Here is a 144,179-nt window from a genome sequence, read left to right as displayed (position 1 = left end):
TTCTGGGAAAGTAAGCCGATTCACAATGTAGTAGTTTCATTTAATCATATACCTGTATAGTCACCTAAAAGTATTATCACTGTGATGTAGTGACACTCTGAACGTCGTGACATCGGACCACCGACCCTTCACCACTAAACAGAAGGCGGTGGGCAAAGACGACTTCACCAAAATCCCTCACGGTGTTCCCGGGGTGCAGGACCGCATGAGCGTTATTTGGGAGCGGGGAGTGGTATGTTTCAGTTAATCACAGAAGCCACACTGCTGGCTAGAATCATCACAGTATCAATGTTTTTATAGCCAGTACTTGTGAAAGTTGATGATTTTTTTAATACAAGTTTTGATCCTGCAGCTAAAATACCTGAAGGAATTCCATTAAACACTTTGCATAAATGTAAACAAATGAACACCAACCAGGGGTGAATATTAATGAATATCATTAATGTTCATTTATTACCTGACTTTCACCTAATTAGTCTGCTGTAATGATTAACTTTACATACATTTTGATAAGAAATACATTTTATTTTTTTTTTTTTTTTTGCTGCTTAATCTTTTTTTTTCAGGATTCTTTGATGAATAGAAGGTTCAAAAGAACAGCATTTATTTGAATATTTATTTTGTAACAAATGTCTTTATTTGTTCTTTTAAAAAAAAAAACTTTCTGACCCCCAACCTTTGAATGGTAGTGTATATAAATAATATATAATAAGTTATAAATTATATAACAATATTGTATTAATATTATTATAACATTCATATTATAGACAGTTATGTTGCACAAGACAAAAAAATTATGGAGAGGACAGGAAATGACAGATGCATCAAGGGAAAATATTTTTTTAGCTCATTCTATCTATATTTCTTAACAGGTTGGAGGCAAGATGGATGAGAATCGGTTTGTTGCTGTCACAAGCTCCAATGCTGCAAAGATCTACAACCTTTACCCCAGGAAGGGCAGGATCATCCCTGGAGCCGATGCTGATGTGGTCGTCTGGGATCCTGAATCAACAAGGTATCCAAAATAAATTCAGATCAACTGAGAATTAAAAAAATATTTCATATACCAAGTATTGCAAAATGAAATGACACGTTTTTACATGGTTTTGTGTGTCTGTAGGACCATCTCTGTGACCACTCAGTGGCAGGGTGGTGATGTAAATCTGTACGAGAACCTACGCTGTCATGGCGTCCCCCTGGTAACCGTTAGCCGTGGTCGCGTGGTCTATGAAAACGGCATCTTCACCTGTGCTGAGGGCTCAGGAAAGTTCTACCCTCTCCGAACCTTCCCAGACTACCTGTACAAGAAAATGGTCCAGAGGGAGAAGGTACTCTCACTCCATTATATCATGTTTTTATGACTGCGTACTGTTTGTTTGTGACCCTCTTCTCTCAGTGTCAAGCACTCAAGGGGGTGGAGCGTGCGCCCTACACTGGAGACGTAGCTGCAGTGCAGAATTCAGGGAAGAAGGAAGTGGGCCCTTCAGATGGGGACATGAACCCACGACCCTGCACGCGCCACGGAGGAATGAGAGACCTACATGAGTCCAGCTTTAGTTTGTCTGGTACAGTAGTCTGCATTAAATCAAACTGAAGAAACTGTGCAGTTCATACTTGATGCTAAAATCAAATCAAATAAATAATGTAAGTATATTTGCATAAAGAAAATATTTGCATATAAGGAAATGAAGCCGATTTTTAAGGCCAGTACAATTTCTGTAAAAACATTTTTCACTGGCATTTTCCCTGAATTTTTTATTTTTGTATTACAAAAACATGTCATTTTTCATTCTATCTGGACATAATGTTTATTTAATTACATTTTTTTATTATGTTTCAATTCATTTTCTACAATTACATAGATATGTTTTGATTAAGAATTCAGTAAAAGAAATAGTGAAAGAATTACTTGCATTACCTTACAGACAGAAATGAGAATATATGTGATGTATGATTTTATAAAACTGTAAATCATATTTAATTATATTTAAAAAATAATATATTAATGTGAATGTGAAATAAATTACAGACATTTTTATTTATACTATATGTGACCCTGCACCACAAAACCAGTCTTAAGTCGCTTGGGTAAACTTTTAGCAATAGCCAAAAAAACATTTTATCAAAAAAAATTATTTATCTTTCATTCAAAAAAAAAATCATTAGGATATTAAGTAAAGGAATTAAGGTTCCATGAAGATATTTTGTAAATTTCCTACTGTAAATATATTAAACTTAATTTTTGATCAGTAATATGCATAGCTAAGAATTAATTTGGACAATTTTAAAGGCCATTTTCTCAGTATTTCGATTTTTTTTACACTCTCAGATTCCAGATTTTCAAATAGTTGTATCTCAACCAAATATTGTCCGATCCTAATAAACCATACATCAATGGAAGGCTTATTTATTCAGCTCTCAGATGATGTATAAATCTCAATTTCTAAAAATTGACACTTAAGACTGCTTTTGTGGTCCAGGGTCACACACACACACACACACACACACACACACACACACACACACACACACACACACACACACACACACACACACACACACACACATATATATATATATATATATATATATTCATAATGTGTAGAATAGATAATATAAACAATAATATATGAATTTATAAACTTTGTAAATATATTTAATTACAATTACAGTAGCCTGTGGAGCTCAACAATCTTTTTTTTTTTTGATAGGGGCCCAAATTGATGACAATGTTCCAAAGAGAGCTTCCGCAAGGATTCTAGCTCCACCTGGTGGTCGTTCTAGTGGAATCTGGTAACTTCGGCTCAACACTCACAGAAGTCTGAAACTACAGTAAACACCTACATTTTTGACAACCTCACACCTGATGAAAATTATTTCATTTTAAGCACTTGCAAGAAAACTCCTGTGTTTTTATATATATATATATATATGTGTGTGTGTGTGTGTGTGTATGAGGGAAAAAAAATATATTTGTGTGGAAACTGGAAAACAAGGTATATGTTTGAAATGCTTGTAGGAGATTGGGGAATCCAAAATGTTGCAGGGTGTTTGGTTCTTCATATTCAGTCAAATGAAATAGTGAAAGTTGTGTTCAAATGCAAATGCAACACTGTTGCAGTGCTAAATAAATGACAGACCCTTTTACTAATTTTTTTTGTTACCACATTAACAACAGTATGTTTTATGTAAGCTGCCATTTAAACAATTTTAAAGATAGCGACTGGAGAGTTGTTTAAGAATGGGAATGTTAATAGTTTGTGTATTTGGTCATGGCTTGAAAATGTGAATCATTGTAAAGTTATTTAATATGTTTTAATGTGTTGGCAGATGACTATACATTTACCTCAGTGTTTATCTCTGGAGTTACACTTCCTTACATTAGCACTCTGCCTCTCTACACTTACAACTCTTACAGCGACCAATTACCAACACTTTCTGACAGCAGGATCAAACCCATTTTTGCTTTGCATTGAGGTATTAATATTTATATCTTATTTTTGACACTTATAATTCAAAGACAATACAAGATATTGGTTTCATATTTCTAGTTTTTACAGATGTCATTTATAAGCACACATACCTGACCTTCTAAAATGTGAATTAAGAAGAATAACTGTTACATATCAAATTTAGTTGTGTAACTAATCCAAAAATGTATTGATCTCTCATTTTTAACTGACCAGATTTTTTTATCTGATAAGTCTACATTCCCTGTTACTGTAACGGACACTTACAAGTTATTATTCATAACAATAGCATCATTTTGCATTGTAGCTCTATGTTTATTCTAGAGTTAACAGTTAGCTGAACAGTAGTGAAAGTTGAATTCTATCAGTTGTTCACTGAACTGTAACACTGTGCATTAGTGACTATTGATCTGCATGTTCCAAAACAAGTCAGAAGAATTCTGCTTCACTTCTGATCAACACTAACCAACCCTGTTAAAAGACAGCAGACAGCTGACTGAGGCATGTGTTCTTTTTCTACATGTATGTCTAACTAAGTACTTGAAAACCTTCTGTAGAGACCATTGGAAACACAGTAGCTTTAGCTGTACAACTCAACGTCCCGGTGACACAAGCAGTAGAATGGCAAGAACATTTCTGTTGGTGCTGAATATTCATGTATTTTTTTATTCAGGATTTTCAGTATGCTTTTCAATTTTTTTTAATATGAGCTATGTATGCACTACAGTTGTATGTATTAACGTATTATGTTTATCTCATGAAAAAGTGCAAATAAACCCCCTTCAACCTCATGTTCACATGTATTATTAAAATGCAACACTGAATATTTATGTTTACCAAACACACATTATTAAATACCTATAATTCATTAGTAATTAACATACATTATATATATATATATATATATATATATATATATATATATATATATATATATATATATATATATATATATATATATGTTATTGTTAGTTAATGTATTAACTAACATGAACGAACCATGAACAGTATTTATTAGTGTATTAATCTTTGTTAATGTTAGTTAATGAAAATAGTCGTTCAATGTTAGTTCATGTTAATTCATGGTGCATTAACTATTTTAACAAGCACAACTTTTGATTTCAATAATGTTGATTTTTAATAATAAATGTTGAAATTATGCTGTAGATGATGCTGTAAGTATTGTTCATTCTTAGTTCATGTTAACTAAAGTAGTGAACTAATGAACCTTATTGTAAAATTGTTACCTATATATGTTTATATATAGGTAACAATACATATATATGACAAAAAAAGATTGAAATAATAAAAAAAACACCCATAGATAGATAGATAGATAGGTATAGATATATATGGGTGTGTTTTTTGTTATTATTTCAATCTTTTTTTTTTTTTTTTTTTTTTTACTTTTGTGTCCCTTTGAATAATTTCAAATAAAATACAAATCATTGTATTTATAGGTTATATTATAATAGCTTGTATTTTTGTATTTTTATTGTGCCTGTTCAATCATTTTCCCTTATTTCTAAAATGCTCAAAGGTTGAATGTGCCTAGAAATGTATTTATTTTGAGCTTTTCTCTTACTTATTATGCGTAGAATTCATTAATCAAAATTCATCAAAAATAATATTACTACAGCTACACAGAAACACGCGCGACACAAACTGATAACGTGCTGCTCTTCAGTTCTTCACAAAGAAATGGAGGAATGCGTCTCTAATGAAGGGGCGTTGCGCATGCGCAGAGACGGACAGTGTGTTGCAGGAGCGCGTGGCGCTGTTGCCCGTAACTAGGCAGCAGCGCATATCTGGCAACCCACTGTAGCGAAGGAGAGCAGCGGATTGCATTCTGCCAGTGTAATATCAACATTGGAAAGGACGCGGTCAAAATACGGTGAGTAGAATATTGTTAACATATTATCATTCAAAGGTATTCTTCATACTGTATGACATTAAACAGGCGCTGTGGCCTCTGTGTTTATGGCTCGAGCGTGTGTGGTGCTGCTCTTGTAATGTTACGGCGGCGGGGCCTGAAGAGCAACTGTCACAATAATGGACCGTTTGTTCAGCGGACTTACATGCGTTACATATCACTGCAGGCTCCAGTGTGCTGTTTTATAAAGCAAAACGCAAAATTCATGTGCACATTTTTGGCGTAAAGACAAAAAAGACCCATATCAGTGATAAACAGAGCGCGCAATAGGGCCTGAGTGACTCCCATCATGTAAGATACTGTACTACAGTTTCAGACGTCGTTTACAGCAAAGGATAAATAAACATAAAACTAATGCATTTGTTTGTAACAAATACGAATAAGATAAATATGATCAAATGACGTTAAATTTATGCAACTGATAATAAAACAAGCATGTGTCAATCACTGCTTCATTTCTTCATTCAGACCAGCATATTACAAAACATATGCCTGTATTTATTTATTTATTTATTATTTTTTTCATTATTATGAAAAATACCATTATTAGAGTGCCAGTAATAGTTTTCAGATTTTTTTTCTGATTCTTGATGTGTGAGGGGGAAAAACATGTCCTGTAACTTTATTCGTCATTAGTCTTTAATATAGCATTGCCGTTCTGGAATGTGACAAAACAAAAGGACTGTTTGGTTTTATTTACTGCTCATTTTATTATATATATATATATATATATATATATATATATATATATATATATATATATATATATATATCAAGATGCCTCTGAAACCACATGTTCTCTGACTGTAAATACCAAGTTTTGTCATGAAACTCTGGATGGCGCAGACTGATGGGTCCTTAACGTAAACTGATGATATTCTTTGCATTAAATGATTTGTCACAAGCTTGGTTCATGTTGCATTCGCAGCCAATGAGCTTGCTGCTTTACATTTAAATGGCTGGTTAGCATTCTGAGGAAGTTCAGTTCCTCTGAAACCCTCCACCTTCCCCAGCTCCACTTGTATATATGGGTTATTTTATATGCTGTTTGTGCACTCACATAATACTCACAGCACCATATCAGCATATGTATTAGCAGTAGCGAGTTCCTGTACTTGCTTGAAGCAGCAGCAATAATCTACAAATACAGCAATAACCAACAGCAGCAGCAGCGTAGGAGATCTATTCCGCCAAGACCAAATACATTAACATTGTCATATCCATTACCATGCTAAAATCTCCAGAGAGTTGTCATTATAGAACTTAATAATAACAATATATTTAAAAGAAACATTATTATGTCCTGGCAGAAAGGAGGGGTTAATAAAAATGCCTTCTTTATTAATAAGTTTTCACAGTTTTACCTAAAATTTTTTGTCGGCACATTCAGATATTCATGAAAACATTTACAATCAGGTAATATCATATAATATTTTATGTGTCACACCATGAAATATCATATGATATTACAAACCATGATGTCACACAGAAATTTGTATTTCTAGAATACACAAACAAAAATTATAATTCTATATTCTAAAAATGTTACATTTTCAAAATTCTAAAAAATTCTAAATCATAAAAATGTTACATTTTAAATTATGTATTATTAGCTTGCAAAACCAGGGAAAAAATAAAATAAAAATGTTCAACCGTGCTGACAATTTTAATACATGCAACTGATTTTTTCCCCAGTACTCAAGAATCTAAGCTTTACAAATTTCATGCAGTGAAATACACACATATTGTGTCTCTGTAGAAGATGTGTGTGTGTGTGTGTGTGTGTGTTTTAGAGATGTCATTTCCATCACACAGTCCGCTGGGTGCACCAGATGTGCATGGTTAACAACATCTCTGAAACACTAATCTGGATGGCTTATCTTTGGAGGATTGAAACTTTTAGTGTGATTACAATTTTCAGTGATGCAGTGACAACTGAAGAACAGAACTGAATAACACTTCTGATTAACCAAACAGAAACACCTTCAATCCAGACACAGTGACACATATTCAGAGCATGTGTATGATAGCATCTTTACCTGCTATCCTATGAAATTAATATTTTCAACATGAAATTATAAATATATAAATTTATATAAAATATAAAAACTTGAAATGATTAAAAGATATGGAATTATACATTTTAAAAATATACAGTCACAGATGCTGTAAGATATCAAAGTATTAAAGGGGTCATATGATGCGATTTCAATTTTTTTCTTTCTCTTTGGAGTGTTACAAGCTCTTGGTGAATAAAGAAGATCTGTAAAGTTGCAAAGACTAAAGTCTCAAATCCAAAGAGATATTCTTTATAAAAGTTGAGACTCGTCCACGCCCCCTTCAACTTTGCACTGTGGATGAAGCGGAGTCCAGCCTGGGGTCGTCACATGTGGACTAGAAATCATGTTTATATCATGTTTATAATGGGTTTTATGTTTATGTCTCGTTGCTCCTGCCGGACAGGGCATCACATTATGTTAAGAGGCATAACATTTCCGTCACACACATGAGGTATTCGGCCAATCACAATGCACTGGATAGCTGGCCAATAAGAGCACACCTCGCTTTTCAGAGCGATGAGCTTTGTAAAAATCGACACGTTTCAGAAGGCGGGGCATAGAGGAGAAACAATAATGTTCAGTATGTGGAAAATAATGTGTTTTTTGAACCTTAAACTGCATAAACACATTTCATCACACCAAATACACAAAATAAAGTTCTTTTTAGCAGCATCATATGACCGCTTTAAAAAGAAGTGCAATTAGGTGCATAGTGACTGTTTTTTTTCCCTTTGTTAGGAGATGGCAGTGAATGTATACTCCACATCAGTAACTATTGAGAACCTGAGCCGACATGACATGCTGGCATGGGTGAACGACTCCCTTCAGCTCACATACACCAAGATTGAACAATTATGTTCAGGTGGGTTGTACAAGTGTTTCTGTCTTTTATGTCAGGAATGGCACTAGTAGCATACTCTTTATTTCTGCTCCACTATAGATTATATAAGACTACTCTTAATTTCACAGTAAAAAGGTTTTTACTTTGCCTTTGATCATATATGGGTAGTGTTTATATCTCTTCCTGTGTAATCAGTCAAATTAAAGCATTTACTTTATACTCTTTCTTTATCACTTGACACTAATAAGGTTAACCAATCACTTGTTGATAAAAGACATTTTTCTTTTTCTTTTTTTCTCATCATGCAATGAATGAGCTCTGTTGACCCATGTTCTCTTTTGCTGTTTGTCTTCAGGGGCGGCTTATTGTCAGTTCATGGACATGCTGTTCCCAGGGTGTATTCTTTTAAAGAAAGTGAAATTTCAAGCAAAGCTGGAAACTGAGTTTATACATAACTTCAAAGTTCTCCAGGCAGCTTTCAAGAGGATGAACGTTGATAAAGTTAGTTGGCCTTTTGGAGTATTTGCTTCTATGTACATATTTTTACTTCAAACTTATCTTTAACTTTAACTTTTTTTTTACTTCTACTTTTAAGCTTTACTCAATTAGAAAGTATAAATTAAAGCTTTCAGTTCATTTGGTAAAAAGTATCAACTACAATAACAGTTGACTGAAAGAAGGCATGTTTGTTTATATGGCACATTTCATACTCAATGGTAGATTCAAAATGCTTTACATAAAAGTGATTAATACCGATCGTAAAAGGTTGATGAGAAGAAAAAAATAATAAGAAATAATTGTACTAAAGGTACTAAATAAAAGGACAACAATACAGAGATACTTTTTTTTTAAACAGAAAAAGTAGCCTGTTGATGTGAAAATTAAGGGTTGTGATTGATTAATTAATTGGGTTGTACCCATGTTTTTATGAACAGCAATTAATATTCATGAACCATCAATTTACCATATTATGAAGCTAATTAATATTCATGATGAGTAAGGCCTAGACCTTAGTGTTTGTAAAATAGACATCTTTTATAAAAAATGAGAAGTAACTTTCATCAGTATCCAACATTAGGCCCAGATATTGCTCAACAGATCACTAGTTAAAGAGTTATGAATGTAAATGAGTTATTAAAGGTTTGGCTGATATATTGATGTACAGTAGTATGCATTATATGTATGTTAATAACTAATGAAAGTTATTATAGTGTTAGATGTATATTTTTATCAAGTGATGAGTCAGGGTGCTGGTTTTTGGTGTCAGGTTAGCTGAAAATACTACTTGAGACAAGGGAAGGTGTCTAATGTTCTTTGTCAAATAAGCATTTGTATTCTGTAATTCCTAGGATTGGAGAAAGGATTAACATAAAAATTACCCTTCAAGATTACAGCTGATGATGATTTGTTTTCCTTTTGTTATCCAGATAATTCCTGTGGAAAAATTAGTGAAAGGAAAATTCCAGGACAACTTTGAATTCATCCAGTGGTTTAAAAAATTCTTTGATGCCAATTATGACGGAAAAGAGTATGATCCCATTCAAGCTAGGCAGGGCCAAGATGTGGCGCCTCCACCAAATCCAGGTGAACACTTTTCCCACAAACCCAAGAGAACTGGTTCCTCAGGTAACCTTGAGATTCTGCCGCCAATTTGCTGCATTGATTGCTGAGGCTCTAATGATTGACAGCGTGCTCTGCAAAGAAGCTGGTTGTGCACAGGCCTCAGAATGATTTGCTCCATGACCAAGCTTTCATCAACGAGAAAACAATGAATTCAGCATTAAAACAGTTCTGTGTTGCTCTGTTGGTGCAGTACTAACAAACAGTTTTCCAAAATCAGTTCCTCAGTGTTCTCTCCTGTGCCGTCCTGAAGGGTCATTGCTTGCTTAGTGTCACTTCGGTCAGTCCTATTCATCCCTCAGTCCCTCCAAATTCTTTATTGGTCATTTTAAAGTTATAGTCACCTGAAACGAGTTACCCCCCCCCCCCAAAAAAAACAAAAACCATGCCTTTTATTTTAACCCTCTTTTGCATGCCTTATGAAAGCAATGTTAAACATGACTGATTCAATTTTCTATAAGAATAAAAATTGGACTACTTAACTAAAATAAACAATTTTTTTTTTAAAGAAATTGGAAGCAACGCTATGTGGTAATGGAAATAAATAAATAAAAAATGAATAAAAAAGTTTTAAAAAATAGAACAAAAATAAAACAAACTGTTATAACAGAAACTATTAGAACTGGTTTCACTATATAAATTTCATTTTAATATTCTGTAAATTTAAAAAAAAGTATTTTATAGTTAATACAAAAAGTCACTACTGTTCAAAAGTTTTGGGTAAGTCAAAAACAATACTTTAATTTATATATAATACTTATTTATATAAATATGAAATGTTTCTACATAGCATGTTAGAATGATTTCTGAAGGATCATGTGACCCTGATTACTCTACATAAAAGCCTTCTCATTTTAAATGACTGAACAAAATAATAAGTTACATTTTAAAATATATTACAAATATAAAACAGTTATAGACTCTTTACAGACTCTTTTAAAATGAATTTTATTCACTAATAAATATGAATCTTATTTTTTTAGGTGACAAAAGGCTTTTTTGAGGCAGAGTAATAATTTGCGTCTTTGACCAGAGAAAGATTTGAAAATCAGCACAAGGACATAGTGTTACGAAAAAAACTATTTAAATTTTAAAAATCATCCCTTTATTAACACCCCTTTATTAACATCTTTTTTTGTTTTAAGTCCCCAGAGAGGTACAAAAAGGGTGTCCTAATTTGCTGACAATTGACTGTTTTTGTGATCGTTGGGGTGGATTGGGAATGTGACCTCCATTTAGTTTGTAGTCACATCTCGTCACACTTCCCTTACTTTGGTTAAACCTGCCAGATATAAAGCAGATAACAGGCTTTTGAAACAGTTAATGTTTGATCACACACACACGCAGGCTTAACCAAAGTAATGGGGTGACAAACAGCCCATGCTGTAGCTTGTTAAAGGCTGTGCTTACTGAACCTCTTAGCTCATTTTAGTGAATCATTAGCTCTGTTCAAAAACCTAGTAAGCTGCCTCTTTAGACTATTTAAAGGCATACTTGACCCAAAAATGAAAGTCTGCTGAAAATGTACTCATCCTCAGGCGATTCAAGGTGTAGATGAGTTTGTTTCTTTAACAGAACAGATTTGGAGAAATTTTGCATTATATCACTTGCTCACCAATGGATCCTTTGCTGTGACTGGATGCCATCAGAATGAGAGTCTAAACAGCGGATAAAAATAATAAATAATCCAAAGCACAACTTCATTCCATCACTTAATACTTTGTGAAATGTTTGTAGTAAATAAATTCATAATTAAGAAGTCCTATATATCCATAATATTGCTTTCTTCAGTGAGAAATTTGTCTCGTCTGAATCAGGAGAGAAATATGCACAGTTCAAGCTTATATATCAGTGGATTTTAATGTGAGAGGACAACAGGGGAAGGATTTTTTTTTTTTTTACTGGAGGAAGCGTTATTAAATTTTTCTGAATGTGTTCCAACGAAACAAACTCATCTAAAGTACATCATGTATTGCATGAGGGTGAGTATATTTTCAACAAGTTTTCATTTTTGGGTGAACTATTTCTTTAAAGGCATCATAGGCTCACTCTTGAGGATGGAAAAAAGATTTGCCAGCAAAATGATTTTATGCAGTTCTGGCCAAAACAAGGTACTGAATATCTATATACTGTATATGTGAAGGCAATCCAAAAATACAATGGTATAAGCTTACTGGAAAAAAAATCACTTAAGTTGGTAGAGTTCAGAATTGACTGCTATTTGAGCTCTCATGAAGAGCGCTGTTTGTAGGAGGTTTCAGATCAGTCACTTATGAGGGTCCATTTTGGCCCACTATGGTATGGAACAGAGCTAAATGTGTTTAAAGCTGATAGAAATGACCTATAATTGCATAGATCAGCTTGTACATTTTCTGAACAGCTCCCATTTATTTGAACTAAATGTAAAACATCTCCAATTTCAGGGCCTCAGAGAACATCGCCAACAGTACCTAAAAACATGCCCACACCACAGAGGGTGACCACCACCATAAGGAAGAACCCCACACATGCCCGAAATGGGGGAAGTGATGCTGAAATCATGGAGCTTAATCAACAGGTAGAGTCCCTGGGAGGGTAAGGAAGACTTACTCTACCTTGGAACACTTTGGATTGGAGATTGTAGAAAATGAATAGAAAGAAAGTGTAGGTAGTTTTTGCATTTGTCATTTTTATCTTTTTTTTCTCCTATTTTCTTCAGACCATTCCTTCATCTTCTATCCCACTTATTCAGATTATTGCATTTTATATAATATTCTGAGACTTCATATAGATTGTCTTATCATATGTTCTGATTAGTATCTTACATTTTGTCTTTTTTTTTTTTTTTTTTGAATTGATGGAGCTGAAGTTAACTGTAGATGGTCTGGAGAAGGAGAGAGATTTCTACTTCAGCAAACTTCGAGACATTGAGCTGATCTGCCAAGAACATGAGGATGAAAACAGCCCCATTATCAGTAGGATAGTTGACATTCTGTATGCCACAGAGGTACTGCCAATGTTATGTTTTATATCTTTTTTGCTAATTATTTGACATATTTGTCAGGTTGATTCATAATTTGCGATATCAATATCAATTTGCATCGGCTGTAGACTAATTCCAAGTTGGTCATGCGGATTCGCTGCATTAACCAACAGAAAGATGGCGCCATGACATGACTCAACAAGAGTCAATTTTGAGTTCTAGTGCCAATTATGGTAAAAACACTTAAAAAAAAAAACATTATTACATTATAAACTTAATTTTGCATTATGCTCATTAGTCCCCGCCATCTTGGAAATCGAATTTTGAGCACCATTCTAGTTCTAAGCTGTCTGAAATGCAGCAAAATCTATTGAAAACTCTATACTGTATGTATATATGAAAAATGTCATGATTAGTCTTCAGAATCAAAATCAATTTATTGAAATGGAGATGAAATGACTCTAACCGTAATGCTATTGTTGCTATTGATGTTTTAATTAGAACAGCTATGAAACTGTGACCTAAAATTAAGAAAACTAATCCAATGACACTACTCAGAAACCATAATGGACAAATACAAAAGTGCATTAAAATAACTGAAATACAGTGCATCCATGATCATCCTAAAAATGCCTTTTTTTTTTTTTACAGGATGGCTTTGCACCACCAGAAGATGATGAAATAGACGAGCAGGCCCACTTGGACCGGGACGAATTCTGAGCGTCCTTCTCTTCCACATCATCGTGACCCTTCACCATTTCCTCTCCCCACCACTTTGAATGACTCCCCTCTATCGCACGCTGTTAATATCCTCTCAGTTTCCTACAAATCTGTGGGCTCACCATATATACTCTAACTCTTTGTCCTCCGACGCTGGTTTATGCACTACATACGTATCAACAAACACTCGCCGTCCTCACCCCCATCCAGACAGTAGCACCAACCACGACACATCCTAGCCGTCACAGCATGTTTTACATATCGACATAGAGAATGAACAAAAGAAAAGGTAGCACAACCGACTGAAAAAATGTAAATATTGAGATGAGAAAGCCGTTTTTAAAGAAAAGAAGAAAATGAAGAAAAATGTCACCTGGAATGAAGTTATTTGTTGTGAGATTTTCATACACATTTTCTTTAAGGTCTGTCTCGGTATCACGCCATCCATCTGTGTCTCCAGCTTCAGTCTGCCTCTCTCACTGACTGTACACTTTTAAAGGAAAAGTTCTCACAGAAAGGACTATTCTGTTATCAGTTTCTCACCCTCATGTCGTTCCAAAACCTGTATGATTTTCTTTCATGGAGCAAACGAAGAAGGCTTTTCATTTCCATAGAATTGCAGCAAATAGAGACTAAAGCTTTCACTCTTGAAAAAGGACACAAATGAACCATAAAAGTGGTCCATATGATTCATACACTATATTCCAAGTCATCTATGAGCTTCGGGTACACCTGTGACCAGGTGATCATTGAGTTGATGAAGCTCATGAATTCTAATGAAAGCAGCAACAAGAAGATGTCAAGTTTTTCAGTGAATAACTTTAATTTCAGTCTGTATATCACTCAAAGGTATCATACGGCTTCAGAAGACTTGGAATAGAGCACACAAGTTATATGCACAACTTTTATGATTTTTAAGGTGATTTTGTTTCTCTACTGAAACTTAAAAACATTTTATTATATAATGTATTTCATTGTACAACCAAAGCACCATACATGTTTGGAGTGACATGAAGGTGAATAAACAGAATTTCATTTTTAGGTGAGCTATCCCCTTAAATGACAAAAAAGCAGACACTCTGAGGAAGAATCCTAGTAAAATCAAACTTATGAATCTTTTATATCTGCAAAGATATTGATGTCAAGTTTGTCAGTGACATGAGGGAAATAAATCCTGAGCTGCAGAGAGGACTTTTATACTTTTAATTAATTGGAGGAGCCAGTGACAGGGTAAATAATAATAACTAAAATAATAAAATAATAATAATAAAAACGACATTAAAATATGTCAGCAAGGCTTTAAAATGTGTGAGACAACAGTAACTTATGACACAGGTTGCTTTGCTTATACCCAGGGAGCATGTAAATGTTATACATTGACAACTGATGAGTGATTGTTTGAAAATCATATTTTTCTGTTGTGCTTGATTGTGACATTATTCTAACACCTCATAGACTGCAAAATAGAAACTCACCAAATGGATGGAAAGTTGTATTACCGTCAACCATTGAGCATGAGGGACAGTACTCATTGTTACTGTGGACATTTTATTTTAGTGGCAGTCAAACATGTGATACTACTGATCAGATGATGTCATGTCGAATTGAACTGACGTTTGCTGCTAGAGTTGCTGCATTTATGTGTTTTGTTTTGTATTTATTTCGCTCAGCTATTGAATAGCATATGGGCTGTGCATTCTTAACTGTAAATCATATCAGATTTGTAAAAAGCCCTGATCAAATTAAACAGAGACGCTAGATGTCATTCGTTTGAATCTACTTCTCTCTGTGTTGAGAACCTGAGTCATCTTGTGTTGTCTCAGTATACAGTATGGCTATAATTGTGTTTGCATAAATTGTTTTGAGTAAATAAACATTCGTGAAAATAGATTTTGTCCATGCATTTCATAAAACTGCATATACTGTATGTCACTGCGATCAATCTGTGAAAAATATTGTTTAATTTTAATTTTTATTTTTTGAGCAAAATATGACCTGGCCATTTCATTTTAAGATTCACCCAGCAAATAGTAACATTTTATTTTAGTGAGCTATCAGCAGATCCACCAAACTGCTGATGGGAAACCTGTTGATTACCAGCAATAATACTGTACTTTGCAAGAGTACAACAGAATATTGACCTATAATGGCACTTACCATCTGCTGACTTCAATTCTACAGTCAGCCAACCCAAAAACCAGATCAGGGGAACCAAGAGGACACGCACAAAAGCAATGTGCAAAACTAGAACTTCAGAGGTCACTGACCTCACAGGCGATAAACGCTCACTCTCTGATAGCAGATGGTCGACACCTGTCTGATTTGAACAAACTTGTATTCGCTAAATAGTGATCCTTAAACTATTCATTTAAGTAAACAAATGATTCTCGTGCGCTTACATACTCTGGTGTCACTTTAACGTAACAGGAGCCAATGGCATTCCACCGTGTGTTAAATTTAGTACATAAATGTAAATATTGAGGAAACAGACGATTGTTTTTGGTTGAAGACAGACGCTATGTAAACCATAAAAGTGAGAAAAAATAAAGAACAGTTGTTTTAGTTTTTGTAAACATTTTTATGTTCCATATTTAACCTAAAAACCCCCATGATTAATATAAACTCTTTATTTTTTTCCTGTTTAATCGAATATCCCCCCGGTTGTAGATAAATTTGTTAATACATTTTTAAAATAAATAAATAGCTGTTTTACAGTAAGTCTGAACAGAAGAAAATTCAGTTGTCTTTTGCAGGGAAAACGTGTAATGCTTAAACTATTCTGAGTTGACAATTAGACAACAAATATTTTCACTACTCAATAATAAAAACAACGGGATGTATATAATACATAGAAGAAAATGATTCTTGCTAAAAAACAATTTAAAGAATTCAATTATCAAAAAAACACAGGGGCAAATGCAAATTAAAGGGGTCATATGATGCGATTTCAAATTTTCCTTTCTCTTTGGAGTGTTACAAGCTCTTGGTGAATAAAGAAGATCTTTAAAGTTGCAAAGACTAAAGTCTCAAATCTAAAGAGATATTCTTTATAAAAGTTGAGACTTGTTCAAGCCCCCCTGAAACGGCTCGTTCTAACACGCCCCCACATCTCTATGTCACTATGTGGGAAGATTTGCATAACGCCACCTAGATGTTCAGGCAAAGAAAGAAGGCATACCTTTTATTCTCATTGTAGTATTGTTGTTGCTGCTGCCGCCATGTCGTATAGACGCTGTGTGTTTCACTGTGAAAGCAAAACTACTTTGTCTAAAAGAGGATGATATCCTCTTTGTCATGCCTGGGGCTGATCCGTGCTGGTCGCTGAGGAAATACATCAACTTTGCACTGTGGATCGCCGAATTGGCTTTCACCGTGGATGAAGTGGAGTCCAGCCCGGGGTCATCACATGTGGTTACTGCAAGACCAAGGTACGCGCCTTCGTAGAATCTGCCTCAAGCCGCCTGCCTCTGCTCACTCAAGCCGGCTGCGGCTCACTCTAGGCCTCCGGCCTCCGCTCACTCAAGGCCGCGGTGTGTGATGCTGTTTCTTGAGAAATCGAAACTACTTTGTTTTTGCCTTCCAAAAGAAGACACGACTAGAAATCATGTTTATATCACGTTTATAATGGTTTCTATGTTTATGTCTCGTCGCTCGGGCAGGACAGGGCATCACAATATGTTCAGAGGCGTAACATTTCCATCACACACGCTTGAGTCATTCGGCCAATCACAATGCGCTGGATAGCTTGCCAATCACAGCACACCTCACTTTTCAGACCGATGAGCTTTGTAAAAATCAATGCATTTCAGAAGGCGGCGCATAGAGAAGAAACAATAATGTACAGTATGTGGAATATAATGTGTTTTTTAACCTTAAACCACATAAACATTTCATTACACCAAATACACAAAATAATGTTCTTTTTAGCAGCATCATATGACCCCTTTAAATTTTTTTGGTGAACTATTCCTTTAATTTTTCAACATATGCTAAAAATGATAAAAACCCATTTTAGTAACAGAATGATGTTGATGTTAAAATGATAAAATTTTCTCTTCCTTTTTACTATCAGGACGAATAGAAGCATCAGATTTGATGGGTTGTGAATGGTGCACTGAGCAGAAGCCGCCAGCCCTGTTTCTTCAGACAACACCTGACAACTTCCTGTCATGAGTCAGGTTTTTCGAACTTTTTCACATTTTAATTTTTCTGTTTCATTACTTTTCCTGTCCTGTCCCTTTACTCCCATTTCCTTTTCCCTTTCTTTGTCTCTTTACATCTATTTCCCTTTCCTTTTTCTGTTTTCTTTTTCCTTTTCCATTTCCTTTTTATTTCCTTTCCTTTTGCTTCCCCTTCCTTTGTCCCTTTACTTCCTTTTCCTTTTTGCTTTCTTTTTACTTCTTTAGCTTGCCCATTTTTCCTTTCCTTTTCATTTTTCTTACTTTTTCCTTTCCTTTTTTCTTTTAATTCCCCTTTCTTTTCTTTTTTCCTTTTCCTCTTCCAATCCTTTTCCTTTTTTTTCTTATCCTTCCCATTTCCTTGTCCTTTTACTTCTACTTTCTCTTCCTTGTACCTTTCCTTTTCCTTTCATATTGCCACAGAATCAATAAAATATTAATATTTGAGCACCAGTTATATAATAGAGCAAAATAAATCTACCTTTAACATGTTTTTCAGTTGTTTAGCTCTTTCTCTCAATGTTTAGCAGGGCTTGGCCTCTCTTGATCCTCATCGATATGAAATTGCAGCCCTCAGTGTCTCAGACAGTGATGAGGACATTTTGATAGAGCTTACTTCATCACTCCAACAGGATATCAAAAAGTCAGTTGGCCGGCCTCGGTTATTGTGATATTATTATCTAGAAGAACTCTTCTCACCACCTCTTTGCAGACTGGTTGTGTACCCACCTCCTCCAGCCAAAGGGGGTATAACCATCACAGAGGAGGACCTCAGCTGTCTTGAGGAAGGAGAATTCCTAAATGATGTGATAATAGACTTCTATCTAAGGTTAAAAAAAATTCAAACTGTGGCTATCTACTTCAGTATATTGGAACTGTAATGATCTAAATCTTGTTTTTTGGCCAGGTATTTGGTCTGTGAGGAGCTGGAAAAGGAGCATGCCTCCAAGTACCACGTGTTCAGCTCTTTCTTCTTCAAGTGCCTCACTCAAAAAGATCATAGCAGGCTTCCAGGAACTACACGTTTATCGTAAGTATAGAATATGGTATTGTAAAAAGTACATAAATGTAACTGTTAAACATAACACACTGTACTGCAGCATTCAAGAGCACCGGCACAGTCGAGTGAAAACATGGACCAGGATGATCAACCTTTTTGACAAGGACTTTATATTTGTCCCGATGAATCAGATATGAGTCTCTTAACAGAGCTGCACGTCCTGCATCCCTGGTGAGCTTTTAATAAAAATGTTCTTGCAGACTTTCAGGGTGTGTAGGTTATAGGTAAAATAAAGAGCATGTCTTAATAAGAGCCCCTCCTGTGTGATGTGTCCTCAGGGCTCACTGGTACCTGGCTGTCATCTGTTTTCTTTGCAAGATTTCACAGGCCAGTGGTTTGGATCTTCGCCTCAGTGGGCGAAGGTATTCAGTGGAGTATCTCTGCGATCAGTCTCCACCCAATCCCATGTCCCTCTTCTGCTCTCCAGAATGCTCAAAGCAGCTCTCCAGATGGAGTCAATCCATAGGTAATTTAGAAAACCAATGTGGTGCCAGAGAAAAATGGCGGTGTAGATAAAAGACAAAATATGTTAGATTAAATATTTTGCTTCTTTTTGAATAAGAGAACATGGAAATACAAACTGTTTCATGATACAGCACTTAATAAAACATTTAAAAAATTTCTGTGTATATTTGGTTCTTTTTGATCACTGATTTTGTAACGACTTACATGTTCAGTGTTGTAAGCTATGTGTCATGCTGTTAATTTTTCACCCTTTCAGATGATGAGGCTGAGGATGATGTTCAGGTAATGTGAATTAATCACTTTCTAACTCTGTAACAAATCAGTGGAGAGTGAATTAACTTTTTCTTTTTTTGAATTACAGACTGTCAAGAACAGATCTGTCCTTAACAGTAAAAGTAATGTCTCTAAACAGTGAGTCAAGTTTTCCTTCCCCCCATGTTTTCCCTTTACCCGTCACTAGATGGCAGTAACAAGTCAATGTAATGCTCCATTGTACCCAGTCATATTGATGGACTGGCTGTGTTTGTAGGCCATGCATACTCATGATGGACTCCTTCGCCTTCGGTGGAAGATCATCAGGTGCAGATACTCCAAGAGTAATTATCTTCTGTTTCAAGTGTTTGATTATATTTGCACCTGTGCATTAATAGAGAGCACACATTTTCTCTTGTGCTTCTGTATCCTGCATTAGGCAGCAAATGTTGCCTATTAATGTCAAATGTCTTCCTCAAGGGGGAGCAGCTCAGAAAACCAAGTCCTTCACTGGACCACATTCAAATCTCATTAGAGACGTTTGTATGCTAGAAAGAATCATTTGTTTAAATCAATTCAAAGGACTTGCTGCTGACATAAAAATGCAAATCTGTCCACAAACCGAGCAAACCACATGCATGTTAGCCGGCTAATTATATTTACCAGGGTGGCATATTTAAAATGGTGGAATTCACAATAAAATTATTTAATACTTCACAAATAAAAAATATTTGTGATCAATGAGTGCAAGACAACATTGCCATTCTAGCCACGTATTTTCAGTAAATCCAAGGTACTTACAAGAAGAATGGAAGGCCAAAATGTGCTCTGAACAGAGTTTTGGAAATGGAGTGATGAATGGATGGAGTCCCCTCGTCCCACAACAGGATAACTATACAGACTGTGGCATCTACCTTCTGCAGTATGTGGAGAGCTTCCTCAAGGTATTTTGATGAGCATGTTTCATTCTGAATTTTTTCTTTTTTTTCTTCTGTATTTAAAAACTGTTATCATTTATTGTTTTAGGACCCACCACAAACTTTCAATTGCACCATGGACCTGAAGTGCTGGTTTTCACAGAGGACAGTGAAGAGGAAGAGGAGGCAAATCAAACAACTCATTCTCAGACTGCACAGACAGCATAATGTTTCTATGGATCTTTCAATGTTACAGGATTTTTCATGGAAGGTTTGTTTTGGAAATAGAAAAAAAAAAAAAAAAATTAAAAATTATTAAAATGAATGTCATTTGTTTTGGAAATAGATCATTTGTTCTTGAAATTCAATAAAATATTAGCTATAAAGAGAATCTATCAAAATAAAAGGACCAGATGCTGAATCCAAGTGTGTTATTTTTAAATAATTGTATTTGTTGTGGTGAAAGACTCACTTAAACCAGAAGTGTGTCATTTGTTGCAAAAATAACTTTTTTTTTTTAACAGGTTTCCCCAAACACTCTGCCTGCCATTGGATAGTAAAATGGTTAGTCGCGTCTCAAACCCATGTCATTGGCTGAGCCAGTGTTGCTGTATTGTGCTGGTTGAGATGCTCAAATAAACAGTAACTCTATGAATTCAAGGAAATAAGTTTATAAATGGCTTATTTGTAGCTGTCTAAAAATGACTGAAAGTCAAATCCAAGAGCCCTTGCTGTTTCCTTAAGCAATACAAACATGAAGATTTCATTCCTGTGGTTAAAGGTCCAAATAAGCAACCATAAAATGAATAAATTTTTTTTCCCCCCAAGAACATGGCTTATGCATATTCAAAACTTATTAGTTCTTCCAGACTTGCTTCTGACTCTGCTGGAGGGCAGAATTTTTGCCTGTTCATGCCGACGATCAAGAAAGATGACCGTCTGCCTTCCAATCCTCAAATTGAAATGCTTGATATATTTCTGTGTTTCACCCTGGGCAAGAATTTATGGATGATAATGAACCACCTGATCCCTCAGCACTACAGAGAATAATATTCAAGACTGGGGAAATCAAATGCAAAAAAATAAGAACCCTTCGTTTAAAATATATCGGCTGACTATTGGTGTTTAAATATAGTAGTCACAATCCTTCTTTAAAGGGTTAATGTGCACACTGTAACAAGTATGAGAACTATGAGCAAATAAACTAGATTTGTAAGACCAGGAAGTTCATTAAATCTTAGTTCAAAAGAAACGTCTCCTAGCCTGTATCATCTGATCAACTTTGAAACCTTGAAAACGACCACCTGTGACGGCCTTCCCCTCTCTTGAGATTGCATCCCTGCTGTGTTCTCCATATGAGAAACTTCCTTTATCTCTTTTAATTCTGAAGTGTAGAGCTAATGAGAGTCTTTGAGTAGATCACGCACTCAATGCTCAGTTATTACTTCAGTGCTTTGTGAAATTACCCATCTGCCAGTAGGCCAACAACATATGAGCTGTAATTTAAGCTGAAATGTTTTTGAGGGATTGGTTACCACTGGGGGTATAAGAAGGGCAAACCCAAATACTCAGTTTGCTGTTTGATTTGTGTTTATGATTGATAGTACTAATATCTTTGATAAAATAATTAATGGATATTAACTAGAATGCATTTATTATCCCGTATGAATAGGCCTAAATGTGTATATTAGAACTTTATGTATTCATTTATTTTCATACAATGAAAATGATTTTCAATAGTTCACTATGAAATTTGTGTACAACTTCTGTTTAATTAGTAAGCTTTTTTGGTGCATGTTAACCATATAATTTTACAGTTCCACTTCCAGAAATGGCCTGAAATTGCATATTTAGACTCAAGTTATACTTTAATGTAACTGAAAAAACAACTAGAATATCTCCCAGCTAGCATAACACTCCTCCTCACTTCAGGCTTTTTTATTAGAAACAACATCAAGATGAGTCACAGTGTCTGGAAATCAAGTTGTTCTTCTCTTATACGTTCGCTTATGTTGTGTTACTGGCATATGTGCTCTGGAGCACATTGTGCGATTGTTTTTATCTCTGCGAGGCTCCTGGGAAATGCAAAAGTCAGTGTGGCATTAAATCTAATTAATGGTGTCTCTTCATGCTCACCAGACATGACTGTAAAACTGCTGTTTTAACCTGTTTTGAAACTTGTTTCTGAAGGAACTGATGTTTAATATTAGTATGTGTTCAAATACTAGATATAATTCTATAAAATCTTGTCAGATATTACAATGCTTCATTACTATACAGTATGTGAGACTAACCCAAGCTGCTAGTTTAACTGTATAAACACCATGAGGAACATTTCAGCATGAAGTCATATGGAAAAATATAAGTTTTTAAACTAAAAACTGTTTTTCTCCTAGCTGTTTTGTTCAGAAATTTGATACAGTGCCACGTAGTGAGTTATCATGTGTCCTAATTAGATTTACAAACAAAGTCTGCTTTCAGTGAGGTATTAGATTTCAACTTAGGAATACCTCTGTAAGTTTTGAATTACAAGCCAATAAAATATTAAAGAGTCTCCAGTTTGTATCAGTTGCACACCTTTTAGTAACCATGACAATCCAGTAGGCAACTCTTGACTTTCTCCTCATCCCTCAACAGACACTTTTTCATTTTCAACACAACTTTATATAACAATAAAGTGGCACTTTTTTTAGAAAATCTTTTTACGATTTGATAATTGTTTTGATATTGGACCTGGTTCATATTTGTAGCCTATTTTCCACTAGGAACGTGAGTTATTCATTCTATAGTAGGCCTATGCATTAATTTAAAGAAACATATAAAAAAAAAAAAAAAAAAACAAAACAAATATATATATATATATATATATATATATATATATATATATATATATATATATATATATATATATATATATATATAATATAATTTTTTTTAAATAGAAGGCTGATGAAGCAACTCAACTTGTGTGAAGAGAACTGATAAAATGAAAATGAAACATTTGTTTTGATTAAACTCATTCATTTGTAGCCTATGTGTTTTACTCGTTTATATAAGCCTACTACACACTCATTAAAATAGTCATAGCCTAATATTTCCACGTTAAAACACATTACTGTACTTTTATAGTAAACAAATGGTGTTGGCTGTGTGTGTTAAAAGTCATATTTTAGTGATTAGATGAACGAAAATAGCGGCTGTGTCTCAATAACCTTGTGAGCACCCTAACTAGGCAGCATTTGGCCGTCGGGTAAGATGTAAAGTTGCTGCTGCGCGTTCCTGTGACGGCCAAGTGGCTGCACGCGCCGTCTATATGACGCCCACATAAGCTGTACAGATAGTCGGCTCTCTGTGTTTTGAGACACAGCCTGTGTCGGTCACAGCTACAGTGTCACCACTGAGGTCGCTGTTATTCCTGTGGATTTCAGTCTGTAGCCGGACACACTTTAGAGGAAGGACAGCGGTTTTAAAAGGAATATTTCACATCGAGGGAGTCTGTCACCACTAACCGGGATAGTCTGTCGCTTCTCTGTCCACAAAGACAGCCACTCTTGCCGGACTTACAGATAATGTGAGTGTTTTTAATTACTCTATTTGGTGCGTGTCTTCTGTTTGGAGCAGCTAACGTAGAGGTTTGTTGTTTGGTGTTACAGTAGTTCGTGTTTAATTGCTTTTACAGTGGCGAGCTAGCATGCAGCTAATGAATGAGTTCATATTATTAACAGTCGTCAGGTGAATTTTGAGGATCATTTGTTTTAGTAACAAGCAAAATTCTGTTTAAATACGGGATTTTATTTGTGACTTTTGTGTGCTATTTGCAAATATTGCGGTTCATGTAGCTTCTTTTCTATCAGAGATAGTTATATATATTCATAGTTTTGCATTTGGTAGGCTTTAGTTATATTATTTTGACTTTCAGTGAGTCCAAATTGCTTTGTTTTGTTTAAGTTAAGTATGTGACCAAAGTTTTTCAGACAATGTGTTAAGGCTGTATGTCATGGAAACTCGATTGGTTGTATGCATTGTTAAAGAGTTTAACTTTTGTGTTCTGAAGGGCCGAGTTAACGTTATTTATTTGTGTTTCATTGATCAGAATGAAGGATGCTTTGAACATCGTATTAGGTGACTGTAAACTTCAGTGTCTGCGCATGCGCGACTGCTCCGGTTAAACGTCTAACCTTTATAATCCCTCTCGTGTCATTCCACGAAATGTGTGTGAACACTGACTTTATCAATGAAAAACTTTTACTTTGCGATATTATACAATGTTTTTAACACTAAAGCAGAAAACAATATTTATTAATATCTAAACATGAGTGTATTATTACACCCCGAATTAATACTATAAAAAAATCTGAAAAAATAGGGCACAATGTAACTGTATTAATATGAAGGAATTTTCCATATGTGACCACGGACCACAAAACCAGTCATAAGGGTCAGTTTTCCCTAACTGAGATTTATACAACATCTGAAGCTGAATAAATAAGCTTTCCATTGATATATTGTTAGGATTGGACAATATTTGGCAGAGATACAACTATTTGAATATCTGGAATCTGAGGATATTGAGAAAATCGCCTTTAAAATTGTCCAAATGAAGTACTTAGCAATGCATATCACTAATCAAAAATGAAGTTTTAATATATTTACGGTAGGAAATTTACAAAATATCTTCATGAACATGATCTTTACTTAATATCCTATTGATTTTTGGCATAAAAGAAAAATCAATAATTTTGACCCATACAATGTATTTTTGGCTATTGCTACAAATATACCCCAGCAACTTAAGACTGGTTTTGTGGTCCAGGGTCACATATTTATTTATTTATCTATTTATTTATTTACAGTATTGTATTTTGAATTTTGCACTCTATTCCATTGTGTTTTAGGGTTAACAGAAATGTCCATAAAATTACTGGATAATGTCCTGGCAGCATTACCAGTTCATTTTGGTTTAATTTTTATTAATTCTTTTTTCTATTTAAGTATTTTATTTTTTAAATATTATAAATAAGTTCTAAAAGCTATTTTTTTTTAAATTTTATATATATATAGAGAAGGAATCTGTTTCATGGAATGACCCTGATAGGAAAAAAAAACACTCACTCACTCACAGCTGCCCTGTATTTCTATAAATGACATCCCTGCCTTTGTACAAAAAAGAAATGTGCTCCCATCCCTGCTGAGGTCACACAATTATGCAAAATGTATTTTAACTGATCATCAAAGCAATGGCTTTCAAAAATTATGCATAATTCAGATTATGAAGTTTGAAAAGCATAGGCCTATTAGTTTTGGTTACCAATTAGAAACCTGCAAACCAACTAGTAACTTTTGCCTTGATTTATTATATATATTTTTTCAGTTCTTGCATATTAGAACACTCATTTGAATATTTATAGAACCCAGCAATAGCGCAGTAAAATGTTGGCTTTGGAAGTCCCAACGACACTGGCCTCTTTGCATCCTGTTGCGTCCTGTTTTCCATATCCTCTGAGTCTGGCTATAAAGAGAGCAGGAGCAGAGGAAGGAGGGGAAGGGATACAGTATGTGTGGTACAGGAAACTCACAGCCCTTTGACCCCGAACCATTGCCTATGACAACGTCTGTACTGCTGTCATAATTATGTGCAATTACTCATCTCTATGATTGTCTCAATGCAAACATGCAGCTTCAGATAGATGTTTATTTGATAAAGGAGCGATGAAAAAAAATCTGTTGTTGACTATCACAGTAATGCAGACGTGGAGTGTTTCTCACAGTTTTGTTGTTATTTTGCATCTGTGTTGGTTCTTGTGGAAGAGACTATCTCAGCCAGGCTTGCATTGCCAAGTATGCTTTGAAAGGACTTGTGTGTTCATTATCAGTGGATATTTAGCCTTTTTTTTTTTTTTAATGTTTAATGTAATTTTAAATGTTTTTTTTTTTTTATTATGAAAAGTATATTGTATGCTGTTTGCTTGGAATTTCTGCTCCAATATTTACATGTTGCTAGGCAACTTTGGTTTAGAGGTCCTAAGTTCATTTTCTCTTTCATCTCCATATCACTTGTTTCAAAGTCTCTTAGGCATTTTCAACAAAGCCTTCTTCACTTTCGATGGGCATCTGCACAGAATATAGCCATAAAACATTTTTATTGTGTGTCTAATGCAGTGCTGCCATTGTGACGCATCATTATAAAGCTTTTATCAAAATGAAATGTTGTGTAAGCATATTATGATTAAGTTAATGTTATAACAGATATAAGAATTGATAATGAAGATATATCTTTAAAGGTTACCCACAGTTATTATTATTATTATTATTATTTTTAAACATGGCACTCCTTCTTTGTAACTGGTGTAGCACTGAGTTTTAAATCATTATCTGGTAGCTAGAATGGTTAACCATGGCAACTATAATACTGCACATATATTTCCGGCTCTTATTAAATCCTTGAAAATTCAAGTGAAGGGCATGGTGCCACATGAACTTTGGTCTCATTTTGTCTTTGAGTACTTCCACTTGATCGCTCATATTTGGGTCACATCTGATTAATGGCATGCTACTGTATTAAAGTCACAAGTTAAAGCAATGAGAAGCCAGCCTGATCAGATGGTAGCTTTCAAAATAATCTCAGTCTAAACAAGGAATATATATATACAGTATATATATATATATATAGGCTATATTAGCTATTCACTCACATAGATCTCAAGTTGAAAATGTGGGTTTCGCAGGGTCGATATTTTAAATAAGTATGTTTTGTAAATTATTTTATTTCATTATTATTAATATTTCTGTTATTTAATTGTGATTTTTAGACTTGAATATGATCTTATGATTGAGTCAAGGAAATTCATTGGACAAAAGGTTTAGTTTCCTTCCGCTCCGCAGTTAAAATATGTTCACATTGTGAGTACATGTTAAAAAGACATACATTACAAAGACAAACATAAACACCAGATCATTATGTTTTAGTACAAGACTGATCTAGCACAGAATTGAGCATTCAGAGAGAAGTAACATGCCAGATAGTTGTCTGATGAGCAAGCAAATACCAATGCCTTGTTCTGAAGTCTTTGTTCCTTTCAAAAGACTCATGTGAGACTCGAGTGATTGGCACACATACACTTCTGAGTATGTAATGAGGTTAGTTAACATGTTTGACAATTGATAATTGCGCCGTGGTGAACTCTTGGGACTGGGCCATCGTCAGAGTGCCAGAGAATAGGAAATGATGCCCTGGACCAAACCTGGAGCGTTTGTCACGTTCTTCCTCACTCGCACAGCTAGGGCAGGGGTAGTTCTATATTTTTTAGAATCGACCATACCATAGAGTATCGAAAAATGTTTTGTCGTTTGGTACCAAATTTCAGTACCTAAGGGGTTAATCTCGTCAACGTCAGTGAGCCAATAAGCATGCAAGCATGCTTGATGTGCCTAAATCAAGTGCTGGTGATTGGCTCTGGTGAGGCATCAAGGAAAAACACTAGTTCCCACCAGTTTCCACCCAGAGACGTGGCTCACACGTGAGGCTGTAGTGTGTAAGCATCAGACCCCCATAGATGTAAGGCTATGTTTACACTAGTGCGTTTTCATTTTAAAACAGCAGCGTTAAAAAAGAGCGTTTTAAACTGAAAACGATCCTTGTCCATACTGCCATTTCCACTGCTTTTCAGAAGAGATCTCCATCCACACTACACACCCAAAAATGTTAATGCTCATCAGTAAATCAGTGGAAAATATATAGAAACTATGATTCTAAGCTATGTGCTTTGAAACGAAAACGCACTACTGTAAACGTAGCCTAAAAGATGTGGAAACTGAAAACTATTTGAAGTTTATTAAAGCTATTTGCATTGATTTATTTCATTGGGTGCATTTTGTTCCTTTGTGCAGTGGCTAAGGAGATCAGTCTTTGAGTCTGTAAAAACCTCAACAAGCTGAAAAAATAAAACCAAAGTTTTTTTTGAGGTAATGTAATCTTTTCATAAAATTGATATCTGGAAAAGTTTTGTTCAGGAACCGATATCGATATCAAACATTTTTGAATGATACCCAGCTTTACCGGCGCCAATATTAAGCATTTTTATTGTTATCGGCATCGGCCATTTTCAAAACCGATTTGCCGATAAAACCATTTTATTTTGAAATGCGCGATCTGGCACTGATCCAGCCACCTCAGTCAGAGCGCACCGCTCTGTGGCCTAGACTAAGCCCCGCCCATCGTCCGTCTGATTTGTTGGGAGTCACGAGCCTGGCCAATCAGTACGGCTGGCGCTGCTGGAAAATGTTCCGCTCTAACACCGAAAGCACAGGAGCTGCTTCAGTGATCATCATCACACATCAATAAGTTATCTCTCGAAGGTAAGAATGCAGTAAACATTCCTGAAGTTGCAATAAATCACTACACTGAAGTTGCAAAACACCTAAATATAATCGATTTATGATGACACGCCCCGTTCAGTTATTATACTGTGAATTCCTGGTCAATGTCCGTCATTGCAGTGATATGCTTTAACGGATCATCACATCAGTGCTGAGATAGTGAAACTAAAACCTACTTCTCTCACCATTCGGCCAACTTAACGTTATATTGTGAATAGATTATCAACACGAATGAATACACTCACGTCTGCTGCGTTTTTTTTTTTTGTGTTGTTCACATAGCTTCACTGAACAGCGTCCGTTCCGTTAGGAAATATTGCTTTATTCTAACATGATTGCAAAGTAATTTATCATACAGATTCAGAATTACCATTATGCAATTTTGAAGAGCTGAAAGGGCATCAAGCGCAAGCTCTGACGCCCTGACGCGACGCGAGCTCCCTATTCCTGATTTAGTTATCTCCGCGGCCGCGCCTCTCTCATTTGACTAATAACCAGGGTGCGACTTTGCCGGGGGGGGATGGGGGGGGATTTCCCCCCTTCTGGTCTATGCATCCCTGCCTCTGCTGAATAACTTTTATCTCCGGTGGGATAAAAACATCATGCAAACCCCGCTCTGACGTCCAGATCTGAATCAAATGATTCGCGATACGCGATCCGATTGAAGCGCATCGAAAGAGTGAATCATTTTGCGATGCAATGGTTTAAACTGATTCGGAGTTTTCAAAAAGCTCCGTTGTGTTCTTTGCTCGCTTTCTCGATGTAATTTGTTGTTTGAATAACCGTGGACATTAAATCATTACAATTAATAGGCCTAACGTAGGCTTACAATGTTTTTATTAAACTGAGATCACACTTAAATACAATTTTTCCGTCGTATTAAAAACATTTCATAAAAATTTTTCAAAAAGCATCCCCCCCCCTCTGTTTATTTCACAAATCGCACCCTGCTAATAACCCTATGCTAATAACGTAAATTGTCAATAATCTCACATTGCACGTTTCTGGCTGACGCTGTCCTGTATACTTCCTAGTTTGTATCAAACACTATTACACAGTCTAAAAAAAAAAAAAAAAAACACTATTACAATATGGGTTGTGTGTGATTTTAATGCAATTCTGGGTTGCAAATAAAATGCTAAATATAACACACACACACACACACACACACACATACATATATAGATATATAGATATATAGATTACATTTATTTTCCATTATTTGTTCATTTGTTGCTGTTTAAATTTGCTTTAAGTTTTACTTAGTTTACAGAATGCTGCTGATGGATGCTCCCAGCACTTTTTATGTTTGTTGTTATTATTAATATTAATGGTGGTTAGTATGAACAGTTCTCAGAATTAAAGATGTGTTAAAATAATTTAAGAGAGTCTTTGTCAGAGGCCTTTTTATTCTTAATTTTGACATTAATTTTCATTTTTACACTAGACACATATCGGTTCAAATATCGGTTATCGGTCTCCTTGATCTGTAATAATCGGTATCGGCATCGGCCCTGAAAAATGCATATCGGTCGATCCCTAGTTCTGCAGTCTGCGGCCCTCAGTGAATCTCATGGATCTTAACGGATGTCATCCAGGGTTTCAGATAAATCACCTGATCTTAATAGGGAATTATATTGAACACTGTAAGAACTCAATGGTTTATGGTAGGATCAGAAAGAGATCAGATAGGGCCACCAGCTGTTCTCTCAAGAGGAGAGTCAGTGCAGATAAAGATGGCTCAGAGAGCAATCCACTATTACAGGATAAGCCCATAGCTGAAGGGAATAACAAGATCAAAGAAAAAACATATGGAGCAACAAGCCAGGAGACTAAAATATCTCAACAGACCTGTTGTTGAAATGACAAGTCCTTGACAAGACATTTGTCTGAGAATGGCCTAATTTTCCAAAACATCATTAGACTGCATGAAAGAACACATTCTTACCTTTCATAATAATGTGAGACCAATCAGACTAGGGATGCTTGATATCGGCTGATTCCGATAATGTTCAGATAATATTGTGCATCCCTAAATCAGACCATAGTGGCGTTTGCTAAGGCATGCATCACTGTTAACATGGTTCATTCTCAGAGTATGGACAAACTGCATGATTTTCAACTCACAGATGATTAAAAAAATAATAAATATGTGGCCTGAATAACCCAATCGATTGAACTGGGTCTTGTATATGTCTCAAAGTTTAAAGTTTGAGTAATCAGATGGCTGTCCTTCTTGCATCCTGGAGGGTTTTTAAAATTGGTATTTTATTATGATCCACTAGACATCTGATCAGTAAAGATGCATGAAACCTAAGTAGTTTGACACTTAAGCATTGACTTTTTTGATTTAGGCCAGTAAGCAACTACCTGAAAAAATGTAACAACCACACAGAACACCCTTTCAATTTCTTAGCAACCATGTAGAAAACACTTAAGCTGTGCTTTTTATCTCTGACAAATGACAGAACAAAAGTCATTCATTTCCAATGAAGAGTAGTACTGGAGCTTCATGACATTCCAACAAAATTTATGCAGAATTTATGGATACAATTTAAGCTTCAGATGCATTGAAATATTTTAGGTTTTGCAGCTAAGATCGTATGTGACCACCTGACAGGATGTGATGAATTCTAATCAAAACTGTAAGTGTAAGGTAAGAATTGCCAACACTTTTGCACTAAAATATCAGTTTTATAAATGCTATTTCTGTAAGCGGCCTTCCTGTAGGTCCAACAGTAGGCAATGGCTCAAGCAATGGTCATGGGTTTGATTCCCAGGGAATGCATGCCTTGGAAAAATGTATCTTGAATGCTAGTCACTTTGGCTTAAAGTGTCAAATGCATTTAATGTGTTAATTAATATAAAACAGGCAGTTATTAATTATATCCAGCTGTGCTTTGCTTTCAAACATATTGACGGTCACTTATCTTCTGTGGACATATACACTATTTATTTATTTTACCATGGTGAATAAGTGGAGGGTGACAGCTGCATCATGGCCAATTTGAATGTTCTGCACATCTGCTACTAGGGAGCAAGAATGCGAAAATCGTATACAAATGTGGGAGATAGTTGAAAGGTGTCTTACCAATGCCATTGCAACCAGAGCACACTAGGAAAGGTCTAGCAACCTCCTAGGACTCGCTAACGATTCTCTGGCAACCACTCAGAACACTAACATTGAGGCAGTCAGAATTGCATGGGAAAGCACCACTCACATTGGTCTTTAGTGATCTAGTTTCAGTGTGCATTTGTTCATTATGCATATCAAGACTTTGAAGTGGCTACTGTAAGTTGTTTTGTTATTTTCATTATCATCATCTGTACTAGTGACAACCTTGTTGGCCTCCACTTGCAGCATACTGAAATACATTTTGTTTGCAGTCACGTGGTTTGTGTTAAACAAAACAAATACTTTTCTGTCGGCCAAGCTTTGCATACTGCCAGCCAAGTCAGTGTTTAAACTTGTGTGTCTGTCTTCCAGAGCTGCGGTGTAGCTACGGGGTGCAATGGAGGATGGGAAGCCTGTGTGGGCGCCCCACCCAACTGACGGGTTCCAGCTGGGCATGATAGTGGATATCGGTGCGGATGCCCTCACCATAGAACCTCTCAATCAGAGAGGAAAGGTAAGACGTCAACTTTACGGCCCTTGAAATGCAGCCTGTTAGCATTTAACAAGTGATCAAGCAGTTGGCGGCCATTGATTTAATGCCACATTACTGTGCCTCATACGGCGGAAAACTTAGTTGCCAAGCACCTTTGATGCTCTATCCCTCCACTGAGACCAGGGTACCACAGGTGATCATGTGATCAGCGTTTCTGCTGACGTGCTGAGTTTTTCCCACCACACGCTTGATTAACTTCATGATGTGTATAAAAGGCCTGAGCAATAGGTAAAATGTGAGAACATATGTATGTGGAATAGTGCTGTGCCATGTAAGGGTGTCACTTGCAGGGACTTTGAATAAGTAATGAGCTCTACCTGCTGCAGGTGTGCGAATCACGTTACACTCAGTGTAGGTTCATTAATCTAAAAAAGCCACCTGTGTCTCAGGTGCTTACACGCTCCCGCAGAGACTGTAGCACTGTGTATGATATTTCTGAAAATTAAAAAACCTGACCAAATTCACTTGTGAGGACATTCTCACAAGGAAAATGTAATAAATAATGTAATAACGAGAGGTGTGCGATATTGACAAAAAGATATCTCAATATTTTCTGGAATTTTATTGATAACAATAATTAGACAATATTTTGCTGAATCTGTTATTGTGCTGACATCTTAAGGACTACCGTGGACAGCTGACTCCTAATGTTTTTGATATTCTTCATATTCTGTGTGGTGGTCAGTTCACAGCAGTGATAGAAAGTAGCAAATCTTCAACAATTATAAAAAAAAAATTACCACCTACAACAATCATATACTTACCTTTTTTTTCTAAAAGTGTAGATCATTTTTTGAGTCAAATTCTTACATTTAATCAGTCGGTTAGAATAAGACTTTTGGGCTTTTACCAGGCAAATTAAATCAGTATCAACAAAAGTTATCTTTGCAATGCAGAGGAAACACAGAAGCTGCATCTGAAGTGGCATTCAGTTGTATTTACACACTGTTTAATGCAGCTCAGAGGGACATGGAATGATTTAACCTGCAGTTACAAATACATAAATAATGTTTAGCTATTTTAAATCATTAAATAAATAAAAAATGACAAGATACTTTAAATGTAAAATTAAAACCGCCAATAGGTGGCAGGAAGTCACTGAGTATGTTTACATGGACACCAATATTCCGATTTTAACACGATTGAGACAATACTCTGATTAAGAATCTACCATGTAAACAGAGGTTTTTTTGATTACCTTAATCCAGTTTAAGTCATAGCTGAAGTAAACACAAATGGAATTAAGACATGTAGAGTATTCCTATTTTAGTCGCATTATTGAAGTGCAGTATAGACATGTACACACCTTAATCACATTTTTACTGTCATGTAGGACTTTTTGCCGCATTTTGCGACAGGATACACACGGCAGTGGTCAACCGTTTGACGGCAAATAAAAGAGCATGGCTTCAACAACGCCAACGTCTGTTTGCACGTATACCATGACAAATAATTAACTACATTAAACTTTGCCATTAACATGCCAGTAATAGATCTATGTACTAAAACGGGAACATGAAAGGAATATTCTAAAAGCAACTCATGTAAACCCCTTAATCGTTATATTGTCTTATTCAGAATAAGGTAAATAATCAGATTACTGCTGTCCATGTAAATGTAGTCACCGTTAATAAGTGAGTCATTGCGATTGAACGAAATCATTTAAACGGTTGATTCATTCAGGAACGAAACACGTTATGTTGTTAAGAGACACAAAACAGTGCCGTGGTTCTGTTTGTAATTGTTTTTGTTGTCGAAATAGAGAAAAAACAGGCAATATGGTGTCTAAAACTTAAGTCTCTTAATATTAACTTGTTTATTGAACTGTTCGATCGTATCACATTTGTAATCTTGCTGATTTTTGGAGAAAAACGTCTATCTTCATATGATATTGACTATATGAAATTATTTATATATATATATATATATATATATATATATATATATATATATATATATATATATATATATATATATATATATATATAAATTTAATTTTGTGATCATTCAAAATGCATTTTAATAGACTGAATCATGCAGTGAAAGAACGCACTCTAAATGCGCACGCGCACTAGTCTAACCTACTAGGCTTCAACACGTCACTTATGCCTGCACTCTATAGGCGTATTTTGTTTTGTTTTTGTAATATACTCGATAATGTCCAATCGCACATCGTTAAAACAACAATTACGATATAGGCTATATCGCACACCCCTAGTTACAACACTTGTCTAAAAGTGGTGCAAGGTGTATTTTAGGGTTAGGGTATATCCTTAGGATCTATAATTCCTGATGTGATGTCCATTTTTTTTATCCATCGAATCTATTCATTTATTCAAAAATGTGTTAAAAAATGCAATTCATACTGTACATTCAGTGACTTAATAAAAATATGCTTCTGTTGTGATGAGCATGTTTTTTGTTTTCTGAATCAAGAGGTTCCTGAAATAACATCTTAGAAGTAATATAAACTTATTTTTTTTTATAATTTTATAATTATTATAAAAACTTACTCATTAAAGATGGCATGAAGGAAAAGTTGAAAAAGAAAAAATGTAAGGAAAGACTTGATTTTGTCCATCTGGAGTTGATTAGGTCATTATCTCATGTGAGTGACACATTGATGGAGGGGATTGATTATTGTCCCGTCCCTCGTTCTGGTGCACATGTCATCAGAGAAGAGAAGAGAGGTCAGTGCAAAGGTATAGTCTGGCATAGCCAAGGTCTGGAATCCATGGCAGCTTTCAGTGGCTAAGGCCCACCAATGAGGCCGTTTGACCGACATGTTAAACAACCAATCACTGTTTGTTTCGTTACAGCGTCACGTTTCGGGGCATGGAAATGCCGCCACAATAACAGACCGGTGTGTAAAACTCTCGGACATATTTTAAAGATTCTATGCCACGAACTTTAAAGGGTGACATATCATGAAAATCTGACTTTTCCAGGTTTTAAGTGCTATAATCAGGTCCCCGGTGTATCTACCAACCAAGGAAAAGTAAAAAAGATTAACCCAGTAACTTTGTTTTGGTAAGCCTTTTTCTGCAAGCCTTTGAGAAAAGGAGCATGTCTGATTTCACTCCCTTGGTGACGTGGCAAAGGGATTTCATTATAATATTACCGCCCCTTAATCTGTAAGTTTCCACCCACAGCACCTTCATTTTGATTTCGCAAGCGACAACGGTGTACCAGCTCTAATGCCATGGAAAAAAGTTTGAGCAAAACATGCTAACTGTTCTGTCTTTGTCTGCACAGACGAGCACAGAACACTATTTAGATCTAAAATAAACATGCAATTTATTTTCCAGCAGTTTAACTTCACAGACATAACCGACATAAACTTGTGTGTGAATGAGAAATTAGTTTAGTACTCACATGCTGTGACACCCGCTTTCTGTCCGTGTGCTTCAGATGTGTGCTCTCAGAAAACCGTATATCAGAAGTTTAAACTCATAAGGTTTGAACAGCATGATTTATTTGTGCTCTATTCTGGTAAAGAAGATTCTGGTAAAGGGGGCAGGGAGCAGCAGCTCATTTGCATTTAAAGAAACAGGCCCGAAAAACAGCGTGTTTCTTTTTCCACTCAAAATAGGGATTTTAAAAATGATATAATAAATTATATGTGGAGTATTTTGAGCTGAAACTTCACAGACACATTCCAGGGACACCAGAGACTTATGTTACATATTGTAAAAAGGGGCATAATATGTCTCCTTTAAATATTTCACATACTTTTGAGAATCCAGCGTTCAGTTGATCCTGATAAGCGCTCATTGTCACAGTTGTAACATGATGGATTTCTTCTTTCGTGAGGGCGTTTGGCGTCATGGCATCTTTGTTTCCAAGAGGAACGTTAAAGAACGCGACACACACTTCTCCCGGAAGTCCTGTGTAATTCAACCAATTCGATGACGACTTTGAAACTTCTGAAGTGTTTCCACTTTTGTGTTCCATATGCATCAGATGTTCAGCCAACGGTCCGTGGGCGTGACGTCTGAGTCTGAGACTAGTGCGAAGGGGATGGGAAGTTGTTTTGATGAAAGATTACAGGGGCACGTGATTTAAAAAAAAAAAGGAAAGATGTGCACGGATAAATCATTTACAGTAAACACTGCAATATTCCATAAAAAATAAGAATAGTCCATTTTGATTTCATGCTGTTGATATTTGAAATTAAGTCATGTGGTGCAGCCCAGACATGCACAGAAATGATATCATAGATAGGACGCCTGCAAATCCTTATGACTATTTGTCAAGTCGGCGAGTAAGTCAAGTCAATAATATATTAGTTGTATAATAATAACTGTATAAATAATATATCAGAAAATATATCAGTTTTCTTTTTGACATTCTTATGACAAAGTCAGTTCAAGTTGTAAAATTTAATGTAGTGCAACTCCTCAAAAACGTATGAAAAATAAGTAATAGATTAATTATTGTATAATTATTAAAATAAATAATTTTATGAAATAATAAATTATGATATATATATATATACACTCACCTAAAGGATTATTATTAACACCTGTTCAATTTCTCATTAATGCAATTGTCTAATCAACCAATCACATGGCAGTTGCTTCAATGCATTTAGGGGTGTGGTCCTGGTTAAGACAATCTCCTGAACTCCAAACTGAATGTCAGAATGGGAAAGAAAGGTAATTTAAGCAATTTTGAGCGTGGCATGGTTGTTGGTGCCAGACGGGCCGGTCTGAGTATTTCACAATCTGCTCAGTTACTGGGATTTTCACGCACAACCATTTCTAGGGTTTACAAAGAATGGTGTGAAAAGGGAAAAACATGCAGTATGCGGCAGTCCTGTGGGCGAAAATGCCTTGTTGATGCTAGAGGCCAGAGGAGAATAGGCCGACTGATTCAAGCTGATAGAAGAGCAACTTTGACTGAAATAACCACTCGTTACAACCGAGGTATGCAGCAAAGCATTTGTGAAGCCACAACACGCACAACCTTGAGGCGGATAGGCTACAACAGCAGAAGACCCCACCGGGTACCACTCATCTCCACTACAAATAGAAAAAAGAGGCTACAATTTGCACAAGCTCACCAAAATTGGACAGTTGAAGACTGGAAAAATGTTGCCTGGTCTCGATTTCTGTTGAGACATTCAGATGGTAGAGTCAGAATTTGGCGTAAACAGAATGAGAACATAGATCCATCATGCCTTGTGGTGGTGGTGGTGTAATGGTGTGGGGGATGTTTTCTTGGCACACTTTAGGCCCCTTAGTGCAACTTGGGCATCGTTTAAATCCCAAGGCCTACCTGAGCATTGTTTATGACCATGTCCATCCCTTTATGACCACCATGTACCCATCCTCTGATGGCTACTTCCAGCAGGATAATGCTATCCTATCAATATGGGCCAACATTTCTAAAGAATGCTTTCAGCACCTTGTTGAATCAATGCCACGTAGAATTAAGGCAGTTCTGAAGGCGAAAGGGGGTCAAACACAGTATTAGTAAGGTGTTCCTAATAATCCTTAAGGTGAGTGTGTGTGTATGTGTATATATATAGTATATATATATATATATATATATATATATATATATATTATATATATATATATATATATATATAATATATATCTTAACCCTAAATTTTACAACTTATTTAATATATTTTAGATCCGTATGAAACCAACATGAATAATACAAAGCGTAATAATAATAAGACTTTCCTAATGTAAATGGCTTCTATAAAAGTGAGGGAGTGGAATAATGTTAAGCAGGAAAGTCAGCAGGGATGAGATGAGTTTTCTGAGAAAGGTCAGCCTGTCTCATCTTGCTCTGAATAACGCAGTGGTGTGATGGGTAGTTCTGGGTGTCTTATACTGTGTCATGTAATGGATTTCACAGCTTATGTTCTTACCTTTCACATTAACATGACTTTACTGTTTCTCCTCCGCATTATGGCCACCATTAGATTAGACACAATCAATCATGGCTGACCTAGCACCGCTCTTCATTGTCATTTGCGCAGTCGTAATGTATGAAGACCTTGAGTGTTTATAGCTTTACACCTCACTGAAAGTAACCAGACAGAGTCGGAAATGAGAGGACAAACTGCTGCCATCATCTACTTGTTTTTTGTCCCATTAATCTTCTGTGTGGTCGTAAATGGTGTGTGCTTTTAATAATATGGATAAATAGTGAAATAGGTCAATGTAGGCAGTTATTGTTAGGCCAGGTTTTTTATTTGGCCAGAGGTCATAGAGTTGACAATGCTCATTTTGACTTTGCAGACATTCCTGGCCCCCATCAGTCAAGTCTTTCCTGCTGAGGACGATGTGAACAAACATGTTGAAGACAACTGTAAGTATAGTTGTAACTGTATCATGTTAAATAGTGAAGCTTATGATGTTCAATAATATTCTCATATTTACTTGGAATATATTTACTTACATGTTAACATATTTACTTCCAGGTTCTCTTATGTATTTAAATGAGGGCACTCTTCTAAACAACATCCGTGTTCGTTACAGCAAAGACTTGATCTATGTAAGTTAAATTCCTGTTCTGAATTCTTGTTTTCCATCATTTCTGTGCCCTTTTCCAAGGTCAAAAATATGCATATACACAAATACTTGGCCAGCTCATAACATAAGCATGGTCCAATTGCACAGATTTAGGGTGTGGACACATTAGCAAAATTTTGCAGAGAAAACAGGTCCATTATCTATTGTCAATAGTGTAGTGATGCATAAAGATCTGCTCACACAGAAGTCTTTCAAACCAAGTAAAAATTTCATTGATTTTCACCATAGGGAAATAGATGTTTAACAATTACTTATAAACCCTTGAAAACAGACTTACTGTGAGCTTCGAGGATGTTAAAGGGATACTCCATCCCAAAATGAGAATGTAGTCATTATTCACTTACCACCATGTCGTTCCAAACCCGTAAAAGCTTCGTTCGTCTTCAGAACACAATTTAAGATATTTTGGATGAAAACCGGGAGGCTTGAGACTGTCCCATAGACTGCCAAGTAAGTAACAGTGTCAAGGTCCAGGAAAGTATGAAAAGCATCATCAGAATACTCCATCTGCCATCAGTGGTTCAACATTAATGTTATGAAGGGACGAGAATACTTTTTGTACACGAAGAAATTAAAAATAAGGACTTTATTCAACAACCTTAGCAGTACGCAGGCGGCGTACGCTCTTCTGTATCAGCCGTGCCACAAGGATACGTTTTTTCTGTGTATTTATGCTTTGGTTTGAAAGAAAACACCAAAAGCACAGCACCACTGACACACAAAAAAGTAATCCACCCCACCTACTTCACAGAACTGCCAAAATGGCGCCACTATAAAAAAAAAATATTTGGAGAGACAGAGACAATTTGTTAAATAAAGTCATTATTTTTGATTTCCTTGTGTACAAAAAGTATTCTTGTCACTTCATATCGTTACGGTTGAATCACTGATGGCAGATGGACTATTCTGACAATGCTTTTCATACTTTCCTGGACCTTGACAGTGTTACTTACTTGGCAGTCTATGGGACAGTATCAAACCTCCCTGTTTTCATCCAAAATATCTTAAATTGTGTTCCAAAGACCAACGAAGCTTTTACGGTTTTTGAACGACATGGGGGTAAGTGAATAATGACAACATTTTCATTTTGCGGTGGAGTAACCCCTTAATCAATAAAATATAATTTTGTTGAAGCCTTCAGCCTGCATTATTTCAACCTATTTTTTTTAAATAATGGTGTTTAGCAGCAGAGTTCCTAATGGAAAAACTACATTACCCATGATTCTGTAAAGAGCAAATCATGCTTAAAGCGATAGTTCACCCAAAAATTTAAATTTGATGTTTATCTGCTTACTCCCAGGGCATCCAAGATGTAGGTGACTTTGTTTCTTCAGTAGAACACAAATTATGATTTTTAGCTTCAGGCATTGCAGTCTCTTAGCAGTACAGTGCTTGGCAATGGTCACAAAATCTATGAGAAAAAAAAAAAAAAAAAATTAAACCCTGCGGCTCGTGACGATACATTGATGTGTAAAGACACAAAACGATCAGTCTGTGCAAGAAACTTAACAGTATTTATATCGTTTTTTTTTACCTCTGATTCACGTAATGTCCGAACTGTTAGAACTCTTGTGAACGCGCTTCACAGCAGCCTGCATCATCTTCTTCTTGTGGCTTTATGGCGGATTGCAGACTTATAAGTGTATTACCGCCACCTATCTCTCAAATGGACCATTAACACTCTATCTACAATCTCAATCAGGAGTGTCAATGGTCCAAAATCATAATTTGTGTTCTACTGAAGAAACAAAGTCACCTACATCTTGGATGCCTTGGGGGTAAGCAAATAAACATCAAATTTTCATTTTTGGGTGAACTATCCCTTTAAAGATCTCTGCACTGAGTGCTCATAGCTGGCTGGCTTGTGACTTTTTAAAAATCTCTATGGGAAAAATTTATGGAAAAAATACTTCCAGATCCAACTTCACAGAAAAGGTGAAAATTGAAAAGTCTTCACTCTCGCTCTAGTGCTGTACACTCATTTTCCTTTGGCTGGATGAACAGATAGTCCCGCCCTAAGCTCACACCATTGTTGGAGCCAATGTTGATGTATTGGGTAGGTTGGGTTGCTCAAATGAACAGATTCATGTTTTTAAAGCACCACAGAACCTACCCGAGTTGTCTCTGCATATTAAGCTAAGCATTTTAAATTACACCCATAACCTAAATATGTATAACAAATTGATTATCTGATGAATTAAAGCCTCTTTTAATGAAACCGCACTTAAAATTTTAACAGATTTGGGTCATTAAATCTTTTTAAAAAATTCATGATGTATTCAAATATTTTGCATAACAATCACCTCAGGGTAGTGTAGGGCGTGGGTCTCACTGGCAGGCATGCCTGCAGGCACGGAGCTGATGGGCATGTTACTGTCGTGCTCCAGTAGCCCTTATTAGCCTCTCATCTGAGAGACGGCGGTTCCACTGTCAGCGTACGCTCATCAGCATAGCGCCCGAGCCTGTCAGGAGACAGCCCAGGCCCTGCCCTAGTGTGACTGCACGTCTCAGATGACCCAGCTAATCCTGCTCAGACGCTATCAAGTTGCCCAATGCACTTAATTAGGTCCTGTGAGGTAGCAACGCTCCACATGGCGCAGCTAACCTGAAAGTATGAGGCGCTGAATGACAGTTGTCAAAACATCAAATATTGTTGTGTCTTCAGCCATTGATCTGTTTGTCCTAAATATGGAAGACTGCAGATACAAAATCACACACGTAACAATGAACGTTTTAAATGTTTTCTGACCATATGTGTGTTATATTTCAGACGTCTGTGGCTAACATCCTGATTGCTGTGAACCCGTATTTCGACATCCCTAAACTCTACTCCCCAGAGACCATTAAGAGCTATCAGGGACGCTCTTTGGGGACACTTCCCCCTCATGTCTATGCTATTGGTGAGTGGGCATTTGAACGTCTGTCTAATAGGACACTTGAGGATTCAGTTCTAAGTCTTTGTTTTGTAGATATGTTTTTTTTTAAATGGCTACAGAGTTGACAGTGATTTTAAGAAACGTCTGTCTCTCTGTCTCTGTCTCTGTCTCTGTCTCAGCGGATAAAGCCTACAGAGACATGAGGGTTCTGAATATGAGTCAGTCCATCATCGTTTCCGGTGAATCGGGTGCTGGAAAAACAGAAAACACAAAGTTTGTTCTAAGGTCTGATAACTGTCAGTATTTTTATTGAATGACAATACTTTTATTAATATTTCTCACATGCATACAGGGTCCAAATTTAGTCATTTTTGCTATAGCTGGCTGTAGTGGTGAAGTTAGCACAATATTTCTTTTTAGACATGAAAATATATTTTTTAATAAAAATTGTAATTAGAAATAAAATATTATGGCATGCCTGTGGAACTGTTCAAAAACATGAAAACCCATTGTGTGACTTGATATGAGGATTATTCAGTGAGCCTGAATAAACTTTTTTTAGTGATGTACTGTAATAGTGTTACATTACCCTGCAAATTGTGGGGTCAGAAATGAATACTTTTATACAGCAAGGGTTCATTAAATCGGTCAAAAGTGACCCATAAATACGTTTATAATGTTAAAGAAGATTTCTGTTTCAAATAAATTATTACACACAACTATTTTTAACAATGAAAATAATTAGAAATGTTTCTCGAGCAGCAAATCAGCATATTAGAATGATTTCTGAAGGATCATGTGACACTGAAATGCAGCCTTGTTGAGACTTGAAAAGTCTTACTGACCCAAAACTTTTGAATGGTAGCATGTTGCTGTGCTCAGTAATGTTACTGGTAAGAAAATATGTTTTATGTTTCATTGAACAAGTTTTGTCTTTTTCACCATGTCTTGATCTGCTTAATTTCAGGTATTTAACCACATCTTATGGAACATGTCAAGATATAGATGAGAGGATTGTTGAGGGTAGGTTCTCCAAAGACACTTCGAACTGGATGTGTCTAGTGCAGTAATGTTTGATTTTTGCATATGATGCAAAATCTGTTTTTAAATAATGTCTGTTCTGTGCAGCCAACCCCTTGCTTGAAGCTTTTGGAAATGCAAAGACTGTCAGGAACAACAACAGCAGCCGGTTTGGAAAGTTTGTGGAAATTCACTTTAATGAGAAGGTAAACTTTCTCTTACTCTGAAGACTAGAGTGTGATCTCTGTAAGACTTAGTTACTAATTGTGTTCATTGTGTCTTCAGAATGCAGTTGTGGGTGGATTTGTCTCACACTATCTGCTGGAGAAGTCTCGGATTTGCATGCAGAGTGCAGAAGAGCGAAACTATCACATATTTTACAGACTTTGCGCAGGGGCATCGGAGGACATCAGGAACATGCTCCATCTCAACTCTCCAGACAACTTCCGGGTCAGTTTCCTGTGTATTGTGTGTGTCAGGAATCTGGAAAGCATTTTACTTAGATTAGACACTCTGTTCAACAGGAAACCTATAGACTGTGAAGTACAATATAATTGGTGCCATGAAAGCAATCTGACAACTGTGACCATAGCAAACAGACTGTATCAAAGCACACAACTGAACACATCAAATAAAATCCAATATGTGATTTCCAGGCCTTATTTACAGTAAACATTAAATAAATGAGACCATGAAATGGAGATGTACCACTAGATGGCATATTTGCTTTACAATGATTAGGAATGTATGTTTGGTCTCATATATTAACTTCCCTCACTGTGTGTTTGTGTTTCACTCAGTATTTGAATCGCGGCTGCACCCGATACTTTGCAAACAAGGATTCAGATAAACAGATCATGCAAAACAGGAAAAGTCCTGAGGTACGTAGAATCATCTGTGTTTGGGAATCTCTGGGTCAGTAACTTGATGAGTCCGTGTCCTCCTTCCTGCATTCTGATACACATTTGTGGCAAATTTGAAGTAATAAACAACCCTAAGCTAAGCTGTAGTTAAGATTTCTGAATTCATTTTGATGTATGATCAAATCCTTGCGTTTTTTTGTTTGTTTGTGTAGTACAATTAAGACTAGAGGACATAGTGAATGAACAGACCTTGACCGCAGCCAGAATCTCTACATTTGCAGGATCACCATTTTGCCTCAAATAGAATTAGTTACCCTCTGAAATTAGTTCATATCTTTGATGAATTATGTAAAGTGTAATAAATTCCAGAGTTGTTGTGTTGTGTTTGCACACAGCCCTCTCTGGAGACCAAGCCCATCAGTTGATGTTATTGTTATCAAGGGCCATTATTATAAATCATCGTTGTGTTGGATCCCTCTGGAGGTGATGAGATATTCATTAGCTGCTGTTTCTGTTGGGGCAGTAGTTCATTTGCTAGCTCAACGCCGTCTGTTTCACTACATTTTCAGATGAAGATCTGAGATTAGTTTCTTACCCCATATTCGCAGATGGTACTTTTGTTGTTGTTGTTTTTTTCTCCTTTTTTTAATCATCCTTGAACACTTGAATATTATAATGAGTTTGGGTTGGTATTAGGATATTTATGCAATCCATTTTTAATTCTGAATCAACTTAGATCATCTTCGCTCAGACTCTGGTCCCAAACCTAGTTAGCAGTCTAGTGCTTATATAGACAACAGGCTTTTAGGAATGCATCCTAACCAAGGAACCTAATAAGTGACTGACTTGGAACTCTCTACAAAGGCAGGAATTCTGCACAATACAAGCAGAACTCAAATTGACTTAACTGACCGTTTTTGATCTATCCAGTTTCAAATCTTATTCCAATCTGTTTAAAGGGTTAGTTCACCCAAAAATGAAAATTAGCCCATAAATTACTCACCTTCATGGCATCCTAGGTGTATATGACTTTCTTCTTTCAGACTAATCCAGTCTGAGTTATATTAAAAATGGTTTTTGATCTTTCAAGCTATTTAATGGCAGTCAGAGGGTGTTGCAGTGCTTCGGTGGGTGTTGCAGTGCTTCAGTCCAAAAGAAGTGAAATAAAGCGCATCCATCCATAATAAAAAGTCTCACACGGCTCCGAGGGGTAAACAAAGACCTCCTGTAGCGAATCGATGCATTTTTGTAAGAAAAGTAACCATATTTAAAACGTAATAATCAATTTAATCTAGCTTGTGCTCACTGTTGCACACGGAAGCAGTTCCGGACAGGTGACGAATGCGCTGCTCAGAAGTGATGAATGCGGAAGTGCAGCGGAGAGATCAAAACAAAACAACGGTCACTAATTAGAAGTACAAAACGAGGATTTGTAAAGAAGAATGTCGGAGAATTTAGATATAAGCCAAGAGGAGACTGGTTTTCCTTTGCTAAAGACCTGTTAACAAACGTTGGTGTGACAAGTGGAGCGGGGCAGAGAGCTGTGGAGTAATTGAAAATGAGCGACACCTGCACCACTCACTGGTCTCGAGTCCTATGGAGGAGCTCTGGAAGGATAAGAGGAGGAGTAACAACAGTGAAGGATGAGAGAGGACCAGGCCTGGGTTTTATTGTGTGTTTTGGTTCTGTTTGTGCGCGACAGTCGTTCGCGAGGGGCTGTCGTGCTCTTTTGTGTTTATTTTATTATTAAAGTTTTATTTGAATGTTCCCTGGTTCCCGCCTCCTTCTTCCCTACGTACGGACGTTGTTACAGTTGGTTTTCACGAGACTCACCGGCGCATGCACAGCACCTGACCTCATACGTTATCTGCCCAGAGCTGCTTCCGTGAACAACTATTGGTGCAAGCTAGGTTAAATTTACGTTTTGAATATGGATATTTTTTTTACAAAAACGCATCGATTCGCTACAGGAGGACTTTGTTCATCCCCCGGAGCTGTGTGAGATGCTTTTTTTTTTTTTTTTATGTATGGGCGCTTATTATTTCACTTCTTTTGGACTGATGCACTGCAACACCCGCTGACTGCCATTAAACAGCTTGAAAGATCAAAGACAATTTTTAATATAACTCCGACTGGATTTGTCTAAAAGAAGAAAGTCATATACACCTAGGATGTCTTAAGGGTGAGTAATTTATGGCCTAATTTTCAATTTTTGGGTGAACTAACACTTTCAGTCATGACATAATGAATACTTAATATTCATGGGTCCAATTCTCTACTCTTTCAATGGAGAATACTATCTCAACAGCCATTTATGAGAACTGTATATTTATATTCAAATTTAAGCTAAGCTTTTAAAATGTCACAGTGTCCCAGAAACCAATATTTTAACTATTCATAAAAGATGAATCACTCTATGGCCATCTGAGATTTCGGTTAGTACATGATTTTTCTGTAGTATTACAGCACACCATGAGTGTATTTTAGCACCATTTATTCATTGCTTTTGGGATCTGATAGAGGGTTTAGACCCAGAAATGTTATAGTTATAAATCATCATGCTCTTAAAAGCTATAACCACAAATAAGTAAATATTATAATACATTTAGTTTATTATAATAAACTAAAACTCATAAATAATTCTTATGATTATTTATGAGATGATGATACAACATATTATATGTTTTTATAATGCATTATTAATTCATTATAATGCCTTAAGAATACCCTTATTATAAATACATGCTTCATAGAAAGTGTTACAGTAAATTTTTTAGAGATGCTTTTCAGAATTGAAAAAGATTTCAGTGTATTTATGATTTTGTTTCACTTAGCCATCTTGAATTGAACTCGGTGCATTCTGGGATTGACAACTGAACAAAATATATATGCAAGGCTGCCTTAGAAATTGGCCAGTACTATGTTTTTTAAAGTGCCCAGTGGTTCTCAACCATTTTTGATTTCAAACCTCCCCTTCTCAAAGACTATATTCAAAGGCCCCCAAGATATTTTTCTTATCTACTGTATTCCATCATGACAAAGCTGCTAATTGTCTTATTTATAAAAAAATTGTAAACTTACTATTTTTTTAAAAAATGTGTTGGCTTATTTTAAGGTTTGTTTTGTCATTGAAATCCTAACTATGTATGCTTCGGAACAGAGCACTACTTTTCTAGCCATTTTGTTTATATTAGTAGTTTTCTAACTGAATATTATGTGTCTTTGCCTTCCCTGATCTTTTAAAAATTCAGGATCATAAGGTGATGTTTTACCAGTTGGCCTTTCTAAATGCTTTTCATGCTTTACGTTCTTCAACTTTCTGGGTTTCTATGCATGAAATTAGTTGTTCGTATGTGCATGGGGCTGCAAGCTAATACGCATGAGGCTTTCTGTGTGAAAAAAGTATTTTTGTAAGGGGTGCTTGTAGTTATGGGTATTAAACAGCGTTTAAGTTCTATTGTGGTCAGAGTGGTGTGATCTACTTTGTCATCAGACTGCAGATTATCACTACATCAGTGACTTAACGGCATAGTTTGCCCAAAAAATAAAATAAAATAAAAAATCTGTCATCATTTACTCACTCTTGTATCCTTTAAACACAATGTTTATGTTGCTCTTTGGACAAAGTGTGATTAATTGATGACTGAATTATATATTTTTTTGAAATACGACTGTAAGAGAAAGTCAAAAAGGAAGTGCTAGCACACTGACCCTCAGGTGTGGTTTGTTTTCTTTTCCTCCTTCCTTCAATCAGAGATCTAGATGTGTATACATTTCTGATCTCTGATTACAGCTGATGTGCCACTGCATTTTCCTCTCAGGCACTTGCAGTGTGTGTGATGTATGGATGGTAGTGTTGATTCTGGAACTGTGTGTCTTGATGGTCCGTTGTGTCTCTAGCACGGGAAGGTGGGTGCCCTTAAGGACCCTTTGCTGGATGACCTGGGAGACTTCAACAGGATGGTGGTGGCCATGAAGAAAATCGGCCTGGATGACACAGAGAAGCTCAATCTCTTCAGAGTTGTGTCTGGCGTCCTTCATCTCGGCAATATCGACTTTGAAGAGACAGGAAGCACCTCTGGTAGCCATTCATATAGCATCCGTAGAAAAATAACCCAGGATGATGTGACAAGTGTCAAGCATAAAGTATTTTTTTATCCTGCATAAAGTAACAAAATTACAACCAATCAGCACATATTTGATGTTTCATATGCAACCAGTGAGATTTCACTCTATATCTATTGCAATAAAGCAGAACTACAAACCAAACAGCCGATAAAATGTCTTGTGTCGTTTGCAATTATGCTGGTTAGGAACAAAAAAGAGATGGGGTTTATTGCTTGTTGCTTTGTCATGTCATGCTTGGTTTAGAAGTATTTGGTTTCTTTCAGGTTAAGAGACTTCAAAATATGACCAGTTTTGCTTTTATACAGAATTTGCACCATCTGCGTTCAGTCAGGGAAGAAATTTTCACTGATGTCTGAAGTGTTATTTCATTATTTTCCGAGTTCATGCATGTTCTCCTTATTAGACTCCCTCACACTCATACACACACACCACTCCTCCAGCTCAGAAGACCTCATTAGAGAGCTGCTGTGAGGGTAACAGGGCTTTTTCTAGTGTTGCCAGACATGCATCCAGGATTTGTTTTCCTCTTCTGATGAAGGAACAACACCTTTTAATGCTCTGGCCTGCTCCATTTCTCTGCTCACAATGAGATACCTTTCAGCTGGAAAATATGGAACCTAATATTATAGAGATCTTACAGGAGACCTGAAGACTATTGTTTATGAGCACATTTTTTTTGAAAAGGGCTGAGATATGATAGGAGAGAGCATGAGTGTGCTTTTATAGATTTGTTTACACGCTTATAGCTCTTGGACTGCACTGATGAATCAAAGGCACAACTTTTTCTTTTTTTTAATTTTTTCTTATCTATTAGGAACATGTTTTTAATATATGAATTAAATTTATTTTTGATTTTTTTTGGGGGGTCATAAATGAAACAATGGTACAGTGATACAACTGTCCTGATATGATGAAAAAAAGCCTTATTAAAAGAATGAAATTCCTGTAAAGGAAATCCTATTAAGTAGTTTGGCATAATCTCTTATGTGTAGAAGAATAATATTTTATTTAGGAGGGAAAACCGTGAAAGTTTTATACAAAATATTATAAATATTTTAAAAACCTGAAATCCATGTTATTGAGACTATATATATATATATATATATATATATATAATATATATATATAAACACACACAAACTAACATTTTTTCAAAATACTAATTTCTAAATTCTAAATGTACTTTAAAACATTTATAAAGCTCTGCTGTCAAGACACATCATAAGATGTAATAAAAATTTGCATCTGGTCTCAGGTGGCTGCATTTTGAAGAACCAGACCAGTCAGACTCTTGAATACTGTGCCGAGCTCCTGGGCCTGGACCAGGACGACCTGAGAGTCAGCCTCACCACCAGGGTCATGCTCACCACTGCAGGGGGCGCCAAAGGAACAGTCATCAAGTGAGTGACCCCACATGTTTACCTTAACATCTGCTCAGCCACTGACCCTCCGGCAGCCTGATTTGTTTTATTTCTTTGTTTGCGTCCAAATGAGACTCAAACCACAGATCCCTGCTTGGTATTTTCCACACTTTCCTCACATCTCAATCTTCCCTGCGATGCGTATCGTCTTCTAGTATTACATTTCATCATTTCACCCCATTCACATAACTGTTAAATGAATCCTCTGGTCACCCCCTCACAGACGAAAGGAGAGCTGAAAATAGTTATTCGCAGCTTTTCCATTAGAGAGATGGTCAGTATAATCAAATGTGGCATAGAGTAAATTGGCTGAGGGTCTGTAATAGTCTAGTTGCCATTCAAAGACTTCTGCATTTAAACGGACGTATTTCTTTTTATTGATTACGTAACAGAGAAGGCCTTTCACGATTAGGCTGAGGTATCAAGCAGCTTTTTCCACTACCTTTTAAAGAAAAGTCTCAGGTTTGCAATTTTGTGAAACAAAAGCCCAGTTCTTCTCAGCTTTCTCCATGCAAAACCCACAGTCCAATTACTGCACAAGTCTGTTGTCGAAGGGGAGAGAAATAGGAAAAACTTGATTGCCTCGATCGAATCGTAATGCTCCGTTCTTCGTCGCCCAGGTGGGGTTTTATATTCTGTGCCGTCTGAATGATAGGTCAGCGCTCGGTGGATTAATATTTAACCGAGCACAGATGCCGGACTGGGAGTGTTTGCACTGCATGAATAATGGATGTTTGTCTGAGGGAGTGGCCTGGGGTCTTTTAGGTATGATGAGAATCAAAGTCGCAAGAGGTTTCACTGCCCTCCTCATTTGACTGCGAACAGATGCACAACCACGTACATATGCAATATGCGTTTTATGGAAAATTATGGAGACTGTATTCAAACAAGGCTACGCTGACCCTTGGAGAGGGCAGCAGCTTGTGCCTGACAGAGCTTCATTTCAGAGGCGTATTGTGATTTTTAAAAATGTTAAACGCAACAAAGCAGGTGACATTGAGAAGAAAGAGCACAGCAGCATCTCAACACACATGCTATGGAGGGAATACACTAATAGCATGAAAGCGGGTTAATGAAAAGCAATCTCGCAGACTCGAGATCGTAGAGATTATTGTGAGCCAGGCCCAGCTTTTATTAACTGTGCAGGCAATAAGAGTCAAACAGCAGGTATTCCCACAGCGGGACGGCACCGTTGAGAGAGCAAGAAGGTTTTATCATCCAGCTCTGGAGTTTCAGTTCGCTGGTCTCCGTATGCCTCCTGAGGATAGTGGGGAGCCATTGTGTCTTGTGATTATGAGCTGCTTTGCTTTAACAGACATGTGTTATAGAGATTTATTGTGTTTTCTTGTAATATCGCTGCGCTGCTGCATTTCAAGCCCTTTAAGCTTCGCCGGGATTTCAAGTGCTGTTTGTTCTGTGTGTATACATTTATCAAAGTTATCACTGCAAAACAAGTATGATTTGAACCTTTTCCCTGTACCATTTTCAGTTGAATTATGTAATTAATCTGCAGGAGGACCATTAAGTTGTTTTTTATACACTTGATGAACAACAAAGCAGAAAAGGAGGATGTTAGAATGAAGGATGTTTTTGTGCTAAAAGTAGTCTAGGCTGTTTAGACCTAGTTATTTGCATGCCATAAACATATTTTCTTGCATAGTTTTAGGAATAGTGGTCTTTGGGGGACTCATGTAACTGTTAACCAATTTAAATTCGTCCCCATAAAAACAAAACTTCTACTGTCAGGTCAAATAAAGTCAGAGATGGTTTTTCAGCAGCCTTGAGCATTTGCAATCATAATGGAATTGAGAGGAAAATAAATTGCATTTTGACTCAAAATTATTTCTCGTTGGCGTTCTGCTTTCCCCTAAAGTGTTGTTTACACATTTTGCTTGGAGTGGTGAAACAGCTACTGTCTTAAGAGTGCAAAGTTGGACGAAGTAAAACAGAATGGACATGAATTGATGAGACGGCATTAGCAAAAGCCCTGGCCCAGATTTTGACTCCTCCTGTCCCACTTTGCTCCTCTCCAGGGTGCCTCTGAAGGTGGAACAGGCCAACAATGCCCGTGATGCCCTCGCCAAAGCCGTTTACAGCCGGCTCTTTGATCATGTGGTCAAACGGGTCAACCAGTGCTTCCCCTTTGAAACATCCTCCAACTTCATCGGTGTGCTGGACATCGCTGGCTTTGGTAAGGCTGTGTGATATCTGCAATGGACGGGTCACGTTGCCTTAACACTGATTTCAGTGACTCTTTAATGTTCAAACATATCAACTAGATGCATATGAGAAATGAGACAGCCTCACACACATTTCTAATACACACACACACACACACACACACACACACACACACACACAAACACACACACACACACACATGTGTGTTTATATATTTATATAAATGTATGTATTTATAACAATTAATTATAATGTATAAAGATGCTGCTTTTAATATAAATTCTAATACATATGTATATATATATATGTGATATATATATATATAATATATATATATATATATATATATATATATATATGTATATGTATGTGTGTATATATATACACATACCATATACATATGTATATATATATATAATATATATATATATATATATAATACACACATATAATATATATTATATATATATATATATATATATATATATATATATATATATATATATATATATATATATATATATATATATATATGTGTGTGTATATATATATATATATATATATGTATATATATATATATATATATACTGCATATGTATATACTGTATCACTACAAATATATTAACAGCTTGATTAATATACATTACATACAATTTGAGTGATATTTTGAACTTAAAATGAATTTCAGAATTTCTTGATATTTTGATTACTTAATAATAATTGAATTACTTGAATAATTTGAATTACTTAACAGAATTTTAATTATTTCTTGTTTATTTAATGATTTAATGATTATTTGTCTTAATTACATATTTTTAATTATTTTTTGGACCCCGCTTTATGTTAATACAGAGCTCTTTCTGAGAGATTTTGACTTGCGAGAAGTTCTCGAAAAAAATATCATTTAAGATGTCAAAATTATTTGTCAAAAATTATTTAAAATAATCAGGATAAAAAAGACATAAATGCACTTACAATTTCTAAATCTAATAATAATAATATATTTAAAAAGAGCTAAAAAATAAAAATACACTTGCCATTAAAGTCCATAAGGTAAGCATGCAATACAGTAGATGTCTGCTAGATGTCATTCATTCATTCAGTCATTCAATATAGCAGACAAAGTGATTCATTAGCTATTAGCTTGTCTTATGCAGAAATAAGGTTGAGAATATGCAGTAGGATTAATGATAATTAGCTCTCACTAACAGTGTTAATGTGCTTTTAGAGATATACCTAGCGCATGAATCATAAAATGCTTTTTTTATGTTCCTGTTCAGAATATTTTGAGCACAACAGCTTCGAGCAGTTCTGCATCAACTATTGTAATGAAAAGCTGCAGCAGTTTTTTAATGAACGCATACTGAAAGAGGTGAGTCATCAGTGTTATTGGGATTTTTAGTATTGATCAGTGAATCATAACTATGCCCTTCCTAAAACTGATGCATGAAGCCATTTCATCTGTATTCTTTTTGCTTTGCAAGCACACAACTGTTCCGATTTAATGATTCCAGTATAACTTCTTTTGAGACGTTCTTGTTCCAGCAGATTAAGTTAAGCATTTTCCCACTTTCAGCAAAAACGATGCACTTTTATCTTGTGGTGGTGTTTTTTTTCTCTCCAGGAGCAAGAGCTGTATCAGAAAGAAGGCCTGGGAGTGAATGAAGTTCATTATGTTGATAATCAGGACTGCATAGGTCAGTGTCCCTTTGGCTGTGAATAACAATGGCCTTCCTCCATTCCATTCATTACAGGATGCACTATGGCCCATAGACGCCAACTTAAATATAATGAAGTCCTCCTCACGTAGAAATGATATGGTCTCTAACCCAATGTGCTACAGCACAAATGTAATTTCTTCTAAAATTATGACCTTCAAAGGTTAAAATAAATGGTCCCAGACAACAACATAGTTATTTGTATACATCGCCATGTCTGTTACTCTCTGGACAAATCATGCCGAAGATGAATATTCCAGCAGAAATCCATGCTGGGTGCCGGAGATAACACAGGAATGAATCCTGGGAGAAACCTCTCTTGAACTCTCTGGAGAGGGTTTAGGAGATAAGATGAAGAGCTCGCACTGTTTTAGTTTTTTGATGCTGACTTTAAAGGTGATCGCTTGAGCAGTGCAGTCTGACCCAAATCACCCTTTCAGAAACAGAAAGTCAGTCCAATCTCAGAACACATAGTGAAATCTTCACCCGGTTCACTGAATGCAAATACCATCACCAGACCGAACTGTGCTGTCTGGAGGTATCAGAACCAATGCCTTTTACCTTTTTGGTCGGTCTGTATTTTACCCCCTAACGACTTACTGAAGATCTTTCTCATATGTATTGCAGAAGCAACCACCTCTTTTTTTTTTTTTTTTTGCCCAAGCTGTCAAATCTTAATTATTTATGTGAGTTTGCACAGTATGCAGGGGGTTTAACATAACATCTCCCCTCTGATGCGGCGCAAAAAGCAGGCACACAACACCTGCATATCACAGATGTCACTTCTTTTCCAAAGGGAAAAACTCACTTTTCTTTCGCCAAGTCTGCTTTTCCTTATTCTCTTGACAGTGATGCAACACATGTCATTGTGACTTCCAAATGGATGCATAGGTCCTTTCCCATCATGTCTCCTCATCAATCACATCACAATTATACTCTGGTGTCTTTTCATGCAAATACATGACTGCACTTGCATCCGCACCTCTCTCACCTGCGCATGTCTCTGATGAATTATGCATATGACTGATGCCTTCATAATGATTATCAAATAGGTCCTTGTTTGCCTACAGACTTTGCATTAGTCCATTAAACTTGCTGAGTTCTACTTCACTTTGGATAATACCTTCTGCGGGGGGATTGAATATATTAATTTACTATTCAACTTGAATTCATTCCCATGAAGAGTTTCTGTCAGTACCAAACTTCTCTCTGTGACTTTATTGCTTTGCAGATCTGGTTGAGGCAAAGCTGGTGGGTATCCTGGATATTCTAGATGAGGAGAACCGTCTTCCCCAGCCCAGTGATCAGCACTTTGCAGAAACGGTTCACAGCAAGCACAAAGATCACTTTCGTCTCACTGTAAGATATGGTTTGGTTCCTTCCAACAGCCAATACAGTATTGCAAAGAAAAGCTTAAACTACCTGCCTGCTGGATAGTTTCATACAGCCCCTCAGTAGTTAATAGTTTATCCTTCATTCTGGACCACAGATCAGTTTTTTTCATTTTCTGCATTTTTTTATCTGACCTTCAGTGTCAACATGTACATATCTTAAGGGATTGTTAAAGAGTAGCCTAATATTTAGAGGAAGATGGAGTAAGATCCCCCCCGCCCCACCTTTAATTTTTCTCCTGACTGTAGATTTCACTGAATCTTTCATCTCAGCACATTTATTTAATAGTTATGCTCTTATTCATCTTGAGAATGTCAATATTTGAAATCTATTCTATCTGAATAATTTTAAGGGCAAATGTGATTCATTTAGATTTGTATAGATTTGACATACATCTTCATTATTTATCATAACCTATAGGCTAATTGAATACATAAGCCTGTATTTAAAAAATATACAGTGTAATTCAGATGTGTCTTTTTGTCTGGGATTCATCTGATTTGTCATTATTTAATTATTCAACTGAACTGTCGAAATGCATACATTTACTTAAATATTACAGAATGTTTGATTTAGTTTTTCACTTTACTGACATTTAGAAAAATCTAAAATTATATGTTTTCCCCACAGTGGGGAAAGATGGGCGGGAACCGGTAAACATTCAAATAAAACTTTAATATCAAAATAAACACAAAAGAGCACGACAGCCCCTCACGGAAGAGTGTCGCACACAAACAGAACCGAAACACAAAATAAAATCCAGGCCTGGTCATCTCTCATCTTACACTTAAATAAATATAAGCTACAAATATGCAAAGTGTAAGTTTTTTGGCATTACATTAGGCTGCTGAAACTTAATGTGCTTGAAAATACAATGGCAGAATGCATAATTAGGCTACATTTTCTTTATGTAAAATTGTGTTTGTTACTTTATTTCTTTTGATTTATGGGGTTAAATATGACCAGGGCTTTTCATGGTGGTTTTGGTAGTGATTCACCCTGAAAGTCCAATCAATGTCAGGACCCAAATATGAAAGAAGTACAGCAAAAATACAGCTGCAAAGATGGATTTTGCTGAAAGTTTAATTCTGTGTGGGCTGGTTTTTCAGGTGCCCAGGAAGTCAAAGCTTACAATCCACCGGAATTTGAGAGATGATGAAGGATTCATCATAAGACATTTTGCTGGCGCTGTGTGCTATGAGACTGTAAGGTCCCAATTCACTCAGTTCATTCTGAATCAGTTTTTGAATGGAAAGCATCGTATTGTTTTAATTCTGTAATGTGACAATGTTTAACATAAGTTAATTAATTTCTGCCACACTGTGAAATCATTTGGGGCCTTGGGGGAATCCCTTTGGTAAAGTTGTTGGTTTTTTGTAAGGTTGACTTTGTGTTTATTTCAATGCCCTGTGGGTTTTGTGTATGTATGTGTGAGCAGACCCAGTTTGTAGAGAAGAATAATGACGCCCTCCACATGTCTTTGGAGAGCCTGGTGTGCGAGTCGAAGGACAAGTTTGTTCGGGATCTCTTTGAGAACAACTCCAATTCCAAGGACTCAAAGCAGAAGGCTGGCAAACTCAGCTTTATCAGTGTGGGAAACAAATTCAAGGTGAATCTGACATTTCCATTCTCCTGATAGCCAGGTAGCACATTTTGTCAAAGTTGTTAACAGGCCTGAATATATGACAAAAAAAATTAAGGTCTCAAAACTACAGGCTTTCCTCAGATTAGGAGTTCCTCAAATGTTTGTCTTTAGACCGCTGTAGATTTTGTTTTGTGGGGCTTGCTATTCATCAAGTTGTTTTCATTTTGTGAGAGACGTTTACCTTTGACCTGGTGACCTAATTCTTTTCCTTCTAACATTTGCCCTTTCTCCGTCCTCCTCTCTTAGACCTTCTCCTGTTTCTTCAGCCTTTCCCTGTGAAAAGTTCTGGGGCTGAAATAAATATGTAAAGAGAAACAAGGAAAAAAAGTGAAAAAAACTGAAGCTTTTGTAGGGTAAGCCTGGCTGAAATATTCAGTGCCGGCACCTGCAACCTCATAAACAAATGCAGATCTTAGTTTTCTCCCACCCTTCTCTTCCAACCTCTTTCACCCACTTGGTCCATTGCCATGTCTTTGTGTCAGTGTGACTGCCACATTTTTGGTCTCTGTTGTAGTTGTTTGTCATGAAATCATACACAAGGAATTTATACTTTAAGAGAACCTTCACTGTAAACACATCATCACGCCATTTATGTCACCATTATATACTGAATTTGTAGAAAAGATCTTCACAGTTGGTCTAACCACCGGCATAATGTATGTCTGATACTTCCTGTGTGTGTCAAAATATGTGATACCATTTGCATGGCAGCATAATTCTACAGCTATGTGTATAAAGGTTTTTTTTTTCACAAAAAGATACTCTTGATTAAAATGTACAGGACTCACTCTCACATTTCATTTCTGATTAACTTTCATAGACCCAACTGAACCTTCTACTGGAAAAGCTACGCAGTACAGTGAGTAATGGGTTATTTACTCATTTTAAAAACGTTGGCCACTTGTTTTGGTTATTACTGAGTGTGTCTAATGCATGCCGCAAACCAGGCGGCACAGCAAATGATGCAACGTGACAGTTGCTGATTTATGGCACTATGTAAATGACTTATTAAAATGAACAAAATATGCCTATTTGCTTTGCATGTCAGGAAGAAGGTATTCTCCTAAATTGGCCGTTCTTGGCCAGAATATGCTGTATGGACCCTTTTCACTGTGCAATGATGCCAAAAATTAAATGTAGCTATTGTTTTTTATATTTTAATTTGTTAAATGATTTAATGCATATATTTAATACCTTAAGTTATATTATCCTGGTATTTAATTAAAAAAAAAAATGTTGCTGCTGCTACAATTAATTATTTATATATATATATATATATATATATATATATATATATATATATATATAGCTGCTATATATATATATATATATATATATATTAATTAATATAGCTGCTGAGCAAGTGGCTGTAAATTTGACATCTTTGTATCTTTTGATTATTGCAATTTCGTAGAAAAACACAAGCGTTGTATTCATTTTATTTATTTATTTTTATTTGCTGTTACTGTAGACAATATTTGCTATTGTCTCTCTTTTACACTTACATTCAAACTTGTGGGTCAGTAAGATTAAAGGAAAAGAAAAACATTTATTCAACAAGTGTCAGTAAAGATATCAACAATGTTACAGAAGATGTATTCACTATTTCAAATTAATGCTGTTCTTTAAAACTTTCTATTCAGCAAAGAATCCTGAAAAAAGTATCACGGTTTCCAAAGATATTAAGCAGCACAACTGTTTTCAACACTGACAACAAGTGAAAACATTTCTTGAGCACCAAATCAGCATATTTAATGATTTCTGAAGGATCATGTGACTGAAGCCTGGAGTAATGACCGCTGAAAATGTAGTTTTGCCATCACGGGAATAAATTACATTTTAAAATATATTAAATTAAAAAGCTGTTAGTTTAAATTGTAATAAAATCTTTCAATATTACTGTTTTTACTGCATTTTTGATACATAAAAAAACATGTAGAAACACTTTTTAGTCAAAGGTCTTGTCATGCTGACTATAAACAACATAATAATATGTTTTACTTAAAATATATTGTTATAACTATACATAATATAATCATTTCTCATGTGTATGTGTTGTTAAGGCTCTAGTTTTATCCGTTGTGTCAAGCCTAATCTGAAGATGGTGAGCCACCAGTTTGAAGGAGCTCAGATTCTTTCTCAGCTTCAGTGCTCGGGTATGTATACAATTTTAGAGGTGTATTATTTATTTATTTTAGTTCCCGATTCATCTCACAACACGTGTGGTAATGCTTCAGATATTTTAATTTAAGAAAACCCATCACAAATACACAGCGCTCATCAGTCGCAAGCTCCGTTTTAAAACAAATCCAGATATTGCCTTTGGAGCGGCCATATTAAATGTGAGCTCCACTGATTTTTCATTATGTTTTGGAGGTGGCGTTGCCACAAGAGTTTTTGAAGGTTGCTGTTATTGCGTTTTATAAGCTGTTAGCAAAGTTTTAGAAATAAACTTTCAGGCAAGAAATATAAGAAAAGTATATTCTAGGAGCTGCACTGGTATGTTGATTTGTCAGTTAGTTTCATACTTTGTTTAGACTTTTGTTGAACAGTCATGCACCACAATAAATGTATACTCATCAACTACAGTACTTGCATAGTAGCAAGTACTACTTAGTAAGTTTTAAGTGTCCTAGGTGTTTATACTCTTATAAACTCATTCTGTGAGTTTTGTTGACAAAGGCAAGCACATACAGTGTTCAGTTACAAGGTGAGTGCACATTACAAAGAATAAGATGTTGAATCTTCCTTTAAACTGGGTTCATGCTTCAGCTCCGGTCTGTAATGCAGCAAATCCTTTATCTTCACTGGCTACATGATCTGTACTTCTCCTCTCCTCTCAGGCATGGTATCAGTGCTGGACCTGATGCAGGGTGGCTTCCCCTCCCGAGCTCCGTTTCACGAGCTTTACAACATGTACAAGCAGTACATGCCCAACAAGCTCACAAGGCTTGATCCTCGACTCTTTTGCAAAGTAAACCTCTATTGTTTTTGATCTTGATTTGCATCTAAAATGAATAGCTGTTTCTATTTGTGTTGTTATTCACATGATGTTCTTGTGTTGTACAATTAGGATTAGTATGATAGATGATGGCTAGCTGCTGGATTATTTTTAGAAAAGACTATATGACCTTTCATATCCATATGCCAAAGCACGCACAGAGTAATCCCTCATTGATTTCCATGATAAATGATGGTGGTTTATCATCGGTAGTTACAGATACATTTGAAAGTCAAATTGCACTTTAATCATACATCCGTGGTTACATATAAAGTATTTACTTCATCATAAAATGTACAATTAGATCCTTCACTAATACAGTGAATGAGCAGGCTGCAATTAATCATTGATTGCAATTATTGAAAATTACTTGTTTATTCTGATGATTGTATCATGCTTGTAATGCAATGTTTAGAGTATAATCAAGGTTCAACAATAAGAGCTTTTTATCCTGTCAGGCCTTTATTTAGGATTTTCACTGAAGCATATTTTAGGTGCATTTTTTTATGTCTGAAATGAAACCCCCCCCCAAAAAACTGTTTGCAACTATTTGTTTTTCATGTGCAATAACAGGTGGAAATCTTTACCTTTTTAATGTAACTCTTTGACAGCTATAAACTTCATAAACACTTTTGCTGGAAAGTGGTATACGTTGCAAAACATTACTGACTGTTACAGTGTGGTGATGGTGTTTTTGAGCTATCAGTGACAAATCTGAATTATTTATTGGCTCATTGTAAAGGAAAAATCTTTTAGAAGTCTATTTTAAAATTCTTAGAAATGTGTTACTTAGATAATGAACAATCAGGCCTTTAGTTTGGATTAGCATATTTTAGGAATACATTTGTTTTATCAATGTAATTTTGACACTTTAAAAACAATTTATGTTTTTCATTTGCAATGCCAGCTAGAAAGTCAACCACTATTATATAATTTTTTGAAAGCTACAAAGTTCATAAACACTTCAGCTGCAAAGTGGCAGAAGTTGGAAAGCATTAGTGACTTGTTTATTGTTTTCAAATCATTCTGATTCTAAATCACAATTCTCTCTGGCAATAATGTTCAAAACAGCACAGAAAACCAAATGTTTAAGTTTCCAAGGCATGAAAACATCAAATGTAACATCATTGAAACAGAAGAGTATAAGCACTGTCCTGAGGCCATCATGCCTTTCTTATTGATCTCTGATAGGCATTTAATAAAGCACGCATTCCGCTGTCTGATTGTATTGTCTCCTTCTGCAGGCTCTGTTTAAAGCACTTGGCCTCAACCAGAATGATTACAAGTTTGGCTTGACCAGGGTTTTCTTCCGCCCTGGCAAGGTAATAATGTCTTATGATATTTCTCATGAGGGTTGGAATATTATAAGACTGTTTCATTAAGCTGGCTCACATGGGAACCTCATAAATGCAGCTATATAAATCTCAATGTGTGTCTGTGCTTACCTCAGTTTGCAGAGTTTGACCAGATCATGAAGTCTGATCCAGAGCACCTGGCTGAGCTTGTAAAGCGAGTCAATAAGTGGCTGGTGTGCAGCCGCTGGAAAAAGGTCCAGTGGTGCACACTGTCAGTTATTAAATGTACGTCACCCTTCATAACTTCAGTAAACTGCCTTTCATAAAAGCAATTAGAAGCATCCCACGCCCTCCCATTCACCTTTGCAATGTTACAGTTTGATGCTGTAGATGAGTAAGCATCTTCTTCCTCTTTCTTTTACTTGCCACAGTGAGGAACAAAATGAGCTTCAGGGCCAGTGCCTGCATCAAGATTCAGAAGACTGTTCGCATGTGGCTGTGCAAAAGAAGACACAAGACTCGGTATGTACACACAGCATGCCTCTATTAGTGGCTGATTTCTCATGCATTGCAAACTCAGTGTGAGGATCTGTTTTCCGACACTTGTCACTATGTTGTTTGCATCCATTTGGTGTTTTTGGAAAGCAGTCAGTGACAAATCTGAATGGAAAAATCTAGTTTAAAACGCATTCTTTGTATTCATGTTTGTTTCATATGGTTTTGAAAAGCTTTTATACTTTTTTCAAGAAAAGTCACAACAAACAATATTAAAATGAAAAAATCACAAAAAAACAAACAACACAAAAATGAACATTTGCTGAAAGTTTACTCACCCTCATACCATCCGAGATGAGTTTTTGTTTCTTCATCGAAACCAATTTGGAGAAATTTAGCATTTAGCATCTCTTGCTCACCAGTGGATCCACTGCAGTGAATGGGTGCCATCACAATGAGAGTCCAAACAGCTAATAAAGGCATTTCTATAATCCAGTATATCAGTTAATGTCTTGTGAAGTGAAAAGCTATGTATTTGTAAGTAACAAATCCTTCGTTTTTATCTTCAAACCATTGCTTCTGGTTATTACAAGTTCGTAATCTATACTAACGCTTCCTCCAGTGAAAAAGTCTTGTCTGCATCAGGAGAACAATATGCACAGATCAAGCACTTTTAACTAGTGAAAACAGTCCAAAACAGTTCTAAACAAATATGTTGGTGGATTTTGATGTGAGAGGACAACAGGGGATACAGTTTTTTTTACTTTAGGGAGTGGTATTATGCATTATGGACTCGTTGTTAATCCTTAGTGATGGATTTGTTTATTGCAAACACAACTTTACAACTTCACAATCAAAGGTCAAAATTTATGAACTGGAGTTGTAAGGATTATTTAAGGATTATTTTGATGTTTTTATCAGCTGTTTGGTCTCTCATTCTGACAGCACCCATTCACTGCATATGATCCATTGGTAAGCAAGTGATGCAATGCTGAATTTCTCCAAATCTGTTCCAGTGAAGAAACAAACTCATCTACATTTTGGATGGTCTGAGATACAATTAAAAAAAAATACCTTGATATTTTTTCTCAAAATGACCCAAAATATCAAAATGAGATCTAATATTGAAGAGGTGTACAAAATATGTATTTTTGAATAAACTAATAAACCTTATTCTCTATTCTTGTGGCAGCATTGATGGCATGGTGAAGGTGAAAAATTTGAGGAAGAGGATGGAGAAATTCAATGAAGCTGTGAATGGACTCAAAGAGGGTAAACAAGAAATGGGCAAACAGGTCGAGGAACTGGCCACCTCCACCGACGCCCTCATGACCAAAATCAAGGTGAGGTTTTCCACTGGAAAACCGCCCAAGGTCGACAAATCCCCTTTCACCTCCTCCAGCGTTCAGAGCACAATGATGTTACATGGTGTAGCCCTTTTCTTAGTCTGCCGTCGTGTATCAGTTTCCATGCATAATTCAACAGGTGTGTTTTTTTCCATGTCCTGATAAAGGCGGTCTAAAGCTATGGCTAGAATTGTCTGCCAGCTTCAAGTGTCTCCCTTCTTGGGGCCCAAAGAAAGAGAGCAGAAGCGTTTCATCTCATTCAGCAGAAAATCTAGCACTCAACAGCAGAGTAAATAAATACAAAGTATGCAAATTGACAGTCGACAATGAGATTTCTGTCTGCAGATCATCATTGACATTCGCACCACACGCTGTCAAGTCGATTTTCAAGACTTTGTTGCATTATGCCCTTTCTAGTGTTGATTTCTTGCCTCCTTTCGAACTTTCTGCTTTGATTGAATGCAGTATATGCTTTATTGTATTCTCTGCGTGGAGCCCTACGTGGAGTGCATTATTGACAGGGAGCTCGAGAGACATTGTGCCCTCTCCCTGATAGATAGCTGGCACCAGAGCTGAAACTTTTCTACCTGAACATTCCGTTCTTCCCTTTAAATAAGATGCTCTCCGCACTTCTGCACCCGTGATAGCCCTCTTTGTTATTAGCATAGCACGTTTTGATTAGCATGTGGTTTTTGATTGGCAATGCCTCCCATCACCTTACCATCTGGACTGGAGATTACTGTGGTCTCCCTGGCTAATAACGAAGATTGTGTCAATGGCTGTCATTCAACACACTAGCTCTAAGTCATCTAGCGTTAGGGGGTGAGACAGACCTTGTCATTGAGTCCCCACCCCTCTGCGGTACAATGATCCTTCACAATGCCTGCACCCCTCCACGCACCTCTGGTGCTCTGCCAGATGGCACAAAATCCACATCCAGGTTTAATGAATATCTGCAGGATATTAATACAGCTGTGGTGAATGTGGCCCAGCATCATCCCTGTCGCCGAGCTGATGGGTAACCACTGAGTTGCTGCCACTTTCTTGTGAAACCCTTGTTCAAATTTGTTTAATGAAGCACCGAAAGAAAATCTTTTTAAAGAAGCTACTGTAAAGTTCAACCAAGTGGCCTGTCCTGTCATCATGTCATCATTTACTCACTCAAATATTATTCCACCCTCTTATTATAACAAAAGAAGATATTTAGGCAGAATGTGCAAGCTTCTGTTTTCCATACAACAAAAGTGTATAGTGGTTTATGCTGTCAAGCTTTAAAAAGTATATAAAAATAAGTCAAATATACAACTGACAAAGACTAAGACCTTTCGTGATAAACAATAACCAACAGATCAAACTGAAGATGTTATTCACTTAAATTTTCCCCTCACTTTAAAAATCTAATTTGCAGTCTAGCCTCTACTTTAGAATACACTAGTGTTATAGTCATATAGATAACAAATAAACAAAACAAAGCATCACACTCTAGAACTCTTGATTCTTTTGATTGCATGATGAATCAAATGAATTAATTACAAACAACTGCATCTTTTATTCTCTGGAAGCTGGGCTAAATGAATGGGTCAGACTATTGGTCATATCCCAAATACAGACATTGAATATACCATTAATACCAGAACAGATGCAATGGATACAATTCCAAATTGAATTATTCCCTATTCTCTATATAACAATAGAGGAGGGCATCCACTCCTTCATTATGACTTCAGAAGACTTGGTTGTGTATCATGCTAACTGACCTCACATTAGATAAATGACCGACAACCCAAAAATCCTATCAAACTGTTGCGCTGTCTTGTTTTATTTAGTTTTGTTTGTCAGACTTACTAAACTTTCGGTGACATACAAGTCTCCTTTTTTCATTATGGTAAATATTGGGATTGCAAAAATACAAACAATTAATGAATGATAGACAAAAAAAACTAAACTAAACTAAAAAATAAAAAAAGTCATAATACGACGCTAAAAAAAAGTGGGTTAAAAAGTAATAATTTGGTGTAATGCAATGTGTTTATGCGGTTTAAGATTCAAAAAACATTTTCCACATAATGTACATTGTTGTTGCTCCTGTATGCCCCGCCTTTATGAAACTCGGCAATTTTTTACAAAGCTCATCAGTCTGAAAAGTGAGGTGTGCTCTGATTGGCCAGCTATCCAGTGCATTGTGACTGGCCTTATTCCTCAAGCGTGTGACGGAAATGTTACACCCCTTGCCATACTGTGATGACAAAACCAATAAAACCCATTACAAACGAGGCATTTGTTGCATCCAGTGGGGACATAATTACTGATTATAATGACTGACACTGTCTTTTTACGCGTTGCGTTGCGTAGCATATCGTGCCGCGTGAACATAAAACCATGTGTGCATTTATGATCGGAGAAACGACAAACAACAAGCACTACTCTACACTGCTCAAAACTCATGTTTGAATCATCAGTGGCCTACATCATTCTTTAAATATGAAAACGTACTTACAGGCTGTGAGTCAGAAGCGCCAGACTGTCCATGCAAAGTTGGAACTGCCCCACTTTATAGAAACAGACACCAGTATTGTAGGCTACTCTTCCAGGAAACAGTCCTCGTCCTCCGTAAAATGCACTGCACACATCTGAATATTTGGGTTGAACTGTTCTGGAACAGTGTTGTAGATACAACTTAACCGCTGATTTCTGGTTGTGTCTTCTTTTGGAAGCCCAAACAAAGTAGTTTCACTTTCACAATGAAACACACAGCGTCTCCACAACATGGCGGCAGCGACAACAGCGAGTATAAAAGTTACGCCTTCTTTCTTTTTGAGAACATTTAGGGGGCGTTATGCATATCTTCCCACATCATGATGTAGACATATGGGGGTGTGTTAGAACGAGCCATTTTAGGAGGGCGTGGTTGACTCTTCACTTTTAAAAAGAATATCTCTTTGGATTTGAGACTTTAGTCTTTGCAACTTTGCAGATCTTCTTTATTCACCAAGAGCTTGTAACACTCCAAAGAGAAAGGAAAAATTGAAATCGCATCATATGACCCCTTTAATGATTGTACAAAAGCAATATATCTCTATATTTGCACAAAGGAAATGAATAGTAGAATGCAGTATGATGGATATTTTTAGAAAGTGATATAGTTTAATTAGTGCTTTTCTGACTTCTTGACACTTGTGTAGATTTCCCCTTGTAATTTCGCCATTATATTTAGTGTTTCATCATAACAACCTGAAACAAATGTTTTCTGTTAAACAGCATTTTATGGAATTAGTTCCAAAATCATCATGCACATCAGTGAGCAAGTTGACTCACTATTAGAAAGCTGTGGGTGTGGTTAAGTAATCACCGTCGTCGCAGTTTTAATTACTGAGTCTGAAACACTGCCCTGTAAAATTTCATTCATATGTAAGCAGAGCAGACATTATAACTAAAATATACATTAAATATATATAACCCATATCAGTTAAATCAAATCAGTTTTAACACTCTCTTTTTAACTTTACCCTCAGTCTACGGTGATGAGCCGCAAGGAGATCGAGCAGGAGTATGAGGGCCTGGTGAAACGCTCAGAGCAGCTCCTCTCCTCAATGCAGAAGAAGAAGCAGGAGCAGGAGGAGACAGAGCGACTTAAGCACATTCAGGAGGAGATGGAGAGAGAGCGGAAGAGGCACGAAGAAGAGGAGCAGTTACGCAAACAGGAGGAAGAAGACCGTCGCATGTGAGTCACGTCGCAAGTTTCAAATCGGATGAACTGTACATTAGGTCAGAGTCCCAGCGTGTTTGAAAGAAGAACAGGAGCTGAAAAAATCGGTGTGGGAGGGGATTGGCAGAGAGATTAATACATCACTGGAGGGTTCGGCTTGACCTGCTCTCTCTTATGCATTCTCCAGAGTCTGCTGTCATGGACAGCATCTGTCATCGTTTCACGAATCAGGCCATGATGATATTTCTCTGTTTATAGTCTTGTCAAAGAATATTCAGTTCCACACTAGTAGATGCAACAACAGCAACTTTCATCATGCTTCATGCTTTGTTTTGTGGCCCGTCCAACCCGGAGCCCTTCCTTTTGTATTACTAAATTATCTGGATTTAATTGTTTAACCCTCAATTTTCAAACCTTCTCACTCTCAGGAGTTTTATGTGACGTAAATGCGATTACTTCATATAGAATATGTTGTATAATAATAAGACCCAGAATCCCATTGTCATAATGTGATGGTAGAAGATCATTAAGTGTGGCCCAGTTTTACTCATCGAGAATTGCATTCATTCTTTTGATGGCTCTCACTAAATATCGAGGGTTTCATATACAGTAGGGTCCAAAACGTTCAAACTTTGAAAATCTGGTGGCAAAATCTGGTATTCAAAATCCAATTTACAACTGGAAATAAAGTTTTAGGATTATGATGTCCTGTAAAATTAGTTATAAAAATAGGATATTACCATTCAATTTTTTTTTAAATAAATAATTTTATTCAACAAGGACACATTAAATTGATCAAAAGTGACAGTTAAGACATTTCTATTGTTACAAAGATTTCCATTTCAAATAAATGCTGAACTTTCTATTCATCAAAGAGTCACAGTTTACACAGAAATATTATGCAGCTAAACACTGATAATAATAATAAGAAATGTTCCTTGTGCACCAAATCAGCAGATTAGAAATGTAACACTGAATATTGGAGTAATGGCTGGCTGCTGAATAGCTTTGCCATCACAGGAATAAATTACATTTTAATATATATTAATATAGAAAACAGATGCTACTTCTACTATGACATGAATTTTTGGTTTGGTTTATTTCAGCTCAAATGTTGCTTTCTTTAAAGCAAAAGTGTAAATTGTAAATAGAAATTGAAACTAGAAAAAAAATCCAGTGCTCTGAGACTTTTGGACCCACTGTAATGCAAATTGCACTCCTTTATTGTGAGCAGCAAAACATTCACTGGAAATGATATCATTACTGTACCCTCCATACCCCCTCTTCATGCTTATGTTTTAGAAATCTCCCCGTTTTAAGGTCTTCAGTTTGACATGGTTGCATATATCAGTACCCAAATCCCAAAAACAACAAAGTACAAAGAAAGATGCAGCAGATTTTGTTGGCTGTTTATGAGATGTATAATATATATAGGTCTTTTGATATGAAAATGCTAATATTTGGTAATGACGCTCACCAACAATGTTCGGAACACACTATTCAATTTCAGCTGCTATTGAAGGGTCTCGCTTGAACTACAAAGACTAGATGCAGTCCGCGTTTCTCTTTGTGACAGTTCCCTTCCTGTGGGTCATTGATCAGGAGGAATAATTCCCAGCAGGCCGGTGTAACTCATTAACGGTCCTCCCTCAATCTCTCTCCCATCAGGAAAGCCGAGATGGAGCAGAAGAGGAAACAGGAGGAAGAGGAGAGAAAGAAAAGAGAAGAGGAAGAGCGAGTCATGCAGGTGTGTATGTGTATACGTGCTCCCTCTGTGTATTGATTTCTCTCCTCCGCTGACTCCTTCGGAAAACCAAATGCCCACTCCGTCTCACGCTGGCATGTTCAGAGCTGGCCAGGACTGGCTGTTCTGCAGGCATAATCATGACTGTATTGAGCTGCCACAGCGGCCTGTGGGTTTATTCATCAGCCCCTGCCTACCTCCTGGGGCTGGATTATGATGTGTCTGCGGAGTGAAAGTCCTATGTCCCCTCTCTCTCAAAAGTGATGCTGTGTTTGGGGGTTTGTCTGACTTCCCTTGCGCTGCTCCCTCGAAATGAATCGTCCTGCAGAGACGCTTTGTGCCCATGTTGCCCGAAAACTTTTGCACACTCTTCACAGGCTTCTATTCTATTCTATTCTATTCTATTCTATTCTATTCTATTCTAGGGCTAAATCCTGCTTGATCTATTTTCAATCTACCCATTTTATATTCAACTGTTCTATTGAATTGTGTTATGAAAATTCTCTATTTTATTCTAATTCTGTTCTGAGGCATCTTCCCTGTTCTATTTTCCTTCTGTGCCATTTTTTAACACTGTTCCATTTTTAAATGCTCTATTATTTATTAAAACACTCTACTCTATTCTATTCTATTCTATTCTATTCTATTCTAGGGCTAAATACTGCTTGATCTATTTTCAATCTACCCATTTTATATTCAACTGTTCTATTGAATTGTGTTATGAAAATTCTCTATTTTATTCTAATTCTGTTCTGAGGCATCTTCCCTGTTCTATTTTCCTTCTGTGCCATTTTTTAACACTGTTCCATTTTAAATGCTCTATTATTTATTAAAACACTCTACTCTATTCTATTCTATTCTATTCTATTCTATTCTAGACATTACCTGTTACTGTGACATTTTATGTTAATCTATTTTATTCTGGTTCTGTTCTATTCTGAGCCATGTTTTTCTTTTCTTAAAATTAAAACTCTCTATTCTGTTCTATTGTATTCTATTCTTTTCTATACTTTAAGATAATTATTTAATTCCTTCTGAGCCATTTTGGTAACACTTTGAAATAAAGTTCCATTTGTTAACATTAGTTAACTACATTTGTTAACATGAACAATACTTCTATAGTATTTATTTGATTAGGTAGTGTTTCAGCATTTACTAATACATTTTTAAAATCAACTATTGCATCTGTAAACATATTTAACAATTATTCATTTTGTTAATAATAACAGTAATGCATTCTGAAATTATATTTTACCAACTGTGATAACAATAACAAATATTGCTGTGAAAAATCTATGGCTAATTAGTTCATGTTAGATAAAGCCTGGACTAATTTTAACAAGTGAGACTTTATAAAGTCTATTTCTATTAAATTATCTTATTCTGTTCTATATTGTGCCATTTCTGTTGTTCCAAGTATTTTTCTCTTTCTCTCTATCTCTCTCCCCATATAATATATATATATATATATATATATATATATATATATATATATATATATATATATATATATATATATATATATATATATATATATATATATATATATATATATATATATATATATATATATATGATCAATGTTGATTCTATCACCTTGGGTTGAAAATATGATTGTTTCTGTTAACTTCAAAAATATCTTGGAGTCCTTGAATAAATTGAAGACCTTTGCAGAAGAAAACATTTGCAATCCACTCAAAGACTGCTGTCACACTGTTTATAAAATCATTATCACTGTTATTTTCAGACATAATACATCACTCCATTTTCCACCAAGTCTCTCCTGCTTTTAGCAGTTTGATTCATAGCTCAGATTTATCATGTTTGCTGTAACCCTCCCTCTCTACATATGTCTTTGCATATATGGGTATTCAGCCTCAGCTGTTTTGCTCAGAATAGCGCCTGCACCATTCATCTTTCTGTCCAAGGTTTTCTCTGTGACAATGTTCCATCTAAGTTTTTCTCTTCAAACACTCCTTTGCTCTGTTTTGGCCTATGTTTTTGGACCACGCTGCTGGACTCTGTCCCAGACTTTCCTCTCACATCTAAAACCATGCTGTTCATTTCATTTGTTTTTATTCTTTTTCCTTTTTTCATTTACCACAGTCTAGACATAGAATCCCAAGCCGGCTGGCTGCGGTACAGCCTTGATTATACACCTAATCAGACTTTAGCACACAGCAGGAGCGTAATGGCTTAATATCCTTTCAGTGGGCAGTGCTATAGATGGGTTACTGTTCGTCTGGGGCAGGGCTGCCCCTCTAATCTCTCTTCCCTCAGCTGTACCAGACGTCAGTGGATGGGGAGATTGAGGGAATTCTGTAACCTGCCTTAAACAGCATCATGGTGATTGAGAAATGTTACGGCCAAAAAGCTGCCACAACCTTCCTGAAAGTCAGCAAAATCAGGTGTTAGCAGGTTTATGCTTTTAAACTGAACTTTCTTTTTTAGGAAAACTGATCAAAATATTCTTCATCTAGCACTTGTGGGCATATCAAAATTTTTGTCCAATCAAATGCTCTCCAGATTGAAAACGTCTTGCCCCTGCCTCTCACTAGCAAGTAGCACATTATATTTCAAGGCTGTGATGTAAACAAAAAGCTCCTGGCTATTTTAAGAAAAGGGACAAGTCCTGCCCCGACTTCCTGTTACAACAAATATCATGAATACCTTTCCCTCCTAATGCCAGTATGACATATCCCAAAAGTCTTTTTTTTTTTTTTTTTTTTTAAAGGGATAGTATCAAACTCATTGGGATTCTTCTTGACCCACCACAGTTCAATGCTCTAAACTCAAATATGTGGTCACCGGCCCCCCCTGCCGGCACCCATTTGTATGCATGTGTCTCTGTGTGTTACCATCCAGTTGGAACTGAAAGAAGGCACAGGTGTGGCAAAGATTATGTGTGTGTATTATTGATTTGTAGGAATGTATGTTTGTTCCAGGCTGAAATTGAGATGCAGCTGGCATTGGAGCGAGAGGAAGAGACTCAGAGACAGACCATGTTGGAGCAGGAGAGGAGGGACAGAGAGTTAGCCATGAGGATCGCTCAGAGCGAGGCAGAACTCATCCAGGATGAAGCTCAAATGGACCCCAACTTGCGCAGGTACACACACACACACACACACACACACACACACACACACACACACACACCATAATAAAATAATAAAGTCGACATCTCAAACGGCGTCACCGGGTGAAATCAAACAAAGGAAGACTCCACGCCGGGTTGTGCCCTGGTTACCATTCATAAAACACACATAAATCGCAAATATTTTTAAATGGAGATTTCCATCTGAAAAGAGCCTGTATGGTCTTGAGTGGCGACAGAACAACAAACAAAGAACAAGGTTCTGCCAGACAGCGTTACATAAATGCCATGAATCATGTTTACTGCGACCAACCCATGTGTCTACAATAGCAGGTAAACAGAAACACGAGACGCCTGCGGTGCAGCACTGAGAGTCAGATTTCATTTAGTTAATGGAAGTGGACAAAGAAGTGTTGCCTGTTCCTACTTTATGTATAATAAAATAAAAGGCTGTTCTGCTGTTATTACATGTGCTAACTGGGTGCTAAGAAGACCGTGTTATCATCCAAACCTCTTTTGTGCTTCCTCTCCCCTCCAATTATGGTACCACAGGTGTTTGGTTCTTCACAGAGATGTAAGACCTAGAACAGGCCTCTTTTTCCCTTGATTTTCCACTTCATTTAGTCTAACCACACTCACCCACAATCACGTCCTGTCCCCGTAATCTCACAACAACCTAGATAGAGGATTACTCATAGAAAGTCACAGTAAACAATGGGCAAATTCTTAGTTTTGATATTAACCTAAATACTTAATAAAGTACATGAATAAATTATTTTATTGGAGTTCTTGGATTGAATAGAGACCTAGCACGTGGTAAAATTTGTAGATTTGTATTTTTCAACAGAAATGGAGCATGAACCAATGAAATCCAAGACACAGAACTTTTTTTTATTTTTTTTTTTATTATTGTTCATACTTTGAACAACCCCCCAACACTAAGTATTAATATTTGCCATTTAATATTAATATACAATTTACGCTTGACAAATGATAAAATAGGCACAAAAATCACATACACTTGTACTAAATGAGGGATCCAAGTTAAATCAAGAGATCAGATTATCATAGAGAGATTCTTTTGATTTAGGAAAGCACTTATCAGCACAATATAGAATGTATAAGAATGCCCTGCACCACTCAGAACACTCTATTGTTGTGGCATCAATTTTTTTTTACACTTAAGCACCACTCATATTGTCCTCAGAAAATGTTCAAATTTAGTTGTAGATTAGAATTATTAAATATTAATTATTAAATATAGCTAAAGAAATCATAGTCATAGAAAGTGCCTTGGGGAGCTTTTAGGAGTCTCTTATAGGTGTGGATCCATTTCGGTCTTATTTCCTTTTTCTGTTATGCTAGGAGCTCAACAACCCTATTTCCATTTACTTATGTTGCCTCAAAATATATGTTGAATTTATGCATGTCTCAAGCTCTCAGTATGAACATTTTCAGCACTGGATGATGGTAATTGAGAAAGAAACTTGCCTTTGCATTTTAGTGCCTACTGAGAAGGGTTGCTTTAAAGGCAAAGAGAATTTTGATGCAGTGTGTTTATGATTCTCATTCTTGTGCTGTCATCTGGAGTCATCAGTTTCAATTAGCTTATAGCAGAGGGAAATCTGTCACAATAAAATATCAGCCTGTTTGGTCTTATCTACACATCACTTAGAAAATGCCCCATATGGCAGTTTACCAGTGCTGTGGAATCATTAACTGGAAGCAGTGGTGCTTCTAACTACCTACATTTTATAGTAATCATTTTAGAGGTTTGGAATATACAGTTCTATTGCAATTTTGAAGTATTCTATTTTCTACTGAATGTCATAGTCATTGATTGCTTTAAAGGGGTCATATGACATTGCTAAAAAAAGAACATTATTTTGTGTATTTGGTGTAATGAAATGCGTTTATTCGATTTAAGGTTAAAAACACATTATTTTCCACATACTGTACATTATTGTTGCTCCTCTATGCCCCACCTTTCTTAAAACTCATCATCACGCCTTCTTTCTTTGCGTGAACATTTGGGGCGGCATTATGCAAATCTTCCCACATAGTAACATGTGGGGGTGTGCTTAAACGAGGCGTTTTAGGGGAGCGTGGATGAGTCTTAACTTTTATAAAGAATATATCTTTGGGCTTAAGACTTTAGTTTTGCAACTCTAGGGATCTTATCTATTCACGAACAGCTTGTAACACTCCAAAGAGAAAGGAAAACTTGAAATCTCATCATATGACCCCTTTAAGCATTGCTTAAAATGTATGAATGTCATTACTTTGCATAAAATATCAAATCAAATGACATCTGCAAGCTAATTATGGTAAAATGCAGTCTCAGACACTTATGTTTACTTATCAGTCTTGAAAATGGTTGCACGTCTTAATATTTTTGTAGAAACAGCATTTATATAAAATTAGTCTTTTATAACATACATTTCTTTACTGTTTTGTAATAAAATAATATAATATACAGTCATTTTAATATTTAACAAAATAGTTTTTAAAGCTTTTATTTATAAATCTTTTGCTTGGAAAATGTGCCTGTGCTATCTTTACAATAAATGCCACTTGTTTTGATATTTTCTTATATATAATGCATTAACACTGATATATTTTTAATATGTAGATTTTTGGGGGGCCTGCTATATATTTAAAAAGGTATTTTTCCCTCAACTAGTTTTAATAAAGTTCAGTACTTTTTGTTATTAGTTTGAAATGTAGTAATCACTTTCTTAAATGCTTGCTCGACTGTAGTTTAACTGCTTTGAATTATGAGTAGCTTCCCCAGCACTAGTGTTGACATTCCTTTTTTGTTCCTCTGTGTTTGTGTTAGCACTCCACTTACACCTGTATGAGTGGGTTAATCAGCAGGGTTGCTGGTTCAGTGACTTCTCTCACAGGGTCTCCGTTAAGCAGCTTTGCTCTTCACAGCTGTCAGAGTCGACAGAGTGTCCCTACATCCATTGTCACCAAGTTAAGCCACGCAAGAGCTCCTCCCAGACACACACTCACCACTCAAACTGACAAACCTTCCGTCTCTTCTGGGACTCCTGTCACTGCTTTTATATGAGAAAGTTTGCTTTAAGGCTGTGGGGTGACATCATCACTTTATGACTGGCCTCAGGTACTGGAATAATTGTCTTCTGTGGAAAAGATTCGGCTCAGGAGATTGCAGGTCTTTCTTTAGTAGGATGGGAATTATGAGCTTGTTACTGAAGTCTAATCAAACGACAGTCTCTCATAAGATTATCAGAGTTCATCATTCCTCATTCTATTATACTTGGGGCTAGGAGGTATAGGAAAAATTCAGCTCAGACTGAAAGAAAATCTCATAGGAGGGATGTTGCATCAACTACCCTGAACACCCTAACAACACACTAATCACCACTCAGAACACCTAGCAACTATCTAGTAAGAAGCTTGAAATGTGAAAACATTCAGTACACATTAATAACTACCTAGCAGTGCCTGACAACACCTTAGAAATGGGTTGAAAACTTATCGGAACCTTAGCAACCACATATTGCCTTGGAAGCTACCGGCAACCAGTTTGGAACAGAAAACACAGCTGACATATTCTTAAAACAAATGGAGTTTTTATCCATTAAAATGGTTGAATGTTGAATGTTTCTCTCCTCATGCACAGGCTTGTTTGAAGCAGTTCATTGAAGCTTCACATCTAAAATTTTTCCGCATTATATTTGATTTTCTTTGAATTGCTACTTTCAATTGTCTATTTTTAAAACGGCTAAATTTATATGCATTTGGTCAGTTTACATTATGAACCCTATAACTCTGTGCACACTCTACTAAAAGACTAATTAGACTGTGGCAGTGGTATCACCAGATGTTTTATTTTTTCATTTCTTCAGCCAGCCAAGACCACCTGAAACAATATCAGAAATCCACATGCTAACAGTTGTGATCACATAGTTCCCAAGCCTTGAATTTGATGCATTTAGGAGTGCCATTAGGATTAGAATCAGGGTGGTGATGTTTTTGCCATTGCCCCACAGACTCCTCACAGTCCTTGGACGTCTTTATTAAAGAAGAAGGCAATCCCTTCTCTGATTGGCTTAGCTCTCCCTGTGGGAGTCAGGATTGGAGAAACCCAAGCAGAGCTCACGTGTGGCCTCACCCTCGCTCACCATTAACCATCGTTAACCGCCATTAACCACCCTCACTGTTGAGGCTCAGTGTTGCCAAGGCTGCATCTAATTTGCTCAGTGAGGTGTTAATTTGGCATGATCCGTGCTATTTCCAAGTCACTACAAGTTTCAGAGATAGTATCTCCACATAAGCAAAAGGCCAATTAATCATCTGATTGTGCTGTGGCTTAGGGGACATTTAGCAGCTGGTAACAGGAGCTTTGGAGATAGATCAGAACCTTTGCCTATGGAGAAATATGAAGCTAAGAAAAACTCCAAATTGTTCCTCCTCTGTGTAATTTCAGGGGTGCGCAGATGCAGGCCAACAAGGTGGCAGCCGAGGTGAAGAAGTACGACCTGAGCAAGTGGAAGTACGCTGAGCTGCGAGACGCCATCAACACCTCCTGTGGTAAGAGCAATCAGTTCCCTCAATCTGCTCACCTGAAGCTGTTCATGTCAAAAAGCATGCCATTTTGGAGATTGGAGACTGACATGTTATATTTTTGAAGATGGAGGGACTAGCTTGTAATATTTTGAAGATGGAAAACAAGCATGATGGAGATGGCGACAGCGCAGTGTTTTTGGAGTGACTGATTTTGTAGCTTGTTCTCAATCCATAATTTTTGATTTTTTGAATTTTTGAAAGTTAATGCATTATATAGGCTGTCTTTTTATTTGCAGATTTGTTTATTTGTCTTTTATGGTAGTTAAAACATAAATCACAAAGACTTGTATGTATGTAGTATGTGCATTCACTACAGAGATTTGAGGATCTACTGCTGGGCATAATTACTCAAATCATATAACTTCAGAAGACTTGAATAATAATTATACTGCACAAGTCAGATGGACTACTTTTATTATGCTGCTTTTTTTTGGAGCTTGATTTTACCTATAAATATTCACTTTATTGTATGGAAAACAATTGTATTGGAGTGTCCAATCCTGCTCTATGAGGGCCAATATCCTGGAGCTCCAACACACTTGCCTGGAAGTTTTTAGTGAGTCTGAAGAGCTTGATTACTTTGGTTCAGGTGTGTATAATTAGGTTGGAACTAGACTCCGAACAGTGGCCCTCCAGGAACAAGTTTGGACACCCCTGGGCTAAGACATTCTGATAAACATCCTGTTTTGTATTTTATTCAAGAAAGAAAGTCATACAGATGTAGAAAATTTAGGTTTAGCATATTGGTAACCATTTAAGGAATATCTTCATTTAATTGAACGTAGACAAACTTTGTAACAGTTGTTCCATGTTCACGTTCGGCATGAATTAAACCACTTAAAATGAAAGGTCATGTGAAACTCTGCTCTTCATGAGTGACAATGCAGTATTGACTATGTAATCTCTTACCCTTGTAGATATAGAGTTGCTGGCGGCATGCCGAGAAGAATTTCATCGTCGTCTGAAGGTGTACCATGCCTGGAAATCAAAGAACAAGAAGCAAAATACAGACACAGAGATGAGGGCTCCCAAATCGGTCACTGACTATGGTAAGATATGACCTGTTTTCCCTAGAGAACGGCCTGCACGGTGGTGAAACAACAATACAAATTGCTCTGTGCAGTCGTGTGTAGCTGATGATTTCATTCGTAATGGCAAAAGGTGATTCAGCATAATATTTATTCTAGAAAGATACTCGTCTAAACTTTTTTTTTCTTATGCGAATGAGTGTTGCAACAATTTCTCAAGGTTAAAATGTGCACAGTTTGTTGTCTTTTTCAAGAACCTTGCAGCACATTTTGTGATTAGCGTTAGCATTGTCATGCACATAAAGCAGACAGCTAAAAGCACATCTAAAGGCACTCGCTGCTGTTTCAAGGAAATCAAACCTCTCGTTGATTTTCCTACTTGAAAGGCACGTCACTGTGTGGTTGCTGGAAGACTTTAGTGCTTTTTAAGTGTTTGCTCGTGCAGAACAAACAGGAGATTTAGAGTTCTGTGACCTGTAGGTTCTCTTCAAACTCTCCGGCTCTCTTGTTGTGAAATCCTCAGATGTGTCTTACCTTCAAACAGCAGAGTGTTTGTATCAGGTGCATGGGGCTTAGGCTGCTTCTCTCCGAGAGATGAAATCAGGCTTCTGGCTTTGCAGAGTCAATACTGAAGCGCTGAGAATTTCTCTGAGAACTATCTTAACATTATGCAGACCTCCAAAGCTTTTTGATCTTTAGGGATGATGGAATTAAAATGCATGGGGCGGGGGTGATAATAGGAAAAAATAAACTATGGCACTGATGTAGAACAAAATCTTAGAGGAGAGGGACTGAAAATTCAAGTAGAGCTTTACATGCTGGTTTTTGTGAGCGGGACCAAATGTGAAAGTCATGGGTGGGACAAATTATAAAAAAAAAAAAATCCTGGAGTGGGCGGGAGAGAGACAGAATCTTGCAGGAGCGCGACTAAAAAATCCATCCTATGCAGAACTCTAGATGGACCACCAAAAAAATGTACTCAGAGCACCTTAGCAATTGCATTTCAACCACCCCAAGCACCCTAGAGTCTTGGCAGCAAGTTTCGAACAGACAAATACCTTAATCAGAATTTTTTTTTTAGAAAGTTTTGTTACTGTTTTATATTTCTTCAGCCCAACAGAACCCCGCTCCACCAGTCCCAGCCCGGCAGCAAGAGAGCGCGATGAACCGACAGCAGCGTTACTTCCGCATTCCCTTCATACGACCCGCGGACCAGTACAAAGACCCCCAGAACAAGAAAAAAGGCTGGTGGTACGCTCACTTTGATGGGGCCTGGATCGCCAGGCAGATGGAGCTTCACCCAGACAAGCAGCCGATCCTCTTGGTTGCAGGTGCCAAAGGCCTTCTTCAGCAATACCTAAAGTTTTGATAAGATAAAACAGTAATTTTCCTCTACTGTGAACAATGAATTCTTCAGAATAGAAGTAGGATTTGAAAGATAAAACAGCTGAACCGATTATTGGAAAATACTCTTATCTGCGGATGTGAGGTGTGTACCCAGGCATAGCGTGATGTCTTTTATCTTTTTCTGTACCCAGGTAAGGACGACATGGAGATGTGTGAGCTGAGTCTGGAGGAGACCGGGCTCACGCGAAAACGTGGAGCGGAGATCCTCCCGCGCCAGTTTGAGGAGATCTGGGAGCGCTGTGGCGGAATCCAGTACCTGAGGAACGCCATCGAAAGCAAGCAGGCCCGACCCACCTACGCCACCGCCATGCTCCAGAACCTTCTCAAGTGAACACCGACCGTTTCTCCTCTTGGGTTACATTATCTATGCACGTGTAGATGTAGACAGTAAAGTGGTGTTGCTAAAACAAAAGGCTGTACAACTCTAGTGGAAGCAAATACTGTCTAATTGACTTTTTGTTTGTAGTTTGTTCTTCATTTTGCTGTGAACTTAGAAATCAGTCTTCATACAAATCTGAGCCTTGCTTGAACCTGTTGCTCGGAGATGCCTTAAGATTTTCAGACCTAATTTGTAATTCATAGAGATGTTATTAAAATATCACACCCATATAAACCTGCTCCTAAATCTATCATTATAAAAGGACTTTTCAGTGTGTAGCGATAGACAGTTCTGTAAAACTACACAACATAGCCTTTGTACTCTTTCAGTCACATTATTGGTAAGGTGATGTGCGTTAAATATGATAACAACAAGGCATTCCCCTAAAAATGGCATTTTTCAAAATTGCTTTTGAGCATCCTGACCAGCCCATGCAACATTGGCTCAACCAATGGCATGGGTTTAGGGGCGGGACTATCTTCAACTGGAGGCAGTGTTCATGCCTTTTTTCGCAGTTTCATTAACTAGTGCCGCAGAAATGACACACTTCAACTTTTAAAATAAAATTCTCTTGTAAGACTTAAATGGTCATTATTGTGGAGAAACATTTAATATTTTACTACATTGAATAACTATTCAAAGAATCTTTAATTTAATCAGATGGTGGTGTTGAAGGTTAATGAGGAACATGAACTGGAATATCATTAGGTTGTAATATTTTGTCGCACTGTGTAAATGTGGTAATAATGGCAGTGGTGTATGCAAAAAATACACCATCTGAAATTGCCTTTACATGTATCTGATAATGAATTTTATAAAAGCAGCTTCAGTTCATAAAAAGTCACTGCTGTCGTGCATGGTTTTGCTCAGCAATTTTGTACTTAAATCATGGTGATATGCTAAAGTGATTATTCATTTCTGTTCAGTGAAGTGATAATGGCACCTTTGTTAATGATTTGCTGTGAATTTTCTTGGTGTGTGTGGTAGATTTCCCTCATTTTTACAGTTATGTACTAACTCAAGGAAAAATTTCGTTTAAATGAGCTTGTACTCTGAAATGTGTCTCGTTATGCACTCCTCTGGCTCTTTCTGGTCTCATTTGGTAATAACTGCCTGAAGAATGGAAGCAATGGAAACAGCAGTGACATTCTAAACATTCTGCAAACTTGGTACAGACCAAATTGCTGCATTTGATCAAATTGCTGTCATTATCCAGATTTGTTTATTCATATGGTAATGTTTTTCTCCATTGAGTCCTTTCCAGATGAAAAGGTGTCATCTCAAACTGTCAGTTTATCTATATTATAATTGTTAATTATTTGTTTCTTGACTGTCGATTATCTTTGATGTGTCTGGGTTAAATATACTCTGATTTTCTTATTTTTGACTGGCCACTGTTACTAGACCAAAATAAACATTCCATATGAAATCTGGGTTATGTTTAGATCTTTGCCTTTATAGTCATAAAGAGTTTTAGCTTTACTCAGAGACCCTGACTATTATATTTTAAAGTCATCATGATCGATTCTTCAGTGCACATGAACATTTAAATAGACATGACATGAAATATTTACTTTATCTGCAGCTGAAAGATACCTGAAGAAATACCTTTTCTGTTTGATGTAGAAAAAGACACCATGGCAACAAGTCAGTATTTATGTCTTTTTTTCCTCAAAGTGATACCCTTAAGAGTAACAGAAATACTTTACATGCATTTTCTTTGTTTGGGACACTGAGGATAGACTAGAAGAGGTGACTAGAATCTATTTTCTATTTAAGATACAACCCAATGTATCAATTTGTAAACGGATACCTCATTGTGAGGGAGGAAACAAACCTTTGACAAGGGTTCAAAGCATCCAACACGTTACATGTCTCATATGCAGTTTACAGTTTTTGCAGATACAATTAAAAATAAGTTTAGGATGGATATAAGTCCTCATTCCTGGAGGTATTCCTTCAGTTGTCCAAGAGGATGGCTGATCCATGAGTAAGGCGGTTGTATCATACACTCACCAAATGTCAACAAGAAACCAGCAAAGCTGAGTTGCACGAATAGTGCTGAAGAGCTTTGGTGCCATTCTTAGCTTAAGAAAGTGTCTGGACATCATAAAACAGTCACTTCAAAGCTTTCACTATCAGGACTCCTCAAAAAACAGCAAGAAGCCCTGCTGGACCTCCGACACGTCTGTAATATACAGCACGAGGAAAAACAACCTGGTCATTCAAGAAAACTAAACACAATATGCACAAAATCATCAGCAGTTGGGTAATGAATAGTTACCACATGACAACACACCCTCATGTGACTATACATCGAAAAAATGATTTGTTCACAAACTGGATATTACAAAATGGACTATTACAGGTAATAATGTTATAAATGTTCAGTTTCTTGCACAGACTGACCTTAATATATGGTCAGGAGCGACAGGTATTCATTCTGTGTTGCCTGATATCTTTTGTTGTTGTTGTTGTTTGTTTGTTTTGACTCTCTAGTGACGGCAGCAGCATTTTCAGAATCAACATGGACTGGTTTCAGCTAATAACTTCTTTACTGTTCTACTGAAGAAAAACCTCACCTATATCTTGGATAACCTGAGGGTGAGTAAATTAAGAGATTTTTGGGGGGTGAAATCCCTTCAAAGGAAAATTAAGCAACTAACCTGCATTGCTAATATGTACAGTAGCACACATACGTTTGCAAGATGTCTGTTAAAGGTCACTTCATCTGGAAAGCATCTGCTGTGTACAAACACCTGATGGACGTCTTTAAGATGTCAGTTTTACATACATTCTAAATCATAAACATCTTAAAGACATTGTGAAGACATTCACAATTACTCCAGAAATGAAGGCTGGCTATGTTCGCATTTCTCTGGTTTAATTTACAGTCTGAAGAATGAACAATATCAGATTATATTTGATCGGGCTGCCTTTGTGAAAGTAATAACTTGTGCTATGTTGATTCAGTAAAAGCTCTGACAGATTCAGTTTATTAATAAGTGTTTTCTTGCCATTATTTTGTGGTACACATAATTTTAAAAGCCCCAATGAGCATGGTAACTCATCTTACAACAACAACAACAAAAAAAGTAACCATAATGGTTTTGTTACACGTTAACCATTCATGGTTAATTTTCCTAAGGGTACTTATGTGAGAATCCTCTATGAAATGCATTATCCAGAAACACATTACTTAGGTCACTATTGAGTCAGCGCATTGATTTTGAAACACAGCCATTGGCTTCATATTTTAGTTGTCAAGCTCATTATTCTATTGTTTACACATCCTTCATAGTTTGCTAATTTACCAGTTCCACTGGAGGACCAACATAAAAGAGGATTACTTTCAGGAATAATCAATGTATTATATTAAGTCACACTTCAGTGAATAAACATCTTCAGTCAACTCTCAACCTTCTTGCCTATAAACAACGCCAAGTATTTAAGCCTACTAGACCAAATAATGCTGCTTCTGATTTTGCATTACATGCCAAGATATTTGTATAATTATTAACTATTTTTAAATACATAATTATTTATCTGCGTTCTGAGATTGTGAAAGAAAAGTGTCATTTTCCGATTTTAAATGGAACTGAGCAGTGGCAGGAAGGACACAACATTCCCAAAACATCTAGTTTAATAACAGTATTTCCTCTTCTATATGATGGTTGACGTTTTGATGGCAAAGATTTATCATCTTGACATGATAAGTCATGCTGTCGTGATTATTTATGGTCAATGTTAACATCAAATTAGTTGTTTTCACACCAGCTTACCTCGTTATGTGGTACACACTGATGGAAGTCAACCATTTCTGACATTAACTTTTCTGATCTTCTGGTGCAGAGCTGTCTGGGGATCTGGAAAAGGAATAACAGACCACCATCAATATTGAACAGGTTTTCACTGGAGACAAGTTCTTGCAAAGCAAAGAAGCAAGGTACATTTTTGGCACTCTATGACAATGCAGACTGTCAATATTTTGAACAGCAAAACATCTGTTGCTGGAAAAAATGACTGATTATTATTCATAATATCATTAGATTAGACAACTACAGATGCACATTTAGACTAAATGAGATGCAAAACCCATGCATACTGTCAATTGTTTCTAGTATCCTCCTTGAAAAATCATTTCTTATAATGTTGCTTCTTTGAAGGTTTCAGAATGGCATTTTTTTTTTTTTTTTTTTGAATACATTGTGTCTGTAACTTGTTTATAGAAGAAAATACATTTCTGTTTTAAATCTATTTTATTATGAATGTGTTTTATTGTGTTAACACTAGTGAGGATACTGATGCGTGGATTTTGCTGATGCATTTTCTTTAGTCTTTAGTTTCTTCTAGACGAAGACATACTCAACAAACAGCTGATTCACCAAAAGCAACATATTTTTTTGCTGAGGATGCTGGCTATTCTGTACAGTCCTTCCCTTTGCATTAATATAGTCTATTGTATTATAACATTTTATTTATTGGTGCATTTATTTTTTATAAGTAATTGAGTGCAATGTCTAAAGCCTGATTTTGAAGTAATTTGATCTAACATCTTATTTATTGGTGCATTTATTTTTTATTATTGCACATAATATATTCTGCTACAAATATTATCAGATTTGGTAGCTAATAAGAATCCCTGAAAGAATATTCTGTGCATCTATATCAATTTATATCGATACAATCCCTCTGGGGCCTGTTGCCCTACACTTTGGGTGAATGTCCCCATATTTTATTAATCTTTATCTACAAAATATGTTGCTCCATACATTTTTAATAAAAAGGAATATATGCACTGTTTCAAAAGTTTGGGTTCAGTAAGATTTATTTTGAAACAAGTTAATACTTTTTATTCAACGAGGATGTGTTAAACTGATCAAAGGTGAGAGTATTTCTAATGACATTTATAAGACATTTATAATGTTAAAAAAAGATTTCTAATTCTAAGTTGATTTGTATTTACATTTATATTCATCATAAAATCCTAATAAGAATTGTATCACGTTTTTTACGAAACTATTAAACAACACAACTGTTTTCATCTGTGATAATAAGAAATGTTTCTTGAGCACCAAATCAGTATATAAGAATGATTTCTGACGAATCATGAAGACTGGAAAATTACTGTTTAAATAAAATAATAAAATGATATTAAAATATTAATATTTCACATGTTGCTATTTTTATTCTATTTCAGATCAAATAGAAGCAGCTAGAAGAAACTTCTTTCAAAAACATTTTAAAAATCTTAACGACCCCAAACGTTTAAACAATACAGGTCCTTCTCAAAAAATTAGCATATTGTGAAAAAGTTCATTATTTTCCATAATGTAATGATAAAAATTAAACTTTCATATATTTTAGATTCATTGCACACCAACTGAAATATTTCAGGTCTTTTATTGTTTTAATACTGATGATTTTGGCATACAGCTCATGAAAACCCAAAATTCCTATCTCAAAAAGTTAGCATATTTCATCCGACCAATAAAAGAAAAGTGTTTTTTAATACAAAAAAAGTCAACCTTCAAATAATTATGTTCAGTTATGCACTCAATACTTGGTCGGGAATCCTTTTGCAGAAATGACTGCTTCAATGCGGCGTGGCATGGAGGCAATCAGCCTGTGGCACTGCTGAGGTGTTATGGAGGCCCAGGATGCTTCGATAGCGGCCTTAAGCTCATCCAGAGTGTTGGGTCTTGCGTCTCTCAACTTTCTCTTCACAATATCCCACAGATTCTCTATGGGGTTCAGGTCAGGAGAGTTGGCAGGCCAATTGAGCACAGTAATACCATGATCAGTATACCATTTACCAGTGGTTTTGGCACTGTGAGCAGGTGCCAGGTCGTGCTGAAAAACTAAATCTTCATCTCCATAAAGCTTTTCCGCAGATGGAAGCATGAAGTGCTCCAAAACTCTCCTGATAGCTAGCTGCATTGACCCTGCCCTTGATAAAACACAGTGGACCAACACCAGCAGCTGACATGGCACCCCAGACCATCACTGACTGTGGGTACTTGACACTGGACTTCAGGCATTTTGGCATTTCCTTCTCCCCAGTCTTCCTCCAGACTCTGGCACCTTGATTTCCGAATGACATGCAAAATTTGCTTTCATCCGAAAAAAGTACTTTGGACTACTGAGCAACAGTCCAGTGCTGCTTCTCTGTGATGAATGCGGCACCTGTAGCCCATTTCCTGCACACGCCTGTGCACGGTGGCTCTGGATGTTTCTACTCCAGACTCAGTCCACTGCTTCCGCAGGTCCCCCAAGGTCTGGAATCGGTCCTTCTCCACAATCTTCCTCAGGGTCCGGTCACCTCTTCTCGTTGTGCAGCGTTTTTTGCCACACTTTTTCCTTCCCACAGACTTCCCACTGAGGTGCCTTGATACAGCACTCTGGGAACAGCCTATTCATTCAGAAATTTCTTTCTGTGTCTTACCCTCTCGCTTGAGGTGTCAATGATGGCTTTCTGGACAGCAGTCAGGTCTGCAGTCTTACCCATGATTGCGGTTTTGAGTAATGAACCAGGCTGGGAGTTTTTAAAAAGCCTCAGGAATCTTTTGCAGGTGTTTAGAGTTAATTAGTTGATTCAGATGATTAGGTTAATAGCTCGTTTAGAGAACCTTTTCATGATATGCTAATTTTTTGAGATAGGAATTTTGGGTTTTCATGAGCTGTATGCCAAAATCATCAGTATTAAAACAATAAAAGACCTGAAATATTTCAGTTGGTGTGCAATGAATCTAAAATATATGAAAGTTTAATTTTTTATCATTACATTATGGAAAATAATGAACTTTTTCACAATATGCTACGAATGCAGTCTGCAGACTAATAATATTTTGGATGATGGTAGCATATTGTAGCATATTGTAGGCTCTCAGGCTACTAGACTTTGTTCACACTGCACACATATTCAGTTTGGTATTTAAATCCATTCAAAATGAGCTGTGTAGTCTGACAAAATAAAAATTCTGTTGAGTGGAATAAGAATGTTAACAGGTTGCTTTTTCTAGGCATCATACTGTACATTAGACCTTCTAGAACTCAGATATGTAACCAATTGCAAAAATCTTCTCCAGATTTCAAATTCATACATGGAATTTCATGTGTTTTTTGCTGTTCTGATTCGAGTCAGATATGCAAAAAAAAAAATAATCATTTTTGCGGTCTGAACAAAGCCTACTGTAAATGTGACTTTTGTCATTGCAAAGATATTCATAACAAGAAAAGTTAGTCCATCCTCTCCACAAAATCTCTAACAAAGGACGTAGATAGAATTTCATGAAAAATGGGATGATTATGGATGTTAGTAGCGATTATGACATTGATTAAATAGATCATGAAAAATACCAGCAGTACACTTTACCTCAATACTAAGCTGTAAACTTTCACATGATCGAAAAGTGCCTTGGCCTGAGTGTTGTGAGGAGGCTGAGTCAGAGCTCATAGGACAGAGGATGCTTGACACATGTGTTAAAACCCCATCGTCATTCTCAAAAACTGGATTTACTCTCATAGTATTACCAAATAGGAATGCAGGTTGTGAACGCCTACAATACAAAGGAGATCAGGTCTTAACACCAGCATGTGTCTCATTAAAACGGGTCACCACTGCAAATCCAAATCTGTGAGGAAAAATCAAATGTCTAAATAAAAAGAAAAGGGGAAAAAGAAAACCCCGCTTACACAAGTCTTATGGTCTTTCTGGTCCGTATACATTTCTTGTTAATGAAAATCAAGATGCCTATCACAGCACAAACCACTGAGAGGCTTCCCACCAGGCAGGCTATGAAAAGGAGAGGGTCAATTGGCACAGGCACCAGTTCGTTGCAGCGTTCTCCATGATAGTGCCAGAATTTACCTAAAGGACATCTAAAAGTGGTTAAGAAAAAACATGTTAGAAAAAATGTGGAATGGATAGAAATGTGTAAGATTCCTATCCGTATAACTTTCGCCTCTCTAGAATTTTCAACTTTTTCTTCTTCACTTTTTAATAATTTTCTGTCACATAACAAGGGGTCAGGGTTTGGCTGCTTAGTTTGGTTTGCCCCTCAGGTCGATGCTATAACAGCACGATTTTCAATCAATAGTAGCCACGTGTTCTGATAAAAAACAAACAAACAAACAAACAAAAAAAAAACTTTTGGATCATTCTCAAAAAAATTAATAAAATAATAATTAAATAAAATAATTATAAAATAAAAAATATAGATATTTTCTGACTTTTTTTTAGAATTCTGTTAAGTTTGGTTACCTATCATACTCAAATCGATAAATTCAATCAAATTCAAATAATTTTTTCATTCAAATTTTTTTTTCACTCAAACATTACACAGTGCAACACCAATTACACATTTAAATTAGTCATTCAAAACATAAACAAATAAATAAATGTAGTGCAAGTAAATTTAATGATATTAACTTTTTCTACATGGTGGGAAAATTGCCAGCCTCTTCTTCCTATGAACTTTGACCTTGGAATTACTTATTTAAAATCCACCTTTTAACTATGAATGGCAGCAATGGCAAACAAACAAACCAACAAACAAACAAAAAAAAAACAATTGGGGGGAATTTTATATTATTAATTACTTATTTTGCACTAACTATTAATAATGTACCTATAAATGTCATAAAAAGTGAAGGGGACAAGGTATTTCAGGAACTTGATAATTATAAACAATAAAATAATGTGTAAAACATTATCAATCTATAGTCAATCCATATAATAAAACTGAATAAACTGTTGAAACTGAGTTTCTTGATGACCCAATTTCCAAGCAACATACAGTATGTTGCAAATATTTCATTATATTATAGAAAAAAGCATTACATTTTGTTTTACATAACCTCTCAGAAAAATTTGCCACTATGAATCACCCTTTGTACTGTACCTCATTTTACCCTGCATTACTACCTTAAGGATACATACACATAGTACGGGTAAATACGGTAAAAAATTGTACCTTCAAGTGTACTTCCCCAGTGACAAGCTGTTGTACCCTTAAAGGTGCAATTTTTCCACTCTATTTTTCTGACAGTGCAGGTGAAGGACTTGGGGCTGTTTGCTCAGGTGATTTTGATGTTACTCTGTGTCCTTGTAATCACCATTGAAATGAATGGATTTTTAATCCGCTTTCTCATGTTAACGTACCTGCAGGCCGCTCCGTGTCCTGGTATGATTTCACACAGTCCTCCGTTCAGGCAGTATTCAGGCTGTAGGTCACAGATGCTGGTGCAGGGATTGCCGTCCACCGTGCTGTAGCCCGGGTCACACAGACACTCAGGCTCTGTGGTTAACGTGTTCAGCACACAGCGGGAGAACTCGTTACAGGCCATAAACTTACATGGATCTGCGTGATCGGCTGGATTAGACAATAGGCAGTAATTGGAATTGAATACTTGTGGCCAGACTCACAAAGATGCTTAAAGACTTAATACAGGTGTGGTTATCCCTTTACGTTAATGTGGATGCTTTAGTTTACTGTTCTGCCCCAATTCACATGACACATTTTTATGAAAGCCACTGAATGACTCAGTGGAGCCCTTAACTAGAACTTTCTTAACCGAAAATCTCTCATAACGCATTTTTAACTTGACAAGGAATCAGTCGTTTGCTACCTGGAAGATGAAATTGCCAATTCACATACAAATTTTCACTAAAAACAAACAAAAAAAACTTTTGTAGAATATATTTAGCCTTTTCTCACACACTTCCCAGAACGAAAAATTATTATAAAAAAAAAAACTTTTGTAGAATATATTTAGCCTTTTCTCACACACTTCTGAGATTGTGTTTTGTTGATAAGCATGAATATGTTCACCTACATTGACGAACCATTCCAGCACGAAAACTTTTTCATCTGAAATGCAATGTATTTTATTATTTATTTTGTTTAAAACTTTTCAGATTAATATTTATGTTGTCTTGATGTTGATTTGTTAGAAATAAATGTGTAGGTATCATAAATTTGGAGTCTTTTTCAGCAGTCATGAGTAATAAAGTCAAAGGAATCTAATTCATTTCCATCATTCCAGTGGAGGTTAATGCTGGTGATTCTCATATTATTCTGGTGTTCATATAAATTTCATACAATGATATATTCAAATAAGATTTCTCATCAGTATTGAAATATATATTTTGCATCATAATATTTGTTGTTGTGGTTTGTGTGTAATTTTAAATATTTATGAGAGGTTGTTGATCAGATACAATATGGTTTAGTTGAAAAATATTAAGTTATGACTGTTTTATAAAACAACAATTCTTCGGGTTCTTCTGGACCTGGAATGTGAAAAACATATACAGATTTTGAATGCATTATGAAGGTTAAAGGGATGCTTCACTCAAATATGAAAATTCTCTCATCATTTACTCACCCTCATGTCCATCTAAACCTATATGACTTTTTTCGCAGTTTTTTTTTTTTTATCACAAAAAGAAAATATTTTGAAGAACATTTGGTCCCCATCGACATCCATTGTATGGATGAGACTTTTTTAAATATCTTCATAAAGTCATACAGGTTTCTTCTTTCAACACCGTGCTTACCTGGTTCCACATCCACTGATTGGGAGTCGATTTCCAAGTCCAATCTCTTAGACTCAGCCTTGCAGAAGTCCTCAAGCACACACTGCACGGTCTCTGTAACATTGTATGGAAGCGGTTTGTTTAATTTCATCTTGCTGTTTACCACCACACTGCCGTTCTTGAAGTTCAGAATCTCCAGCTCCTTAAATCCAGTCAGGTTGGACTGTAGATATGGCAGGAGCTGTGGGAAAGCAGAGATAAAGGTGAAATGAGTGAGTTGCGACTTCTCTTTCATCATTGCTGACTAGTGCAGACTGGTTAATTGTGCATGAATGTAATGCAGCTCAGTTGTGAAACTTTTGGGATTATCAGTTCTGAAGCAATTCTCCTCAACTGCTAGAAAATGAAAGATTTTGGCCAGTGTCTGTCTCTCATCCTATTACAATATGCAAAACCTTCTCACTGCTCATTTCATTCTGCATGAGGAGGGCCAGTTAGAGATAAAGACGGTTGTTCAGGAGAAATAGGGCGTAGCAGCTCAGTCATTCATCTCGGCTCAAGATTTCAAGAGCTTGATTGCATCAGTCACACAAAAGATGGAAGACTTGAGGATATGATATATTCACATAAGAGTCACAGAGATTATTTTGAAAATCTCTAATTTGCATATTATTTAATAATTCACAATTTTTAGCCTTTAATTTTTGTTTTTTGTTTAATGTAATGAAAATATTTTAATCATTTAATAATGAATAGTCAGGAATTAAAATTTAAAAAAAAAATAATGTGTTTTTACAATTTTAATTCAAATGTAGATTCAAAATACATTTAATATTTTACATTTTTCATTTATATTTTTATTTTTATTATATATTTTAAATAATTACATTATTTTAGTTGGTATTTTCAAGTCAATATATTTTAAAACTGATCATTTTCATTTAATTGAATTCTAATTAAATGTTGTGTAATTGAAAAGATTAAATAGTATTAATTATTTAATAGTGAATGGAGAGTGAACATGGAGAGTGAGAAGTAGCACAAAAGGAGTGAAGGCCATGTCTGGATAATATGTGACCCTGGAGCACAAAACCAGTCTTAAGTCGCTGGGGTAAATTTTTTAGCAATAGCCTAAAATACATTGTATGGGTCAAAATTATTGATTTTTCTTTTATGCCAAAAATTATTAGTTTATTAAGTAAAGATCCTGTCCATGAAGATATTTTGTCAATTTTCTACCTTAAATATATCAAAACTCAATTTTTGATTAGTAATATGCATTGCTAAGAATTCCTTTGTACAATTTTAAAGGCATTTTTCTCAGTATTTAAAATAGTTGTATCTCTGCCAAAAAAAAAGATTTTCAAATACAAAAACCTCTTCCAAACATTGTCTGATCCTAACAAAAAATAAAACAATATAAATCCAACTAATCAAAAAAATCAAAAAAAGGTTTTGTAGTCCAGGTTCACATATGAGGTAACTAACAATTTCAAATATTTAATACAAATGTATTATTCAAAACATAAGTAATATTTTAAATAATTTTAATGAATATATTTAAATATAATGGATGAATATAATAAATATCATTAATATTTTAATTATTTAAATTTTTGTTTGATTTAATTTAAATTAAATGTTTATTTTAAAATATTAAATATTCTAATCATTTAATAGTGAATGTAGAGTAAACAAGCAGAGTGCACGTAAAGTAAGTGCACGTCTGTATAACAGGAGGTGATCTGCCAGTCATGATCAACCTCTCGGCTCTCAGTTAAGTGCCAGGGCAGAGCAGGTGTTATTCTTCTCCACAGGCCACGCTGTGACTCAGAGCTGAGCCTCAATCAGTGTTACTGTCTAGCTCATGCCAGTGTCATGACCTTTGATTTCTGTCACAGGACAGAAGGAATCATCTAATATATACAGTAACACTCATTTCCAAATAGGTAAATGAATTATCACAGTCAGCATCATTCTCATGCACGGTGAGACATACACTTGTATCTACTGGTTCATAGGGATCTCTTTTAGTGCTGTTCTGTTCTATAATTTTTGATTATATTTAATTTAATTACTTATTTTAATGAAAAAATGAAATACTTTTTGTTCTCTGTGACCAGTCGAAATGGTTGCTACACAAACCAGTAGAGACAGGAGAAAATGAGCATCCTACAAGGTTTGAGAAGCTGAAATCAATACAAACCTAGTAAAGGACTAAAATATTACAGCGTTCTCTACAAAAGCTACCGAAACGTTGAATTATAAATGGGCAAAATTGATGTGTACGGTGGAAAATCAATGTTCCTTTCGTAGAATTCGCAAGAACAGAAATATCTAGAGGTTATCAGATTATCCTTTAAAAGCCCATTTATGAATCAATGAACTCATTTTATGGCCATTTTACCTAGATACTTACCAGAGCAGCTTGTGACCAGAGTTTTAGTAGTTTGTGTGATCATCCAAAAGGTCTCATAGCACTGGTGTTAGTCTGGTGACTTGAAACTACAACACAATGCTAGTTTGGGCAACCACTTATTATTGGAAATGAAGTCTTTGTGTCTTGGGATTCATATAAATTTCTAAATCAAAATCGATATCATACAGAACAGAACATAAGGTGTTGCAAGTTGTTCAAGAATCCCTAAAACCTTAGGAGCTGTGTGAAATAAATTATAAAGATAACAAACTGCAAACAAGAAGCATTAGGAATAGCCATGTACTCTTTAACACACATGAAAACCAGTCTGGACCAGTCTAGATTTTTTAAAATATGTATCTTACAAGAGATCATTCAAAATAAGCCACAAAAGCAGCTACTGTGTCTCTGTGAATTGCTTTTATTACAAAGAATTAGTTGAGCTGTTAGTTTCAAAATCAAAAAGTGCTTTGTCATTGATGTAACACTCTAATAAACAACATTTGGAAACAGATTACATTCAAGGACACGTGTCTCACCGAAGAACAATTCAAAATCATTAGGCAGCCTAACCAACTAAAAGCAGATTTAGAGAAACAAAACTAGACAGCAGGTCCCTGAGGTATTTTTTGGCGTGCTCTGTGTTTTTGGTCTTTAATTCAACAAGATTGTGAAGTTGGTTCCTCTGTGTTTTACACAAATAAGAAAACAATATTATTTACAGATATACAGTCTAAGCAATTTATATGAGCATAAACTCCTATAATGCCTACTGTATATGTACATTTCATTGTTAGTGTGCACTGAGATCCTGAGAAACCTGAGAAATAAGGCAACACTCACACTATCAAGTATAAAACAAGTAACAAAAATATGTTGCAGGTTGGGCAAATGGAGCAATAGAGTAAGCTTTTAGCTTTGGTTAATGCTGGTTAGAGAGCTCATTGATCAGCAGTTAGAACAGAAGTGGGAAGTTGTTAGACAAAAGTGCAGAATTTAGTGCTAAAAAGTGATTAATTATGCTTTTTCAAATTTGGATATAGATGTACCGGTATTGAGGCTAATGTCTTCTGTTCTCTCTCAGTCACTTGACTAGAAGCCTCAGGGTTTGGCAAGTCACTTGGTTCAGAGAATTGTCTCTAGTTGAAAAAAAAGCAGGATATTACAAAATATTATCTGAATAAAAGCAACACCACACTTATTTGTGAAGGTGTTATATGATTGGCCAAGAGGTGTTCTGAAAATTCCTTGTTTCTAACAATCTTGTACATGTTGTATGGGAGTGTAGTGGTACAGAGTGGAAGTGGAGTGTTTTTCCATGGAGGAGTACCAGGTTTTTTTGAACGTTGAAGCATTTGTGTTTTCTCTTGTATTAGGATTGTTCGGGGCAGGTTTTCACTCTAGTGAGCATGGAGTAACCGGAGAGCAGAAAATGGAAAAAAGTGAGTCCACTTGGAATGGAGTGATTATGCATCACTTTGAACAGGGAGGAAAAACTGCTCCACTCATATGCAGGTCAAGTTGCTTGGTGACATGCAAAGCTTAATGCTTTGTTTGTTCTGGAACAATTTTCATTGGCAGAAAAAAAAAACCAAAGTGGTGAAATTTTGTCTAAAATGTAAGTTTCGTTAGCGATTGTGATTACCTGGAGCCTTATGCCTATAAATCAAATGAAATGCAGCCGTGCCAATATTCAGCACTACAACACTCTTGTTTGTGTGAGATTGCTTAATTATGTTTTGAAATTGCCATACCAGGTTTCATTCTGTGTTTTTCTGTCTAAATTGAAATGTAAGGTAAACCAAGTTCAGAGCAAAACATTTGAAGTGACAAAATATGTATTCTTACTCAAAATGCACAGAAATGTAATTCACTTTTCTGTCAGTCACCCAAACCCTTTATACAAAGGCTTTATAGAAAAATGTCTATTGCATTTTGAACAACACTGTTCTCAGATGCCTTCTGTCAAATCCCTGCAGACAAATGACACACTTTATCTATTCAGTTTTTCCAGCATGCACTATGCACAAATAAAAATGAAAAAAGTACAGCTAACAACAAATTGAGGATAGAAAGGCATGCAGCAAGATACAGTCAAAGACAAAAGTGTGTTTACCTACCAGTTCAAGAAACGTGTTCTCCAGTGATTTGTACTCGGGGGAACTCTTGTTGAAAAGATCCTCCGAAAACATCATATTAGTCACACGTAAACTAAAAAACACAACTAACTCTTTGGCCTGGTTAGAAGAAGTGGTAACGTAACCTAGAGGTTGAGCTGAGGACTGTGGATTCTCGTCGACCTCTGAAGGGAATCCACTCCCAGGGTCCAGAGTGTCATCCTCCTCATCAGACTGTTCAACATCTTGTGTTTCTCTATCAATATCTGTACTATCTTCATGTGGGGGAGGTGGAACTGTCCAGAGAGTCTGTCCCTCTTCATCTGGGAAATTGTCCGGGGTCAGATGTGAAATGAGGTCTTCTGTGGGCGTTACCTCAGAGGGAATTGCTGCAGGGAGAATTGGTTCTGGAGTGGTAAGTCCAAGTGGAGGCACCTTTCGATGGAGTGTGTCTACTGTGGCACCGACAGATTCTACATGATTACTAAGGTCAACTGAAGTGGGCAACTCAACTGAAGTGGGCAACTCAACTGGACCTTTAGGGTATGAAGGAAGACCTTCAGTAGAGGTCTCTAAAGGTTCGGAGGGGCCAACTGTGTCATCTTCATGAAATATAACATCTTGAGCTCGCTCAGTAGGGGTTGGGGATGTCAAGATTGATGATGTTGCCTCTGCAGGAGTCTCCTCTGGTGTTATATCAAAATCTATTTCAGGTTGAGTTGAAGTAGATGGTTTTGTTACATCAAAAGACTCTAATTCCAGTGGTGCAGCTGTGGCAACAATTTCATTTCCCACATCCTCTTTGACTTCCGACCACTTTGATTGGTAATCCACTGTAGTGGTTCTTTGCAAACCTGAAAACAAAGAACCGGTTTCAAAAAGAGTCTTTGAAAATAAATCTAATGCAAAATTACAATTAATTCTCTCATTTTTAGGCTGCCTAACTTAAGGGTCTTGGTTCAGAAGCAAGTGCTCTTGTACACTACTCGCTACAAATATGAAAGATTTACCTTCAGACGCTGAAGTGACTTCAGTGGTTAGACTTGCCGTCTTTGAACCCTCAAGATGGGAGCTGTTAATTAGCTCCGTGGGTACTGGTTGTGTGGGAACGTGGGATGATATATCAGCTAATTTCTGTATATCACTCTGTTCTGTCCCCTCACCAAAATCAGTTTGAGTCCTGTCAGGGCCCAGATCTCCAAAAGAGATGCCCATACTTCCAGAAGGTGCTATAGTGTCCTCTGAGTTGGTTTTTGTGGACTGTGTACTCATTTCCCCAGGTAAAAAAATAGATTCTTTGCTGATTTCAGTACTGGATCTCATGCTCTCCTGCTTGCCTGCTGTTGAAGAGTCTGCACAGGGTAAATCAGGTAAGGTTAAATATTTGCAGTCTGTCTAGGGCTCTTATATTGATTGTATTGATTTTGTGTACCTGGTTCGAAAGTAAGGGAAAGCACGTCCACAGGAAGTGATGTGTCCTCACTTAGCGCCTTGACCACCATGCCCTTTAGGACTCCCTCTATGCCATATTCATCAGTGGAGTCTGTGTCACCTATGGCCCGTGTCCCATCAGTCTCAAACACTACAGCATAGCTTGCTGCAGCACCTTCAGAGCTGACCAATGTTATGAAGGAAATTGGTTTGAATGAGGTTTTGCATGGACTTGTATTAACCTGATTGTCTTGATTGTCTGTCTTAGCCCTCATGTTGACTGAAGGACCCTAAGGCCATTTTAATACCTCAAAAAATCATACTTGGCCAATCATCATTGGCCTATCAGGCTGATACATAATGACTATTTTAAATCTTATGAGAACTGAATGTGCAGATTCACTTTTTTCCAGCTGTCTACTTGGATTTGTTTTATATTTTAAAAAAATTAAGTTAATTAATATAGGTTTATTTTAAAATTAATTTTCACATGCACATGATTTGGGATTTTTTTGGGGAATATAGATTCGTTCTTAACAGTACATGAGGATTAATTATTAATTATTTTTCCCAAAAACTACTATCATAAGGTAGTAAGCAAGCATGTGTTATGAGTAAACTACACAGTCTACAGTACAACAGAACATAATGGTACTGTAATTGAAACACAGTTGTTTTGAATGCAATTTGCCAATTTTTTTTTTTTTTTATACTTGCCCCATGTTGGCCCTGTGAGAGAATTACCCATCCAAAAATACAATTTTCAAGTTCAGTGGACTGTAATATCTTGGTGAATCCCACAGTTCCAGCATCAACTTACCGAAATCCCAGCTCCCGAATCTCTTTAAACCCAGGAAGTTTGTCAAACACATGCAGCATCTGCAAAAGTGTAAATGAAAATATTCTAGGCATAATTGTAAAAGCTTTATTTCAACAACTGCATAATTCAATAAATTATGCACAGTAGGTTACATATCCTTTCCATTGATTTTGGATTGTCCAGCATGATGCCATGCTGTAAAATCATGTGCCATGGCTCTGGTCTTATGTTAACTAATCTTATGGCGGCTTTTGTAGTTACCCAATTCTTCTTTGGCTTTCCTGTTTTTCTGATCTTTTAAGGTAAGCTGCTTTAAAACCTTCTGTAGTAATTTGTCTATTTTTTCCACTTTGAGATCTCTAGAATCTCTAAAGTTCTCTAAAATGTTCTCAACACAAATGCATTTCAATTTTTTTATTACAGTTATCATTCAATGCCCCTTAAAATGTATTTCTTTTATTAGGTTTCATAACCACGTTCCTGCTTATTTTCAGTGTTCCTGTTTCCATATTTCACCTTCTTTGAGCTCAACATCATCACAGACTCTTTGTCTGTTAGTAGCTTGAAACAGCTTGAATCTGTGTAAAATGGCATATGTTTATAGTTGATTTCACCTAACCTTCTCATGAAGATCGCGAGTGAAGTTTTCATATTGAGGGCTGCCTGGATCCCTCAGTAGTGTGCTGTACATGGGGTCTACTATAGTCACACTGAACTCCACAGTGTGCTCCATCAGCTTCTTAGGGACAACATCTGGTGCCCCAGTTTCCTATCAGATCAGAGAATAGTCAATTGGTTTGTTTCTGACTTCATCAGTATGTTAAGTGCATATTCTAAAAAGCATGAGTTAGTGGCCGTACGCTGTCAGAATCCATGATGAAAAGCTCTGCAGGACTCTTTGAACCTGAAGCATAAAAAGCCATCAATCAGTCACGTTTTTATAAGATCAGCCAATATTTCTATCTCATTCGGATGCTGAGGACTTACATTTCTCATCTGGTGCAGGTGTGAGAGCCCTAAAAATAATTGAAAACAAAGCAACTTGAGAATGATAAATGCAATAAAATTCATTGTTCCTGATAAAGGGGCTGACTGCATATAAGCCCAAGTATGTTTGTGTGGCTCTAACACCCAAGCGTAATATGTCTGGGCACAGATCCCTCTTATTAAAGTGGATCAGGTCAGAGAGCAGTGTTTAGCTAGGCCACCAAATATGAACAAACTTTGTTTTTTAAAAGACAGGCTGAGATTTCTCATCTCCCACTAGTCAGGTGACCTCATTCTAGATAATTTGATGGGTTTGGGACCAAAATGAAGACAAGTAAATCGCCATACCATGAATACTGAAACCTTCAATTCAAGATCATCTTCGGGATTCTTACCTCTCCTGTTCATCTTGAGCATTCACTCTCTGTAAATGAGAATTTACGAAAAAGCCTTTTTCAGTTTTATAACATTGGCACAATTAGGCTGTATTGGCAAGACGAAAGGACTGAATTGGCAACAGACACGAGCAGCTACTCACACTGGCTACCATGTCAAGATGCTCCTGTGTGCTACTAAAATTTTGGGCCAGATCCTCCATGCAAAGCGAGTCTCTCTGACAGGCGTACACCCACTGCTGGTACTCCATGGTGTCAGGAACTCTGTCAAGAAAGATCCGGAAGGCCTCCCACACAGCTTCTTGACAAACTGTTTAATATCATGAGAATTATTTATCATTAGAGAATTGAGCAGAGATGGTGAGGACCTGATAAAACATGCCGGGACACTTAAAATTAATTATCTGCACCGCTGACAGATGAAACATACCATTATCTATCTTCCATTATCTCATTTTGCCAACACAGTTATTATGGACATTTAATTAAGAGTATCTTTTAACTGCATCTGACAGCTAAATGTGCCTCACCTTTAGCTTGTTTGTACCAGTAATTTAATATCATGCTATCTGCTTCAGTGTAAAAATGTTTTGTCAGGTGACCCAAAAAAGGGGCCTCATGTGGTGTTGTCTAAAGTAATTGGGTTTAATTCAGGACAAAAATATTATTTAATATGACTGAATCAACCTGACTACATTAGGATACATGTAAGGGTCTGATCAGGTGGAAATATGTCTTTAGGGACACTTGAAATGACATTGTTGTCATAATTTACTCCCTCTCATGTCATTTCAAACCCTTTTGACTTCATGCAGACTAATTCTGTGAAACTTTTTGAAGCTTAAGAGTTTCTGTCCATATTCACTGTAGACTTGCATACTATTTATAATTTCAAGTTTTTTGTTCTACAGAAGTCATACAGCAACATGAGGAATAGTAAATAATGACTGGATTTTTAAGGGTTTTTCCACTTTGTTTATAGAGATGCATTTACATTGCATTCTCAGTTACACTACCATTCAAAAGTTTGGGGCCAATGATAACTTTTAATTATTATTATTCATTTATTTTTTAATGTTGTTAAACATTAGTCTCTTATGCTCATATTTAATCTTTACACTTATAGCACAAGTCCTTGTTTTTGTTATTGTTGTTGTTGTAGAAAATACAGTAAAAACAGCAATATTTTAAAATATTGCACAATTTCAATTAACTGATTTCTATTTTAATGTAGATATATCCATTACTTCAGTCTTCAGTGTCACATGATCATTCAGAACTAATTCTGATTTGGTGCTCAAGAAACATTACTTATAAAGGTTGTGGGGAAAGTTTAGAAGAACAGCATATAATTGAAATAGAAATGTTTTATAAAATTTGGTCAATTTGAAGCCTCCTTGCTGAATAAAGTATACATTATATATATATAAAAAAAAACCTTTTGAATATAAAATGAAAAATATAAGAAATATACAAAATACAAAATGTTTAATTTCAATTTCTTTCATTTTCATCTTACCACATATAGAAACATAGAAAAGTCCATACTATAACACTCAAAGAAGGCAAGCCTAAAAAAGTACACTACATTTATCTACACTTGGCTCAGACCCACTTCTTTTTTTGGCTTGGCATGATCCTTCATCTCTCAGTAGGCTTGGAATGATTGGGAAGTGAATTATGATTTATGAGGATCTGAGGTGTTGTTGCCGAATTAGGCACTGATGCTCAAGGCTCTGTCCCTTGTGGTGTTTAGGGTAGATGTTGTCCTACCTCTTAGCTTGTAGTAAGCTTTATGGCTGGTGATGACCTCCGCCATGCTCTCATGAGGACAAACTTTCACCCCCGTACCAAACAGCACTGATCTCTTAGCTCGATGTGCATCTAGAGAAAGTGAATCTCTGCCATCTGTCAGCTGTTTGACTGGCTGTGGAGTCTCCAGGAAGTGCCTGTACTTCACATTTCTGATCCTGAGACTCGAGTCGTCAGCAGTGAGCTCTGCAAATGTCACAACAACAGCATGTATTAATTGTTTCAAAAGAGCAGGATTGCCTTTACCTTAGATCAGTAAGCCAGTGGATCATATAATTGCACTTCATGTAATTACACTCGCTCAGAGACCATCTGAAACCCTTTAAGTCTATGATTAGTATGCTGAATGAACATTTAATTGGATTAGGCCTAAGTCAAGCAGTCGGTTATAACACCATCCTGGCAGATGTTAAGTGCATTCACTAGATAAGAGTTGAAAAGGTTTGCTCTCCAGTTGTAGTAATCTTAATTGAGTTTGATTGAAATCACAGAATTTTTGCATAAAGACCAAGCTGAAAGAAAGTCTTCAAGATTATTAAAATGAAAAAAATCATGCCTCTAAATGTAGTCATTATTGTTTTCCTTTTATCCAACGTATCATTCAATAATTTTTCATTACTATTCAGTTTCAGTTTACAGAGTTTAACTCAATTTTATGTCAGCAGTTAGGATAGTTCAGCTGTTTTGTCCATATAATGGGGTTTAAAACAATATTGGACAAAAACAAAACATTGATACATTGTTCAAAAGATCTCCTTTTGTGATCCACAGAAGAAAAAAAAATATATGTATACATTTTTGGACCGACATGAAAGTCATTAAATTATCCTAGAATTTTAATTTTTTGCATGAACTAGCCCTTTAAATGATCAATTTTGTGATTACATTTTTACAGTGGTGTGTCATTGAAAGTTCTTACCTGCCTAAGACCCTCAAACTAACTCACGTTGACATCCAAGAGTATTCATACTCACGGTGACCCACCTTCTGACCTGTTACCTAATCAGTTGTGGCCAGAGATAGCTGTTAAGAGTTAACCAGAGTTAACCAGCCCCTGCGGTCATTCCCGTAATAGACTTACACCTGGTGTTTTACTGGTATTTACAGACTAGAGAAGTTCAGGATGAAAAGCTCACTTCATTAACTTCAGTTCATGTCATTGCCATAGTGAACATATGTACTGCAAAATGACAGCAATGCATTTAATTACCTACTACAGTAATGAAGCATTGAACAGGTATACAGTTAATAGCTCGTATCAAAATACATCTGGATGTTTTTTCATCAGATGACAACAGTTCTGACTAATTTAAGAGCTGATATCTTTAGAGGTTATTGTGTAATCTTTATAATTTCTTTTTAGATGCGAGACTCACAGATCCATTAAAAACAGACAAATTGTTTGTCCCATCCAAGTAAGATCTGAGCCACTTCAACGCCTCTTGAGAAACTGAAAGATGATATTAGGTCTCTATTTCAAATCAAAGCAATGTCGTACCTTGTGGTTTATCTAAAAGTAGGGTACAGGGCCTCCAAAAACGACATTTCTGCAAAATGATATTGTGTGTCTTCTTCGCAACACTTAAAAATGTGAAATGTGCATTGATTGCTTCCAAATGTGCATTCAGTTTTATCCGAAAAAGAGGAACATGAATCTGGTAACATTTTATTATGTTGGTTGTTGTACATATTTCTGCAGTTCAGAAATGAAATGACACTAAAAAGTTATTGCTTTATCATATTTGAAAATATGGTACTGCCAGAGCTGAGTAGATTACTTGAAAATTGTAATCCATTACTGATTCCAAGTTACATGACAAAAATTGTAGTTAGTAACTTAATCCATTACATTACACATTTAAGGTAATCTAATCAGACTACTTTTTGATTACTTTTAGATTACTTTTGACCTAACTCATTTATCATTTTGATTTAAATTATATAATCTTGTACCACGTTGTTATAAAAATGCAAATAAAAAGAAAATAGTTTACATTTCTTGCTATTAACATAATGAAGTGCACGTTATGTCAAGGATTCCCAAACTGGGGATCAGTGAACTGCAGGAGGTTTGCGCGTTTAAGGAGAAGCTAATTTATTTCATTATAAAAAATGTAAAATCAAAATAAATCATGTTAATATAACAAGCAAAATAAAACACTCACTAAAAAATATTTTTAATTTGTTGCCTGCATGTCATGTGACATCAGAGAACCGTGAACATGCAAATGTATTACTTAATTATTAACTTATTACCTTAAAATCTCAGGGGGAACTTGAAATAAATATATTGGCTGAAAGAGATTCAGCTAACTGTCAGACTCTGTCCCGTGTTTTGTGTGTGTTGCGTTCTCCCTCGTGTTTCCTTATGCCCATATTTTGTTTTGTTTCCTGTTCTCATTGTCTTATTATTAGTGTATTCCCAGCACCTGTCTGTCCCTTGTTTAGTTTAGTATAAATGTGTAGTCTGCCTGATGTTTCCTTGTCGAGTCTTAAACGTCATCCAATGTGTGTACTCCTGTGCACCCTTTGTCCGTGTTCCTCTCTGTTGAATTGTCAATTAAAAACCAAATTTGTGAATGTCATCTCCTCATTTCCCTCCAACGCACCTTGACAGAAGGCTCGACCCCAACAAAAGGATGTCAGCAGCTGAGGACGTGCTGTGGGGTTTGCGGCAGGGTCGTCTGAGGTTGGAGCGTAGATATGGAGGGTTTTCTCGAGCTCTCCAACCACGTGAGCTGGCATGATGCCGCTCTCAGTGCGTGCTTCCTGCTAGGGCTGGATGACGAGATAATCCGCTGCGATCTTCCGGTGGGTGAATTTTTTTATTTTTTTCCCTGAGCGAGCTGATTAATCTAGTGCTTTTCTTAAATGGTTCTGACTTAGAAGTTGAAGTTGTAAAGGAACCTCCCAAGCCTCGTCATCCAGCTCCCGCTGGAACGCACTGCGTCTCCCCAGCTCACCCCATGCCGAGATCCCCCACATACAACTCTAACGGCTCCTACCACCAGCCCAACCCCAAATTCCCCGCTGTCCTCCGAAGCTCCACTGTGGTCCTCAGCCCAGGAGCACCAGCCGCTCGGAAGTCAAGACGGCCGGGCTCTCAACAGTCAAGCTTGTTGGCCGCTTGAAAGTCAAGGCCGCCGGCCGCTCAGCACTCGCCAAGTCAAGCCCGCCGACCGCCGCCGACTCAAGCCCACCGGCCACCCAGATCACCCTCAACCGTAGGAAGGGGATGAGGAGGAAAGGACTGCTAGCAGCCCTCATTCTCGCCTCTAAATCGGCTCCAGCCCCAGAGCTCACTCCAGTGTTGGCTCCAGCCCCAGAGCTCGCTCCAGTGTCGGCTCCTGATCCCCAGTTAAGCCCAGGGAGGGCTCCTGATCCCCAGTTAAGCCCAGAGAGGGCTCTAGTCCCCGGTTATGGCCCACGGAGGGCCTCGTAGCCCATAATCTTCCAGGATGCGCTGCCATGTGGGGCTGAGGCTACGGCCTCGGACAATGCCCCGCAATCTGCTGCTGGCAGATCCGCCATTGTGCCCCGAGCTGGCAGATCCGCCATTGTGCCCCGAACTGCCAGATCCGCCATGGGTCCTGGAACGGGCAACATCATGGAGGCCTTCCATCCGAGAACCCCAAAGCGCCCCCGGGACTCTGTCCCATGTTTTGTATCTGTTGAGTTCTCCCTCATGTTTCCTCATGTTTGGTTTTGTTTCCTGTTCTCGTTGTCTCATTATTAGTTGATTCCCCGCACCTGTCTGTCCCTCATTTAGTTTAGTATAAAGATGTATTCTGCCTGATGTTTGCTTGTAGAGTTTTAAACCACATCCAATGTGTGTACTCCTGCATGCCCTATGTTCATGTTCCTCTGTTGAATTATCAATTAAAAAACAAGTTTGTGACTGTCATCTCCTCGTTTCCCTCCGACACACTGTGACACTAACAAGAAAAAATTTGCATTACATGGAAATGAGAAATATCTTGAATTTGTATTTCAATGTGTTTGAAAGAAAAAAAGCCTTCCAAAGACACATTAATACATGGTTAACCTACAGAGTGATAATTCAAATAAAAATGAATGTGTTCATCAGTAGTTGATGAAATGTTGAGGAAACACTTCTTAAAATTAAAAGGATTTTTGTGAATCCAGTGGTCAAATGCTGTGTGTGTAATTACAGCCATCTGACCAGTGACTAGTTTTTGTTTGAGCATCCACAAAACTGGAATACTCTCTGAATATACAGGTCCTTCTCAAAAAATTAGCATATTGTATATATCTATTTCAGAAGGGAATATTTGAAAGATGAGGAATTGGGGAGAATCAATAAATTATGAATAATTTATAGCAAATGTGTGAGTAATATATAGTCATATAATCAATAAAAAAGTACCTGTATTCTGATTATGAGACTACATTTTATTTTAAAATGTAATTTAATCTAATTACAAGTACTTACAGTAATTTTTGGAATCTGATTACGTCATCCAGATGTAAAAACACATACAGTAAAAACACATTTGCTGATGCAACATCTACAAGACTCATGTTTTGTGGGACTCAGACTGCTCCAAAGTGCAGTGATGTGCCAGGTGAGCTACCTAGCAAGTTTACTACATCAGAAAAGTCATACGGAGTTGTTTATGTGATGCAACCATGCAAATGTAGTAGTTTGCAAATCATGAACTATAGTAAAAGTGTTTTGGGATCATAGCATAGTATTGTGCAAGGAACTGCGCAAAAATAAACCTTTATTAATTGATAGCTTGTAATTTGTGTGAAAAAGGAATAAAAGTATGAGTTCTACTGTTCATTTCAATTGGAAACTGCAGTAAATTGTATTTATGTGTGCTTTTTTTGAGTTTGCAAAAATGTTTTTTTTTTAATGGGACAATTTTGCAAATTCTACCAGTACCTGCATTATAATGCTAATTGATTTTAGTAGAGTGTGGTCAGTCATTTACTATAGATTCATACAAACTACTATACTGTATGGCTATCGTTGCTGAATCTGTAACAATTACACCATTGTTTTCATCTGAAACCCTGGTGTCAAATCAGATTGGACCTTCAGTCTAATTATTTTGATCACTCACAAAAGATACCCTGTTCTAGAGCCACAGGTGGCCCTATTTAGAGATGTTTGTGGTGGAAGACAGTGAGCTGATCGCTCAGAGATACAGGGGTCTTAACAATGTGTTTCTGGGTCACAAAACATCTGACCACATCTGTTAAATAGCAAATGAGCAGATGTAGGGCCAGTGGTGCAATTTCTCAAAGATAACCCAGGATGACTGATTTGATCATGTGTCCCACTGCTGTCTATGAGCCTGCCGAGCACATGTGCAGACATGAGGGGCGGTGTTGCTAATTGAGCTGTACTTCTGAAGCGATGAGCGAGGCCCCACAGCAAAGCTACAAGCCAGAAAAGATTAGCGTTCCACACGGGCACAAACAGAATGCCTTTTGTTTCTCTCTGCTAATGAATGGAGCTTCTGAACGTTGTAGCCAGACTAGAACCTGCATGATATGTTAGTGAAACAAACTTTTCCAGTATATTGTGCCAAAAAGGAAGTGATAATGGCGTGCTCGCCACAAAAATGTGATCAAATGATTTGACATCAGGCTTTGTTTTGCATAAGAAAAATCTTTGGGTTTCTTTTTTGTCCTCGCAAATTGGCTCCTAAAATATTTAAAAGCCCATTCGATCACCGAGGGCAGGAAAATGCTATTGTGTGAGGAATCGCACAGACTGTAGTCGCTCTGAGGTGTTGTACATTACCAGAAGTCCTGTTTTTGCTCAATTATAAGACTTTGTTTAAATAAAACAGTATTAGAATGGCATTCAAACACCGGCTTACCTTTGATTCTAGTGGCTTGGAGGGTAAACAAGAACAGAATGAGAAATAATCCTGTTTTCAATGGCATGTTGCAGTAGATTATGTCCTTTTGGATGTAAAGTTGCTGATTTGGAAAAAATCCAAATCCGTATCGACTTATCTGACATCCGAGGGTAAAAGAGTTAAATTCCATCGACTATGTGTCCAGGTTTCCATGGATGGTGTTGTTTGTGGGCACTACTGTAAGTTGGGTGGTATTCCTGACAAGATGGTGCAGATTCTTGGGTACAGATTTGGTCTCAAGTGTGTGATTGGGTTGAAGATGCTATGCAGGTGATGAGGTTAAAAATGCTGCCTCTTTTTCTAGACTAATCTGTTTACCTCTCTCTGACTCCTAATCCCTGTGGGCCCATGTGGTGAACTATCCTCATCCAGTTAGTGGCCTTCTGGGCCAGCATCTGCTAGGCTTCTTGCTTCGGTCACAAGCCACTCGACTTGCCTACTTGCTTTGTTTCCAGTCCACCCGACGCCCGTCTCTCTCAGTCTGACCCACTCGACACAAGTTTCTCAGCCCTCTGCCAGCTTTTGTGGTTGCCAAGCTGAAATGCTGTATTCTACTCCCCCTGTTTGGGACAGCAAGCTCTGCCCTTTCTCTGATCATGGGGCCAGATCTGTGTACTGAGCGTGTGGTGTCGTACCCTTGTGGTGCATGTTAGTCCCCAGGCCTACTGCTTGAGCTGGGAAGAGGATTACACACACCCTGCTTATTAAATTTCACAGCCATAAATAAGTCTCCGCAGCACAAAATCCATTCAAGACCTTCCACAGCGCTGGACCGTGCACGTTGAACTTCCAACTTTCAAGAGATAATGAGAACAGGCTGGTGGCCGTTTGTAACCAGCAGAAACCCCTCTGGAAATAAGAATTTTCATCATTTTTTTTTTTTTTTTACATAGTTAAGGCTCTGAATAAAGCTGCTCATTTTGCTTGTGGCCTGAAAAAAAAACTCTCTTCTGCACTGCATCTTGAAGTGTGGATTTAAATTTATATTAGAACTAAAAAACAAACTACTACTTATTTTATATATGTATATGTTAAGTTTAAAAAAGCATCAAACAAAACCACAAACAGGATAGTTTTTAATAAGCTGTATTTTATAGATCTAGGTTGAGAAATATTGAAATTTACCATGGTAAATAGGTTTTCTACCAAAGGCCCGTAGTTCTATCAGTTATTGCTATTACTTTACAGTTATAGTGAATTCTTTTATTTTTTATTGTGCCAACATTATTATTTTGCCATCAAAATGTTCTAGTAATGGTTGTAGTCCTAAAATTCTGGGACCATAATGAATATACTTTTTCTGCACTTTTTTTTGTAATCTTCTGCTGCAAATTGTATATTAATCACAATAATATGAAATGATTCATTAGCATGAATTTTTCAGAATGTCTTTAGTATATCTCTCTTTTTCTTTAAAAACAGCATGAACTCCACTTTGAACTCCCCAGTGTAAAACCTGATGTTCCAAATGATTTAATAATGATCTAAAGAACATATTGGTTTTCAATGGAATAACAATAAATCAGTCAATGTCACAAACGACCTACTTATTTGTTTAGTGACTTATGAATAGTGCATATAAGGAAAATCCTATTCTGACTAATACCCGCAGCTCAATGACAAATCTCTGCAATGTGGCTTTTAAATTCACCTGTCCAATAGTGGAGTTAATTCATCTACCTTGATGGCAGGAACAGTCCAGGGATATAGTATCGGCAATACTTATGTGGTAATGCAAGCAAGTCAGGAAAATCAGTCAGCCGACCTTTCTGTGTTTAATTGTCTTCAGGAGCCTGATTCTATTAAGAGCGGTAAAAATGAGCTCAAATGCAAAGCAGGCTGACCTTCTCACCTATGCTAATGAGTTCCATCACTGACCAGTCAAAAGGGTGAACTTCAATTAACCTGGAGTGAGTGACTGTCCGGGCAGCAGTCTGGAGTCAGCACATCTCTCCTGCGACAGAACACTCTCCTCCGCGTGTCCTCTGACAGAGCTTTATATTGATGGATGACAGTGACTGACTGAATTGTCACTGTCACAATCCCTGGATACAGCTCTCATTATTTCACCCCATGCTGCGTGACATACATACGATCCGATCATCTTTGCATGTGAGATCTTCCAAAGTTGTTCTATACAAATCCCTCAGATGAGATATTTTATGCATAGATACACAACTTTCTAGGCTTGGCTAGTTATTGCCCAGGAAAAAAAAAATGATACATTTCACTGTTCACATGCTGACATTTTTGTAACAACATGCCCCAAAATAGTATAGTTGTTTTTTCCTCAACATTTCTTTTGTATTTTTGAACTCAGTATTTGATTGCAGTTGTGCGCTTCCTTATACATTTGACATATATATTTGACAACTAATTTTATTTAGTTTTAATTTATTTGTTATATAAAAGACAAACTTTTATTTGAGCTTGTTGCCAAGGCAACATTTCTCATTCTCATTTAGTTTAACTTAATACTAAAATAACCGAAACTAAAACAAAACAAAAATAAAAACTGACAAAAACTCACAACCAAATTAATAATCTTGATGCAAACAGAAAATATAAAAACTAACTACATATTAATAGAAACTGCTGTATAACTCAATTACACTAAAATAACACTGTCTTATATTTTTGACACAATTTTATTATATGTATATGGAGTTTTGACATTGTCTTTTATATATTTGAAAACTAATTTTTATTTTGTTTTATTTTTAAGTATATGTCGAAGATCTTCATCTGCTGCTTAGGATTTAAGGTAATTGTGATCTCCAGCTGTGGTTTAATCTAAAAAGAAAACAGCACCATATGAGAATAGGTCCTCTAGGCTTATATGAGCAAAAATTATTATAATTGTGTGATGGGCAGCTTCTCTTGATAAAAGTGGCCGATTCTGTCATACATTGAGCTTTTGTGGCTCCAGGCTTCTCCGATCTATGGGTGATCGTGGGTACTGCTTTGGCTGGAGATTGAGCTCATGTCATGACGGAGTTATCAAACTCAACCTACTTATTTTGCAATGCGCATTAGAAGTGTTTTCAGATATTCTGTGATTGATTGAGCCCTTCTTGTCGGCAAAAGTTGGTGAGACGAAGAAAATCAATCATGTTATTGAGCTCAATATATCATACATGCAATGAAAAGGTCACACAGACCGAACACAAGATTGTGAGATTTGTAAAGATCTGGTTTTATACATGCTTTGAAACCACCAGGGGGCAAACTTTAACTAAATTAAACCTTTTGTGTATGTGTATATGTATATCTAACAGAAAAACAAATCCTTTAGCATATTTCTGTTGTAGATCTCCATTACTGAACTAGATTGATTCATGGTAGAAATACTTTTCTCTGGTGTTCAGTTTATAAACACATCACATAAATGTATATATGCGGCTATGTATAAGCGTACAGTGAAGAATATGTGATATATTATGTTCGATCTCATGTCATATCTGAGGAAAGAAGTCATTGAAATGCACTTTCATTCAAGCTATTAGTGAATGGCAACTCTGATTGCTTAGATAAATGGCCGGCTGTCTAGAGTACATGCAAGGTGAATAGTAAACAGTGGAAATTGCCCTAAATATGGCCATCTGTTCTGAAAATGAGAAGCATAATAGATGCTGTTACAGTGACCATAGACTGACATCGGCATGACACAAAACATAGGCACTTAAGTCGCAGAAATCTCCTGTTTTCAAACAAGCCATCACACGGCCTTGCTAAATGCTTTTTCCAGCTGTCTATTTATGTGCCCAGTGAAGCCACTCTAAATCTATATGTGCTATGAAGAGCCGAGATGTGCTGCCCCCAGGAAACTTCAGCAGACCAGAGTAATGACTCTGTGCTATGGAGAGAAGAATTTCAAATCTGACTCTCACTCCTAGCAGACCGAATTCATCGTCCTTGAAGATTTGATGTCATGTTAAAATGAAAGCATTTTCAGAACTAATACAGAGTCATTGACCAAATGACATATCCACATGCTGGTGTGACATAATGACAGTAGAGCATTTACCAAAGCTTATCATATTTAATTTATTTTAATACCATCGTTCTGGTTGCTTAGCCATTTCGTTACTTGCCATTGAAAGTTAGACTGGACATAGTTTTTCCAAAAAGTGATAGGGAAAGTCTTAAGTTTCTAGCCAAACATACTTGAGTAAAAGTTTTGTCATTTTGTTGTATGTAGGTATTTAAAAGCAAAAAGACATTTGAAACTGAATGATGAAATTAAGAGACAGTAGAGATTTTCAAATTAAAGATTAACTTTGATGAACTAAAAGGAACCTGTTCGATCACAGATTTCTCATGCTCAGCTCAAGGGCAAACCACCTGTCTGGTGAATGTTAAAATCAGCTTTATAGTACAGTAGTTTGTCTGTAGTTTAATATAGTAGTGATGAGACAAATCTATTTAGAACGACAAATTACCAGTTATGGCTGTTTGCATTTTACATTTGAAGATTTTGAAGTTACAAATAATGATTTGTACACATATACTACCATAAAAAAAGCTCACCATGGCTGCAATTGCAAATACCTGTTTCCTATTTGAATATATTTTTAAATATAGTTTATTCCTGTGATGCAAAGCTGAATTTTCAGCAGCCATTATGCCAGTCTTCAGTGTCACATGATCCTTCAGAAATCATTCTGGTATGCTGATTTGGTACTGAATCAACGTTGAACAGTTGTTATATATATATATTCCTTGATATTTTAGTGGAAACTATCATACTTTTTTCAGATTTCTGTGATCAATAGAAAGTTCAAGAGAACAGCATTTATTTTAAATAGAAATATTTGTGACATTATAAATATCATATAAGGTAACCACCGCACACCACTGATACACACACACAAACACCACCGCACACCACTGATACACACACACACACACACACACACACACACACACACACATATATATATATATATATATATATATATATATATATATATATATATATATATATATATACAGTATATGACTTATGTGCTCTGTAGAAGCTTGCGTTCTGCAAGTGAACGTCGCTTGATTGTGCCATCCCAAAGAAATTTTATTAAATTAAATGTTCCCTCCTGGAGGAAGACCTGTGGAATGACCTGCCCAACTCATTCCGAGCAGCTGAGTCCTTAGCCATATATATATATATATATATATATATATATATATATATATATATATAACTAGCTTTCTAATCTTTTTGCATTCTATCTGTTTTCTTTTCATTTATTATACAATTAACAAAAGCAAAAAAGACCTCTAACACTAGCTTGCTCTATTCTTTTTCTATTCTATCTGTTTTCTTATTATTTATCATATTATTTAAAAGCCCTTGCTACGTGTACTGCATTAAGCTAACTGAGACTTTTTAAAGCACTTGTGTATCATTGCTCTTTTGATGATTTTGATTGCTTCCATTGTCTTCATTTGTAAGTCGCTTTGGATAAAAGCGTCTGCTAAATGTATAAATGTAAATATATATATACAGTGCCCTCCATAAGTATATATATATACACACACACACACACACACACACACACACACATATATATGCATACAGTACATAAATATATATATACTGTATAAATACACACACAGTCATGGGCAAAAGCTTTGGCATTGACATAAATTTTGTGTTTTGCAAAGTTTGCTGCTTCATTATTTGTTGATTATTTTCCACGTGTCTATGGTATACTGAAAAACAATGATAAGCATATCATAAGTTTTAAAGGCTTTTATTGGCAAAAAATATATAACAAGTCAATATTTACAGTGTTGACCCTTGTTCTTCATAACCTCTGCAGATTGCTCTGGCATGCTGGATATTTGCTTCTGGGCCAAATCCTGACTGATGGCGATCCATTCTTGACTTATTATTTCTCGGAGTTGATCACAGTTTGTGAGCTTCTGCTTGTCCACTTGTCTTTTGAGGACTGACCACAGGTTCTCTATGGGATTGATATCCGGGAGTTGCCTGGCCACAGATCCAAAATTTCAATGTAATGATCTTCAAGCCACTTCTTTATCACTCTCGCTGTGTGACGTTGTGCTCCATCATGCTGGAAAATACACGGATCATCAAACTGCTCATGAATCGTTGGACGTTGCTCTTGCAGGATGTTTTGATACGATTCTTTATTCATGGCAGTGTTTTTGGGCAGAATTATGAGAGCACACTCTTGATTGAAAAGCAACCCCACACATGGATGGCTTCAGGATGCTTCAATGTTGGCACAACAAAGGACTCATGGTAGCGTTCACCTTTTCTTCTCCAAACAAATCAATTTTCCAGATGTCCCAAACAGTCGGAAGGGAGGTTCAGAGAAAATAACTTTGCACCAGTCTTCTGCCGTCCAATCCTTGTACTTCCTGCAGAATTTCAGTCTGCCCTTGATGTTTTTCTAGGAGAGAAGTGGCTTCTTTGCTGCCCTTCAGGCCGTTGTCCAAAAGTCTTGGCCTCACTGTGTGTGCAGATGCTCTCACACCAACCTGCTGCCATTCCTGAGCAAGCTCTGCACTGCTGGAGACACGATTACATAACTGACTCCTCAGAAAGAGACGTTCTGGTGCTTGCTGGACACTCTGGGACGTCCTGAAGACTTCTTCACTACAGTCGAACCTCTCTCCTTGAAGTTCTCGATGATCCGGTAAATGGTTCGTTCAGTTGCAATACTCTTTATAGCAATTTCCTTGCATGTGAGGCCATTTTGATGCAAAGCGATGATGGCTGTAGTGTTTCTTTGGAGGTAACCATCGCTAACAAGAACACAATGATTGGAAGCACTTCTTTCCTCCATTAATCTGCTCTTACAATCTAATTAGTATGTTAGTGATTTCACCTGATTAGTACTCATTCACACTTTCACATGTGCTGCTGATATGATTAGTCAATTAATGTTAGCTGGTCATTTTGTGTCAGGATCAAAAAACTGTGAAATTTTATATATATATTTACAGCATGCATAGTGTAATATGTACTTATATGTATATTAAAAAAAAATCATTTTAAAGTATAAATTCCCTTGAATAAAACATACAGTACTGGGTTATTATTCTAGTAGCACTTGTTTGTATTTGTCCAGGAAGCACTTCTTATCTAGCTAATAGCATTCCAAATTGTTTGCTTGCCATCTGTTGTTCGCAATGGTCTCATATGTGACACTAAAGCACTTTTGCAAGTCACTCTGCATAAGAGCATCTGCTAAATGCCTTAATGTAAAAGTACAGAAATGAAGTGCAATTACTCAAGAACTTTATACCCCTGCATAAGAGTCAGTTTTCTCAGAATAGAAGTGCTGGTTTGCTGGTTATGTTGCAGTACTGAAACTGCTACACATCATACGTTTAATGGAGGAATATATTTCCCCTGATACTGCCTGCTTACTAAGGTAGACCAAAACTTAGCTTTCCATAAATGAGCATGTTTCAAATCTCTGAGACATAATCTATGAATGTCACATCATTTATCCTGATAAACGCTTACAATTATTGAGATGCATTAGGGGACATTTTTTCCTGCCATGACATTACAATGCAAGTATAGACATTTTTATTTCATAGATTTATGTAACAAATAACCCTTCTGAAAAACAAAGAAAATCTTTAGAGTAAAACACATGGTTAAGTCGCAAAATGGACCTCATCTACTTTGATGACATTCATCATATGGTATTAAAAGCCACCTCATCTGTCATAACTTGATGTCAGTCCTTTTTTTTGCAACTGTAATAATTTAAAGGGATAATTCACTCCAAAATTAATATATTATCATTTACTCACCCTCAAGTTGTTCCAAACCCTTATGATTAACACAAAACAATATAACACAAAAAATCAAAAACTGTAACCAAACAGTTTCCGATAGCCATTGACTTTCATTTTCCATACAATGAAAGTCAATGGCTACCAGCAGCTGTTTAGTAACCAACATTCTTCAAAATATCTCCTTTTGCATTCAGCAGAAGAAAGAAATTCATGCAGGTTTGGAACAAGTTGAGGATGAGTAAATTTTATAGATTTTTGAGTGAACTATGCCTATAAGAATCAACATTTGAATAACACATAATGGTCAAAATCTATAAACTGAATATCGACTGCCAGCAATGGCTTTGTTACGGCTTTGACTACCATCATTTCACATTTGATCCATTCAGTAATGCTAACCACGTTGAAAGTCAAGTCTCTTTGCTATGCAGTGATGCACAGGCACAATCAGAATTGCTGACGCTGCCAAACCATCAATCTAAAGGGATTATTGTGTGATTATAAAAATGACCTCTACATTTTATATGTAAATGAAGAGCAGATATTAATTTACCCATCAAGCTGATTTTCTGTGTGAGTATTTTCCCCAGCAGATTTGATCTTATATATCCCTAGCTCCCTTTTTCTATATTGTGTCTTCAGTTGTTAATTAATGGCATCGCATAAGAAAACACTAATTCGCTAACAGTAATGAAATGACTTTAAAATCTCTCTAAACAGTGAGACAGCAGACAGACTAGACTCTCGCAGATTATATAACACATTATTTGCAAAGTCTCTGCTCCTTTGAGACAAGATTGTGCCATTTCAAATGTCAAAATATCCTTGAAAAAGATAAGATGCATGCTATATAGAGTACAGAATGCTTAAAAGTGGAATAGTCATTAAAAGCGCTTGAATAATGTGGCATTCACGACGTCGCTTCACAGATGCCGACATTACAGAGCGGACTTCCTCCCTAAAGCAGATGAATGTCAGATGTCAAGATGAAGACCTCTGTCAGAGGAGACTGTTTCCTCTGAATCTGAGCAAGTGTTTGGATCAAAATTAATGACTTTTTGTCTTGACATTTAGTAAACTGATGGTTACTGTCTGTTATGGACCATGTACAAATATAATGGATTAATGGCCTGTGCTAAACTCATTATCTGGATAGCATTCGTAAGACAAATGCCTAAATGTTTCCTGAAATAGTCTTGATTTTGAACATAGCTAAAATATTTCCTTCCTCCATACTTTTTTAGTGAAATGAACAATCCTAAAGGTAAATAATGCAGAGGCGCAGCAAAGAAATAAAGCAATAAAATAGTATAAGGCTGATAATAAGCCACTCCAACAAGTAAACAGGTATCTGTCAATCTCAAGGAATGGCATTTGGATAAAATATATATAATATTTCCTAAAAAAAAATCTGGCAAAAATGACCTGCATTTGAAAGAAAACGAGCTGTAAATGCAGGTATTTTGCAAAGGATCAGCTTAGACATTGATTTTATGAATAAATGCCTGCAAGTGCATTGTTCTGTTCGCAGGGTTCAGATATTTGAACGGTACAACCTTTCCAATATGAGGTTTGTGAACTATATCTGGATGTCTCACTTTTTGAACCATACGTGTTTACTCTATATATGCAGATATGCTCAGGGAAAATACATATTTATTAAAGACCGTATAAGGCATGACACATGATTGACGTACAGATGTGATCTATAGCTTTGGATGAGCATTTAGAACTACATATGGAGAGTGTTATGTGTTCTTAAAGAGATACTTCACCCATAAATGACAATTTTGTTGTCATTTCCTCTTGTTAGTGTAATATCTCCATATGGTAAGCTATATGGCAGCTTTGTGTGTGGAACTGACCTACATTTATGGTTTGGCATCATTTGTCACTGGTGTCTTGATACCATTTGAGAATGTAAGTGAATGTGAATGAGATTTTAAAGGGGATATCGGATGGAAAATTCACTTTCACATGGTCTTCTTTGCCTAAAATTGTGTCTTAGCAGTGTGTGGACACAACCACCCTACAATGATAAAAATCCATTCACTCCATCTTTTATTGTCTGTTTTTTGGTTGTTCTGGAAAGTTGATTATTCCATTATAATTATATGAAAAAGAGCAGCCAGGACATTCTGATAAACTTCTCCTTTAGGGTTCCATGAAAGAAAGAAATTCCAGCACACTTTTATGCCATTCGGAACTACATATTGGTGGCTATTTCATGTATTATCTTATTTGTAGGATTACATTTCTGTTTAAATCACATCATACGAATTCATATAGAATTGCTACCTTGTAAAATATTTATGTTTTTTGTATATACAGGCCATGTGTGCAATATATGACTGAGTGATTTGTATGTCGATTATATCAAGGTCGTATGTTATCAAAGACAAGTGGTAATCATATGCCTGCAAATGAGCGCTTCTCTGTTCGCTCATGATTAATGTTCCATCCACAGAGGACATTAAGGATAAGGAGGGAAAAAATAACTTTATTTGAGATGAGTCATGTGCTATAACCAAATATTTCAATTTTAATCATATTAAATAAAAAAACAACAAAAGAAAAACATTTAATTATAACAACGTCTTATAACAGAAATGCAAGATTAATTTTTGCATAGTATTAAATCTACTACTTTCAGTGAGTTTAGAAGAAAAGATAAATGGCAAAGACAAGAGATTAAATTCAAATTAATTAAACAAGAAAACAAATAATTAACGGCTCCTCCAAGCTTGTCCAAATCATTTTATACTAATACTACTCATGATAAAAGACATATTAATCAGCATACTCCAAAAAGACCAATATGGTTAGGGGAAAAAAAAACATTTATGCCATCATGTTGCTTGCTTTCCCACCACCGTCGCTTTCTGAGAGCTAATTTGCGATTCAGTGTTAAGCGGTTCTGACAGGACTGCTTACACTTATTGCGGGTGTTTGCATGGTGTTAAGCATTCAAGCTGTAAAAGTATAAAATGAGGTCTTTAAAATTCAATTCACATCAAACTCGTAGACATTAAAAGGGTCTGCGCTCAAAAAAACAGTGAAAATATCAGCATGATTTTCATTTTCTTGATGATTTTCATGTCAGTTTCTAGTCCATTGGCCCCCTGCTTATAAATGTCTCCAATTTCACTGGCTGCTGTAGGAGATTTTGCAGCATGATAAGTAAATCATAACCACCATGACTACACATACAAAGAAAGGGTTGAAGGGAACACAGGCTCATTTTTGGAAAAGCAGAATTGTGGGAAATATCAAACGTGCCTTTACACGATATGCTGCAGCTTTGCAGTGATCCTTTCCTGTCACCTCCATATGGGCTTGATAGGTTGATATCTCCCCCTCAGCCCTTTTCTTGTGCGTCGTTGACGTATTACTCACCTCCTGCGGTAGACGTGTCATTCGCAGTTACTCAGTGATCTCTCATCCTGCCAAGTGACAGATAATATGACTTATGGGTGCATAGCACAGAATTTGTTAGAAGTAGGTCTCAATCTTAATGGCCTCGGGTTGGTCAGTTTAACTCTGTCTGAGGCACTCATACTGCTGATGATTGTATAGTGACTACTTAACCCCTTAGTATAAATTCACACTGCTTGCTTTCATCAAACAAGGACTTTTCACCAAAACACCCACATTTTTGGGAGTTTGGACACGGAGAGCCACTAAAATAGATTTAGGTACAAGAATTTATCATCAGTAGGCCTGTTTTCATTATTCAAGCATAAGATAAGCGTGCACTGCTGTAAGACACATATACATATTCTCACTGTAAGACAGGACGAAAGACGTATTGGATGTGAACGCAAGCAAATGGACTACCTAACTTATTTATTAAGTTTAGGATCAGTCAGCAGCTATAGGCAGTGATCACATAAGAGCAATTTAACTGCACATTTTATAAAGACAATGAAGCTTTTTACACATTTTTGCATTATTAATTAGCAAAGTTGATCACAAGCTGTCAAAGCACTATTACGAAATCCAAAGTCATTGTAAATTATGCTCAGTTTTGCAGGAGAAGCCTACATCTACTATGTCAAACGAGGCCCACATAACAGAGTTTATTACACGGCTGTTGGGGATTTTTGATGAATAGTTTGATTGACCGCTCATCTAGGAAACCTGTTTCCTGTGTATCTGTGCTACTAGTAAACTAATCAACTCGATAATCATTTCATGGCCATTTACTTATTTGATGTATTTCTGTATGTTTGTTTTAAGCAGTCATGTGATATATGCGCAGTCAGACGGTCATTACCAGGACACAGGATCAAGGAGGCAATTTCGTATGAACTGATGTGAATTAACCACGATGTGAAACTGGAGGTAAATTGCTTACACAATGGCTACTGTTGCATTTTTATGGTTTCAACTCTGCACATTTTTCAGATTTTTATCTCTGTAACACAATTATATAGTTTTTTCTTATTTTGAAACAAGTGAGGAAAATGTCACTTTTTGAACTAGTAACCAAGGTTTGGGCTGTTTCTACGCAGTTATTAGAGTAACCAAGGTTGTGTGTTTGTGCCAGAAAAAGCGCGAGGGAGGGAGCGCGCGTGTGATTACCCGCGTCTGCTGCGGGCGGCTCTCGGCAATGTTAATAGGCAGCAGCATAATTGCAAACAGCGAGGCTATTAGATTAATTAGTTAAGACAAAATTGAAATACTTTGTCATTTTGATCCTGTTGTCTGTCATTTATTTGATTGGCCTTGTATTTGTTTTGCTACCTTTGTGCCATGCTGAAAAAAAAAAAAACCTTGAAATAATAATATGTGACTGTAATGAACTGGACCTGCTTCAGATCCCTGCAGGTGTAAGAACAACAATCAACAATTTAGACTCACTGTCAACCAATCAGAATCAAGCATTCAACAGCGCAGCGATATCACTTGCAATAATGACCGACTGACTGCATGACCATTATCCTAATATTATGTAGCCTATCTTTTTTTACTATCGTCTGCAACATCTAAAGCTTATGAGTTTGTGAAAAGCTTTTTTAAAATCCTCATTCGACATGGTGTATATTATTGGATTGATCAGTGAGTTGACATAGCCGAGCCAATTGAAAAAGTCAAAGAGTTCTGCGCAAAAGCAGGATGGACAGAGGGAAACCAGCAGTGTGTAAATGAAAAACGGCAACCAGCACACAATATAGGCTCCTAAAATAACGCCCAGGGTTTTGGTGGCTTTCCTCTCGCGCGCGGCCGAGATTCTCTTTTTCTCCAGAAGTGAGTCGGACACAGTTACTCTAATTTGATTGTCACTGCTCAGAGACCCGCTGTCCGAGTAAAGGTCTTGCCTTCCACAATGCAAAGGAGAAGTCGAAGCCACCGAAGCGGGAGAATTAGTGCTCAGATGTGCCGAAGTGAGTCTTTTCCCCGCTTTTTTGGGCGACTGCTTCAAAATGCGCTTCCTCGCCTCCACGTAAATCCGCCCGTACAGGGCGATGAGCAGCAGCGTAGGGATGTAGAAAGCTCCGAAAGTGGAGTAGATGGTGTAGAAGATGTGGTCCGTGTTGACGGAGCAGGTGGTGAGCTCCCCTGCCTTCACCTGTCGCCAGAAGAAAGGCGGCAGGGAGATGGAGATGGCGATGATCCAGGCGGTCGCCACCATCCCCGCGGCGCGCGCTTGGGTGCGTTTCTTGGCATACTCGACCGCGTCCGTTATAGCCCAGTATCGATCCAAGGCGATTACGCAGAGGTGAAGAATGGACGCGGTGCAACAGGTGATATCTGAGGACAGCCAGATGTCGCAGATAACCTGCCCGAGCGTCCACACGTGCGTGACCGTGTACAGCACGCAAATGGGCATCACGAGCACCGACACCAGAAGGTCCGTGACGGCCAGGGACGCGATCAAGAAGTTCGCCGGTGTCTGGAGCTTTCTGGACTGGGAAATGGTGGCGATGACAAACGCATTGCTTAATATTGTCGCAAGAGTGATGAGACCGAGAACTGACGCTAAGGTGACTTGGAACGCGAAACTTTCTTGTTTTTCGCCCGTTTTAGGTGTTAAAGTCACATTGGTGCCGGACGAGCTGTTCAAAACCTCGAAATGACCAGGTGTTGGTTTGAAATGACCGCTGCGCTCCATCCCAGCAGACATATGTTTTCATATTTTGAAAATAAAGCAATATTTTCGGCGCTTCATGATTTCTGCCAGCTCCAGCATCAGGTGCAGACAAACGCTCGTGGATGTTTTCGTTTTGTGGCATGCAAAGATATCTTTCTGCTTCATTCTAATTCTCAAACTTCGGTCTCTAAGAAAAATAAACTGGCATACCAATTGCAAAATTGCACAATATAAAGCACCACAGAAGTTGTGAAAGAACATCCCTGCGCCTCTTGCTTCACGTCCACAAACGAGTCATCTCTACATACTTTACCCGCAAGCAGCGGCAATTCTTCACAGGTTTCACTGATAGGCGGTCGCAGGGTTCTTGCTTTTTATAGGGCTCTGATGCAAAAGTTGCAGCTTTGATAAGCATGATTTTCTAGTTTGAGAGAGGATGCTGTCCTCTGGGTCTTAGTGCCTCGCCTCCTTACCCTTTTATGCCCCTTTTAATTATTTAAAATATGAACTCACCCTCACGTTGTTCCATACCATTAAACTGTTGTTATTTATTTATTGTTTTTAATTCTATTTGCTAATTATTTACAAAATATAAGTTCCAAATAAGACAACATAAATGTGCCATGTAGTCAATACCACTCTTGCTATATGCAGCCTTATGCTTTTATGAATCAATTATAGTTATTTTGCAGTTATTATTATATTGATATTACATTGCATATATAATAGTGAAGGTCATGGTTAATGGAACAGAAGATATTTTGAGAAATGTCTCAGTGTTTTTTTCATACAATTGAAGTTAAAGGTCACCAGAACTGTTTCGTTACCACCATTCTTCAAAATATCTTGTGTTCAACAGAAGAAAAAGAAAGTCATACAGGTTTGGAATGGCATGGGTGAACAATTACGATTCAGATTAGACTATGCTTAGTGAATCAAAACATAAAGACTGATTTCCTGAATGAATGACTTTAATCAGGGTTTTTTTTTTGTGTGTGTGTGTGTGTGTGTGTGTGTGACTTAAACATATATCTATATAAATATTTATTCTTAACAAGGCTTACATAATTACTAATGGAACTGTTAAGGAACTGGAATTGTTAAAATGAATCATATGGCCTCAGAAGACTTAGAATATAGCGCACATGCCATATGGACCACTTTCATGCATTTACAGTTTTTTTTTGCCTTTTCTTTTTCTTCAGATGTCTCACTATGAGGTCTTTTATGAAAAAAGAGCAGTGTGAAGATTTTTCAAAAAAATCAGCAGTCGGCTTTGGAACAGCATGAGGGTGAGTAAACTCTTAACAGAATTCTTTTTGTTCCACCAGAACTGGTATTGTGTATGCAGTTTTTTAGCACTTTCTTGAAGTGAAAAAGTGCTGGCCACTTGAGTGAATGTCTTCAATTTCCTAGATCAATTTATTGATTTTCAAGTAGTTATGTACACCTACGCACATCTTGAGTAAAATATCTTTGACAGAGCAAGTATTAAGTGTGAGGCGAAGTGCTAATCAATTTTTTAAACTGTAGTAAATGCGTTTGTGGCTTCCCTGATAATGACTGATAATAAAATTAGCCAAGTAAGGTGTAACTAAAAACTATCGAACTTGTCACTCATCATGTGAGCGACAACTGTCTGTCATCAAGAAGTGAACTTTACAGTAGAAGTGAACCTAAACAATTAAGTGACCTTCATTATGTAATCACTGAGTGAGCAGGAGTGTACTGTAGTGAATTATAATGTATTGAGCGCTTTTGTCAATACAGTTTCTCCTCCATCCTCGCTGACGCTAGTATGTTGTACTAATTTCCCCTCATTTTGTGATTTAATCACGTGACACACACTTTATTACCACATGAAAAGACTTTCAGGAGACACAATTATGACTCTCTCTTTTATATACACAGCTACTTATGTTCTTTTCATTGCTTTCAACAATACCCTGTTAAGCACAGTGGCGGTTCATCAAAAAATTCATTTAGTTTTTCCTAGTACAAAACCTAGTGCAGCCAGTTATCCTTAGGAAAGCCATATTCGTTGCAACTCGAGTGATCTGAACACTCCATACTGGAATGTGTGCCTGTATGTGGGTGCAAGTTAAGTATATATACTTATAGTACTTATTTATAGTATACTATAAAACTGAGGCAAAGGTTCAATGGTTATATAACATCTGCATATAGAAAAAAAGTTAAAAGAGGATGGCAATTAACATATATGCTTACCAAACCAACTAAATTTGTGCTTACCTAACTATTGGTGACTTACAGTACTGAGCAGCAATACACTGTAGGCTCATAAACACATTTGAAAATGTAGTAATATTGAAGTGTATTGCTAAAATTACTAATGAGCCAATAGTTATTTTCATTTCCGTTTACTTCCACTGTATTTTTTTATGTATTATTATTATTGTTGTTATTAATATAATTTTTTCTGTGTGTATAATGGAAGTCACTGGGAACCAAATATAATAACCCACAACATGATTTTCTCGAGTTATCACATTAGGCCACATATAACTCAGTATATTATGGAAAGTCCCAGCTGTAATTTGAAAGCTTTATGACTCACTTCACGAAAAAAAGAGTTTGTTCCCATTTCCAAGGATTTGCCTTCACAGTCACCCCATTGTGCACCTCCCCATCAGAAGATCATTTCAATTTTTTTTCCATTTCATTTTTTTTATTTTTTTTTACAGTCATTAAATGTTGAATACTGAGACGGTAATTCAGTGAGATTTTTGAAGATGGTGGATGTTCTGTACAAATCTTAAAGCACAAGTCACGCCTAAAAGCTGCACTCTTTTAAATGAAAATGCAGTGTAACTGAAGGGAATCTTTTTTTTCTGAAAGGCTTCAGCTGACGTTTAATATGTTGCCTTGCAGTAGTCGTGATAAAAATTTCCACTACTCATTCCCTAACATGACTGCATCTTCGCATGTCCATATGAAATATGATTATCGGTCATCAAAGACAACATTCTACCCTATGACCAGTTGAAACTATGCTCTTGAAGGTCAAGTATTATATACCATAGTTAAATCTCAGGCAATCACGTATGTATTTATGGGACAGTTGGAGTGGGTTGAAGGCTAGGCGCGGAGCTGAAACATTATCAGTTTATTGTCCTAGATCCCAGCTGCAGCAACACTGTGAATATGAACAATGAGTCTGTGTTCTTCCCTTGAAAGTCTTATGGACAGAATTGAATAAAAAGTTTCAGAATCTTTGTGTAAATGTGTTTTTCCCAAACATCTATTTGACTTAACATCGTCACACTCCCCTCGCCCTTTTTTCTACTGTTCTAACAGTTCTTATATTTTGTCTGCAGCATGCTACAGATGTAATATTAGGCTTGAAGGATTGAAATTGCAGTGTGTTGTTCAATCACGAAAACACCTTTGAAGATCTATGAAATGCATTAAGGTATGAGTCTTGAGAGTTGAAAACAGAATAAGAGCCTTGTGCATCTCAGACTCAGTTTTCTCAAGGTCACAAAAGTACATAAAGTCCCAAGGTGAAAATCAATTTTTTGATGTGCCCTTCAACATCTGACCCGCCACAATCATTTGATTCAGCAGAAATAAACTCCATGTCAATGATTTTCTTTCGTCCCTATCTAATTTAGGCCCTTGTCATTTTAATTATTTCCCTGCTAGCCATCTGCCATCATATATAACAGGAAGTACAGTAAGACATTACGCTATTTGACACTATGAAGGCATCCTAAAACCTTTGTCCTCTGTAGTTGAATATCAAGTAGTCTCCAGTGAAACTTGTATTTCCTATTGATTCATACTTGTCTAGACGCTGCATCAGTACACATGATCTAAGTTTAGATTTGTTGTACCTATAAGCTGCCTGTTTCCATACCAAGATTTACTTATGTCACCCAGAACAAGGGTTTTCAACACTTTTCAGGCCAAGGACACTTGCGGACAGATTGCGGTCGGTAAGAATTTTAAAAATGTTTTTGAAAGAAAAACTTACCAAGGCTGCATTTTTTTTAATTTAAAAAATACAGTAAAAGTGGTAATATTGTGATTTATTTATTTACAATTTGTTTGACTATTTAAATATATTTCAATATGTAATTTATTCCTGTGATGGCAAAGCTAAATAATAATAAAAAAAAAAAAAAAAAAAAAAAAAAACCTTACTGACCCCAAACTTGTGTTGTGTATGTCTATATACTTAAATAATTTTCAAGTAAATAATTTTCCCTCTTGTGACACCCTGGGTGTCCCTGGACCCTAGTTTGAAAGCCCTGGGTAGAAAGTACATAGAAAGTGAGTCTGTCTTTGTCCAATAGCAGCAGGAATGTGTCTGGGAGGTCCAACTTCATTGGTCCCACAATCATTATACAACACAAAAAGACTTGAGACCCAAAAAATCAATAAATCATCAGGCAGTGGTAATTCTTTGGACATTAATGGGCTCTGATGAATTATGAAAATAGCCTTTGTTTAGTTTACTGTCAAAGCAGGCAATTAAGTCTGCTCAAAATGTCTTGATTGATGAATTTTTGTCAACACAACTGCAATGTAATGGCGCTCCCAGAATCTTGGCTCAAAGGTGTGAGATAACAGCTTCTGAACACTAGTATTCAATGAAGTTCTGAAGATGCCAATAAGGTATTATGTGACTAGATAATGTGGGCCAATTTCCCAGACACAGATTAAGCCTTGGTCCTGGACTGCTGAAAACCAAAAATTACTATTGTCAGTGAAACTTAACCTATAGGACATTGGCTAATTTGCATCTGGGAAAACAGCCATGGAATTTTTCCAAACACAGATTAAATCTGGCCTGCATTAGGGAAACTATCCCAAAGTCATCTTTAGCAAAGATCAGTGGCCATACTTTGCATTTAAATGTATGAAGTTTATCAAAATTCAAGAGATCATCCAGACACCTCGAAGACTATTTTAAAGCACCTAGAGCTATCTGACCCGAGCACTTTCATCACATGCCTTTTGCCATTTGGTCTTAATCGAAGTGAGCAAGAAGCCGGTGTCAGGACATTTATGCTCGAATGTGATTATCATTCAAATGATTGGGAATCTCATCATGAAGAAAGCACAAACTACTTTTCCCAAAACCTTTGCAAGGTATCATATTGTTTTCTGCAGGTGTTTCACTGTGAATATATTGAGGGCAAAGGTATGTGACGCACTGTTGGCGGTTCTCTAGACATTTTCGTCAGTATAGGTCAACACTAAAACGCAAGGTTCAGTGACAGTCACTGGAAGTCCAGCAAATTAGAATGGACAGATAACATGGTAATATTGAAGCTGTGTAAGCTAGACTCACTGGAGTGGCAGGAAAGAGGATGTCAAAATTGGGATCCATTACAAACTATTCCAGACATCCTGTGTTTGGAGCTCCTTTAATTGCCACATTATTCCACCATAGTGGTGTAAGAATGATGCCATCAGACACTGTAGTGTCCTCTTCCTCTCCTCCTCATCCTCCTCTTGCCATTTCCACTTTCAGACTGTTTCCTCAGTCAGAACTATCTGACTGACTTTTTTTTTTTTGGCACACTTGAACCCCACACCTGTTCGACTGTCTGCTAAATGTAATGTAGAGATATTGACCCAAGGCAGGATGTATCTCCATATTGATATATTCTTATAAGAAATGTGTAACTACAGTTTTTTAAAAGTGCATTTACATTTACTTTGTTAAAAATGTAACTTCATTATTTACTTATGAAATTTGTGTTCCATGACTTTTCATGTATGGAAAAAAATATATCCATACAATAACACCTTAAATTGACCATGTCTTTATGAAAAAAAAAAAAAAAAAAAAAAAAACTTCTGTCTTAAATGTAGATATATTGTAGATATATTCCACACACAATGCTACTGTTTTGCTTTAGAGAATTTGGAATATATTATATAAGTCTATTTCGTTACTGTTATGATTTTTTTGGTGCTTTTTGTTTTATTTCTTCTTTCTGCGTAACAGGCAGGGTCATTATAAACTGTCATTGTACGGCAAGAATTTTCTTTATTCTTGTTCAACCAAACTGTTTTGGCCTAAAATATCTACTTGAAAGACCCCCTGAGATTTTAGGTTAATATTTCAATCATTTAACAACACATTTCATGTTCACTGCTCTTTGATGTTTGTTAATGGTCAAATGACATGCAGGTAAATACAGTTCCCTCACAAACCCCAGTGTGGGAAACCCTGTTGTATGGGAAATAGCTAAGTAAATATGTTACTATTTGTGTTCCTCAGAAAAAAAAGTCATAGAAATGACATGAGGGTGAATAAATAATTGCATATAATTGCTTTATCCAGTCTTCATGACAGCTAAGTGCCACAGACCCTCTGGGTGACCTCAGGCCACTCTGTTTTCAAAGCAGTTTATTTTCCTGAAGTTTACGTGTGAATACAAGTGGTGCTTATGAACAACACAACAAAATCCATATGGCGGAATGTGAGTACTGAGAAATAAGCATCTTGCCAATTGCAGTATTTAGATGGCTAAACAGCTTGTTGTGACAGTTTGTTTCTTTAATAACTCATAGTGTGGATTAGGTCTAAGCATATCTCGTGGTTTGGAGAGAAAGAGTATTGATATCTGATGACGTACAGTGTATTTTATTGTTTTTATCATATTCTTCAGGAAAACTGCTTTGAAACCTTTTCATATTTAAAGAAGCATTGAACACCATCCAGTTCAATGTCAAATCTAACGTCTTGGCAAGCTGCATTTTGTTAGAAAACAACGTTTTTCTACAAATTGTCTTGGAATATTGAGCATTTGAAGTATGACATTTTTATTTGAAAACAGCAATACTGAATTTTAATTTAGATGCACATACAGTATATTTAGTTTAGTTCTGTGATGGAAAATAGGCTATCAGCACACGTCTGATCCATCAAGTCAAAGCACTCTCAGATGGATGCATTAGCAGGAGAATGCTCTCCACAGACTGAGTAAAGCTGTCAGGACTCGGGTATGATCTGTCCTTTTCTTCCTTATTTTTTACTTTGTTTATTTTTTTTCGTTTCTGCTCATTTTTCTACCCTTGTATTCGTTTTGTTTCCATTTTTTTTTCTCTCTCTTGATTTTTAATTTATTTTCTCTGGTTTTTTCTCCCCTTCGCTCTAGCGCCAGCTGATCTCCCTCAGCAATCTAGTCTGCGGCTTGTCTGACGCACCTGTTCCCTATATCTCGTTACTCACCCTATTTATTCTGCTTGATTTCACTCCTCCTTGTCAGTGTGTTCTGTGATGTTTGGGCGTATTGGCTTTGGTCCTGTCCTGTTCCTCTTTTCTGGTCAGTACGCTCGGTGGTTTGTCTGCCCGGTTGGTGTAACGTGTGCTTTGCCCTCAGAGGATTTCGGACTGCTCTTCTGGTTCTCTACCTGGACTGTTTTTTGACCTTGTTGCTGCCCTGCCGTTCTCAGCCCTGTCTGCACCTCGCTTGACCCCCCTGTCTGCCCGACCACTCTCCTGCCTACCGTTTTGGATTTGTTTGCCCTCCTCTCCTGGCGCTCACGGAGGCCTGAGCGCGATTACCCGGCCCGCCGTGCAGTTGGAAGTTAAGACTGAGCCTTTTTTCCCGAGTTGGGGTTTTTGTTTTTTTGTTTTTTTTTTGACGTTAGGCCTTCGCCTTCCTTCCGTTAATAAAGTTACCATTTTTCAGCCTCATCCGCTCTTGGGTCCTTATCTGCCAGCTCCATCACACTGACCAAGGATGGACCCAGCGGAGGGCTCAACTTGGCAGTCGGCTTTGGAGCATCAGGGAGCGATGTTGGGCCGTCACGAGATGGAACTGTCTTCCACCCCGTCACTCTGTAGACACCGTGTCGGCTCAAATCGCGGATTTGGTGGGTCGACTCGATCGTCTCACTCGGGAGGATTTCACTTCACCGCCCGCCGGGCCTCTCCCGACCACTTTCTCCTCTGAGCCGAGAGTGAATAACCCCCCCACGTATGCGGGTGAGCCTACTAGTTGTAAATCATTCCTTATTCAGTGCGAGGTGGTGTTTTCTCTACAAGCTAGAACCTACGCATCAGAAGTCTCCAAGGTGGCCTATGTCATCTCCCTGCTCTCAGGTAGAGCACGTGATTGGGGTACTGCTGTATGGGAATCACAGGCCAGGGGCTGTTCTGATTTCAGTTCTTTTAAGGCGGAGATGATTAAGACTTTTGATCAGTCTGTTTTTTGGCAAGGAGGGCGTCCCGACTGTTAGCGCGTCTTCAACAGGGCAGACGTTCAGTGGCTGATTACTCAGTGCAGTTCCGCACCCTGGCCGCTACTTGTGGATGGAACACCGAGGCCCTTATCGCTCGTTTTTTAGAGGGTCTCAATGACTCAGTCAAAGATGAACTATATGCCCGCGAGGTTCCTGAACGGTTGGATGAGTAATCAGTCTGTCCCTCCCGCATAGACGCCAGGGAGAGAGCTACGCCGTCGAGTTCGAGCAGACTCCGAGCCAGTCACATTCGCCCCTCCATCCCAGAGTGCCGAAGAGTGTGAGCCTATGCAGGTGGATCGCTTGCGCCTCACGCCCAAGGAGAAAACAGCGCCCCGCCTGTTGGAGGGCCTGTGCCTGTATTGTGCGGCTCAAGGACACCGAGCTGACTCCTGTCCTGCTAAGGCTGCTCGCTCACCACAGAGAGTTAATTTGAGTGGTACTGCCGTTTTCCCCACTCACAGGTCACGCACTCATCTATATGTGTCTGTTCACTAAACACTCTTTGTTTAAGGCTTCAGCACTCGTTGATTCAGGAGCAGAGGGCAACTTCATTGACGGGGATAACTTTGCATGGGCGCGCAGCTCGGGATATACCCATCCAATCCCTGCAGTCACCTATAGTCGCTCATGGACTCGATGGCCAGCCACTTATGCTGATTCGGTGAGTGTTCTTACCTCCGGGAACCACCGGGAGGACCTCAGGTTCCTAGTCTGTAAATCTCCGTCTGCCCCTTTGGTATTGGGTCATCCCTGGCTCGTTCGTCATGGGAACCCCTGAACATTAACTGGGCAGACAATTTAGTTTTGTAATGGAGTCAATATTGCCACACACATTGCCTTCTGTTGCTCTCTCCCCGGTCTCTGTTTCTGTTCCCCTACAGGAGGAGGAGGCGGACCTTTCTCGAGTTCCTGCTTGTTACCATGATCTGCGGACGGTCTTTTCAGCAGGTCCGGGCTGTATCTCTTCCTCCTCACCGACCGTATGATTGTGCCATCGATCTCCTCCCCTGGTGGCTTCTCCGCCTCGCGGGGACGGCTGTACTCTCTCTCCGCGCCCCGAGCGCGAAGCGATGGAGAAGTATTTAAGTGATTCTCTGGCAGCTGGTATTATTCGTCCCTCTTCTTCTCGGCCGGAGCGGGGTTCTTTTTCGTGAAGAAGAAGGATGGCTCTCTGCGCCCCTGCATAGATTATCGAGGGTTGAATGACATCACAGTTAAGAACCGGTACCCTCTGCCGTTGATGTCATCGGCCTTCGATCTCTTGCAGGGGGCCGAGTTCTTCACGAAATTGGATCTTCGCAATGCTTACCATCTAGTGCGGATCAGGGAGGGGGGACGAATGGAAGACCGCGTTTAACACGCCCTCGTGGGCACTTTGAATATCGGGTTCTTCCCTTCGGCTTATCCAACGCCCCAGCTGTCTTTCAAGCACTTGTCAACGACGTGCTGAGGGACATGATCGACAGATTCGTTTTCGTTTATTTGGATGACATCCTAATTTTCTCTTCTTCTTTTCAGGATCATGTCCAGCACGTCCGACAGGTGCTTCAGCGGGCTGTTAGAGAATCAGCTGTTCGTTAAGGCGGAGAAGTGCGAGTTCCACGTTCAGTCAGTTTCGTTCTTGGGCACACATCATCTCGGTGGGGGGGATTCGCATGGACCCTGCGAAGGTGAGGGGGGCCGTCTCCGAATGGCCGGCACCTGATTCCCGTAAGGCGTTTACAGCGGTTCCTGGGTTTCGCCAATTTTTTATAGGCGATTCATCAGGAACTTCGGGCAGGTGGCGGCCCCTCTGACCGCGCTAACCTCCACCAAAGTCAACTTCTGTTGGTCAGCGGACGCCCAGGCGGCGTTCAATGAATTAAAACGTTAGATTCACCTCAGCCCCCCCAATCCTGGTGACTCCTGATCCTTCCCGGCAGTTCGTGGTGGAGGTGGATGCGTCAGAGGTCGGTGTCGGTGCCGTGCTCTCCCAGGTATCCTCCTTAGATAACAAACTGCATCCTTGTGCTTTTTTTTCACACCGTTTGTCTCCCGCAGAACGAAAACTACGACATCGGTGATCGGAGTTGTTGGCGGTTCGACTGGCTTTGGGGGAGTGGCGTCACTGGCTGGAGGGAGGCGGGCCGTTCCATTTCTGGTGTGGACTGACCACAAAAACCTGGAGTACATTCGGTCTGCACGCCGGCTTAACACCAGACAGGCTCGGTGGGCGCTCTTCTTTGGGCGCTTCGACTTCACCCTCTCGCTTACCGACCCGGGTCAAGAACGTTAAACCCGACGCGCTGTCGCGTCTTTTCGCTTCTCCTGGCGATCCGCCCCCCGACACTATAGTACCCCTTCTCGGGGTGCGTGCTGGGGGCGCTTACCTGGGGAATCGAGTAAGCTCGTCAGACGAGCGCAGGAGGAGTCGGGGTGCCAGCGGGGTGTCCCACGGGTCTGCTCTTCGTGCCCGAGTCAGTTCGCTCCGCCGTTCTCCAGTGGGGTCACTCCTCCAGATCATGTGCCATCCAGGAGTGAGGAGGTCGCTGGCTGCCATCCGCCAGCGGTTTTGGTGGCCTGCCATGGCAGAGGACGTACGAGGTTCGTGGGGGCGTGTCCGGGTCTGTGCTCAAAATAAATCTTCTAATTCTCCTCCCGCTGGTCTGTTTAATGCCGCTTCCCATCCCATCCCGCCCCTGGTCCCATATTGCCCTGGATTTCGTGGTTGGACTCCCTCCATCCAGTGGCAATACTGTGGTTCTCACCGTAGTGGACCGCTTTTCCAAAGCGGTCCACTTCGTTCCCCTTCCTAAACTCCCCTCGGCTAAGGAAGCGGCCGGGGTGGTCATTGATCAGGTCTTCCGGATTCACGGCCTTCCGGAGGACGTGGTTTCTGACAGGGGGCCCCCAGTTTCGTTTCGCATTTTTGGAGGGAGTTCTGTCGACAGATTGGAGCCTCCGCGAGTCTGTCGTCAGGCTTTCATCCACAGACCAACGGCCAGACCGAGCCTGCCAACCAGGATCTCGGTCGGATGCTTCGCTGCCTGGCATCCCATAACCCCTCCTCCTGGAGTAATCAACTCACGTGGGCAGAATATGCTCACAACTCGTTACCGGTGTCGTCTACAGGTATGTCCCCGTTCATGTGTAGCCTGGGTTATCAGCCTCCTCTGTTTTCTTCCCAGGGCTCCGAGGCAGCTGTCCCCTCAGTTCAGGCTTTTGTTCAGCGCTGTCGCCGCACCTGAAGGAGGGCCAGGGAGGCGCTTATCCGAGCTAGGGGACGCGTTAAGACTGCCGCAGACCGCCACCGTAGGTTGACGCCTCATTATGTCTGCGGACAACGCGTATGGCTCTCCACCAAGGATTTGCCACTGAGGGTCCCATCGCGAAAGTTGGCACCTAAGTTCGTTGGACCATACCTTATTTCCAAAGTCGTCAACCCGGTGACGGTCTGTCTCCGGTTGCCCAATTCTCTTCGTCGTGTGCACCCTGTCTTCCATGTGTCCAAAGTTAAACCTGTCTTGCGTTCTCCCCATTCCCCTACTGTGTCTTCCCCTGTCGCTCCCCCCCCTCCTGTTATGGTTGACGGTTCTCCTGCGTCATAGGGTTAGGAGAATCTTAGACTCCAGACGTCGTGGGCGGGGACATCAGTACCTAGTGGACTGGGAGGGGTACGGGTCCGGAGGAGAGATGTTGGGTCCCAGCTCGGGACGTCCTGGACCGCTCGCTCATTGACCAGTTTCACCAACGCGGTCCTTCTTCCTCGGGGGCGCCGGGAGGCGCTCCTGGGGGAGGGGGTACTGTCAGGACTCGGGTATGATCTGTCCTTCTTTTCTTCCTTATTTTTTACTTTGTTTATTTTTTTTCGTTTCTGCTCATTTTTCTACCCTTGTATTCGTTTTGTTTCCATTTTTTTTCTCTCTTTGATTTTTAATTTATTTTCTCTGGTTTTTCTTCCCTTCGCTCTAGCGCCAGCTGATCTCCCTCAGCAATCTAGTCTGCGGCTTGTCTGACGCACCTGTTCCCTCTATCTCGTTACTCACCCTATTTATTCTGCTTGATTTCACTCCTCCTTGTCAGTGTGTTCTGTGATGTTTGGGCGTTTTGGCTTCGGTCCTGTCCTGTTCCTCTTTTTGGTCAGTACGCTCGGTGGTTTGTCTGCCCGGTTGGTGTAACGTGTGCTTTGCCCTCAGAGGATTTCGGACTGCTCTTCTGGTTCCCTACCTGGACTGTTTTGACCTTGTTGCTGCCCGCCGTTCTCAGCCCTGTCTGCACCTCGCTTGACCCCCCTGTCTGCCCGACCACTCTCCTGCCTACCGTTTTGGATTTGTTGCCCCTCCTCTCTGGCGCTCACGGAGGCTGAGCGCATTACCGGCCCGCCGTGCAGTTGGAAGTTAAGACTGAGCCTTTTTCCCCGAGTTGGGGTTTTTGTTTTTTTGTTTTTTTTTTGACGTTAGGCCTTCGCCTTCCTTCCGTTAATAAAGTTACCATTTTTCAGCCTCATCCGCTCTTGGGTCCTTATCTGCCCTGACACCAGCTCCATAGGACAGAGAGACTTAAATGAATAACCGATCAGATGGAATTCTAATCTATTCCTGGCTTTAACATTGTTCGGAGAGTGGAATTCAATTTGGATGTACAGTATAAGTTAACCCATCGAGGAGTGGGAGCAGGGCTCTTCTGCCGACCTTTGGCTTTGCAAGATTCTCCACAAATCTGGAAAAGCTGTATTGTGGAAATAATACACACTTAGATATTGAATTGATTCACTGTGTTGGATACGAGCTGCGGTTTGTGAGCCATCGGTGCTCCCCTCATTCTCCACCATACGACGTGAAAGATTTTACTCCCGCTTGTGTTTGTGAGTCAGTCCTAGATCTGTTAGATTGTAGATTCTTTGCCTACTCAGAGCTCAAAGTGTTGCCAGCCTTCTGGAGCTGATCATTTTCCACCACCACCCAACCAGCTTGAAGCTAAGTAGAGAAATCCCAAGCTCCCACAAGCCATTGAACAGATTCCAGTGTCCACCCACCTTCGTCTCTGCCTCTTTCCACTGAGAGCTTGCAAAAGAATGGCCAGAGGAGCCATATTATCTGACTTCGGTTTGCAAATTGCTCTGGAAAATCTTAAAGCCCCATGAAGCGCAATGTCTTTTGGCAAAAATGTAATTTGTTTCAAATTTCTCATTCACATGCTTATAAACTTCTTTAGTAGCACCACAGTATTTAATCTGCTGATAGTCTTCTTAGGCAATAATGTTGTCACTTTCAGAGCAGGATATAGGGAAATGCAGATGTCAGTTGGAAGTGGTTGCATATTTCAAAGTTTTTTAAAGATATGTACTTTCGGATGACCCTCGTGATACTGTATATATTTCCCCAAATTGTAAAAGCCATCCTCGGGGTGGTGACCTATATAACTATGAAGAGTTCTGCATCACTGCACCCTCCCTGCCGATCCATTACGATGTTTTCTTCGTCAATGGAGTGATGTCTAACTAGACTGCATCTGAGATATTTTTCTCTATTTCTGGGTTGAAGCATGTGCCCACATTTAGAATGTTGGTGCGAAGTAACCTGGCAACCGTAATCTGCAATATGTGCCGCTCCGTGAGAGAAATGATCTCTCGCAGTCGGAGCGGTGATGCACGACTCTGGAAAGATTCATGTTAATAGAGCGCTGGTCGCTGCTTTGACACGTGAGTGAAGGAAAGACATGGAGGACAGCCGATACTGGGTCAGCCACTCATATCCAATCCCCTTGCTAAAATTGTTACCTCTGGAGGGGAGATTATAGATGTAAGAGCCAATGATAGGGTTTGGGGTTCAGATAGCACTCAATTGGATGCCAGATGATGATCTAGTTAAACCCCTTCCAGGTGAAAAGAGAGTAGAAGGGAGTTTTTTTAATTTATTTATTTACCCTGTTCACCGATTTTGACATTTTAATTATGTTTGTTCACCACTGTGATTTAAGGTTCCTAAAGGTCTGTTTCCCTGGTAGGTGTCAGTGGTGATTGATGGCGGTTGGTCTGGTTATTTTCATTAAAAAGTAGAGCTCCGTAATTTCCACTTGTCCCTCCTGCAAAAATCTGTCTTACAATGAGGCACTTTCATTGGAAGTACATGGGAGCTGATTTTAATTCACTGTTACAACAGTAGATGGGACGAAAAATTATATTTCAATGCTTTTAGGTTTTCATTATATTCGTATAATATTGCTTTCCCCCAAAGCAATGTGTTGTGTTCCCCTATAAATCTTTGCACTCTTAAAAAAGCATTGCATTCTCCAAGAAACTTGCTGTTTTCCTGGAAAACGTTTGCATTCTCTCACAAAACTATTGTGTTTCCCTGATAATCTTTGCTTAAGTAGATAAAGCACTTCTCTAGTGAGAAACCTCACAAGTTTTGAGAGTGAATACAAAGTTTCTCAGGGAAACGCAATTTGTGAGCAAACGTAAGTTGTACAAGAGAACACAAAAGCACTGAAATATTAATTTTTACTCCCATTTTTTTTCCCATCATTTTCATCCCTTTAAGTCAATAGAATAGCCACAATAAGTAAACAAATATGTTAACATGTTTTTAGTGTGGAAAAAAAATCGATTACTAACCTTTTCTATGTAGTTATATGCAATTTATTACTTTGTTTCCATGACAACACAATGCCTAGAACACTAAAATGGCCATGAAAACAGCTTTATAGCTCAAATAATACACAAGTTTTAAGAGATGGATTAATGTGTGTGTGTGTTTTTTTTTATATGCTTCACATTTCTGCTGTTAAATTATCCATAAATTGGCCCCATTTACTTCCATTGTAAGTGCCTCATCGTGACCTTGTGTTACGAGGGAACATTATGCCGCGAATGCTGCTGATTGAGCGTAACTCATATTGAACCACAATCTAAAAGTCATCTTTTCTATATGTTCACAGTCCCCGCTGTTCATCCTGTTTCTCTTTCTTTTCCTCTCCCTCGTTCTTTCACTATTCTTTATTTATATGATGACTCATCAAGGCACTCCACCTGAAGGTTTTTGCTGGAATGATATATCAAACGCATGGTCCCCCAGATCTGTCAGCGGCTCACCAGCATCTAATATCCTGGCTCCAGATTTAGGCATTGTGTCTACACTGCAAAGTAATTTTGTGTCAAGTCATCAGATGTAAGATAAGCGCTAAGGTCTCTATGAAAAGTTTACAATGCAACAATAAAGCACCATTATCATGTCAGAGGGAAATAAACTTGGAGCTGATGAGCAATTCCGCAAGGCATCAGAATTCACTGCATGCCGTTTTCATGAACGGGAGGGCATGCCTCTGAGGTAACACTTTCCTTTCCGTTCCTTCAAATAAATGGATGTTTCTGTGCGAGCATGTAATGGCTCGTGGCGCGCATTGTGGCTGGTGTGAGGTTGTAGGACTGTGACTTCATTGATATTCTGATGATTTTTCCTCTGCGTCTGAGTAATATGAAAATGCAGTCAGTGAGTAATCATGTTTTATATCAAGACCAGATACAGTGCTTTCAGTGCACACACACACCGCAGTGACCACACTCTCTTACACATGTTTCACATGCCATTGCACATCATAGCAATGCATCAAAATAATAAAAAGACAACTGAAGAGAAAAAAAGTGTATATTTGTTAGCAGATTTATAGGTAGTTAATGACATAGCATGTATTTCTGTATTGATAATTATTTTATCAAATAAATACTAAGTAAGAGGGATCATACAAAGTGCATGTTATTTTTTTATTTTGTACTGACCTGAATAATGTGAAATAAGATATTTCACATAAAATATGTTTACATTTAGTCCACAAGAGAAAATAAATAGTTACATTTATAAAAATGACTCTGTTCAAAAGTTTACATATGCTTGATTTTTAATACTGTGTTGTTACCTGGATGATCCACAGGTGTTTTTTTTTTTTTTGCTTTGCTTTGTTTTTTTTTGTTTTTTTTGGTTGTTTAGTTAAACTGCCTGCTGTTCTTCAGAAAAATCCTTCAGGTCCCAAAATTTTTTTGGTTTTCCAGCATCTTTTGTGTAATTGAACACTTTCCAACAATGACTGTATGATTTTGAGATCCATCTTTTCACACTGAAGACAACTGAGGGACTTGTACGCAACTATAACAGGAAGGTTCAAACGCTCACTGATGCTTCAGAAGGAAACATGATGCATTAAAAGCCATTTATTTATATAAATAAATACATTTAGGAGACAAATTGTCCAGCGAGCTATATAACTTGTGTATATATATATATATATATATATATATATATATATGAATAATTATATTTTCAGATTTATCAGTATTTATAATTTATAAATATTTTACCCTAAAGTTTTCAACCACAGACATATTATGAAATGACTAGCCTTATGTAAAAATTAATCTACTTTAATTTGACACGTCTGGGACAACATGAGCTCATGTATTAATAATTATAAGAGTTATTGTCTTATTGCTCACTGTCTTTCATAATGGCTTTTGTTTCCCTCTTGTGCTTGATATAGGCCTCATAGCACATAATATACACCTGTGTAATATACTGACTGTGAACACAGGGCATATTGTGATGAAGAGACCTGCGTAATGTGGAGGCGTAGGACAGAAAAATATGCAGATGAGCCAAGAAACTTAATTATACTCATATCTAGGAGTTTAATAATGTTTTATTAATGATTTAGTTCTTTGTTCAACATCCTATGATGCATATGTATTTTTTTTTTCTGTATTAAAAAAGTAAACAAAATATGTTGATAATTAATAACTGATTGTATGAGAAAAATATTTTTCATCCTACTTCTATCAATACATGGCTTCTAAAAGCATAAAGTCCAGGTCCCTTGATTAACAAGTAGAATGCACCCTTGCACAGCGTGATTTATTCACTCATCTTTCAAGAAAATAAGTGCCTTTAATGAGCTGAGATTGTTGAATGGGTGTTACGTCCGACGGCTGAGCCGCCTGCCAACCTCCTGATCCTGACACAGCACAAAGTCCCATCCTTCTGAAGGTGCCCTTAAGTCAGACAGGGCTCTATGGCTGTCATGCTCCGGTGGTCAAGGTTTCGTCCTCTCCGGGCACTGATCCACAGAGGTTCTTTTAGCCTTAGTGGAGCAGAATGCAGGAGCAAAACATCCAACAGTACACTTTTTAAATTCAGACTTTATCCTTGCCTTTATTCACGGTAGTGAATATCCAATTTATTTAGGCACTATGGGCACATTTAAGTTTACTACATGTGACTCATACATGCAAAAATAAGATCATTGTCTTGGGCATGCCATGTCACTGCTGAAGTGCTGTGATTCAGAGTGAGAACTGTGCTGCAGCACAATTTCAATTTCAAGGAATTGATTTTCTCTCATCATGTTATCAGGTTAGTTTTTGTTACCAAGGGAAGGATATTCCTTAGCAACACACAAGAAGAGCTCCAGATCTCTGGAGATGAATGACACCTTAATGGTTTATTAACCTTGTTTATTACTGTGAATATAAATAGCAGTTCAAGTAGATCTGATTCTCATTGTCAGTTACTGGCATGTGTCTCGTTTGTAAGTACAATGCAATTATGGAAAATGATTTGTAGGGTTTCTAAAGCAACAGAGAATAACAGTTCATAATTCAGGTTGTTTCATTTAAATCCAAATAAATTCACTAATAATAATGATAATTGCAATTAGAAAAAAATAAAAGCTAAACAACTACAACAAAAAGAAATGAAAACATCAATGAGACTTTATTTGTTAAGTGATTATATCTTTACAATAAGGTCCCAGTTAATGTTTGTTAATGCATCAACAATGAGCAATGCAACTGTTACAGTATTTATTAATCTTTGTTAATGTTAGTTAATAAAAATAAAATTTTTAATTGTTATTTCGTGTCAACGCATGGCCATTAAAATGATATTAAATATTAAATAATATTAAATAAAATTAACATATACACGTTTTGATTTGAATAATGTATTAATACATTTCAACATTGACTAAGATTAATAAATACACTGTTAGTTGATGTTACAGTATCTAATATAATGTTAGCAAATGACCTTACTGTAAAGTGTTACCAATAGAATAGAATAGAATAGAATAGAATAGAATAGAATAGAATAGAATAGAATAGTCTAATTGTTAATGTCATAACTATTGCAACAACAAATTTTTTAGCCAAGCAGCTTTGCATTTTTTAGTCAACCAAGCAATGTTCATTACATGATCAAAATGCACAGCAAAAGTTCACTTTTTCTATATTTCCACATAAAAAATCTCCAAAAATATACACCCACACCCTGCGCTCATACACAAAAACCACAACATCTCTTCCCCAGATATTCTCATCATCCTTGACCTCAAAAAACTAAATGAGTTTCTTAATAACTTCCATGTTTTCTGCTCATTTATATTGTAGTACATTGCAGTATGTGAAGATAAAGTTATTTAAAATTTGCTTTGACATCTAAAACCTGAATACAAATAATTTCCTTTCACCTCATATCTTCAGTACTATCCTAACTAAAACTTGTGGATGTTGGGAATGCTTTTGGCGTGTTATAGTAAGGAATGTGTTAGGAGTCGTGCTGTCACTGACCCTGATGTTTTCCATGGAGTTATCAGAGAAGAGTGTTGCAGAGCTGCTCTTATCTTTGTGTTTACATGTACTTGCTCACTCTCAGGCCTGTTTCTTCGAGGGTGTGTGTGAGATGAAAAATATCAGAGAGACCACCAGTGAGCAAACCCCCATTAACTCACTTGGATCCATATAGGCTGGTTCTGCTGCATATAGTGGACTTTAAAATTCAACACAAGGTAAGTCCATTTCATAAGCAATACGGTGTCCTGCAGATGGCACAGACAGCAACGAGACGAGTCAAATGTTACCTTTAAAGTTGATGGTTACAGGAGATGTGATGGTGTGACTGTTTACTCTCTAGTATAGACTTTGAAATGAAGGTGGACAGTGAGATCGTTTGGGAGAAAGACAGATACAAACTACTGTGCATTTGCTTTGCAAATGGAGTTGACTATGATTGCTTTTGCTTGTGTGTCACAAGACCAGTTCTGTCACTGAATCCACTAATATGATTTTGTTCCACTTACGAGCACTGAAGCCTTTGTGAATTCAATAACAGCTGCTACTACTGTATGTTTTCCGATGAACATAGCATTGAAAAATGTGTTGGTATTTGATTGTGGATGAACATAAATGTTCTGTTGTGTTTTCAGTATGGGTGGAGAAAAGCTGGTGGCTTGCATGTTGGTCACTATGTCAAGTCTGACACTAATGAGGTCAGTGTATGGTCAGCACATGCCAGAAGAACCGTGCTCGGTCCAGATCATCATCCCTGGACTCAAAGGTACTACAAATAAACTACACTACATTATGTCATCTACACTAATGACGCTCATTTTAATGTTATGCTCACTTAGGCTGCATTTATTTGATCCAAAATTCAGTAAAAACAATAATATGGTGAAATATTACAATTTAAAAGAACTCTTTTAATATATTTTAAAATGTAATTTATTGCTATGATGGAAGGCTGAATTTTCAGTAGCTTACATCTTAAGACATCCTTCAGAAATCGTTCTAATATGCTGATAGGGTGCTCAAGAAACATTTCTTTTTATTATCAGTTTTGAAAAGAATTGTGCTGCCCAATGTTTGTTTAGAAAAGGTGATACTTTTAGAATTTATTTTAAATAGATTTTTTGTAACATTAGAAATGCCTTTACTGTCACTTTTGATAAATGTAATGCATCCTTGCTGCATAAAATTTCTTTATTTTTTTTTACTGACCCTGCTTGAATGGTAGTGTGTGTATATACTGTAATTTGATATATAAATCTTTATTTAAGTTTGAAAATACAAACGCAGAGTATGAGCACTATTTACTGCAGCAATAGTAAAAGTAAACATGCTATTCTGAATAGCTTTGTCTGTGCAAGTCTATGGCTGTTCAAAGTAATCCTGTATTCCTATAGGTGAAGCAGGAGAGAAAGGAGAGAAAGGATCACCCGGGAGACCTGGGAGAGTAGGGCCACCTGGAGAGCCCGGTAACACTAAACTGTGTTTTGCGAGCTTAATCGAATTCCATCACAGTGCTTTTTAATTACTATCCACTTGCATGATGAAACATGACTCAAATTCTTTACAAACCTGTAAGGAAGTTTTAAGTTTTAAAAGAATTATGAAACTTTCAAACCGAGTGACCAAACAGGGAGCTGCCAAATGTGTCCACTTTAAAGGGCCCCTAAAACTTTCCTTATCTTGCTTTTAGATAGTTGAGCTCATCTGAGCCAGTGTCGACCAATCATGGTGTTTATAAATGCCTCAAAATTCTGATAAACAAGGGAACCAAACTCCATTCTGCAAATTACTACATTCTTTGGTTTATATCCGTGCTTACTTTTTTGGACATATTAAGTTTATACCTTATTTTCCAGGTCCTCCTGGAGTCAAAGGCCAAAAAGGTAGTGCTGGACGTTATGGGAAGATGGGTCCAGCTGGACTCAAAGGTAAGCTTGAGAAAGAAATTGCAGGCTTGTTTTGTCTAACTGCTTAATAATGTAATAGGCTTCTTTTTTTCCAGGTATAAAAGGTGATATGGGAGATCCAGGACCTAAGGGCCCAAATGGAGAGCCAGGTATATGCCTTGCCGAAATAGAATTCAGTTCATATCAGTTGATGATTGGATTGAACTCATTAGGAACCAGTTTAATGCTTGGACTGCTCATGTGAATGGTCTCGTATTTAATTTGTCTCCTCAGGCGTCCCCTGTGAGTGCACACCCTTACGGAAAATGATTGGGGAAATGGATAATCAAGTGACACAATTAACCAATGAGCTGAAGTTCATTAAAAATGGTATGTCCAAAAGAAAGAATGAGCCATGTTGCACTGTCTACCAATGTTTATGAGATTACAATAATGTGATGTTGTCAAGTTGATTCATACAGTTGTTCTTTTTGATGTGCAGGGTGATTGCACATAGACAAAAGTATTTAGCCATTAGCCAAGCTCTTTTGTCTGACTGTCAGAATGCACTTGTGTGAACGCTGGCTGCTGCCGTGTGATTATAGAAATTCAGATCCTCATTTTTCAGCCCTGCCCTCCCCCGCAGCTGTCGCTGGCATCAAAGAGACAGAAAGCAAGGTCTATCTGCTGGTGAAGGAGGAAAAACGCTACAGGGATGCGGAGGTGTTTTGTCAGGGGCGAGGTGGACACCTGGCTATGCCCAAAGATGCGGCGGCTAACAGAGCCATCGCTGGCTACGTCACTGAAGCTGGCCTCAGTAGAGTGTATATCGGCATTAATGACCTGGAGCGAGAAGGCCACTTTGTGTATGTGGAGCGTTCACCCATGACCACTTTCAGCAAGTGGAGGGGGGGCGAGCCAAACAACGCTTACGATGACGAGGACTGCGTTGAGATGGTGTCTTCAGGCGAGTGGATTGATGTGGCTTGTCACCTCACTATGTACTTTGTGTGTGAGTTTGACAAGGACACAGTATGAGCTTCACTGTCAATTCAGACATGTTTAAAATACTCCGGTATTAAAGAAGGCTGAAATTTCAGTGAAAAAGGTACAGCACTTCTCTGTTTTGTCATCTTTGACAACATTTTAAACAGTGACAGCAGGGTGACATGCTAGGCGTCGTGTAAAACTGTTTAAAACAACATTTAAGTATTATTATTTTACACTGCAGTTCAAACGTGTAGGGTCAGTAAGATTTGTAATGTTTAAGTGCTCACCAAATCTGCATTTATTTGATCAGTAAAAACAGATATATAGCGAAATATTATTACAATTAAAATAGCTGTTTAAAATATTTAAAAATGTAATTAATTTTCTGTGATGGCCAGGTTTAAGTTTTAGCAGCACTGTCACATGATCCTTCAGAAATCATTCTTATACGCTGAATTGCTGCTTAAGAAACATTTCTTATTATCATCAGTGTATCAATGTTATCAAAGCAGTTCAGTATATAAATGTAATCAAAATATTTTCGAGGAAACCATGATACTTTAGTAAATAGAAAGGTCACAAATATAGCATTAAAAAAATTAAATAAAAACAGAAATCAACATTATTATTTTGATCGATCTGAGGTGTTTTCCAAAAACATTGTTCGCTAACTATGGTTGCAAGTTCCACTGAGCTCTATTGCTAACAACAGACCATAGTTGCTTTTGGGAAACACACTCTGATGTGTCCTTACTGAATAAATTCTATTAATTTAATTTAAAAATAGTCATAAAATGCCTTACCCCAAATTTATGAAAAGTACTGTACATGCATTGTGAAAAGTGGACATCTAGTTTACGAAACTACATTTACTTGTAATCAGTTAAATAAATGAACAATAAGACTTTCTTATTACCTTATTATATTTCTGATTTCACTGATTTAACCTTTTTCTTGCTTTTCTCTTTTACTACCTTTCTTTCCTGCCATTTGAATTTGAATTACTTGGTTTATTATTAATATACTGAATAGGTCATCGTACTCATAGAACAAGTGTAGCTAACGAACAGATTTACATAACACACAGTCTTCTAGACTGAACTGTAGTGTTAATGGTCAAACACAATTTATTCTCCTCGGTAAAATGACTTAAATGGCTGTCCCAGTTTACCAGTAGTACATCATCCCATTTATTTAATACATTTTTGGCAGAATGGGACAGTGTCAAGGTCACACAAAAAAAAAAAAAAAAAAAAAAAAAAACAAAACCTTAAGATCAATAGATATATTGATATACCATATCAAAATGTATCACAGTCACCATGGTATGAAATGCCCTATGAAATGACAAAGAAGAACTTTTGTGACATCTCACAGTAGATTAGGATGAATTTAATTTAGTTTTTATCAATAGATGAATATACACATACATACACATAGAATAAAGTACACATGCCCATATTCCTTAATAATGATACTATACCATAAATTATATCACTTATTGTTTGGTTTCTTCAGAATGTTTTTTTGTTCATACTAATTCTGTGTAATGGTTGTAAATATGGTAAATTATTTCTAAAACATGACAAATACTCCAAGGAATCATTATACTGCATGTAGGGGAGACCGGGGATGGTTATACCATTTTTGACATTTCTATCTGTATCTAAGAGTTCTTTTAAGCCAGTGCGTTCAAAATGTGATTCAAACTAGTTACAAGTGTCTGCTATTAAATGGCATAGCTTTTATCTTTGCAGCACAAACAGAAAATGCAAACACGAGGAGTGAAATGTTAGGTCACCCCATAGTCCGGGTTAGTTGTAACATACCCTGGGGTGAGGTGTAACATGATATCCACCGGGCTGAGATGTAACATTATGCAACAAGGATTATGACAAAAAAATGGATTTTGAAAGCTTTTTATTCAACACTGACATTTCAATATAATTGGTGTGTGTGTGTGAAAACTGAATAATATTAGCAAATGTGTGCCGGCTTCAACAATTGAACACTATTTGTGTGTGTGTGTGTGGGTGTGTATGTGTTACATTAGCATCATGATAATAAAACTGAATAATGTGTGTGTGTGTTTAAGCATGTTTGTTAATGTCATGTCAGTCATAATAATTGGCCATAATAAAATTTAACTTAAACACTGAGAGACGCCCCTCTGTATTTGTCTTTCTCTTCCAAGACGTAAGCATACTGAAATTCAAAGAAAACACACACACACACACACACACACACACACACACACACACACACACACACACACACACACACACACACACATATATATAAATTTGCTTGGAGTAAGATATAACATGTCATTGATTTTACAACTAACCTAGAGCCTTGTAGCCATGAACTAGCTCACCTTACAGCTAACAGCCTAAACATTAGCACTAAAAACTAGCATGAATAATATCTACACAGACACACAATAAACATAATTTTACTTGATGAGTTTAGCAGGGACTGCCATCACAAAAATAAACGAAGTATAAAAAGTTACTTTCTTACCTCATCTAAAATCTGCAGTATCTGGCAGAGGACTCTACTACAGGACTAAACTGATAATGTGTGAAGTGAATTAGGTGATTTGTAACGTGTTCCTTATTTGAGAAATTGGAAGTGTTACAACTGACCCGTGCTAACCAACCATCCCTGGTCTCTCCTATTTTATGCGACTTTGGTATCAATCAATCAATCAATCAATCAATCAATCAATCAATCAATCAATCAATCAATCTTTGTATATAATGACCAACCAGTTTTGTCCTAAAACACTCTTTGTCCGTTCTTAGTATTTTCTTTATCTGTTTTTCTGAAGCACTAGTAAAATTCCATTACTCTTTGCAAGGCAGTGAGTCAGTCAGTATGTTAAAGTAGAGATCTGTCGCTCTCTAGTGGTCACGTGTGGCTCTACACACTGTGATTATTTTGCACTCATTGCCGTTCTGCACTTATGTGCTAATGACAAGGTCAAGCCGTCCGGAAATTAACTATGCATGAAAATACAACAGCAGGCAGGAAATCTGATTAATTTGGGGCAACGTGGCAATCTGTACACCTCGGCTGCACGTATAACAGTGTTTTTCCGCATACATCTTTAAAGATGGAAGGTGCTTGAATTTCATAACAGGTCTTTAGAATGAACTTTACAGACATAATCAGGCGACCTGCTTGTGTAAACTGATCTGTTATTCTACACTGGCCCTCACACCAAACAGACTATGGCATAAGGGACCTATCCTGCCATGAACTATATATTGAGACTATAAATCTGCTAATCAGTTTTAAATCAGCTTGAGTGGGGAATTGTTTTTCTTAAAATATGGTAATATTTGCGTTTGACTTTTCAGTCAATGAAAAGATGTATGTAAAATAAATAATTAAAAATATTTATAAACAAATGTTATTTGTGTAGCCTACATGTTATATAATAAACAAACATATAAATAAATTAATAGGTCTACAAAATGCGTCATTCTATACTGTAAAAAGTGAAAATCTATTTCAACTTGAATTAATCCATAAAAATAGATTTGTTGATATAAATGAATGTGTTTAGGTTGATTCAGTGATGTCAAATAATAGGTTTGACTTGAATTAAACCAGTTAATATAGATGTTTTCATTTTCAGGTTACTAACTTTTCAATGTACGTCCTAATGCTTTATTAAATAACATAGCTTTATTAATAATAATAATTTTAATGAATTCGCCCTACAACATTTTTGTCCCTTTCATCTGATTTAATTCATCTG

General features: G+C 37.2%; 7 protein-coding genes across 13 annotated transcripts in view; 5 read left to right on the top strand and 2 right to left on the bottom strand.

The window, feature by feature from the left end:
• LOC109061121 (dihydropyrimidinase-related protein 5-like) overlaps nucleotides 1-4,261 on the top strand; it is a 14,104-nt gene extending 9,843 nt beyond the window's left edge. Inside the window, exons 8-13 of the mRNA XM_042774269.1 lie at nucleotides 1-10; nucleotides 91-232; nucleotides 873-1,015; nucleotides 1,121-1,328; nucleotides 1,397-1,565; nucleotides 2,712-4,261. The exon at nucleotides 1-10 is cut by the window's left edge and continues 147 nt beyond it. Of these exons, the coding sequence (XP_042630203.1) occupies nucleotides 1-10; nucleotides 91-232; nucleotides 873-1,015; nucleotides 1,121-1,328; nucleotides 1,397-1,565; nucleotides 2,712-2,797 (758 nt within the window). The 3' untranslated portion in view covers nucleotides 2,798-4,261. The remainder of the gene's footprint in view (nucleotides 11-90; nucleotides 233-872; nucleotides 1,016-1,120; nucleotides 1,329-1,396; nucleotides 1,566-2,711) is intronic.
• Nucleotides 4,262-5,229: 968 nt separating this feature from the next.
• Nucleotides 5,230-15,494, top strand: LOC109061159 (microtubule-associated protein RP/EB family member 3-like). 2 transcript variants are annotated; one of them, XR_006162164.1, is made up of 8 exons: nucleotides 5,230-5,364; nucleotides 8,202-8,325; nucleotides 8,660-8,805; nucleotides 9,732-9,888; nucleotides 12,348-12,481; nucleotides 12,758-12,910; nucleotides 13,538-14,332; nucleotides 14,473-15,494. XR_006162164.1 is itself a non-coding variant. In XM_019078293.2 (7 exons), the coding sequence occupies exons 2-7, from the start codon at nucleotides 8,205-8,207 to the stop codon at nucleotides 13,604-13,606; spliced, it is 780 nt and encodes a 259-aa protein (XP_018933838.1). In that variant the 5' UTR covers nucleotides 5,230-5,364; nucleotides 8,202-8,204; the 3' UTR covers nucleotides 13,607-15,494. The 2 variants fall into 2 exon arrangements, 1 of the variants encoding a protein (XP_018933838.1); XM_019078293.2 differs by having other exon boundaries at nucleotides 13,538-15,494.
• Nucleotides 14,322-19,424, top strand: LOC122148117 (sentrin-specific protease 6-like). The gene is made up of 4 exons (XM_042773395.1): nucleotides 14,322-14,409; nucleotides 18,469-18,613; nucleotides 18,692-18,814; nucleotides 18,885-19,424. The coding sequence occupies exons 1-4, from the start codon at nucleotides 14,322-14,324 to the stop codon at nucleotides 18,979-18,981; spliced, it is 453 nt and encodes a 150-aa protein (XP_042629329.1). The 3' UTR covers nucleotides 18,982-19,424.
• A 4,373-nt stretch (nucleotides 19,425-23,797) lies between these two features.
• On the top strand, nucleotides 23,798-79,843 carry LOC109086026 (unconventional myosin-VI-like). 4 transcript variants are annotated; one of them, XM_042774264.1, is made up of 33 exons: nucleotides 23,801-24,049; nucleotides 32,342-32,483; nucleotides 38,783-38,852; nucleotides 38,965-39,038; nucleotides 41,847-41,976; nucleotides 42,132-42,237; nucleotides 42,920-42,975; nucleotides 43,081-43,178; nucleotides 43,258-43,422; nucleotides 43,773-43,853; nucleotides 47,087-47,095; nucleotides 47,736-47,916; nucleotides 49,219-49,363; nucleotides 51,418-51,575; nucleotides 52,846-52,937; nucleotides 53,190-53,262; nucleotides 54,515-54,642; nucleotides 55,785-55,880; nucleotides 56,114-56,284; nucleotides 57,141-57,179; nucleotides 58,383-58,476; nucleotides 59,164-59,294; nucleotides 60,566-60,643; nucleotides 60,772-60,901; nucleotides 61,048-61,138; nucleotides 62,304-62,454; nucleotides 65,970-66,178; nucleotides 67,832-67,910; nucleotides 70,853-71,013; nucleotides 75,461-75,564; nucleotides 76,518-76,649; nucleotides 77,741-77,959; nucleotides 78,167-79,843. In XM_042774264.1, the coding sequence occupies exons 2-33, from the start codon at nucleotides 32,367-32,369 to the stop codon at nucleotides 78,364-78,366; spliced, it is 3,768 nt and encodes a 1,255-aa protein (XP_042630198.1). In that variant the 5' UTR covers nucleotides 23,801-24,049; nucleotides 32,342-32,366; the 3' UTR covers nucleotides 78,367-79,843. The 4 variants fall into 4 exon arrangements, 3 of the variants coding, with proteins under 3 accessions (XP_042630200.1, XP_042630198.1, XP_042630199.1); XM_042774265.1 differs by lacking the exon at nucleotides 47,087-47,095 and having other exon boundaries at nucleotides 23,802-24,049; XR_006162163.1 differs by lacking the exons at nucleotides 59,164-59,294; nucleotides 60,566-60,643; nucleotides 60,772-60,901; ... (7 more) ...; nucleotides 77,741-77,959; nucleotides 78,167-79,843 and adding an exon at nucleotides 56,567-56,673 and having other exon boundaries at nucleotides 23,798-24,049.
• Nucleotides 79,844-80,068: 225 nt separating this feature from the next.
• LOC122148183 (interphotoreceptor matrix proteoglycan 1-like) lies at nucleotides 80,069-105,373 on the bottom strand. The gene is made up of 18 exons (XM_042774268.1): nucleotides 104,791-105,373; nucleotides 98,897-99,121; nucleotides 97,267-97,433; nucleotides 97,124-97,152; nucleotides 96,729-96,757; nucleotides 96,602-96,645; nucleotides 96,361-96,510; nucleotides 95,742-95,800; nucleotides 94,923-95,104; nucleotides 94,501-94,842; nucleotides 93,494-94,344; nucleotides 92,423-92,512; nucleotides 88,976-89,195; nucleotides 87,578-87,788; nucleotides 86,110-86,295; nucleotides 85,790-85,973; nucleotides 82,197-82,280; nucleotides 80,069-80,602 (listed from the first exon to the last, which is right to left on the bottom strand). Exons 1-18 carry the CDS (start codon nucleotides 104,960-104,962, stop codon nucleotides 80,522-80,524), a joined length of 3,306 nt encoding a protein of 1,101 aa, XP_042630202.1. The 5' UTR covers nucleotides 104,963-105,373; the 3' UTR covers nucleotides 80,069-80,521.
• A 9,763-nt stretch (nucleotides 105,374-115,136) lies between these two features.
• On the bottom strand, nucleotides 115,137-119,037 carry LOC109086042 (5-hydroxytryptamine receptor 1B-like). The gene has a single exon (XM_042774262.1). The coding sequence runs from the start codon at nucleotides 118,739-118,741 to the stop codon at nucleotides 117,587-117,589; it is 1,155 nt and encodes a 384-aa protein (XP_042630196.1). The 5' UTR covers nucleotides 118,742-119,037; the 3' UTR covers nucleotides 115,137-117,586.
• An 18,558-nt stretch (nucleotides 119,038-137,595) lies between these two features.
• Nucleotides 137,596-141,678, top strand: LOC109086045 (collectin-11-like). Of its 3 annotated transcripts, none has more exons than XM_019100533.2 (7): nucleotides 137,596-137,752; nucleotides 138,170-138,300; nucleotides 138,929-139,000; nucleotides 139,391-139,462; nucleotides 139,537-139,590; nucleotides 139,715-139,810; nucleotides 140,067-141,678. In XM_019100533.2, the coding sequence occupies exons 2-7, from the start codon at nucleotides 138,171-138,173 to the stop codon at nucleotides 140,456-140,458; spliced, it is 816 nt and encodes a 271-aa protein (XP_018956078.1). In that variant the 5' UTR covers nucleotides 137,596-137,752; nucleotide 138,170; the 3' UTR covers nucleotides 140,459-141,678. The 3 variants fall into 3 exon arrangements, with proteins under 3 accessions (XP_018956078.1, XP_018956077.1, XP_042630197.1); XM_019100532.2 differs by having other exon boundaries at nucleotides 140,049-141,678; XM_042774263.1 differs by having other exon boundaries at nucleotides 140,034-141,678.
• The last annotated feature ends 2,501 nt before the right edge of the window (nucleotides 141,679-144,179 follow it).

This window comes from Cyprinus carpio, chromosome A17, assembly GCF_018340385.1.
Source record: "Cyprinus carpio isolate SPL01 chromosome A17, ASM1834038v1, whole genome shotgun sequence".
Taxonomy (NCBI): domain Eukaryota; kingdom Metazoa; phylum Chordata; class Actinopteri; order Cypriniformes; family Cyprinidae; genus Cyprinus; species Cyprinus carpio.
The sequence above is the reverse complement of the archived record's forward strand: the minus strand, read 5'-3'. Positions and strand labels throughout refer to the sequence as shown.

Coding starts and splice junctions, on each gene's coding strand:
- LOC122148183 (XM_042774268.1), bottom strand. CDS start 104,962: ATGGAATTTAACTCTTTTACCCTCGGATGTCAGATAAGTCGATACGGA. Junction 96,511..96,601: donor TCATCATGGATTCTGACAGC/GTACGGCCACTA, acceptor CTGATCTGATAG/GAAACTGGGGCACCAGATGT. Junction 85,974..86,109: donor AGAAAGACCATAAGACTTGT/GTAAGCGGGGTT, acceptor TTTGTATTGTAG/GCGTTCACAACCTGCATTCC.
- LOC109086026 (XM_042774264.1), top strand. CDS start 32,367: ATGGAGGATGGGAAGCCTGTGTGGGCGCCCCACCCAACTGACGGGTTC. Junction 66,179..67,831: donor GAGGAAGAAGACCGTCGCAT/GTGAGTCACGTC, acceptor CTCTCCCATCAG/GAAAGCCGAGATGGAGCAGA. Junction 75,565..76,517: donor CGCCATCAACACCTCCTGTG/GTAAGAGCAATC, acceptor TTACCCTTGTAG/ATATAGAGTTGCTGGCGGCA.
- LOC109086042 (XM_042774262.1), bottom strand. CDS start 118,741: ATGTCTGCTGGGATGGAGCGCAGCGGTCATTTCAAACCAACACCTGGT.
- LOC109061159 (XM_019078293.2), top strand. CDS start 8,205: ATGGCAGTGAATGTATACTCCACATCAGTAACTATTGAGAACCTGAGC. Junction 8,326..8,659: donor GATTGAACAATTATGTTCAG/GTGGGTTGTACA, acceptor GTTTGTCTTCAG/GGGCGGCTTATTGTCAGTTC. Junction 12,482..12,757: donor TCATGGAGCTTAATCAACAG/GTAGAGTCCCTG, acceptor TTTTTTTTTGAA/TTGATGGAGCTGAAGTTAAC.
- LOC122148117 (XM_042773395.1), top strand. CDS start 14,322: ATGAGCTTCGGGTACACCTGTGACCAGGTGATCATTGAGTTGATGAAG. Junction 14,410..18,468: donor CAGCAACAAGAAGATGTCAA/GTTTTTCAGTGA, acceptor ATTATTATCTAG/AAGAACTCTTCTCACCACCT. Junction 18,614..18,691: donor ATAATAGACTTCTATCTAAG/GTTAAAAAAAAT, acceptor TTTTTTGGCCAG/GTATTTGGTCTGTGAGGAGC.
- LOC109086045 (XM_042774263.1), top strand. CDS start 138,171: ATGGGTGGAGAAAAGCTGGTGGCTTGCATGTTGGTCACTATGTCAAGT. Junction 139,591..139,714: donor GGGCCCAAATGGAGAGCCAG/GTATATGCCTTG, acceptor TTGTCTCCTCAG/GCGTCCCCTGTGAGTGCACA. Junction 139,811..140,033: donor GCTGAAGTTCATTAAAAATG/GTATGTCCAAAA, acceptor ATAGAAATTCAG/ATCCTCATTTTTCAGCCCTG.